The sequence below is a fragment of the Thalassophryne amazonica genome, chromosome 17 (genome assembly GCF_902500255.1).
Source record: "Thalassophryne amazonica chromosome 17, fThaAma1.1, whole genome shotgun sequence".
Lineage (NCBI taxonomy): Eukaryota > Metazoa > Chordata > Actinopteri > Batrachoidiformes > Batrachoididae > Thalassophryne > Thalassophryne amazonica.
This window is the reverse complement of record NC_047119.1, coordinates 14,005,210-14,149,388: the sequence shown is the minus strand read 5'-3', so window position 1 is coordinate 14,149,388 and position 144,179 is coordinate 14,005,210. Positions and strand designations below refer to the sequence as shown.

Genomic DNA, 144,179 nt, shown 5'->3' with positions numbered 1-144,179 from the left:
CCGTCCAGAGAGCCGGGCCCCACACGATTTCCACCGCCACCGGACCAGGAAACACACAGGAGACGACAAGTCCTGATCTCCCCAGGTGGCCACCGTCTCCAGCTGTTGGATCGGTAGTGCTGGCAGGAAGCAAAAACAGTTTATGGTGGGTGCGTGAACACCCAGTAAAAAGTCAGAAAAGGGTGGGAAACACCTCCACCTCTCAATCACAGTCACACAGGAACAAAAACGTGCAGCGCCTGAAGGACTACTTATCCGAGGAGCGAAGACATCGTCTCCTCCCAGCTTCCAGCTGCTGACCAGTCAAACAGGTACATCTGCAATGTTCAGAAAAAAGTATGACACCAAAACCACGGCTGAGTGTTTACCTTCCAGGTAGACGGATATCTCGGCAGTGAGGTGGAGTTGCTGCCCGGCTTTTATGGCGATGTGGTGATGAGTGACAGCTGGTGTTGCTGATGAGTGACAGCTGACACTCCCAGTTGCTCCGGCACCCTTTTGTGCCTGAAGCCCGCACTTCGGGCAGGGCGCCCTCTGGTGATGGTGGGCCAGCAGTACCTCCTCTTCAGCGGCCCACACAACAGGACCCCCCCCCAACAGGCGCCTCCTGGCGCCCGACCCGGCTTGTCGGGGTGTCGTGAGTAGAAGTCGGCCAGGAGGGCCGGGTCCAGGATGAAGCTCCTCTTCACCCAGGAGCGTTCTTCGGGTCCATACTCCTCCCAGTCCACCAAGTACTGGAACCCCCGGCTCTTCCGACGGACGTCCAGGAGCCGGCGCACCGTCCAAGCCGGCGTACCGTCCAAACCGGCTTCCCGTCGATAATCTGGGCAGGAGGCAGCACCGGTCCGGGAGCACAGAGGGGTGAGGTGTGGTGTGGTTTCAGTCTGGACACATGGAAAACAGGGTAGATCCGCAGTGAAGCTGGGAGTTGGAGCTTCACTGTGGCCGGGTTGATGATCTTGAGGATCTTGAAGGGACCAATGAAGCGTTCCTTCAGTTTCAGGGAGTCCACTTGCAGGGGTATGTCCTTCTTTGTTAGCCACACTTCCTGCCCGGGCTGGTATGCAGGGGCCGGGGAACGCCAGCAGTCTGCATGGGCCTTAGCCCTAATCCGGGCTTTCAGCAGGGCAGAACGGGTGGTGCGCCACACCCGATGGCATCTCAGCAGGTGGGCCTGGACCGAGGGCACACCGACCTCTCCCTCCACCATGGGAAACAATGGGGGCTGGAACCCCAGACACACCTCAAACGGGGAGAGGCCGGTGGCAGAGGACACCTGGCTGTTATGTGTGTACTCGATCCAGGCCAGATGTTCACACCAGACCATCGGGTGTGCGGACGTCACACAGCGTAAGGTCTGTTCCATTTCTTGGTTGACCCGTTCTGCCTGTCCGTTAGTCTGCGGGTGATACCTGGACGAGAGGCTCACAGTGGCCCCCAGTTCTCTGCAGAAACTCCTCCAGACTTGAGAGGAGAACTGGGGACCACGATCAGAGACGATGTCTGTAGGTATCCCATGCAGACGCACAACGTGGTGGACCAGGAGGTCTGCTGTCTCCTGGGCTGTAGGGAGCTTCGGGAGGGCCACAAAGTGGGCCGCCTTGGAGAACCGGTCCACTATCGTGAGGATGGTAGTCATGCCCTGGGATGGCGGGAGGCCCATGACGAAGTCCAGGTCGATGTGGGACCAGGGGCGATGGGGCACAGGTAACGGCTGGAGGAGTCCCTGTGCCCATTATGGTCAGCTTTACCCCTGGCACAGGTGGTACAGGCCTGGACATAGTCCCGGACATTGGCTTCCATTGACGCCCACCAGAAGTGCTGCCGGACCACTGCCACAGTTCTTCGCACCCCTGGGTGACAGGAGAGCTTGGAACCGTGACAGAAGTCCAGGACTGCAGCTCTGGCTTCTGGTGGGATGTAGAGGCGGTTCTTTGGTCCATCTCCTGGGTCCGGGTTCCATGCCAGGGCCTCCCGGACGGTCTTCTCCACGTCCCAGGTGAGGGCAGCCACGATAGTGGACTCAGCTCTGTTTTGACTTCGTCTTCATGGACCCGGGACAGGGCATCCGATCTTTGGTTCTTGGTCCCGGGGCGATAGGTGATCCGGAAGTCAAAACGCCCGAAGAACAGTGACCAGCGGGCTTGCCTGGGGTTCAGCCGCTTGGCGGTCCTGATGTACTCCAGGTTCCGGTGGTCTGTGAAAACCGTAAATGGCACCGCAGCTTCCTCCAACAAATGTCTCCACTCCTCAAGAGCCTCCTTCACTGCAAGGAGTTCCCGATTGCCCACGTCATAGTTCCGCTCCGCCGGGGTCAACCTGCGTGAAAAATAGGCACATGGGTGGAGAACCTTGTCGGACTCTCCGCTCTGGGACAACACGGCTCCTATCCCTGAGTCAGAGGCATCCACTTCAACCACGAACTGGCGGTTAGGATCGGGCTGCACCAGAACCGGTGCAGTCGAGAACCGGCGTTTCAACTCCCTGAATGCGGCCTCGCAGCGATCCGACCAGGTGAAGGGGACTTTGGAAGAGGTCAGGGCTGTCCAAGGGCTAGCCACCTGACTGTACCCCTTGATGAACCTCCTATAGAAGTTCGCAAAGCCGAGGAACTGTTGCAGTTTCCTACGGCTTGTTGGTTGGGGCCAATCTCTCACCGCCGCAACCTTGGCCAGATCAGGGGCAACAGAGTTGGAGGAGATTATGAACCCCAGGAAGGACAAAGAAGTGCGGTGGAACTCGCACTTCTCGCCCTTCACAAACAGCCGGTTCTCCAACAACCGCTGCAGGACCTGACGTACATGCTGGACATGAGTCTCAGGATCCAGGGAAAAGATGAGTATATCATCCAGATATATGAAGACGAATCGGTGCAGGAAGTCCCGCAAGACGTTGTTTACCAACGCAATGGGTATCGATTGCGAACCGTAATCTCGTTCAGCCCTCTGTAATCAATGCATGGACGGAGTCTGCCGTCTTTCTTGCCCACAAAAAAGAAACCAGCACCCATCGGGGAGGTGGAATTTCGGATCAGCCCGGATGTAGGTCTCCATTGATTCGCGCTCGGGGTGTGAGAGATTGTACAGCCTGCTGGACGGGTACTCAACGCCCGGGATCAAATCAATGGCGCAATCATACAGACGGTGCGGGGGAAGAATGAGTGCCAGATCTTTGCTGAAGATGTCAGCAAGATCATGGTACTCCTCGGGCACCGCCGTCAGATTGGGGGGAACTTTAACCTCCTCATTAGCCGTCACACTGGGGGGAACCGAGGATCCTAAACACTCCCGGTGGCAGGTTTCGCTCCACTGAGCCACAACCCCAGATGGCCAATCAATCCAGGGATTGTGTTTTATCATCCATGGGAAGCCCAAAATCACGCGGGAGGTAGAAGGAGTCACATAAAACTCAATCTCCTCCCGATGATTCCCAGACACTACCAGAGTTACTGGCAGTGTCTTGTGTGTGATTAAAGGGAGAAGGGTGCCATCTAGTGCCCGCACCTTCAATGGTGAAGGGAGCGACACTAGAGGGAGCCCTACTTCCCTTGCCCATCTGCTGTCCAGCAGATTCCCTTCTGACCCCGTGTCCACCAGTGCTGGGGCCTGAAGGGTAAGATCCCCACACAGGATCGTAACTGGGAGACATGCAGATAGGCGTGTACGTCCCACGTGAATGTTATGACCCGCCCTTAGCCCAGTCTCTAAAGGCGAGTGTTGTCGTTTTGGCTGTTTGGGGCAGTTTTTCTGTATATGCTACTTTGAGCTGCAGAAAAAACACTCCCCGCGGGCCAGCCTCCTCATTCTGTTATCTGATCTCATTTTGGCCCTGCTCGTTTCCCTAGCAACGTCAGCAGGGGGAGCTGTCGCCACACGGAGCGCTGAGGCGGTGGAGCGTGGGGAGGGCGGAACCTTTTCGACCCGGAAGGGAGAGGGACGGCGCGTGTCCGGCCACGTCCATCATCTCGCTCCCGACGGCGTTGTTCTAACCGATTGTCTAATCGTATAACTAGATCAGTAAGCCCGTCCAAGTCCCGTGGCTCGTCCTTAGGCACCAGATGCTCCTTTAGATGCTCCACAACATGCCAGTCTGCACCTCACTTTCAAATATGAGAGTGATCGGGGTATGTTTGATTAAGATATAATGTAAAATATACATTAAATGGGATTTTCAATGTTAAATTTAAATGGCCACAAAATTTGTAATCTGGATCAGATCTGGATCAAACTTTGTCAATTGATAAAGGATATCATCCTACACAAGGCTTTCAAATATGAAAGAAATCTGATATTTTCTGACAGAGTTATGAATTATTGAAAATTCGTTCGGTGTTAAAGATAGGGATTTTACCAATTTTCCAAGGTTTTTCTCTGACTTTGCCCTTTGACCTATGACCTTGAAAATTGAATCTGTTCTTGCCTATCAGGATATGAACCTTCAGTAAAAAAAAAAAAAAAAAAAAAACAATATGAAAAATTGTGGGCTCCTGGCTATTCAGAAACAAACAAACAGGGAGCCAAAACATAACCTCCCCCAGCTTCTTTGGCAGAGGTAACTATAATGAAGTGATTACATAATTGTGAAATCTCCATACACATTTCTGAGAAACATCATTACTGGTGTAGTCGCCATAAAGGAGGTGAATGTGCATGAGTTTGAGACCGCTGGGATTGAGATAGTGAAAAGAAGGTTGCAAAACTCATTTTTTGGTATTTAATTCAAAAGGAAAAACCTGTTCCAGTGATTGCTGTTTGTGTGAAAAACCAGAAACCTCTCAGTGGAAGATGTAATGAGCTATGAACTCAGCCCATTCCCTGCAGCCCTGTTTAAACCCAAAAGAAAACTTTCGTAAAGCCAACAAGCCCCAACTAGCACATGCAGCCACTGAGTTTTTAAGCAAGGAATCAAACAAACCTGTCATGGATTCTTTCCCACCAACTGAACACTATGTCCATGATGATGATGACCCCCTTGTTCATCGTTTGCAATGGTGACAGTTACGGTCGTACATTGACTTTACCATACATCATTATGTTAGAGCAACCATAGTTTTTGATGGTTATAGTAGTGAAAGTCTTTCCATTAAAGACGATACCCATCAGCGACACTGGCAAAACACCCACCTGATCATCAGCTTCAATGTAAAACTGAATATGTGTGAAGAAAGGATGATTTCCTTTCCAGACCTTGGAACAAACAAGGACCTATTGATATTGTGACTGAGGAGCTGCAGAAGACGCCGCACTGTTATCAGTGCATCAGTGGAGGTGATGGTCTAGTGGTTAAGCATGGGCTTTAGACCAGAGGATCCTCGGTTCAAACCCCAGTCTAGCCAGACAATCACTACGGGCCCTTGGTGTGTAGTGAGCGCCTTGCATGGCAGCACCCTGACATCAGTGTGTGAGTGGGTACATGCGAGGCATCACTGTAAAGTGCTTTGAGCTTCTGGTATAGATGGAAAAGCACTATATAAATGCAGTCCATTTACCATCAGGGCATGCAGACGTGGACATTTTCAAGGCTGCAATCAAGATGTCACAACGTAAGCCCACGAGCTTGATAGGGGAGGATGTAGACTTATTCATTCTTCTTATCTACTATGCTGAGACGAACAATAGGGGCTTTTGTTTTCATTTGAACAAGTCCAGGTGTACAACATCAGCAAGATGAAACAAGTCCTGGGTAGTAACTTCTTTTCTCATTTGATGCTTATTCATGCCTTCACAGGATGTGATACAAATTCACAAATTTATTGTTTTGGGAAAAAGTCAAAATTCCAGAAACTTGAGAATATGAACTGACCATTAGACCTGTACAAATCCATTTCTGCTCCCAAATCAAGCAAACAATGTCATAGAGGACTTTGGGAGCAAGGCGATGGTGGTTATGTTTGGTGGTAAGAGGTCTGACTCACTTGCCTCTTTGCGCTACAACCATTTTAGCAAGAAAACGGCAGTGTAGCTTCAGATGAAGGCAATATTCCATTGATTGGATCACAGGGTTTTACCCAGACATTTAGAGTATGATGGTGCTGTATCTCTGGGAAGGGTGCAGCAATGCAGAGGAGAGGCGAATTTTGTGAATGAAACACAGGAAAGTAGTGTGGCAGATGAAATCAAGAATCCATTTGAGGGATCCTGTCATATGAACTAACCAATCCAGTCAATGGTTTTGAATAGCGAAATAGGCCATCTAGGATGCACAATATATACGTGCTGTATAGTAGGTCTTTGTGACATCATAAAGTGGCCTGAAAGTAAAGTTACAGTGCATCCAGAAAGTATTCACAGCACTTCACTTTTTCCACATTTTGTTATGTTTCAGCCTTATTCCAAAACGGAATAATTTTTTTCCCCCTTCAATATTCTACTCACAACACCCCTAATGACAGCATGAAAAGTTTTTTTTTTTTTTTTTTAATTTTTGCAAATTAATTCAAAATACAAAAACTAAGAAATCACATGTACATAAGTATTCACACCCTTTGCTCAAAACTTTGTTGATGCACCTTTGGAAGCAATTACAGCCTCAAGTCTTCTTGAATATGATACCATAAGCTTGGTGCACTTATCTTTGGGCATGAAGATAGGTGCTGTTCACTCATATTCAGGTCTGGGCTCTGGCTGGGCCACTCAAGGACATTCACAGATTTGTCCTGGAGCCAATCCTTTGATATCTTGGCTGTGTGCTTAGGGTCATTGTGCTGCTGAAAGATGAACCACCCCCCCAGTCTGATGTCAAGAGCGCTCTGGAGCAGGTTTTCATCCAGGATGTCTCTGTACATTGCTCCATTCATCTTTCCCTCAATCCTGACTAGTCTCCCAGTTCCTGCTGCTGAAAAACTTTCCCACAGCATGATGCTGAGACCACCATGCTTCACTGGACGGATGGTGCCTGATTTCCTCCAAACATAATGCCTGTGGCATTCACACCAAAGAATTCAGTCTTTGTCGCATCAGACCAGAGAATTTTGCTTCTCATGGTCTGAGTGTCCTTCAGGTGCCTTTTGGTAAACTCCAGGGGGGCTGCCATGTGCCTCTTACTAAGGGGCGGCTTCTGTCTGGCCACTCTACCAAACAGGCCTGATTGGTGAATTGCTGCAGAGATGGTTGTCCTTCTTGAATGTTCTCATCTCTCCACAGAGGAAAGCTGGAGCTCTGACCATCGGGTTCTTGGTCACGTCCCTGACGAAGGTGCTTCTCCCCCAACTGCTCAGTTTAGATGGGCGGCCAGCTCTAGGAAGTCCTGGTGGATCTGAACTTCTTCCATTTACAGATGATGGAGGCCACTGTGCTCATTGGAACCTTGCAGCTGAAATGCTTCTGTACCCTTCCCCAGATTTTTGCCTTGCGAAAATCCTGTCTTGGAGGTCTCCAGACAATTCCTTTGACAATTCCTTTCATGCTTGGTTTGTGCTCTGACATGCACCGTCAAGTGTGGGACCTTATATGTAGACAGATGTGTTCCTGGTGGATCCGAAGTTCTTCCATTTATGGATGATGGTGACCACTGTGGTCACTGGGACCTTCACAGCAGCAGAAAGGTTTCTATACCCTTCCCCAGATTTGTGTCTTGAGACAATCCTGTCTACAGACAATTCCTTTGACTTCATGCTTGGTTTGTGCTCTGACATGCACTGTCAACCGTGGGACCTTATATGTAGACAGGTGTGTGTCTTTCCAAATCATGTCTAATCAACTGAATTTACCCCAGGTGGACTCCAATTAAGCTGCAGAAACATCTCAAGGATGATCAGTGGAAACAGGATGCACCTAAGCTCAATTTTGCACTTCATGGCAAAGGCTGTGAATACTATATGTATGTGTGATTTCTTAGCTTTTTTATTTTTAATAAATTAGCAAAAATATAAAAAAAACAACTTTTTCCCATTGTCATTATGGGGTATCGTCTGTAGAATTTTGAGGAAAAAATGAGTTTCATCCATACTCTTGTTCTGGTATGTTCACAGTACTGCCTGAAATGCTCAACATCCACTATTATCAAGCAAAGAATGATTTGTCTTGTTTTCTTCTCGTATTCTCAATCTATCTCCTCCTTTGCACTTTTTTTCCTCTCACTATTCATTGATAATACACACAGATTTGACAGCACTTATGGTAAAATGTAATTTGTCAGCTATATCAGCTGCATGAGCTCATCATATTGCATCAGCAAAGGAATGCTTAAGCTGTAATACGGTAAGGATATGTCAAATGATTGATATGTCATCCAGAGAAACACTTTCAGCTTGTATTTTCAAATTAAAAGTCTACATAAGTTCATTGCAGAAAACTGTGTACATGAAAACATTGAGTCCTTTTCTTGTGATGAGACAAAAAGGATAGATGTGAGGAGCAGTTAGACAGGAATCATACTGTGTCAGGAAATTAGGTGAGAATTTCAGAAAACTGAGCAAAACTTTGGTTTTCTGTCTTTGAAAACTCAGGGTAAAACTCACTCTGCAGAGCCATCCTGTGCAAAACATACACAACTGCACTAAAAATAAAAGGAATCCAACAATAATTTAATTTAAACTCGCTTACCGTGCATCCAGAAAGTATTCACAGCCTTATTCCAAGACAGATGAAATTCATTTTTTTACTCCAAATTGTACACACAATATCTCATAATTACAGCATGAAAAACATGCTTTTTTTTTTTTTTTTTTAGATTTTTGCAAATTTATTAAAAACAAGAACAAATGGAGATTTCTGACGTCCACCAATCTGGATCTGGATCACCTGCAAAATTCAATGGAGTCTTCCATGCACTAATATCTATATGCAGTGCAAATTTTGTGAGAATACGTTAGGTATTTTTGACGTAATCCTTCAAAGCCTATATAAAGTAAAATCTTGATCCAGAATCCGGATCCAGATCACCTCCAAAATTTAATGGAGTGTTCCATGGACTAATATCTATCTGTGGTCAAAATCCATTCAGTAGTTTAGTAGTAGTACGTAGTTGTCTGTTGGCAGCAATCCTGCTAGTAGACAGACAAATAAATATATAAATAAATAAATCCAGATGATTTTATTATGTCCTTGGCAGATGTAATAAAAACTAAGAAATCACATGTACATAAGTATTCACAGACTTTGCCATAAAGCCCAAAATTGAGCTCAGATGCATCCTGTTTCCAATGATCATCCTTGATGTTTCTACAGTTTAATTGGAGTCCACCTGGGGTAAATTCAGTTGACTGGACATGATTTGGAAAGACACACACCTGTCTACATATAATGTCCCACAGTTGACAGTGAATGTCAGAGCACAAACCAAGCATGAAGTCAAAGGAATTGTCTGCAGACCTCCAAGATAGGATTTTCACCAGGCACAAAACTGGGGAAGGGTACAGAAACATTTCAGCTGCTTTGAAGGTCCCAATGAGCACAGTGGAAGCCACTCCTTCATAAAAGGCACATGGCAGCCCACCTGGAGTTCGACAAAAGGTACCTGAAGGGCTCTCAGACCATGAGAAACAAAATTCTCTGGTCTGATGAGACAAAAATTGAACTCTTTGCTGTGAATACCAGGCATCATGTTTGGAGGAAACCAGGCACCATGCCTACAGTGAAGCATGGTGGTGGCAACATCATGCTGTGGGGATGTTTTTCAGCAGCAGGAACTGGGAGACTAGTCAGGATTGAGGGAAAGATGAATGCAGCAATGTACAGAGACATCCTGGATGAAAACCCATTCCAGAGCGCTCTTGATCTCAGACTGGTGCGATGGTTGACCTTTCAGCAGGACAATGACCCTAAGCACACAGCCAAGATATCAAAGGAGTGGCTTCAGGACAACTCTGTGACTGTCCTTGAGTGGCCCAGCCAGAGCCCAGACCTGAATCTGATTGAACATCTCTGGAATGATCTGAAAATGTCTGTGCACCAACACTCCCCATCCAACCTAATGGAGCTTGAGAGGTGCTGCAAAGAGGAACTGACAAAACTGCCCAAAGATAGGTGCACCAAGCTTGTGGCATCATATTCAAGAAGACCTGAAGCTGTAATTGCTGCCAAAGGTGCATCAACAAAGTATTGATCAAAGGGTGTGAATACTTATATACATGATTTCTTAGTTTTGTCGTTTTTATATTAATAAATTTGCTATTATGGGGTGTTGTGAGTACAATTTTAGGGCCCCTTCACACATTGTGCAAATTTCGTTGATTTGTGGAGAAAGTGCGCATGAAGCAGGAATCGTATGCAAAACGTGCAAAATCGTAGTTGCCTTGTACACCTGTTGCTACAACTATTTGCCCACACCAGTGGCTGAAAGACAGAGTGTACCCTGTGCGAGCCCACTGAACCCTCTCATGGCAGGTGTTGGCCAAATTCCAGCTGACACACACGAACATCTAACACCACTCGCATGGCACTTAGAAAATGTGTGGCCATTTGCGCTATTAACATGACAACAGTGAGCAGACAATCACTGTTGAGCTGGCAGTGAAATCTGTCTAAGTGCCCCACGAATGTGAAGTTGCCTATAGTGCACATGTGGCATGCCAGAGTGTCGGTTCCCCCCACAACATGTGTGCATGTGTTTTGTGCCCCCCCCCCACAACACATCTGTGCGTGTGGTTCGCCCCCTGCAGGTGAGGCATCTCATCTCCCTTGTCCTGTGCACTGACAGGCTGCCCACAGCTGTCTTGGACATCACAGCTGCAACACATGTCCTGTGTCTTGACAGACATGCGTGTGTGTATGTGTGCTTGTGTGGAAATACATAAAAACATATATTGATTTTGCGATGGGAGGAGAAATGGGCTGTCTGTCTGTTTGGACATGCAGCAGGCGATCTGAATGTCACATCTGACAGGACACGCGTGTCGGGCTGTGAGGGCAGTGATGTAATTTGTAACCACATCGTGCGGCTGCTGGCAGTGTGTTCCCACGTGGACAAACCATTGTACCGGCATCGTGCACGCCTGCCCTTCGGCGTAATGTTTCGTGGTTCGATCATGCGAGCTGTATTCACACTGTGTGTGAAAGGGCCCTTAAGGAAAAACCATTCTTTCATCCTTTCTTAATAAGGCTGTAACAAAATGTGTAAAAAGCTCTGACTACTTTCCAGATGCACTGTACACACTGCAGTAATGGGTGGGTAGTATCTACTAACTGAGGTTGTGTACATACTATGTATTTGGACACAGAGGAAGGGGAAGAAAAAAAGATGATCGTAATAATGATGATGGTTAGACTAGAAGGTCATTGGACCAATACTCGACCGCTTCATTGTGTCATACTGCAAAGTGCTTAAATTCTTTGTAAGCAAAGAGTTTCCTGAATAAGGGGAAGTAAAATTAACTTCTCAGGTTTTACAGTGTATTTAAACATTAGCTGAAAACTCACTCTGTATGCACACCACAGCTGCACTGAGAAAAACATACCATGGGTTGTCTGACTCATATTTTTTAAACTGTATAAGTGCCAACTTTCAGACAGCTGTAAGAAATACTGCTTTCCTTCATCAAGATAATTTGGTGATGGCTTTGCATTCATAGGTTGAACAAGTACATGTGAATGAAGATAGATCTTGTTTGTGGAGCTCATAAATGCATTCTTTTTAGCAGGTACAGCTCATAATTTTCTGTTTACCATAGACGATTAACATTGCTTTTATGCAAAAAGTGCAAAACCCGAACCCACAAAAAACATAAATAAATAAAAAGGTAACCCAGACTGTGCTATAAGCTCTATACCATGCAGATTATTTTCTGATAAATGGTTTCTTTCTTATTTCACTGCCTGATGAATGTGTGTGAAAAGACAAGTGCCTGAGGAAACCCAAGAGTCTAAAATTAAAGTAATTATGTTCCAAGATACAACTAGCATCCTTATGTGTTTTTTTTTACTACAAAGGTTTCATTGTGTCCTTGTAAGCAGCAGAAGTTTTTTTTTTGTTGTTTTTTTTTTATATACATTTTGTTTGATACCTGTAAGATGCCTGAGGGATGAAAGTGGTGGAAAGCACCAACAACAAAAAAATATCTGCACAGTAGTGAGCACACGCTTGAGTGAGCGAGCAAAAGGTTAAAAGAGAAAGAGGGCGCGTGCGAGTGCGCACATGAATGGGGTAGGGTAACATCTCCGTCATCTTGTTGCTCTGAATCCGAATCTGAAGCTTTGTCTTAAAGCCAAAATGCCACAAAGTGCACCAACGTTTTCTGAATAGTGGATCTAATTGATATTTACAAGAGTGCTGGAGCACGAGTCATCATCAGAGACTATGGTTAAAGTGAAGTAGTGCAGAACAGGACATGTATTTCACTGTGCTATCATGACAGACGGAAAAAAATATAAAATACATGCCCTTTCCTCTCAACTGATTTTGCAGGGATTGCATATTTATCCTGCAGAATGCACATGTTTGAATGACTTACTGAGGGATGAATGTAACAAAATTCAATGGTGTATATACTGTATATGAGGCTATCACGACAGATGGAAAAAAAAAAAAAAATAGAATACATGCCCTTTCCTCTCATCTGATTTTGCAGGGATTGCATATTTATCCTGCAGAATGCACATGTTTGAATGACTTACTGAGGGATGAAAGTAACAAAATTCAATGGTGTATATAATGTATATGATGCTATCATGACAGATGGAAAAAAATAAAATACATGCCCTTTCTTCTCAACTGATTTTGCAGGGATTGCATATTTATCCTGCAGAATGCATGTTTGAATGACCTACTGAGGGATGAAAGTAACAAAATTCAATGGTGTATATAATGTATAGGATGCTATCATGACAGATGGAAAAAATAAAATACATGCCCTTTCTTCTCAACTGATTTTGCAGGGATTGCATATTTATCTTGCAGATTACACATGTTTGAATGACCTACTGGGGGATGAAAGTAACAAAATTCAATGGTGTATATACTGTATATGATGTTTTTGTGACAGATGGAAAAAATATAGAATACATGCCCTTTACTCTCATCTGATTTTGCAGGGATTGCATATTTGTCCTACAGAATGCACGTTTGGATGACCTACTGAGGGCTGAAAGTAACAAAATTCAATGGTGCATATAATGTATATGATGCTATCATGACAGATGGAAAAAAAAAAAAAAAAAAAAAAAAAAAAAAAAATATATATATATATATATATATATATATATATATATATATATATATATATGCCCTTTCTTCTCAACTGATTTTGCAGGGATTGCATATTTATCCTGCAGAATGCGTGTTTGAATGACCTACTGAGGGCTGAAAGTAACAAAATTCAATGGTGTATATAATGTATATGATGCTATCACAACAGATGGAAAAAAATATAGAATACATGCCCTTTACTCTCATCTGATTTTGCAGGGATTGTATATTTATCCTGCAGAATGCACGTTTGAATGACCTACTGAGGGATGAAAGTAAAACAATCAATGGTGTATATAATGTATATGATGCTATTATGGCAGATGGAAAAAATATAGAATACATGCCCTTTACTCTCAACTGATTTTGCAGAGATTGCATATTTATCCTGCAGAATGCATGTTTGAATGACCTACTGAGGGATGAATGCAACAAAATTCAATGGTGTATATACTGTATATGATGCTATCACGACAGATGGAAAAAAATATAGAATACATGCCCTTTCCTCTCATCTGATTTTGCAGGGATTGCATATTTATCCTGCAGAATGCACATGTTTGAATGACTTACTGAGGGATGAAAGTAACAAAATTCAATGGTGTATATAATGTATATGATGCTATCATGACAGATGGAAAAAAATAAAATACATGCCCTTTCTTCTCAACTGATTTTGCAGGGATTGCATATTTATCCTGCAGAATGCATGTTTGAATGACCTACTGATGGATGAAAGTAACAAAATTCAATTGTGTATATAATGTATATGATGCTATCATGACAGATCGAAAAAATAAAATACATGCCCTTCTTTCTCAACTGATTTTGCAGGGATTGCATATTTATCTTGCAGATTGCACATGTTTGAATGACCTACTGGGGGATGAAAGTAACAAAATTCAATGGTGTATATACTGTATATGATGTTTTTGTGACAGATGGAAAAAAATATAGAATACATGCCCTTTCCTCTCATCTGATTTTGCAGGGATTGCATATTTATCCTGCAGAATGCACATGTTTGAATGACTTACTGAGGGATGAAAGTAACAAAATTCAATGGTGTATATAATGTATATGATGCTATCATGACAGATGGAAAAAAATAAAATACATGCCCTTTCTTCTCAACTGATTTTGCAGGGATTGCATATTTATCCTGCAGAATGCATGTTTGAATGACCTACTGATGGATGAAAGTAACAAAATTCAATTGTGTATATAATGTATATGATGCTATCATGACAGATCGAAAAAATAAAATACATGCCCTTCTTTCTCAACTGATTTTGCAGGGATTGCATATTTATCCTGCAGAATGCATGTTTGAATGACCTACTGAGGGCTGAAAGTAACAAAATTCAATGGTGTATATAATGTATATGATGCTATCATGACAGAGGGAAAAAATATATAGAATACATGCCCTTTCATCTTAACTGATTTTGCAGGGATTGCATATTTATCCTGCAGAATGCACGTTTGAATGACCTACCGAGGGATGAAAGTAACAAAATTCAGTGGTGTATATACTGTATATGATGCTATCACAACAGATCAAAAAAAATATAGAATACATGCCCTTTACTCTCATCTGATTTTGCAGGGATTGCATATTTATCCTGCAGAATGCACGTTTGAATGACCTACTGAGGGATGAAAGTAAAACAATCAATGGTGTATATAATGTATATGATGCTATTATGACAGATGGAAAAAATATAGAATACATGTCCTTTCCTCTCAACTGATTTCGCAGGGATTGCATATTTATCCTGCAGAATGCATGTTTGAATGACCTACTGAGGGATGAATGCAACAAAATTCAATGTATATTCTGTATACGATGTTGCCTGAAGTGGTGAACAAAAGGCCTGCAGATGCGGTGCCAACATGCTGCAGCACAATAGTAAAAAACCTGATTAGGGTTCTTGGTTTTTCCAGTCCAGTTTCAGATCTTTTTCATTATACCATCACGAAATGCATTGGAAGACTAATTGTCTAATTTTAACCCCAACCCTAACCCCAACCCAAGGAATTTTTTTTTTCATTACGGTATCAGGAAAATCTACTCTTTTTGTGATGGTATCACAAACTAAAAGATGAAATCACTTCCGTGATACTGTGAACTTGGTGTGAGATTGGGATGGGGTTTTCAAGAAATATGTATTTGAAGGTATAAGCAAGCACTTCTGGCTTATTCTAAGTCATCATGAAAAATGAATGTCTATGTTAAACAATGAATTGCATCAAATCACAAATCAAATCACACTGAGTTGAACCTTTCCCTAATAAAAAGCATTGTTCTTGAATCCTATCACACCCATATATCTATATATGTATAATTTTGTAAGCAAGAGAGCTGCACAATGTTCACACTTGTCAATATTACAAAATTAAAAAGCATGCAAATTGAACATTGCTGTGATAAATATTGCCTGCCATTTATCATTCACAATACTCAACTGACTTTTATTGTGCACAGCAAGCCGTTTTTGTTACTTCTACCCAAAATGTCAATCAAAAACAACTCCTGCTCAATAACCGATCGAGTTATTGGCTCTCAACTTGTCGGCCTGGCCTGCTTGTGCCACCAAGGTGTCAAATCAAGAAGGGAGTGAGAGCATTCAGCCTACAAAAACATAAATTTTGCAGAACCCAATTGTCGTTCTGCACTGTTGGCAATATTTGTCAGGATACCAAAGGTGCCACAAACTGCAGAAAAGGTCAAGTGGGTTTCTGAGTGTTCTCTTTTCTGTTCTTTCTTTCTTTCTTTCTTGGATAGAACAAAAGAATTATAAAATTGAGGATTAAGGATTATAAAATTGCTAGCTGTACAGTCAGGTGAACAAATATTTATTTACACATTTTTTTTTGCAATTTTGCCTCTGTACACCACTACAATGTAGTTGAAATGAAACAATGAAATTGTGCTTGCAGTGTAGATTTTGAGCTTTAATTCAAGGGGATGAACAAAAACTCACATTAACCTTTAAGGAATGATAGCCATTTTTCTACACAGTCCCTCCATTTTCCTAAAAAAAAAAAAAAAAAAAAAAAAAAAAAAATCACTTTTACATAGTTTTCTTCAGAGAAGTAAGTGTATAAATGCATGAACAGTAACGTCACACTGAACATGTCTTGGACTCCATTTACATCAAACACTAAGAAATACAAACAATATGATACTGAATGGTAAACTTGTTTGGAGGGGGCAGTTCTCAAAACTGAGTGACTCCGCATAGAGGCGAGTGAAGGAAGCCACTAAGGCACCAATGACAACTCTGAATGAGTTTCTGCGATTGGAGAAACTAGGAATCATGCTACTTTCACATGTTGCATCACACTCACACCTTCATGGTGGACTGGAGCGGAAAAGATTTTAATAAACCAATACATTTTGGCTCCCATGTGCCTTCTGCCAAACTTCAACTGAAATTTCACCTCTTTTTTTTATTAAAGTTATTTTCTTTTCTTATTCCTTGATCACGTTGTAGAACACACAAAAGTTAACTGAGAAGAGAAGGCTTTGCTTTTGCTGGATAACCACTGTTCACGTATTTGTTAAATACCAGGTCTGTGATGAAAAAAGTGGTCCTTTTTATTTTTTCAAAAAATAAATGGATTTGATTCATATGTTTTTACGTCAGACAAGCTTGAACCCTCGTGCGCATGCGTGAGTTTTTTCACGCGTGTCGGTGACGTCATTCGCCTGTGGGCAGGCCTTGAGTGAGGAGTGCTCCACCCCACCCGTCGGAATCTCTTTGAATAGCCGCTGCGGACGGTGCGCGTTGCTTTATCAACATTTTTTCTGGACCTGTGAGGAATATCCGAGTGGACACTATTCAAGAAATTAAGCTGGTTTTCGGTGAAAAGTTTAACAGCTGATGAGAGATTATGGGGTTTTTCTGTCGGTGTAAGGACTTCCCAGGGAGCGGGACGTCGCGCAGCGCTTCAAGGCGCCGTCGTCGGCCTGTTTTGACCTGAAAACATCCTAATTTAAGTCTTAATTCACCCAGGACGTTGTGAGAGAACAGAGAAGATTCAGAAGAGGCCGGCATGAGGACTTTATGCGGACATTCCACTGTTTAAGGACATTTTTAATGAAAGATGTGCGCGCCGCGACAGGAAAAACACCTCCGTGTTGAAAACCATTTGTAAAATTCAGGCGGCTTTTGATGGCTTTCAACAAGTGAGTAACTGAGAAATTGTTTAACAGCTTGGGCATGTTCCAACTTGCCCATTAAGGTTTCCAACGGAGGTGTTTTTCCTGTCGCGACCCCCCGCGGTCGGGTCCGGCCCGACATGCGACTCTGCCCGCACGTTCTTTCATTACAAAATGTCCGTTAACAATGGAATGTCCGAATAAACTCCTCATGCCGACTTCTTCTGAAAGTTCTCTGTTCTCTGACGACTGACTGGGTCAACAGAGCCTGAAATGTGGAAGTTTTCAACTTGAAAAGACGCTGCTGCCTCGAAGCGCAGATCGTCGTCAGGCGCCGTGGGCCGTCCATAAAGCGACACTACCAGACCAAAAACTCTCATCAGTCGTTAAAATTTTTACCGAAAACCAGCTGAATTTATCAAATGGTGTCCACTCAGTTGTGCCTTACAGTTTTTGAAAAAAGTTTGATCAAACAAAGCAGCCATTCCTAAACAATGAAAAAACGACGAGAGGGTGGGCGACTCCTCACTCAAAGACTGCCCACAGGCGAATGACATAACCGACAGGCGTGAAAAAACTCTTGCATGCCCACGAGGGTTCAAGCATGTCTGATGTAATCACACGTGATTCAAATCCATATGGTTTTTGAAAAAAATAATAAGGTCCGTTACTTTTATCACAGACCTTGTATATCAACCAGCAAAGAACTGGCAGTTGTACTACGAACCTCCCCTCACCGCCAGTGGTGAGCACAGCTAACCGAAATGTTAGCTTTGATAACCATACTGAAAAGTTAACTTTTATAACACTAGACTGATAAACCGCTAAAACATTTAGCAGAAGATACCGCTAACCGCTAACTTTTAGTATTCACTTGGTTGCGGCCACATGATTGCACTGTCGGCTACTGATAAGCCAGTTTCGAGTTTAAGCACCACAGAGGCTGCTGGGTAAATTCAAAAGCAATCACAAACACAAAACAAATGCATGAAACATAAATAAACAAAAATAAAGCCCCAAACATTGTCATCATCTTTATCAAAAGCAGTAAATCACAGTCTTAGAAGTCACAGTTTATCTCTACATTATATATACGTATCTAAACCATTAATGGAGCTACGGCTCACCATATTTCATTCACAAACACAAAACAAATGCACAAAAAATAAATAAACAAATATACTGACTTTTGAGCTCCTTATAAGCCGTTTTTGTCCACAGTGTTACTGTTACCAGCGCTTGTGTGCTTTGACCTGTGAATTGGAAGTGTTAGCTAGATCTCTGCATTCATAAACAGGAACTAACATGTATGATATTAGGGTTTACAAATGTTTTTGACAGTTAAATTTACTCATTTTACCAGCAAGAAATGTTAGCGGAATTAAATTTAACAAAAGCTAATTGGTCCACTGATAGTTTCAAAGTTAGCTGAAAAGCTAATCCGCTAATGAAAATGTCAGCTTCGCTAATTAGCGGTTCGCAGTTTAGCGGAACTCTGCCCACCACTGCTCACTGCAGCCTTAATGACAGCAATTGGAATGCAACATCTATGGACAAAGTGATGTTTGGATGAAGACGTATTCTGCAAAGATTCTTCCAAGTGTTGAGAAGAGTCCTCCCTCTGAAACAATACCCCCAAAAACTCAAGAAGGTTGGCCTGACAATTCTGACATCTCTGAGGATACATACACAGACCCAAGTGTATCATTAGCATCTGGAGTTTTCTCGCTGGGCTGTCCACCAAGTCACCGAGAGACTGCTTCCCCTCTCTCAAACCTACAACCCCAAATTAAAAAAGTTGGGACACTATGGAAAATGCATGAAGAAAAAAAAATATTCAGTGATTCTTACATATACTTTGACTTCTATTTCACTGTAGACTGTATGAACCCAAGATATTTAATGTTTTGTGTGGTCACCTTCATTTCATTTGTTAATGTACATCCGTTCCTGCAACACAGGTGCTGTACGAGGAACTCTGGAATGGAACACGGCCACTTTGGAGAGCAGAAGAAAATGTTCTGCGATCACATTTGGACCGCTGCCTACAGATTCCATCTCTCCCACCGCTCGAGAACTTTGCAAGCCAACTGCACCCCTTGGAGGCAGACCATACATCAAGAAGTGTGACACTTTGAGAACCAAAGGACCATGAGGATAGAGGAGAAGATGAAAGGAGCAGCAACAGCATCCTCTGCCTGATCCTGAAGATGGGTTCTCCTGTGACGGATGTCTCAGAGTCTACCTTTCCAGGGTAGGACTCATTGTATATCAGATGAGCCACAGAAGAAGGGGCCACCCTCATCGATATGATGGGCTATCATAAGCAAGCAAGTAAGCAATTATGTCAGCATGGACCAAACATTGAAGGAATATTTCCAGAACCTTGTTGCATCTATGCCACAAAGTTAAAGCAGTTTTGAAGGTAAAAAGAGGGTGCAACCTGATATTAGCAATGTGTACCTAATTAAGTGGGCAGGGAGTGTATGAAGTATTGAACAAGTAATATCAAAATCTTAGTCTGAAATAAATGGACTGCATTTCATGTATTGTTTTCATGCTTAAAGCACTTTACAGTGATACCTCACACTGTCAGAGTGCTGCCGTGCAAGGCATTTAACAATACACCCACACTGGGAACAGCTTGGGTATTAAGGACCTTTCCCAAGGGCCCGTAGTAATTCTTGAATGGAGGATCCTTTAGTCACAAGTCCACCGCTTTAATCTCTTGACCATCACCTCCCTTAGGGCAGCTTTAAAAAAAAAAAAAAAAACGTTACCAAAATAACAGCAATCCTTTTTAAACTCAGAATCCAAATCTGAATTGAATTTATTACCAAGTAAGTTCTCACATACAAGAAATTTGATCTGTTGTTATTAGTGCATAAACAACAACAAAAAAGAAAAGGAAAAAAATACTTCTGTAAGAAGTAAAATAGTCAAACACACAAAACTATGTTCACTGTTAAATAAATATAGTGGAATGGGACTGTACAAAAGCATGTGATTGTGTTCACATGTACAGCACCTTTTAGTGCAGAGATGACCAATCTGTACTTTGTGGAAGTGGGGGGAGGGGGGCAGGGTAAATGGGGGTCTCTGGCATTATTTATTAGTCTAGCTGCGGATGGAAAGAAGCTGTTTTTGTGTCTTGAGATTTTAGTCCTGATGGACCTCAGCCATCTGTCAGAAGGGACGGTGACAAAACGTTTGTGTCCTGGGTGAGAGGGATGGGCCCTGGAGGTGTACAGGTCCTGTAGGGATGGCAGATTGTAGTCGGTCAACTTCCCTGCTGTGTGGATGATACACTGCAGTCTGTTCCTGTCCTTAGTAGTGGCAACAGCATACCGGTGGTGGAAGAGGAGATGATGGACTCAATGATGGCAGGGCAGAAGTTTGCCATCAGTTTTTGGCAGGTTGAAGTTCCTCAGCTGCTGCTGAAAGTACAGCTTCCACTTAAGGTCCTGGGTGATGGTGATCCCAGGATAACAGAAGGACTCCACAAACATGACTGGGGAGTGACACAGGTTGATAGGGTTCTTTCTGAAGTCAATAACCATCTCCACTGTCTTGACAGGATTGAGCTCCAGTTTGTTCTGCCTGCACCAGGACACCAGGTGGTCGATCTCCCGTCTGTAGGCAGACCTGTCCCCATTAGAGATGAGTCCAATGAGGGTCGTATCATCTGCAAACTTCACGAGCTTTACAGACTAATGACTGAAGGTGCAGGTGTTGGTGTATAGAGAGAAGAGTAGAGGGGAAAGAATGCAGCCTTGGGGGGATTCAGTACTGATGGACCATGTGTTGGAGATGTGCCCTCCCAGCTTCACATGCTGCCTCCTGTTGGACACGAAGTCCATGATCCACCTACAGGGGAAATCGGGAATGCCAAGCTTAGACAGCTTATCCTACAGCAGGGCTGGGATGATCGTATTGAAAGCACAGTTGAAGTCCACAAACAGAATCCTGGCATAGGTTCCTCGGGAGTCCAGATACTGGAGGATGAAATGAAGGGCCATGGTGACAGCGTCTTCTACCAACCTGTTGCCTCTGTCGGTAAACTGCAGGGGATCCAGGTGTGGGTCACAGATGGCCTCGAGGTGTGTGAGGACAAGGTGCTCAAAGGTCTTCATCACCACAGAGATCAGGGCGATGGGTCTGTAATCATTAAGTCCTGAAATTCTTTGTTTTTTGGGGATGGGGATGATGGTGGAGGCCTTGAAGCATGCTGGCACATGGCATGTCTCCAGTGAGGTGTTGAAAATGCCTGAACACCGGGGACAGTTGGTCTGCACAGTTCTTCAACATGGTTGGGGAGACACAGTCAGGTCCGGCTGCTTTGCGTGGGTCCTGTCTCTTGAAGAGCCTGTTGACATCCTTCTCATGAACAGAGAGCGGTGTGGTGGGGGAGGAGGTGCTGGTGGTTTAGAGCTGATGGTTGTTGTTGGCAACAGTAGTAGGACTGTTCCATTGCCTTTCAAATCTGCAGTAAAACTCATTTAAGTGGTTTGCTAAATGAGGGTCCTTGGCAGAGTGGGAGAGGTTTGGTTTGGAGGTGGTGAGTTGTCTGAGACCTTTCCAGACAGAAGTGGAGCCGTTGGCTGAGAACTGATGTTGGGGTTCCTCAGAGTACAGCTGTTTAGCTTCCCTGAAAGTCTTCACAAACCTGTACTTTGACTCTTTAAACCTGACCTTGTCTCCACTCTTGAAAGCCTCATCCTTCTGCATCCTCAACTGTCTGAGTTTAGGACCACGGTTTGTCATTGTTATACCTCACCATGGTTCTTGATGGTATGCAGCAGTCCTCACAGAAGCTGATATGTGATGTCATAGCATCTGTGTATTCATCCAGACTATCGGTGGTAGTCTTGAACACATACCAGTCCACTTTTTCTAGACATGCCTGAAGATCCTCCACAGCCTCATTGCTCCACTGTTTGTACAACCCCTGGCAAGAATTATGGAATCACCGGCCTCAGAGGATGTTCATTCAGTTGTTTAATTTTGTAGAAAAAAAGCAGATCACAGACATGACACAAAACTAAAGTCATTTCAAATGGCAACTTTCTGGCTTTAAGAAACACTATAAGAAATCAGGAAAAAAAAAATCTGGCAGTCAGTAACGGTTACTTTTTTAGACCAAGCAGAGGGAAAAAAAAATATGGAATCACTCAATTCTGAGGAAAAAATTATGGAATCATGAAAAACAAAAGAACGCTCCAACACATCGCTAGTATTTTGTTGCACCACCTCTGGCTTTTATAACAGCTTGCAGTCTCTGAGGCATGGACTTAATGAGTGACAAACAGTACTCTTCATCAATCTGGCTCCAACTTTCTCTGATTGCTGTTGCCAGATCAGCTTTGCAGGTTGGAGCCTTGTCATGGACCATTTTCTTCAACTTCCACCAAAGATTTTCAATTGGATTAAGATCCGGACTATTTGCAGGCCATGACATTGACCCTATGTGTCTTTTTGCAAGGAATGTTTTCACAGTTTTTGCTGTATGGCAAGATGCATTATCATCTTGAAAAATGATTTCATCATCCCCAAACATCCTTTCAATTGATGGGATAAGAAAAGTGTGCAAAATATCAACGTAAACTTGTGCATTTATTGATGATGTAATGACAGCCATCTCCCCAGTGCCTTTACCTGACATGCATCCCCATATCATCAATGACTGTGGAAATTTACATGTTCTCTTCAGGCAGTCATCTTTATAAATCTCATTGGAAAGGCACCAAACAAAAGTTCCAGCATCATCAACTTGCCCAATGCAGATTCGAGATTCATCACTGAATATGACTTTCATCCAGTCATCCACAGTCCACGATTGCTTTTCCTTAGCCCATTGTAACCTTGTTTTTTTCTGTTTAGGTGTTAATGATGGCTTTCATTTAGCTTTTCTGTATGTAAATCCCATTTCCTTTAGGCGGTTTCTTACAGTTCGGTCACAGACGTTGACTCCAGTTTCCTCCCATTCGTTCCTCATTTGTTTTGTTGTTCATTTTCGATTTTTGAGACATATTGCTTTAAGTTTTCTGTCTTGACACTTTGATGTCTTCCTTGGTCTACCAGTATGTTTGCCTTTAACAACCTTCCCATGTTGTTTGTATTTGGTCCAGAATTTAGACACAGCTGACTGTGAACAACCAACATCTTTTGCAACATTGCGTGATGATTTACCCTCTTTTAAGAGTTTGATAATCCTCTCCTTTGTTTCAATTGACATCTCTCGTGTTGGAGCCATGATTCAGTCAGTCCACTTGGTGCAACAGCTCTCCAAGGTGTAATCACTCCTTTTTAGATGCAGACTAATGAGCAGATCTGATTTGATGCAGGTGTTAGTTTTGGGGATGAAAATTTACAGGGTGATTCCATAATTTATTCCTCAAAATTGAGTGAGTCCATATTTTTTTCCCTCTGTTTAGTCTAAAAAAGTAACCGTTACTGACTGCCAGAATTTTTTTTCTTGAGTTCTTATAGTGTTTCTTTAAGCCAGAAAGTTGCCATTTGAAATGACTTTAGTTTTGTGTCATGTCTGTGATCTGCTTTTTTTTCTACAAAATTAAACAACTGAATGAACAGCCTCCGAGGCCGGTGATTCCATAATTTTTGCCAGGGGTTGTATGTTCTCAATACAGGTTTGTAGAGCTTTAGTTTCTGCTTGTAGGTATTAATCAGGTAGAGCATGGAGTTGTCAGGGTGGCCCAGAGCTTCACGGGGGATGGCATAATAAGTGTTAACTGAACTCACCTGAACTTCTTTTTCTCTGTTTTTCTAATGTTTATGTGGGGCTGCTGTGTGTCAAAATGCCAACATATGACCTGAGGCTGAGCAGATTTATGGTTCATTGCCTTACTCAAGAACACTGAGGAATTGATTATACTGATAAGATTCTTTCTGTATCAGTGGCATTTTAATTTCTGCTTATTTGGTAAGATTCTTTATCAAGTCAATTTTCTGTGTGAAAACATGTATTGTAGGCTTACACAGGTTTTCAGCATCAATGCAGAGGTTTTCCTTGTTCCTACATGCAGAGTCTGAGGTCATCACATGAGCTTTTGCAAAGTGGAACTGTCAGAAAAATGTCAGCATTTGATAAGAGGGACTGATAACATCAGAAGTATATGATTATGATGGATTGAAGAATTTTAAACTCATCGTCATGTGGAACCGGTTCTTGATCCCCAACCCCAAAATGTGTCACTCAGTCACAACTCATCACCACACCCACTGATTTGTGATCAGTGGATGCCTCTAGGAATGAATGAATCAGAATTGCTCCATTTTATTGGAACATGATCTGGACATGAAACAGGACAATGTATGCTCATGAAGCATGAAATATGATAGCATATGGTAATTTAAGCATAATCCTAAGAATTTCCACATGCATGCACAACATTTGGCATTTTGATGTCAGAAATGGACATCAGGTTAGGGTTAGAATAAAAATAATCTATATTGGCCGCTGTGTGCATGTGTGCATATGGCTTCAATGACACGGAAACTGGGGAGAGCTGATATTTGCCGTTTGGCATGCTTATGTATTTTGGGTCAAGGATGAATGCTGCAAAAACAACGTTGACTGGACTAATATTTTTGGAGGAATTAACAATTTTTGCTAACCAGTAAATGCTGTACCTTGTGCTGCAATGCACCATGGGAGTTTGGGGTTTTAAATGTTGTTATTGTGGTTCATGGTAGTTTAACTGTGTTAATGTTAGTGTTATTGATTTTTGTGTTTTGTAGTTCAATTGGTTTAGTCAGTTTAGTTAAGTGTCATGTTGCTGGTACCATGACTGTAAAGCGTACTGTGTTTGATGTCTTCCGCCACTGTCTCTGTTTCTGCATGTGTAAAAATAGAAGTGCCTGCCTGTGGCAGAATGCAGAAAAGACAAAAAGCTCTCTGTCCGTGCATGCATGTGTGTAACTTCGAGCCCAGAGAAACTGTGAAGACCTGACCTTTGCTGTTTGGTATGCTTATGTATTTTGGGTCAAGGATGAATGCTGCCAAAACAGAATCTTGACAGGACTAATATGAGTGCGTGCAAGATTTCATTTAATAAGTTCAATTTAAGTACATAATATCACATTATTATAACAATGTGACATAACTGATAACAAAACCCAACTGTCAAAACGTGACAGTGAGATTGTAAATCAAAACTCTTCTAAGTGGCAAAATCCAAAAGGCAGTAAAGACTACCAACGTGACAAAACTAATAACAAAACCACCTGTCAAAAGGTGACTTACAGCAGGGTGGACAGGGGAGACAAAACAGGTGAGACATGGAGCGAGAGCTGAGTGGGAAACAATCACCCGGCAAATAGAACAGAGACAAAAGTGTGGCTTAAATGCTCACACTGATGAGAAAATGGAGGACAGGTGTGGCAGGGTCAAAGGTCAAGAGACAACACAAAACACACAGATATCTTAAATGAAGTAGAATAAAACATGAGCGTACTTGAAACATAACTAAGAAAAAGAAAAGTAACAAAACCACAAGACTGATCCAAAACCACATAATATAAAAATAACTAGAACTTAAAGGACATAAAAAGCAACAGTGGAAAAAACTGAACAGACTGAGCATAAATAAAGAAGCAACGAGTAAAACAACTACAACAAACACAAAACAAAACCTGAGGCTGACTCAAGAAATAAAAGCAGAAAACTAATGAGGAATTAAAAAAAAAGGATAAAAAACACAACAAAACGCAGATAGTGCAGCAGATAACTGAAACAATCCTTCAAATGGTGATACAAGCATCAAATTCAGCACAAATACTCCTTAAACATTCCTCTTTTGAAAAAACTGACATGCCACTGGAATTTTCAATTGGCGGTCAGGTAGTGGTCAACTGAAGAATTACACAGGGGTCAAAATTAAAAGATGCTCCAATCATGTTGAAAACTATATTGCATTATTTACCTGATCATAAAGATTCCAAAATGGTATAGTTTGGACTATCTATGACTGCATTCTATGGAGTTATGGGGTAAAAATAGCAAGAATGGTGGCAAAGGTCAATTTCAGTTTGTACAGGGGTCAAAAGTTAAAGTTGCTCCAATTTTGGTAAAAAGTGATACATATTGTTGGTTGAGCTACTGGGATTAATAAATGGAACAGTTTTGACTGTGTGTAATGTTTGGTCTCCAAAGTAAAGGTCAAACAAGGTAGATGTCCACTGGATTCTATGACATGTGACATATGTTACCCTGTAACGTGAACTAAGCATGACACATGGTGCAAACTATTCATTTTTAAAACCATGTTAACTCAACTAATAATTTGCACCATTTGTTTTAGCAAAACTGGAGCAACTTTAACTTTTGACAACTGAAACTAAAACTGACCTTTGTCACCATTTTTGCTGTTTTTATCCCATAACTCCATAGAATTCAGTTAAAGGAGAATTTTGTGCCAAATTTGATGCTTGTATGAGTATCACCATTTGCATGATTCCATTCTAAATATTCTCTTATCTGCTGCACTAAGAGACACAAGCAGAGGACCGATCAAAATGAGGACAGAGGACATACAATATATGAAAGACAGCCACAGAAGGACACACGCCTTCACCCACGTACTCTAATGCAGACATCCACAGACACAACCGACAGGAGAAGACGGCGTGCAACACACACACTACAAAACCAACACAGGACTCGGTGCACCAGGAAGACACAACAACACTGACAGTGCATGACTCACACCCACACTCACAGAACACGGTGAGACAGGACAGGACAGGGGCATTGGTTCCCAAACCACATACAAAGAGCCCCAAAAACATCTCAAACAAACCAAACCCCAACAAATTTTACTACAAATTCTTCACAAGGATCACCTGAAGAAGAATGAAAGTTCAGGAAGCACAGCATCTACTTTTTTTAATTCCTGCATTTATGAACCAAAAGTCAACCTTCATGCTGCTATTTAATTCAGCACAGTTTCTTTTTACCGTAACATTTTTGGGGTGGCGTTCCGCAAGACAAACGATCGTTGCGCTAATCTGACCGTCTGTTGTTTCTCTTGTGGTGATTTATGTACCAAGAATGTGAGTTTTACTTTCGTGGGGCACACAAGGACACGTCCACACCTCAGAGGCGTAAACAATGAGGTCACATAAGGTCAGCTTTTCACACAGTTCGACTCGGTTCTGTTCGAGTCCAAGTCAAAGCCATTTACCAACTGTTTACCTTGTGTGGAGGAGAGGTACGTGAAATGTACCAGCTTGTATTTTTTAATGAGCTAATTATACCATGAATATCTAATGCGCACGCACGCACGCACGCACACATGCACATACACGTGTACTGCTAAAGCTGTGGGACACTGAGTACTTGATGTTCAAGGCGCCTGGGGGAAATACTTTGCCACTGTTTGGACTTGTTCCTCTAAAGCTTATGTTAAAAAGGCTCCTGAGTGCAGAGCTGATGAACATAATTACAGCTACAAGTGTCTCAGATTTTTTATGTGCTGATTGAGGTCGGGCACAGTTTGGAAACTTTATCCAAATCCAAAATAAGGTATACATTGGGCACTCAGCAGCCATGACCCAGAGTCCAGAACGACCCTTCTTTGTCCCCGGTCAGTTGTGGCCCTTTTGCAGCAGGACTCACCACATTCTTAAACAAGTATGGTGCAGACACTTCACCGCAGTGCAGCAGATGATAAGACTTCAACATGCCACACTGAAGCAGGTGTTGTCAGCATAGCCTGGAACACGATGTATGTTCCACTTAGACTTGATGTCAGGAGGCAATGAGTCACAGCTCAGAAACATTAAGAAATGCATCCAGAAACTATTCACAGCACTTCACTTTTTCCACATTTTGTTATGTTACAGCCTTATTCCAAAATGGATTAAGGGTGATTCTTAGACTACGGGCACTTATTATGTCCTTTGATCATATTGTATGAAAAACAGAAAAAAGTGGAAATTTCACAGTTTTATAGTTATCTTTACAATGAAAGTGTGTTAAGAAATTTGTTCTAGTAGTCTATGATGACTTTTTCACCTTTTTCAGCATCATTATATGCAAATATTGCCGTTTTGTGCTTGTCCCACACCCAGACTTTTGATCTTCAATGATAAAAATGAATGGTAAAAAAAACATTTTTTCTAATGTTTTAAAATATCTCTGAATAAAATATCAGGAAAATAATCAAAACATAATTGGGGTATTCAATGTCATACAACTGTTGTGATTTTTTTTTAACAAAATGTAGTTGTCCCACACTATTGCCGTAATTTCCACCACAACACTGTAATGTCCCTTTAAACAGTTTGTATGAAAGATTGTTTGGGTAGTTTCTATGGAGATAAACAGTGACATCAGAGCACATGTATATAGTGCCAAATCACAACAAACAGTTGCCCCAAGGCGCTTTATATTGTAAGGCAATGGTGTGGTGGAAATTATATTTACAAGGCCAATAGTGCCCGTAGTTAAAGAATCACCCTTAAATTCTTTTTTTCCACAATTCTACACACAATACCCCATAATGACAATGTGATTTTTTGGGGGGGATTTTTGCAAATTTATTAAAAATAATAATAAAACAAAACTAAACAAAATTACATGTACATAAGTATTCACACCCTTTGCTCAGTACTTTATTGTTGTTTCATATTTCTGGTTTTAAATTCTACATTAAAATTATTGTTCCAAAATCATTTAGACTTAAATTAAGTAGAAGTGTCCCTTCCTAACATTCCATGTAATGTTCTGTGACAAACTACAACAATATGCATCTTTTATAAAATAATAGTATAGGCTGTATTTTACACTATAGTATACTATGCTATTGGAGGTGATGTTGGGCACATTGTTTAGTCTAACTGGAGCTAACTATTTCCAACATTGTTTTGCTTGACAGCCTGTCCATCAAAATTGATTAATTGGATGTATTAGACCAATATTTATAAGGTGCATAACACAGTATATACCTCCTCTGGCTGGAAATAATGGAGACCACACTGTATTTTACTTCATTTGTCATTGAAAGATGCCCCTGTGTTCACAGGACAGGAAGTGAAGTCAGCACAAAGTACAACCCCAATTCCAGTGAAGTTGGGACGTTGTGTGAAATGTAAATAAAAACAGAATACAATGATTTGCAAATCCTCTTCAACCTATATTCAACTGAATACACCACAAAGAAAAGATATTTATTATTCAAACTGATAGACTTTTTTGTTTTTGTGCAAATATTTGCTCATTTAGAAATGGATACCTGCAAGATGTTTCAAAAAAGCTGGGACAGTGGTATGTTTATCAGGGAGTTCTTGTACTTCATCCAATCCTGAATCTGTGAAACAGTCCCAAATAGTTAAACATTAATGACAACAGGGTATTTTTTTTTTAACAGGTGTTTGCAGTAACTGGTGCGCTATTTGATTTGGTACCTGACTCCTTGGGGTTAATTATTATCCTTTCATTTGTTTCTGTTGCAGAAAAATATATTGTCCTATGTCATGATGTTACACATCAACAGCAATGTTCAAAACAACGTGTACCCAGATAGATCCAGCCCATGTGTGATCAGGCTTCACTTCACCTAAATATAAAAATAACACATTTATCTGATTTCAGCAACTTCCTCTTTTTCATGGAAAAGGTGGTTTGACTTGTTTATTGGGAACTCGGTTGATATTGCGCAAAGACGACATGACAGTGGCAGTTTTATCACAACTTTCGCATGCCTGGTTGCACTCATTTTTGTAGATGATGCGTTTGTCTTCCCGCTCCATTCGTCATTCTGACAACCTGGAGCCATCACATCCCACTGCTTTGATGTGCCTGATAGTCATCAAGACATTTTAACATTCATTCAGTCATTGCTATGAGACAAGAGTGCTAACCACTAAGCCAATTTTAGCATTCAAGCATCATGTATTTATAACTGCAGACGTTATAAAGAAAAGGCATGATGATACTTAAGGTGCAGATAATTGTCTGTAGAATCCCTCAAAAATGAATGAGACCGTCTTTGCAAAATATATGGAAATGTTTGAATCCAACACAGTATTTTATATCTTTATATATATATATATATATATATATATATATATATATATATATATATATATATATATATATATATATATATATATATGCAAGGCTGGGTAGGATTAAATTGAAAGAATACATGTGGATTACATGTACGTACAGTGGGGAAAACAAGTATTTGACCCCCTGTCAATTTTGCAGGTTTTCCCACCTACAAAGAATGGAGAGGTCTGTATTTTTATCATAGGTACACTTCAACTGTGAGAGACAGAATCTAAAAAAAAAAATCCATTAAATCACATTGTATGATTTTTAAATATGTTTAATTTGCATTTTATTGCATAAAATAAGTATTTGACCCCCTAGAAAAACAGAGCTTAACAATTGGTACAGAAGCATTTGTCTGCCATTACAGAGGTCAGACGTTTCCTGTAGTTCTTGACCAAGTTTTCACACACTGCAACAGGGATTTTGGTCCACTCCTCCATATAGATCTTCTCCAAATCTTTCAGGTTTGGAGTTTCAGCTCCCTCCAAAGATTTTCTATTGAGTTCAGGTCTGGAGACTGGCCAGGCCACTCCAGGACCTTGAAATGCTTTTTTACGGAGCCCCTCCTTAGTTGCCATGGCTGTGTGTTTGGGGTCATTGTCATGCTGGAAGACCCAGCCATGACCCATCTTCAATGCCCTTACTGAGGGAAGGAGGTTGTTTGCCAAAATCTCACAATATATGACCCCATCCATCCTCCCTTCAATACGGTGCAGTCGTCCTGTCCCCTTTGCAGAAGAGCACCCCCAGAGTATGATGTTTCCACCCCCATGCTTCACGGTTGGGATGGTTTTCTTGGGGTTGTTCTCATCCTCTAAACATGGTAAGTGGAGTTGATTCCAAAAAGCTCTATTCTGGTCTCATCTGACCATATGACCTTCTCCCATGCCTCCTCTGGATCATCCAGATGGTCACTGGTGAACTTCAAACAGGCCTGGACATGTGCTGGCTTGAGCAGGGGGACCTTGCTGCCCTGCAGGATTTTAAACCATGACAGCATCATGTGTTACTAATGTAATCTTTGTGACTGTGGTCCCAGCTCTCTTCAGGTCATTGACCAGGTCCTCCTGAGTAGTTCTGAGCTTTCTCAGAATTATCCTTACCCCACAAAGTGAGATCTTGCATGGAATCCCAGACCGAGGGAGATTGACAGTCATCTTGTCTTACTTCCACTTTCTAATAAATAATCATAACACACAGTTGTTGTCTTCTACCAAGCTGTTTGCCTGTTGTCCTGTAGTCCATCTCAGCCTTGTGTAGCTCTACAGTTTTGTCCCTGGTGTCCTTAGACAGCTCTTTGGTCTTGGCTATGGTGGACAGGTTGGAGTGTGATAAATTGAGTGTGTGAACAGGTGTCTTTTATACAGGTAACAAGTTCAAACAGGTGCAAATAATACAGGTAGAGTGCAGAATAAGAGGGCTTCTTAAAGAGAAATTAACAGGTCTGTGTGAGCCAGAATTCTTGCTGGTTGGTAGGGGGTCAAATACTTATTTGATGCAATAAAATGCAAATTAATTATTTAAAAATCATACAATGTGATTTTCTGGATTTTCTTTTTAGATTCTGTCTCTCACATATGAAGTGTATCTACGATAAAAATTACAGACCTCTCCATTCTTTGTAGGTGGGAAAACCTGCAAAACTGACAGGGGGTCAAATACTTATTTTCCCCACTGTATGTACATACATTTGGATTACTTGTAATCTGATTACTTTTGGATTATATTTCAAAGTAATCCTACCCAACCCTGTATATATGTACCTCAAAGTATCAGCCTTTCATGGATATTGTTTTTGTACTAAATCATTATTACAATCACTCATTGTTTGAAATGACATTGTTATTTAATTTTTTCTAAACCTCATTATTAGCACTAAATTGCCCACAGTCTTACTTTTTTGGGAATGTGTTGCAGGAATGGATGCATATTAACAAATTAAATGAAATTAAGCACACAGACCATGAAATATCTTGAGTTCACGCTGTCTACAACAAAAGTAAAAGTATATTACAGCATTTTTTTTTTTTAACCAAGATGGATTTTCAGTTTTGAGGATACAAACAGCAAATTATATCAAAATATATAAATTATATACATATGTAATGTGAGCTCGACTGGAAACACAGAGGCTCGTTTCTTGGGGTAATATGTAGAGATTTAAAAAAATAACCAGATTTGCACCTAATGTTGGTGCCATTGTTTGTTACAAAATTTCATTTAATCTCTTTTACAGTCTGATCCTACTACTAACATATTTTCAGTACTGATTTATTGAGGTTAAAACCCAATTTTTGTCCCAAGTGTTCCCACTTGAACCCTTGATATTTCACATATCTGGAGGCATATCTTCAAATATGACCCCTCAGGGGGTTAAATAATCACTACTGACATGAGAAGCATGTGTGGGATGTGTGATTACTCACATCTTCTTTGGAGTAAACACACAACCATACAGATAGCCATTTATGGTGCTGTTTCTATCATTTTTGGCAAAAAACAAATTGAGTTATTGAAGGAATGTCATGTTTGATGGAACATTGAGACAAATTAAGACTTGAATATGACTGAGCTGCACAGTCACTTAGAACAGATGACCTCTAAACTTCTCAAATAGTTGGTGATGACCAAGTACACATCATAAACACCAATAGTTAATAATTAAAATAAAACAAAAGCAACAAAAGGCAGTGGCATCATCAAAATACATTTTCTTCTTAACTCCCAAAACTCTCAATTAATTCCCATCAAAGCAGTAAAATTGTCATTTGGGGGGGGGGCGGGGGGGGTTGACTCCATGCTTTACCTCTCTAGGGAATTTTAAAAAATACATAAAAATCCTGGATTTCTCAGGCAGGGACTGAATTTTTGATCTCTATTTTCTTCACGGGACGTCAGCATTTCATCTCAACATAAAGAAGGCATTCGTACTTTGTTCATTTCTGTACTCAGCATCACCAGGAAAATGAGATGATTGGCTCCTGTTTTGGAAAAGACCTGCAAATCAAGTGTTGAAATAATACTGTGTCACATTTCAGGGGAAAGCTGAGGCTGAATAATCATCAAATATTACATCATCAAGATTCTAAATATTAAATCACACCTACGTGACTGTATACTGCACTGTAACAGATCCTGAGCTCTTTCACTTACTGTCTGTAATAGAACCTGTGATTGTCAGGTTTCATCAAGATCACTAGTTCGCCGGGCTGCAGCACACACGGTTATTTTAAACGTGTGGAAATGGACCTGTTGCCTGCTTGGGTGGTTGCCATCCAGGGCTCAGGGCGATTCTATGGTGTGGATGCAGAAAAGCGCTGCACCAGTGCAAGAAATGATACACAATGTGGTGTCAAAATAAGGCAGCAGTCATCATATCTAGATTTAAGTTAAAAAAAAAAAAATGAGTGAACACGCTTGTGAGAACAAGTCCAAAACTAAAGGCGGCACACTGTAGAGCACATTTCTCTGCCGAGGACCCTTTAGTATTCATTAAGCCCCATGCTAAATTCAAACTATCCCTGTATGAACGTACACTTTTGTCCTCCAGGTCAAGATTATGAACTGGATATGGACCAGGTACACTCGTGGACAGATGATCATGGGTGCTTTGTATGTCACGTGACATGGATTATTCCTCCTATTTGTGTTGTGTTGCATTTAGTGTGCAATTTGGTTCCATTTAGTGTGCAATTTGGTTCCATATGTTTTGTACCATTGCACGCTGTGAACCCCACCCACTAGTGGGGGCGGTGTTTAGCTAAACATGCAGAGTTTGTTTTGCTGACAGATGATGATCTGAAGGAGCTAATTGACGGTGCTAAAAAACCAAACAAATCCACTCTGCTGTAAGCCGTATGGAGGCATGAAGAGCTGTTAGGATGAAAAGCTGACATTAATTTTTGCTGGACTGAGGAACTACACAGTCTTTTTTTGGAAGTACACGAAGGACTACATCATCACAATTTTGGACTCCTATTTAAAGTTCGTGTTAGACTGTTCATCGGCAGTGGAACACCAAAATGTAAGCCCCTTTTCTGTTGTTTATAAATTAATAAAATATCCAATGACAAGGACCTATTTTAGCCCTTATATAAAACAAATAATGAATGTTTATACATTCTTTCAATGGTATGAATATTTCATGATGTGAAAGCTGGAACGCACACTTTCACATCATGAAATATTCGTACCATTGAACTCAAACATTCATTATTTGTATATTATCTAATCTAATCTACTTCTGTTATAATAATAGCATTCCTCCAGTTACTTATAAAATTCAAGCCATCACTACTTTGTGCAACATTGCAGTGACAGAAATTTTATGGTTATGATATTCAACAGATATTTGACAGCTTGAACTTTGTTTATCTTTTGAAGAAAGAAAACCCAAAAAGAATCTCAAATCCCCCCACCCCCCGCCCCCACACACAACAATTTGAATAGATTTTGTTAAAGTTATTTTAAAAGTCATTTCAACTTTCAACTGAGTTAATGCCACAAGACGTCTCCAGTTAAGCCGAAATAACTTCTAAAAAATCTATGGAAATTGTAATATCACTTTTTCTTATTGAGACAGCAGTTCATTTGTGTGTGTGTGTGTGTGTGTGTGTGTGTGTGTGTGTGTGTGTGTGTGTGTGTGTGTGTGTGTGTGTGTGTGTGTGTGTGTGTGTGTGTGTGTGTGTGTGTGTGTGTGTGTGTGTATGTAGGTAAAGATGTGCATCATTGTTGTAATCTGCTTTGAGCGTCTGCATCCACTGGAAAACAGCCATAGAAATACAATCGATTTACAATCATTCCACCAACTTTCGTGGCTAACGGCTAAATCCCGCTGACAGCCAGGCAGACAAATGTCACTGTAAACATCATGTTTACTGACAGTGTTTAACTTTCTGTTGAAACTCTGCCATATTTGATATCCAAACAGATGGAGGCTTCAGACACGATCACACACATTTGCTGTAGACCACGACAAAGCTGAGCCATGTGTCCTTGGACAACTGCTGTTTAATGTGAGCACCACCTTCCAGGACACGGTGCCAACAATACCAGCTGAACTCTGCAGAATCTCACTTTTTGTTTTTCATCAGGACAGTTCACATTCATGGTTGTAGTTAACCTGCTGTCTATCTGATCTGATCATCCTCACATACTCATGCTGCAATCACTACTGTAATAACTGTCGCTATTGTAATAATTTTTACAATGGCCAGCGTAAAAAAAAAAAATCACTATTGCTGTAATTGTCACTACTGCAATAATGATCATAATAGCAGGCATGAATGTTGCAACTCCTATTGTAATAAGCTACTGCAGCACTAACTGTCACTTTGTAATAATTATTACATTGGCCAGCGTGAATGTTGTTGTAACCACTATCGTAACAAATCAGTATTGTTATAATTGTCACTATTGAAATAATTATCATAATAGCAGGCATGAATGTTGCAACTCCTATTGTAATAAGCCACTGCAGTAATAACTGTGACATTGTAATAATTATTACAATGGCCAGCATGAATGTTGTTTAAACCACTATTGTAACAAATCACTATTGTTATAATTGTCACTATCGCAATAATTATCATAATAGCAGGCATGAATGTTCCAACTCCTATTGTAATAAGCCACTGCAGTAATAACTGTGACATTGTAATAATTATTACAATGGCCAGCGTGAATGTTGTTGTAACCACTATTGTAAAAAAAAAAAATCACTATTGCTGTAACTGTCATTATTGCAATAATTATCATAATAACAGGCGTGAATGTTGCAACTCCTATTGTAATAAGACACTGTAGTAATAACCATTATTTTGTAATGATTATTACAATGGCCAGTGTGAATGTTGTTGTAACCACTATTGTAACAAATCACTATTGTTATAATTGTCACTATTGCAGTAATTATCATAATAACAGGCGTGAATGTTGCAACTCCTATTGTAATAAGCCACTGTAGTAATAACCGTCACTTTGTAATAATTATTACAATGGCCAGCGTGAATGTTGTTGTAACCACTATTGTCACAAATCACTATTGCTATAATTGTCACTATTGCAGTAATTATCATAATAGCAGGCATGAATGTTGCAACTCCTTTTGTAATAAGCAACTGCAGTAATAACTGTCACTTTGTAATAATTATTACAAAGTGGGTGTGAATATTGTTGAAATTGTTATTGTAAGAACTCTCATTATTGCAATAGGAGGTGGAATGTTGCAACTCCTATTGTATAGTAGAGAAGCTTGAATCTTGACTGGACTGGGTTGCTTGACGCAAGGACGATTCGCTCATTCTTCTCTACAAGATTCAAGACAGAAGTCAGACTACCAGAGCAAGAAATGTAGCTGAGGAAGCTTCTGCGATTACAAGCGAAACGTCCTCACGTCAAGCAACCCAGTCCAGTTGAAAATTCAAGCTTCTCCACTATGGAAACCACCTGGACAACTGACAGCCTTCACAGAAACTCCTATTGGAATATGCCACTGTAGTAATAACACACTCATTGACTCATCTTCGATGCTTAGTCCAATTAAGGGTCGTGGGGGGCTGGAGTCTATCCCAACAGTTATAGAGCGTGACTGTCACTTTGTAATAATTATTACAATAGTGAGTGTGTGTTGTTTTATCCACTGTTGTAATAACTGTTACTATTATAATCGTTATTAGTGGCCCTGAAAGTTGTTGCAACCACTATTCTAATACACCTATTGTAATAAACCTCAATTGTTATAGACCATCACTACTGTAAAAATTATTACAATTATTACAGTTATTACAGTGTTGTTGCAGCCATTATTCTAATATTATGCCATTGTAATAAAGGTTACCACATAGTCATACACCTCTGCTTCTTCTTTCGGCTGTTCCTGTTAGGGCTCGCCACAGCTGGTCAATCGTTTCCATCTCACCCTGTCATCTGTATCTTCCTCTGTCGTCCCAACTACCTACATGTCCTCCCTCACCACATCCATGATCCTCCTCTTTGGCCTCGCTCTGCTCGTCCTACGTGGTGGCTCCATCCTCAGCATCCTTCTCCCTATATACCCTGGGTCCCTCCTCTGCACATATTCAAACCATCTCAATCTTACCTCTCACACACTGCAATAGTAAAATAAACAACAAAAGGCAGAGCTGACTGGCGGTATAGTTAGAAACAAACGTGGACTTGTGAAAACATCAACTTTATTTTCTCTTTAACCACAACACTGTAAATTAATGTTCCTCAAAGCAATAAAATTGTCATCTTGGCTGGGAATGAATTTCAGCAACCAGTTCTTCAGAGTGAATTATGTTTTTACTGGTTCCCCGAGGAGAAGAATCAGAGGTTTGTCACATGACCTGATACACACATGATCTGACTCTGTACAGTGAACCTTAGCTGAGACTGGGCAAGTCGGGGAATCGTTGACTCCGTGCTTTACTTCTCTTGGGATTTAAGATAAATAAAAAAAATAATAAATCTGCTTTCCCAGGCTGGGACTGAGTTTTTGATTTGTACTTACTTTTTGGAAAGTCAGTCTTTCATCTCGACACAATCAAAGCCTTCATCATGCCAACATGTGCTTAATGAATAAAAATAAATAAATGCGCATGCCCACCTTCACATTATCTGGATAGCCATCAGCAGGAAAGCGAGAGCTTGGCTCCTGTTTTGGAAAAGACCTGTAGATAAAAAAAAAAAACAACGCTGAGGCTGAATAATCATCAAATATTACATCATTAGTCCATCCAGCCATCCATCCATTTTCTTCTGCTTTATCCAGAGTCAGGTCGTGGGGGCAGCAGCTCAAGCAAAGCCGCCCAGACCTCCCGATCCACACACACCTCCCCCAGCTCCTCCGGGGGAACCCCAAGGTGTTCCCAAGCCAGCCGAGAGATGTAGTCCCTCCAGTGTGTCCTGGGTCTTCCCCGGGGCCTCCCCCCAATGGGACGTGCCCGGAACAGCTCTCCAGCGAGGCGTCCAGGGGGCATCCGGAAAAGATGCCCGAGCCACCTCAACTGACTCCTTTCGACGTGGAGGAGCAGTGGCGCGACTCCGAGCTCCTCCTGAGTGACCGAGCTCCTCATCCTATCTCTAAGGGAGCGCCCAGCCACCCTGCGGAGGAAACTCATCTCGGCCGCTTGTACTCGCGATCTTGTTCTTTCGGTCATGAGCCAAATCTCATGACCATAGGTGAGGATCGGAACGTAGATCGATCGGTAAATCGAGAGCTTTGCCCCCCTACTCAGCTCTCTCTTCACCACGGCGGTCCGATACAGCGACAGCATCACTACAGATGCTGCACCGATCCGTCTATCGATCTCACGCTCCATCCACCCCTCATGAACAAGACCCTGAGATACTTAAACTCCTCCACTTGAGGCAAGGACACTCCACCGTCCCAAAGAGGGCAAAACACCTTTTTCCGGTCGAGAACCATGGCCTCAGATTTGGAGGTGCTGATCTTCATCCCGGACGCTTCACACTCGGCTGCAACCATCCCCAGTGCACGCTGAAGGTCCTGATTTGACAAAGCCAACAAAACCACATCGTCCGCAAACAGCAGAGACAAGATTCTGTGGTTCCATTATTACATCATTAGAATTAACATTATTAAATGACCCCTATGTGACTGTATATTTCACTGTATGATATTGTGCTGTGTCAATACTTTGATCCAGCACTCTGTGAATAGCCAGCACTTTGGTCGCTTACCCTCCTTGTGGAAAATGTCAGTGTGTCCTCTGGACAACTGTCAAGTTAGCACTCTTCCCCATAACTGTGGTTGTGTGTACTGAAAAACACTGACAGTCATGGTATTTCATGGTGTTTCTATTGCAAAACTAGTGGTTTACTCAAACTTGAGTGAAATAATCTAATATTTTGAGATATTTTTTATTTCATTTTTTTCTGAGCTGTAGGCTGTGATGATCAAAATTAACATTAAAAATGCTTGAAACGTTTTAGGATCCATGCCCATACCCAGGTAACACACAACGTAAACTTTCCAACATTGTCAGCAACGTTGCTGACAACGTTGTAGCAATGTTGTGGGGAGTCTACAAATTCACACTGCTACAACGTTGCAACATAACTTTGCTGACAACATTGCAGCAACGTTGTGGGGAGTCTGCAAATTCACGTTGCTACAACGTCATTGCAACTTCTGTGCAACGTTCCGGCAACGTCAAATTGTTAGCTGGGTATAGAGTTTTTGTTTGTTTGTTTGTTTTTCTGGCATAAAAATGCAGAGAGACCTCCCAGAAACACTTAAACACAGTGCCTCATATCAGCACTTTCTTAAAAGGAAAAAGTGCTTTTGTGGAACCTGTTTATATGAAAACAATAAAATCACTAACTTATAATGTATGGCCATAAAAAAGCACTCACTCTCAGCAGGAACAAAGCATCTGTCCAATCCGCTATCACAGATGGGATGAAAGCTGACTGTTGACAGAGACTGCAAAAGTCTCCCTCATGCAGTGACAAGTTTTGTACAATCTGATTAGTTGCCTGATAAAGAGATGCAGTGATCACATTTAAGTGCTCAGAGGGGCCCCACAAAAAAAAAAAAAGAAAAAGGTGGCATGCTCTCAAAAAAGACACTGGGTGGTGCACTTTTTCTGGAGTGGGCTGCATCCAGCTGTATACGTTCCATTTGCATTTAGAGCAATTAAGCAGAGAATGGTGCTCAGAAAAAAAGTGCTATATATACAGGGCCTTAGTTTATATGTGATATAATAATATAATGTAATATATTTCAATGTAATTTTCACTTTCTGAAATAACTGATAAAAAATATTGAACTTTTAAAGTATAAAATGCATATATTATTTCCAAAGTGGTCCTCAGTAGTCCAGTTTGGCCTCCCGTCTCAGTTTTACTACTTTGCGAAATCAGTTTTGGAGGATTTTAAAATGGAAAGTTATGTACAGTTTAGTTTATTCTTGTGCTCTTTAATGGTTTGTCTTTTTATTGTGTTCCTTTTATTGTGTTCCTAAATTTTTTAAATTCAATTATCTCTGTTTTCCAGTACATATGTAGACAGGTGTGTACCTTTCTAAATCATGACCAATCAACTGAATTTACTCCAGGTGGACTCAGATTAGGCCATAGAAACATCTCAATTATGATCAGTGAAACAGGATGCACCTGAGCTCAATTTGAACTTCCTGTTAAAGACTGAATAATTATGCAGGTGATTCCTTAGTTTTTAAAAAAAATATATAAATTTGCAAAAATCTAAAAAAAAACAAACAAACAAACAAACAAACAAACCATTTTTCACATTGTCATTATGGGATATTGTGTTTAGAATTTTGAGGGGGGAAAAATGAATTTCATTCATTTTGGAATAAGGCTGTAACATAACAAAATGTGGACAAGTGAAGTGTTGTGGATACTTTCTCGATGCACTGTAAACACATCTGTATTATTTTTTTCCTTCTGTTGGCATCCTTGTATGCTGGAAAGTTTAATTTATGAGCTATGTGGAGATGCACAAACCCACGCCAAAGCTGACAAAACACTTTAAACAAGGAAAAATGATGAAGACTGCCACTGACAGCGGCTGAAAAAAGAGACAAAAACAAATTAAAGCTGGTACCTCACTTTGCTGCATCCACGGCACTATGACACCATATTGGGTACTGGAGGGCAGCCATCCAGGCAGACAAGCAGTCCATCCCCACATCTTGAAAGTAAGCATCTATCTGCCACAGCCAGGTGATGTGTGGGCGCCGCCTTGACCTTCTCCAACCACTGGGGTCATCGTACTGGATCATGCACAGAAAAACGGCACACATGGCCAAAACGTTGAAGCTGATGCTTTCTGCCTCACAATGCAAGTGATACTCCTCATCTCAGTCTCCCTAAGTTACCACAGGTTTGATACAAAGTCATTCCAGAAGTAAAAACAGAAGTTCTGTCTGAGAAAGACAAAAAGTAAAACATGAAAAATGACAACTATCTCCGTGTGTCTGTATCCATCACAAACTGAACCAGTGCAGGGTTCAGACCGTTTAAACTCAGAACCAACTTCAAGGGAACTATTTCTAAAATGTTCCAAAACATTTCAAAACAATGGTTGTTTTGATATTGCCATCTATATAAATCAACAAACAAAATATATTCTTCCAAAGCTGGAATGACCGGGGAGGTCGAGGAGATTTGTGCCGAGTCCTTGATGCCAAAATTGGAAGCAGGTGTGTGTTGTAGAACAGGTGCGATTGATCAGAGAATAAACTGACGGAGAGACGGTAAAGCTGCTGTGACTAACAGCAAACAAAACGTCAAATAGATGTCAAAATAAAGCTGGAATAAGACCAACTGAAACCAAACCATCAACCTAGCTGCATTTGCAGTTTGATACTAATCGTCTGATTGGTCAACAATTTTTTCATGCATCAACTGGCCAGCTTGAAATGTTATATCAAACTATTCCAATTTGAAATAACTTTCTGGGACATGGTTCTCTCAAAGTCTATATGTGTGCATAAATACATTTATAAAATATACACAGCCTAAAACATTGTATGTTACTATACTTATTTAATCAGAGTGGTTTTGTGAGCACATGAAAGACAAACAATTTAATCAAAGTGGTTTGATTAAAGAAAATCGGTTAAAAGTAAAGATCACAGACTAAGGAAAACTACAAGTTATATATGTATATTAAACACTAATATGAAGTTATATAACACCTTTCTATTGGCTCCATGAACTTTGACCTTACATGGCCTTGAAAGTAAAACAAAATCTAGAATGACTATTTCAAGAACCTGGTTAAAGATACATCAGTGTTGCTGTTGAACATTAAGATTAAGTCATATAATCACATTTCTATTGGTTACATGACCTTTGACCTTGGCTGACCTTGAAAGGTCAAACTAATTTTGAATAGATATTTTGAGGAATTGACTAATGATACATCTGTGTTATCATTAAACAATAAGGTAAAGTAATATATCACTTTTGTGTTAGTCTCATAACCTTTGACTTGGGGTCACCTTCAAAGTCAAACTAATTTAGAGTAGATATTTTGAGGACTTGGCTAATGATACATCTGTGTTATTGTTAAACACTAAGATGACGTCATATATCACATTTCTATTGGTTACATGAACTTTGACCATGGCTGACCTTGAAAGGTCAAACAGTCATAGAATGGCTATTTTGAGGAAATGGTTAAAGACCAATCTGTGTTATTATAATTAAAAACCAAGATGAAGTTATATATATCACGTCTGTGTTAGTCTATTGACCTTTGACCTTGGGTGACCTTCAAATGTCAAACTAATTGAGAACAGATATTTTGTGGAACTGGCTAATGATACATAGTATTATTATTAAACACTAAGATGAAGTAATATATAACATTTCTATTGGCCACATAACATTTGACCTTGGGTGATACTGAGAGGTCAAAGTAATTTAGAATGTCTATTTTGAGGAACTGGTTAAAGATGAATCTATGTTACTATTAAACACGAAGAGTGTGCTCACACTAGGCAGTCTGGACCATGCCTGAGCCCGTTCCACCTCCAAAGTCCAATTTGTTTCACTCGTGTGAGCGCCCTGGGCTGTGGCCAAGGATGACATGCTGGTGCATGTCAGGACCAAATGTAGAGATGGACTGCAGCAATGACACGTGTGATCACAAACAACACCGGACGTAATGACACTGACGTGACTTTTCAATTTCACAGTTTACTGTAATAGTTTTCTATTTCTTCTACAACATTTGGCTTAAAAATGGGTCTGGTTTCTTGGCTCCTTGTCCAACAGTCAGCGAGCAAAGCTGTAAAATATTTAATCATCATCTGCTGCCTCAATAGAAATCTTGTGCAGTATGATTGGCTGGTAAATCCCTTACTGCATCATTTATTCAGATAGGACAGGTTTTATATGAGGAGGTGAGGTAAAGTAATTATTACTTTGAGTTCCTCAAACATTTTTGTTAGATCCAAATAAGAGATGTCAGTCATTTTAACAGACAGCGCCTCCTACATTCTGTAAACTAATCCATAGAAATAACCTCAGGTTATATTAATCCCATATGAACACATGCTTTGGAAAATGAGTTTTCTGCTGTTTATCTCAAGCATGGTTGTGCATTTGTAAAGCACATTGTACATGTCTGAATCAGCTGCTTTGTCATGTGCAAAGCAAAGTCCAGACCTCTGCATCCAGAAAAATAAAAAAATAAATCCAAAACCAGTGGGACGGGACACATTTGTTTAGCACCTGTATAAGAGGTGGACAGACCACCTACTCTGCTTTGGGCACAAGGAGCACACGCCATTGTGCAGAGTGCACACAGCCAAAAAAAAAAATTTTTTTTTAAAGTGCAGGCAACATAATTTGAAGCATCATAATATAGTGATTGTAGAGACAAATCCACTCTTTTCCAGAACTTAAAACAAAGGGGTAAAAGGTATAAACCTAGTCATTATTTGTGTGTGTCTTTTTTAAGACTGACAGCCATGCATGACATCTGTCATTTATATCAAGCTTTGTTAACCCATGTTATTTGCTCATAATAAATATTACATTCGTCCACCTCCCCATATGAAACTAATCTAACCCGAATAGGGCAAAACTCAATAATCTTTCAATTATATTCTCTGTTATTATGGTATGTGAGAGCGAACTCTGCCTCAAAACAGAAGTCACATTGTCTTGATAAAGATATTTTATCAGTTATTTCACTGCAGTGTGAGCACAGACCAGTAGGGGAGTGGGAAATGGTGGAAAATGGTGCACAGGTACAGTCCAAGGTACCGTGACCTCGTATGAGCACGCCCTAAGAAGACATCATATGCCACTTTTCTGTAGGTTACATAACCTTTTACCATGGGGGACAATGAAAAGTCAAACTGATATGGAATGGCTATTCCCAGGGTTTTTATTACAGTATTACTATTAAACACTAAGATGAAGTTGTATATAATTTTTCTATTGGTCATATGGCCTTCAAACTTTAAAGGTCACACTGATTTAGAATGTTTTTTCTGAGAAACTGGTTATAGATACACCGACTGTAACTATTAAAGACTCATATGTGTCATAAAGCGTCTTTCTCTTGGTCACGTGATATTTGACATTGAGTGAACCTGAAAGTTTGAACTCAAGCTCCAAATAGTTGAAGTCAAACTGTTTGGATTAAACATGGTTGAAGGATTGTGTGTCAAGTCAACAAAAAAGTGGTTCAATTTTGGACTGAACTGCTCAAGACCTCACAGAACAAAGTAGTAATTCGCACGAATTACCGACAACATTTCCTGTATGTTCGTTTTGTGAATTGTTTTGTAATTTATGTTTGTAGCATGGCCCAAGCAGAGGGTCATCCCTTTGACTCTGGTCTGCTTGAGGTTTCTTCCTCAGAGGGAGCTTTTCCTTACCACTGTTGCTCTGGGGGTTGGTAAGATTAGACCTTACTTGTGTGAAGCGCCTTGAGGCAACCTTGTTGTGATTTGGCACTATATAAATGAAAATAAATTGAAATTGAAATGAATCTGTGTCAAATATTAGACTCGAGTGCTTCAAGTTCATTTTTTTAAAAGTGATTTTGTTTTCTTTTGCTGGGGGAAAACCTCCCTTCAAGGTCAGAGGAAGTGGTATTTGTAGGTTTAGTCAGCATTTGGTGACATCTATAGCACGCACAACAGATCAGCACGTCACTTTGTAAGAGTGCACAAACACTAACATCCTGCTGGAAAACATGTTGTTTATGCTCTTGTAACAACACAGAATTGATTGGTTAATCTCCAACTGTTTGATTCAGTCAACTTCCTGACTAGCGTCTTAAACATTTAGATACTTATCTGGAGCAGATGGATTGTGATGAATACAAGGACCTCCTTTCAAATAAAACACAACCTTGTCTGCAAACAAACAGAAAAATGTCCTGGTAGAGTTCAAGTTCAAGTTTGAGTTGAAGTTTATTATTATAGCCATTTCAACAATATAATAAAATACAGCTGATAAGAATGTGCTTTGATATGCTCACATATCTCACACCACAATGACAACAAAAAATACAACACTAATACACATAGAAAAAGTGTATGGTTACAGAGAGTAGCAGCAGCATGGTTCAGTGGTTCAAAAAGTGCAGAGAGAGGTAGTCCATAAAGTCAACCATGAAGTGCTTAGTGCATGTTCAGTGACAAATAGCTTGTGGATAGGTACTATCCCTAAAGCGTGATGTTTTACATGTGATGCTTCTGTACCTCTTCCCTGATGGTAAGAGAGTAAATAAATGGTGTGCTGGATGGGAAGGATCAGAGGTGATGTTACAAGCTTTCCTGGAAATCCTGGTGTTATAGTGTGAGGCTATGGAAGGTAGACTACAGCCAATGATTTTAGAGGCCCTGTGTACCACCCTGTCAAGCTGTTGTTTGTCCTGGCTGGTAGCACTACCATACCAGACCAGGACAGAGAAGGTGAGCACATTTTCAATGGTAGCACGATGGAAGTGGGTCGTGCCTGCTTGACTGACCCCAAATTTCCTCAGCTGACGGAGGAAGTGTAGTCTCTGATGGGCTTTGGAAATAATGAGACTGGTGTTCAGATTCCATGATAAGGATAAATGGATGGTGGTGCCTAGGAAACTTGGCCATTAATGGAGATGGGAACATACTGGCTTGGCTTTTTCCTATAGTCAACTATGAGTTCTTTGGTTTTGGTTGCATTAAGGATTAGGTTATTGTTTTCACACCACTGCACTATCTGATCGACCTCACTCCGATAGGTAGATTCGTCCCCATTGGATATGAGGCCTATAACAGTGGTGTCATCTGCAAACTTTAGTAGTTTGACACATGCAGAATTTGATGTACAGTTGTTGGTGTAAAGGGAAAATAATAGTGCAGCAGATAAGAAAATATTTAGAGCAGAATCCTGCAAATGGTGATAAAAGCAGCAAATTCGGCAGAAATACTCCTTAGACATTCCTCTTTTGAAAAAAACGACTGGTCCCTTGAATTTTCAGTCAGCGTTCAGGTAGAGGTCAATTGAAGAATTACACAGGGGTCAAAATTAAAAGATGTGCTAATCATATTGAAACCTATACCACATTATTTACCTGATCATAAAGATTCCAAAAAGGTATAGTTTGGACTATCTGTGACTGAATTCTATGGAGTTATGGGATAAAAACAGCAAGAATGGTGACAAAGGTCAGTGTCAGTCAAAGGGGTCAAAAGTTAAAGTTGCTCCAATTTTGGTAAAAAGTAATGCAAATTATTAGTTGATTTAACAGGGTTTTAAAAAAGGAATAGTTTGGACCATGTATCATCCTTACTTATCACGTTACAGGGTAACATATGTCACATGTCATAGAATCCAATGGACGTTGACCTTGTTTGACCTTTACTTTGGAGACCAATCATTGAACACTGTCAAAACTACTCAATTTATTAATCCTATTAGCTCAACCAATAATTTGCATCACTTTTTACCAAAAATGGAGCAACTTTAACTTTTGATCCCTGTACAAACTGAAACTGACCTTTGTCACCATTCTTGCTGTTTTTATCCCATAACTCCATAGAATTCAGTCACAGATAGTCCAAACTATACCTTTTTGGATTCTTTATGATCAAGCAAATAATGTGGTATAGTTTTCAATATGATTGGAGCATCTTTTAATTTTGACCACAGTGTAATTCTTCTGTTGACCCCTACCTGACCATTGATTGAAAATTCAAGTAGCCAAACGTTTTTTTTTTTAAAAGAGGAATGTCTAAGGAGTATTTCTGCCAAATTTGATGCTTTTATCACCATTTGCATGATTGTTTCAGTTATCTGCTGCACTATAAGAGGTGACAAGACACACCCTTTTGGAGCGCCAATGTTCAGAACCTGGGTGATGACACATTATTCTGGATTTTAACACACTGTGTCCTGCAAGACAGGAAATTTAGTATTTAGTCTCAAGATGTCATAGAATGAAATGTGTGCAAAGTGAAACCGCATCAGGTAGAGTTATGGAGCTACAGCACATCATTTATCTACGAAGACTGGGGAAAAGTAAATGTGTAAAATTAAATTTTAACGTCCATATTTACACATTTAAGAAAAAAAAATTACATTTCTTCAACTTTTTCTGCCAGAAACTACTAGTATTGTGTTAAGTAAATGCAAATGCAGTGAAAGCAGTTTATCAGTGAGCTGTACTGTACTCAGAATGTTTACAGGATGAGGAAGAACAACAGTGTTGTGACCACAAGTAGCATATGCAGTGAGGTGAAACAGTTGTGTACTCAAACGTGCAGTATTGTTCCACTCCACTATGAACCTGTGACTGCCTACGCAAAAACCAAAAGTTACATGATGAAGAGTTTCTATAAAGGCAGCCAGCGAAGGCTATAGGTGCCTTGGTGGCTTCCCTCACTAGTTATTTTCTAGTGTAGTTGCTCAGTCTTTGAGAACTGCCTACTTGCTCTAGAGTACCATATTGTTTGTATTTTCTACTGAGCGATGTAAGTGAAACCCATGACATATTCATTCATTCATTTTCTATATCTACTTACTCCAATCAAAGGCTGGAGCCTATCCCAGTAGTCACTGGACGTGAGGCAGGAAACACCCTCCACAGGAATGCTAGACAATCACAAGGCAACAAACCGACAATCAATTTTAAAGTTTCCAAATCACCTAACCTGCATGTCTTTGGAGCACCCAGAGGGAACCCACATGAACAAGGGGAGAACATGCAAACTCCACGCAGAAAGGACCAGGCGGGAAGTGAGCCAATGACCTTCACTCAAAAACAGATTCCTGGATGAACTCAATTCAGTTATGAGCAGGATTTACTTCTTATAAATATATGTAGCCCCAACTCAAATAAAGTGCATCCATGTAAGATAATCTAACTAAATTTAGTTGGGACTATATATATATATATATATATATATATATATATATATATATATATATATATATATAAAATGGAAATTCTGCACATAAGTGAACTGAGTTCATCCAATGAGTCATTTGTTTGAGTGATACACTCAAAAAACTGATTCATTAGATTGGATTCCACCTAATAAATATATGTAGTCCCAACTAAATCAAATTACATTATCTTGCATGGATGTGTTTTATTTGAGTTGGGGCATCATATATTTATTAGATGGAAATCCTGCACATAACTGAATTGAGTTCATACAAAGAGCCATTTTTTGAGTGTTGTTGCTGTGAGGCGACAGTGCTAACCACTAATCCACAGTGCCACCTGTGATATATTCACTTATTTGTAAATGTCCATGTAACCATCCCTGACATGTCTAAAGAAAACTGGCTATAAAAGTGATCATTTGTATTAATATTAATCCTTAATGTAGTTTGCTCAATTATTCATGGCCTCTAACAGTGGTAGAACTGTGTATAAAATCAGCTGTAATTCCTAAATATTCCAAAAATACTTTTGCTGAACCCTGTGAGAATTAAAACTAAGTTGACACTGCAACTAATGATGATTTTTGTAATTGATTAACAATTATTTTAATAGCCTAATTGTTAATTTATGATTAGCTGGTTATCCTTTGGTTACCAGTAAATCATAATTATAAATGATACCAGAAACTTTCAACCTTGCATTAAAAAATTTTGACATAAAAAGCATTTATTTTTGGAAACTTTCACATATCCCAACATACAAAGGTTATAATATGCCAAAGATTTAAAAGGTAGGAAGAAAAACTTGCGCACAACTTTAACTCTTCCTGAGATACAAAAAGAAAACAAATCCTAACATAGTGCATTGAGCTGTCAGAAAGGAGTTAAAAAGAGAGAGAGAGAATATCTGCATTATGAAGATGAAAATAATGCATAAAAGGTCATGGAAAACAATTAATTGATTACCAAAATAGTTGATGATTAATTAAATAAATGCTTAATCATTGATTAACTGCCGCAGTACTAGCTACACACTTGGCCTCAAACCTGCTCAGTGCACTCTGGAGGTCACTGCCTGGTGAAACCAACAGAACCACATCATCCGCAAATAAATAAATAAATAAAATAAAATAAAATAAAATAAAATAAAATAAAATAAAAGAAGAGCTGCAACTCTTAGGTCACCGGCCCTGAATGCGCCTTGAAATCCAGTCGGTGAACAATATGAACAGGATTGGTGGCAAGAGACAGCCCTGAGGGAGCCCAACACCCACCAGGAACAGGTCTGATGTAATGACGGGAATGCAGACACAGTTCCTACTTTGGTAATATAGAGACCAGATCGCACGTTGCAGCAAATCCAGTATCCCATAATCCCACAGGACCCACCCACAAGATACCGTGAGGAACCCAGTCATACACCTTTTCCAAGTCCACAAAATACATGTAGACTGGTTGGTCACACTCCCAAGACCCTTCTAGTAACCTTCTAGGGGAAGCGACTGGGATGAGAATCAGCACCCCCACAGCTGAGACCATGGTCCTCTGTCAGAAAAGGGCGGACTATCCCCTCTGGGCCAGGAGAGAGTTACTGCCCCAAGTGGAGGAGTTACAGTATCTCAGGGTCTTGTTCACAATTCGGGGTAAATTGGAGCGTGACATCGACAGACAGATTGGGGTGGCGTCTGATGTTTTGCAGACATTGTACCGTCGTGGTGAAGAAGAAGCTGAGCAGGACACACTGGAGAGATTATATTTCCCAGATGATTTGGAAACCCCTCTGAAGAGTTACAGGACTTGGCTGAGGATAGGGAAGTGTGGAATGAGCTGCTTGGTCTACTGTCTCTGCGACCCAGACCCGCATGAGTGGCAGAAAATGAATGAATGAATGAGTGAAAACTCTAACTACACGCACATCTTGAGTGTTTCATTTCAACTCTGTTGTGGTGGTGTACAGAGGCAACATAAAAAAAGTGCAGCTGTCCAAATACTTATGAACCTGACTGTATCTGCTGACTTCATTTTACAAGCTTTTTTAAACCCTTGAAATAATTTCTTGGCAGAAGTAAATATGTAAAATTCCATATAACCTTCAAAACAATTTTGCTGAATGTTAGAATTATGCATTAACAGTGTGGTAGTAGTAGTAAAGTAATAATATTAATAATATCTAAACAGCAGTTCAGTGGCTTTGTATATATATCATAGTAAAAAACAGCTATACTGACTTAATAAAAATTGTTTGAGTTGGATGTAGCAAATGAAATGCCTAAACGTTTAACCGTTAATTTGATCTTAACTTTACATTTATTATTTGAGTTTATTTAGTTGAAATAAATTAGCATTTGCCTAACAAATTATATTTTTGGAAATATACTTAATTTGCTTGGTAAATGTCATTCAGAATATTTGGAAAGGACTACAACCCCTGGCAAAAATTATGGAATCACCGGCCTCGGAGGATGTTCATTCAGTTGTTTAATTTTGTAGAAAAAAAGCAGATCACAGACATGACACAAAACTAAAGTCATTTCAAATGGCAACTTTCTGGCTTTAAGAAACACTATAAGAAATCAAGAAAAAAAGATTGTGGCAGTCAGTAACGGTTACTTTTTTAGACCAAGCGGAGGAAAAAAATATGGAATCACTCAATTCTGAGGAAAAAATTATGGAATCACCCTGTAAATTTTCATCCCCAAAACTAACACCTGCATCATATCAGATCTGCTCGTTAGTCTGCATCTAAAAAGGAGTGATCACACCTTGGAGAGCTGTTGCACCAAGTGGACTGACATGAATCATAGTTCCAACACGAGAGATGTCAACTGAAACAAAGGAGAGGATTATCAAACTCTTAAAAGAGGGTAAATCATCACGCAATGTTGCAAAAGATGTTGGTTGTTCACAGTCAGCTGTGTCTAAACTCTGGACCAAATACAAACAACATGGGAAGGTTGTTAAAGGCAAACATACTGGTAGACCAAAGAAGACATCAAAGTGTCAAGACAGAAAACTTAAAGCAATATGTCTCAAAAATCAAAAAATGCACAACAAAACAAATGAGGAACGAATGGGAGGAAACTGGAGTCAACGTCTGTGACCGAACTGTAAGAAACCGCCTAAAGGAAATGGGATTTACATACAGAAAAGCTAAACAAAAGCCATCATTAACACCTAAACAGAAAAAAACAAGGTTACAATGGGCTAAGGAAAAGCAATCATGGACTGTGGATGACTGGATGAAAGTCATATTCAGTGATGAATCTCGAATCTGCATTGGGCAAGGTGATGATGCTGGAACTTTTGTTTGGTGCCGTTCCAATGAGATTTATAAAGATGACTGCCTGAAGAGAACATGTAAATTTCCACAGTCATTGATGATATGGGGCTGCATGTCAGGTAAAGGCACTGGGGAGATGGCTGTCATTACATCATCAATAAATGCACAAGTTTACGTTGATATTTTGGACAATTGAAAGGGAAATTGTTTGGGGATGATGAAATCATTTTTCAAGATGATAATGGATCTTGCCATAGAGCAAAAACTGTGAAAACATTCCTTGCAAAAAGACACATAGGGTCAATGTCCTGGCATAGGGTCAATGTCAACGAGCAGATCTGATTTGATGCAGGTGTTAGTTTGGGGGATGAAAATTTACAGGGTGATTCCATAATTTATTCCTCAGAATTGAGTGATTCCATATTTTTTTCCTCTGCTTGGTCTAAAAAAGTAACCGTTACTGACTGTCACAATCTTTTTTTCTTGATTTCTTATAGTGTTTCTTAAAGCCAGAAAGTTGCCATTTGAAATGACTTTAGTTTTGTGTCATGTCTGTGATCTGCTTTTTTTCTACAAAATTAAACAACTGAATGAACATCATCCGAGGCCAGTGATTCCATAATTTTTGCCAGGGGTTGTATATTCTGTTCATTACCTTTATGGACAGAATTTGTAGGCGCAGCCAGGGTGTAGAGGGGTCCGGTTTTGGAACCACAGGATCTCATCTCTGCTGTTTGCAGACGATGTGGTTCTGTTGGCTTCGTCAAATCAGGACCTTCAGCGTGCACTGGGGTGGTTTGCAGCCGAGTGTGAAGCATCCGGGATGAAAATCAGCACCTCCAAATCCGAGGCCATGGTTCTCGACTGGAAAAAGGTGCCTTGCCCTCTTCAGGTCGGTGGAGTGTCCTTACCTCAAGTGGAGGAGTTTAAGTATCTCAGGGTCTTGTTCACGAGCGAGGGACGGATGGAGCGTGAGATCGATAGATGGATCGGTGCAGCATCTGCAGTGATGCAGTCACTGTATCAGACCGTTGTGGTGAAGAGAGAGCTGAGTAGGGGGGCAAGGCTCTCGATTTACCGATCAATCTACATTCCGATCCTCACCTATGGTCATGAGATTTGGCTCATGACCGAAAGAACAAGATCACGAGTACAAGCGGCCGAGATGAGTTTCCTCGCAGGGTGGCTGAGCACTCCCTTAGAGATAGGGTGAGGAGCTCGGTCACTCAGGAGGAGCTCGGAGTTGAGCTGCTGCTCCTTCACGTCGAAAGGAGCCAGTTGAGGTGGCTCGGCATCTTTTCCGGATGCCCCCTGGACGCCTCGCTGGAGAGGTGTTCTGGGTGCGTCCCGTCGGGAGGAGGCCCCAGGGAAGACCCAGGACACGCTGGAGGGACTACGTCTCTCAGCTGGCTTGGGAATGCCTCGGGGTTCCGAAGGAGCTGGGGGAGGTGTGTGTGGATCGGGAGGTCTGGGCGGTTTTGCTTGAGCTGCTGCCCCCGCGACCCGACCCTGGATGAAGCGGAAGAAAATGGATGGATGGATGGAAAGCACTATTATATTAATATTTTTACTTAGATTTACCAAGGTTATCAAGTATATTTAAAAGATTTCACAGCTTTTTAATTGACTCAATATTTTTAAGTGTAAGAATATTTCACCAAAAAAATGAGAACACAGTAACACTTTTTAGAGTGTAATCATATTGTTGTTCTCTTCCATTTCACACATTTTTGTAAGATGGCATGTCAGTGCTACGTCTCTGTGCAGTGCAGGTTTGCTTACTAAAAAAAAAAAAAAAAAAAGTACAGCAGATAACTGTAAGAGTCTTTCAAATCCGTTTACAAGCACCAAGGTTTGGCTGTGTATACCTTTTGGTACATATTTTAGAAAAATAATGTGAGCCATCTGAATTGGGGGGCCAATTAGGGGTCAACTGAAGAATTGCACAGGGTCAAAATTAAAAAATGTTCCAGTCATATTGAAAGTGATACCACATTATGTATCTGATGACAATGATTCCAAAAAGGTATAGTTTAGACTATCTATAACTGAATGTTATGGAGTTATGGGATAAAAACAGCAAGAATGGTGACAAAGGTCAGTTTCAGTTTGTACAGGGGTCAAAAATTAAAGTTGCTCCAATTTTGGTAAAACATGGTGCAAATTACTGGTTGAACTAATAGGATTAACAAATGGAATAGTTCTGACTGTGTTGAATGTTTGGTCTCCAAAGTAAAGGTCAAACAATGTTGCCGTCCATTGGATTCTGTTGTATGGCTGGGGGGCCTGGCTGCCTTTTTGTTTCTGTCTTTTGTTTTTCCTTCCAGGTGGCTTGCATTTGGGACTGAGTGGCTGTGTTGCTGAGGTTATCAGGACCTCACCCTGATCACCTGCGGCTCGTCAGGACTCACAGCTGTGGTGCATCTATATGGACTGGAACATGGTGGCATTTAAGACTGGAGTGTACAGTGTGTATTTGCCAGAGACTCGACCTTGTGACCAGACGGGTGAGATTGTCGTCTCGGGAGCCATCTCATCATCAGTGGATGCAGAGAACGTCCAGGGTTTGATGCACGGTCTGTGAAAGAGGAGGGGGTGAGGTCTCACGCTCGTCAGCACACTTCCTGAGGTACGTTAGATTTTGTGACTAACATTTATACAGTCAGTAAATGTGGTGTCCCTCACACCTTTTTATATTGAGCTGTATGTTAGTCATGTATCGGCTTCCACTGCAGTGGAGTTTTGTGAACTGGATGTTCCATGCCTGCAGGTTGGGAAGCTGATTAGTAATCAAGCCAGGAAGTGTTTGCTGTTTGTACACCTTTAAGTGTTCTCTCTGTGTGTAGAGTGTGGACTCACATAATGGTTCCTTCTTTCACAGACTCGGTTTGTTGCGGCCACCTGGGGGGTGTCGGCGGGGTCCTTGGACCGTTAGCGCTGCTGGGAGCGTACCACGCCAGACCGCACTTTCTGTTATTTTTGTATCACTGTTATGTATTAAATTCAGTTAGCCTTTGTACCGTGCTCTGCTTATTTCATACTGGGTCCTTCAAACGCTGGTCGGTTCTCCGAGCTGCGTCCGACACATAACAGATTCTATGACATGTGACATATGTTACCCTGTAACATGATAACTAAGCATGACACATGGTGCAAACTATTCCTTTTTAAAATCCTACTAACTCAACCAATAATTTGTATCATGTTTTACCATAATTGGAGTAACTTTAACTTTTGACCCCTGTACAAACTGAAAGTGACCTTTGTCACCTTGCTTGCTGTTTTTATCCCATAATTCCAGAACATTCAGTCACAGATAGTCCAAACTATACCTTTTTGGAATCTTTGTGATCAGACACATAATGTGGTATAGCTTTCAATATAATTGGAACATTTTTTGACCCCTATGCAATTCTTCAATTGACCCCTACTTGGCCCCCTATTGAAAATTCAAATGGCTAATGTTATTTTTCTAAAATATGGACCAAATGGTATACAGGGTCAAACTTTGGTGCTTGTAACTGGATTTGAAGGATTCCTCTGCAAATATTCTGTTATCTGCTGCACTAAAAAGAGAGAGAGAAAACAGACAAGAAGATACTCCCACAAGTGAACATTAACTTCTGATTTCAATACGCGATAACAAGTGAGATCATGAATTCACGTCACCCAGCTACGCAGGATGTGGGAACTCAAACCGGTGTGTTTGCAGATGTGCGCCCACAGTGCGCGTCTTTATCGCAACTAGTTCACTGGTTAAATGGGGAGGAGCTGCGTTCAGTGGCACCAACACCAAACTTCTCTGTCAGTTATGTGTCAGTGAAAACAAGGAGCAGCGCAGCATCAATGGCACCTTCATTCCTCCGGTTTTCAGCATGAATGTGTCGGATTGTGGAGTTTTATTTCCGTTCGTAAAAGACTTTGGAACAGTGGATTTACGCATCGCCGGTGCGCCTGGAGAATGCGCCTTAATGGAAAGTGTCTCCACAGTGCGAAATCGGGGAGAATATCTGTGAAAGTGTGATTTAAAACAAAAACAGACAATCAACTCTCTGTAGGTATGAACACCACGAACACGACGCGCATGTTTCCGCCGCCCACTATCCCGGCGATTATGTTCATTTTCGGGGTGGTGGGAAACGTCATCGCCATAGTGGTTCTCCTGATCTCACGAAAGGAGCAGAAGGAAACGACTTTCTACAGGCTGGTGTGCGGTCTGGCGGTGACAGACCTGCTCGGCACGCTGCTGGCCAGCCCTGTCACCATCGCCACCTACATGAAAGGCTCGTGGCCCGGCGGGGAGCCCCTGTGCCAGTACTTCGGCTTCATCCTCCTGTTCTTCTTCTTGGTCCAGCTCAGCATCGTTTTCGCCATGTCGGTGGAAAGATATCTGGCGATCAACCACGCGTATTTCTACAACAAGTACGTCAACCAAAAGCTGGCAGCGCTGACCCTAGTGGCCGTTTACGTGTGCAGTGCCGCGTTTTGCGCGCTGCCCAGCATGGGGCTCGGCCAGGTCAAACTGCAGAACTCCAGGACTTGGTGCTTCATTGACTGGCAAAACAATCACACGACGGTGGCGACGTTCAACCTCATGTACGCGGGTGTCAACTCGTTCATCGTGCTCGCCACTGTCGTGTGCAACGTGATGGTGTGCGGGGCGCTCATCCTGATGCATAAACGGTTCGTGCGCCGCACGTCTCTGGGCAGGGACCGGAGGCGCATCGCCGAGCTGAGGCGCAGACGGAGTTTCGGGCGTTTGGCCGGCGCGGAGATCCAAATGTTTATCCTGCTCATAGCCACGTCCGCTGTGGTGCTCATCTGCTCCATACCTTTAGTGGTGAGTGTTGGCAACACTGTGCGTAACGCGTGCGTAAAAACGCCACAGCCACACAGTCAGAATTGAGTTGTAGGATTTAGCTATGAGAGAGAATGTTCAATAAAACACAAAACGTTACATAAATAAAACAACTGCAGCTTGTCCTGGGGCAATAAACAAATATGCTTTGACAAATTACGCGGCAAACTCAGAAGAAAGTGCATGCAAACAACTGATATCTTGCACACAAAAAAGAAAAGAAAAAAAAAATCAGTGAAACTGACTCGCAAGGATTTGAAACATTTGGGATTGATTTAAGATAAATACCAAGGAAAATGTTTGTACATAACTTATGCATAATTCTGGTTATGATGTATTTAAATCTCATTGGGTTTATTACTACTATTGCGCAAGCCTCTTCATTACATGTTTCATTTTCTGTAAAAAAAAAACATGCTTCAATATATTTATTAGTTACGTTGAAATCAAATCTAATCCAAATTTAGAATGCAATTAAATATGAATCTTAATCCTTAGGGCTAAATATTTTTGTGTTCCATTGCGCATTGTGCACGTTGCAAATGACGCATATTGCTGCACAAAACTCAAAACACTTGGAAGAATCCTGAAAACAGGAAAGATAAATAATTCAAGAATTAAAACGTGTAGTACTTAAGTAAAATATACTCAGTTAGTTTCTCTGACATTAACTCCATGAAATACTATACTATATCAAATACTATATCATAAGCTGATATATTTTATATCAATGACGTAAGTAACACAAACTAAAATATATCTTTGTCTCATGCACTTCTCTGTGGTGTTAATGTGATTTTTTTTGTTTTACATATCTGGATGTTTAGGTTTCACAGCTTAAATGTATTTCTTAGGACCAACAGCAGTGTTTTTTTTTTTTGGTTGTTTTTTTTTTTTGTTTTTTTTGTAAGAGTCTTGCTCAAGCACAGTTTCACAAATAGGAGGAGTCAGCAATTGAGACAGTGATCTTTCAGTTTGTGGCAACCTGTTCTACACTGTAAAACATTTCAAGCTGGTCTAACTTGGAAATGAAAAGTCAAGTACTGCCTTAAAAATGAAAGTTAAGTCAACTTAAAAAAAAAAACTTTGTTTACACTCAGAAACAAAAGCTGAGACAGTGCTTTTTGTTTACCACAGTATATATGACAAATCCTTAGTGCATAACGATTTGGTTATGTCTATGACTCAACAATGGTTTGACAAAATAATTACTCTTAAGTCAAAGCAACAATTTTTTTCTGTAGTTGCCATTGCCCAGCCCTGCCTTTTTTTCCTTTTTCAACTGACAACTTACAGACTCAAGTACAATCAACCAGTGCTCCTCTCACATACAATAAAAAAAAGACTAATGGGATGAACTCAATTCAATTATGAGCAGGATTTCCATCTAATAAATATAGCCCCAACTCAAATAAAGCACATCCATGCAAGACAACTTAATTTAATTTAGTTGGGACTACATATATTTAATAGATGGAAATCCAATCCAATGAGTCACTTGTTTTGAGTGGTCAACACAATGAATTACTGTTTACATTTGTAAAACTCATACAGTGGATGTGACATATGGAGGAACACCCAAAACTTGTCAAAGTTTTGAGCTAAAGAGAAGAAGTGGACAACTCAGTGGGACTGTGATGTTTTCACCACTTAAACAGAAATGATGCATCAGTTTCCCCCACAAATGTTACTATTTTAGATTTCCTGGTTCAGACCTCTTTTATTTTGTAGGTTTAAATTTTATTTAGTCTATAGATTTTTCCATTTCTAGACTTCAATCTTATTTTGTATGGTTATTACATTTTGCATACTTTCGTTTTTGGTTTCACTGATGCAAGTTCCAATTGTATACTACTCTCTAGAATTCAACAACAAACAGAAATGATATCACTGCGGCTCAGGTAGCACGCTTTATGGAAAGTAGTGTAAGATCTGTTTCTCACAGCAACCACAAAATGAAGCTTGAAAGAGCATGTTGCTATAAAAAGCGCAAAGACTTTGCACAGTAGAAGAAATAAAGAAAGCACGTTCCTGTTACACAATACATTTTGCAGTACTAAATTAACACTGCAGCAGTTGCATACGGTCCCATTCCAAACTGTGTGAAACCAACTCTTTCACAGTATAAATTAACTCTCTTGGTGTTGAACAAGTTGATTTAAAACTCTAATAGAGTGGATTCAACATTATTATAGAATTGATTCAACACTATTTTGAATAGGACCATGTGCACAATAATTATGTGGGAATGGGTGCAAAATACTTCAAATGTCAAGTTCATTACACTGTAAAACTACAGCACCACGCCAGTAGAGCACAAACCTCTGCCAACACTAGTTTCCAATTTCACAAATTTTTACTTTGGAAAAAATTTTCAAGGTCAAAGTCCTGTTGGAAGTGGCTTTTCATAAGCAAAATTAGATGTGATCAAATGTCAGGAGTATGTATTTACGCAACAAAATCTGTAATCTGGATCAGATTCAGATCAAACTGTGTCAGGTGATAAAGGATACCATCCTACATAACACTCTCAAATGTGAAAGAAATTTGATCTTTTTGGACAGTTATGAATTTTTGAAAATTCATTTAATGTTAAAAATAGATTTTTCCTGACTTTGACCTATGACCTTGAAAATGGAATCAATTCTTGCCTTTCAGGATATGAATCTTCAGGAAAAATTTCATTATCATATATGAAAAATTGTGGTTACAGGCTGTTCACAAACAGACAAACAAATGGGTGAAAACATAAAAAAAAATATTTGTTGTAGTGGTGTTGTTTTCACAAAAAAAATTTAAAAAACAGTTTCTGTGGTTGTCAGAATAATTCCGTAAAAACACACTAAAAACAATTAAATAAGTTCATAAAAAATATTGTAAATTTTATAAAATAAAATTGTTAGAATATGTAGACATATTAATAAAAGCAGAATGGGGGATAGATAGTTGTGAATGAAGGATATTCTGTTTGGGGGAAAAAAGGCATGCTAACTACTTGCACCACCATTCTGTTACAGTAAAAATATGTTAATACATCGATATGATATATATTTGTTTATATTTTCAGAGTAGTTCCAATTGTGTGACAGCAGAGTGGCACAAGCAGATCAACCTGGGGATTCTGTGCCAAACCTCCTGAAGTAGCACAACAAAACCTCACTGAAAGGGGTTCAATGTACAATAAGTAACAACAATAATTTTACAGAAATAATTTGTTTTAAAAGATGACCAAGCTAATTTAACAAGAAAAAATATGCCATTGGATTTACTTGTTAAAAGTGTAATGAAAAATGACAACAGCTTTATACTGTAAAACCTTCAGGTTGTTCTCTGAAGTATTGACATATTTCTCTGTATTTTTAACAATTATTCTGGCAACCATAGTTGACATTTTTTTTTTAATATTTTAAAAACAATGCATGTTTTTACAGTGTATATTGAATGGAATTAATTAATTTCACACAATTAACCAAATAGATTTTAGTAATTAAAATATCATTACTTGAATTATTTGAAGGACTGCATCACTTTTTGTTTAGTCACATTAAAACAGTGTTCACAGGCTGAGCTTCTGATTACTCAGTTTAACTTTGACTGTTACTTTGTTTGTGAGAAATCACATTTTCATACAAATCAGGAAGGAAAGAGTGGGTGTGAATGGGATATCCGTCCTACGAGTAACAAAAATTCACAGTATGCTCGATATAGCAACTAAATAAGACAAACAGCCTGTTTCGTAATCATGGGTATGTTAGTTGTACAACAACATCTGAAGAAATACGGGCATCTATAGGTGTATTGTTTTCTAATATTCTGGTTAAAATCAATCATGCATCAATCTTAAATTCACTTTGTTCAGTTTTACAGTGCAGGGAATGCAAGGAAGCCACATTATCACCCCTGAGTCTTTAGCTTTAGTTTGCAATACTACCTGTAGGTAAATAGTGTTGGTAAGGTTAGATTATCACCATTGTGAAGTGCCTTGGGGCAACTTGTGATTTGGAATTATGTAAATTGTTCATTTAATTGAATGTATAGCAAAATATAAGTTTATAACTATAGTTTTTATTCCCCCCCCCCATAAAATATTAGTAATGTTTGGAACAGTCTGTGTGTGCAATTAATTCTGAATGTTGATGTGAATTACAGAGCACCTGGAAACAAATTTAAAAGCACATTCTCTCATCACTGAAGTAAATCATTGATGAAATCATCCAGATATCAATACAGCACACAATAAATTAATATATCATTTCAGTTCTGATATCACAGAAAATAATTAGCTGAGCTGGCTAAACGATTAAAGCATTTGAACTCCTCTCCTCATTAAAACAGACCACAATGTGCTTAATTTTTGTGACGTATTTAATTTCCTGATGTTATCATTCTCATTTTTCTCATGCTACAGATATAGTTAATAAGATAATATAATTCAATGCCATCTCATTCAGTCACGGTGAGGCTGATCATTCATGTGTTTGGTTTGATATAAGGTGTATTATTTTTTATTTTACATGAAACATTTGGCTTGATAAATAACTTCCAGTGTTCAAAAGACACCATGTTCTGTTCCTTAATTCATTATTGATTAACAAAGAATTTGATTATGGTGTCAGCTGTCTCTAAGAGAGAGACAAGTTGAGAAAAAGTGAGAGAGAGAGAGCACGAGTTTCTTTTCACTCTCCTTCTGCTCTATCTTTATAGTTGCCCACAGTGAGCCATAATACATTATTATGTTAGTTTTATACCTTTGCAGGTGACTGGTGGTGATATGTGCAGGCAGAGCGTATGTGTGTTGTGAAGCTGCTTATGCAAAACAGACATGATTGTTAAGCTCTGTTTACAGTGAAACATTTTAGAAATGTTTTTGCTGGTCTAATTTGCAAGATATCAACCTGCCAGTTTTGTGCAGGCCCACACCTCACTTTTAGAAAAACACATCCATAGTGTAGAGTACAAGTAACATTGTTACTTTGAGGATGCGGGTACCGCGTGTGAAAATGACAAATGAGTTAGGTGGAAATCCAATTCAAGTCAGTTTATTTATATCGTGCCATATCACAACATAGGTCACCCCAAGACACTTCAGAAGGGTAAGGTCAATGCTTACCAACCTGAGGGAAAACTCCCTCAGGAGGTTTTTTTTTTTTTTTTTTTTTGCAAAAGAAACCTCAAGCAGACCAGACTCAGAGGGGTGACCAACTGCTTACGCCATTCTAACAATAACAAAGATCAGTTAAAGTACAACGAGGTCAACCATGCAAAACAAAAACAGATTAGAATCTGAGGATATTAATGTCCACTGGACAATGTAGTCCAGAAAACTTCAAAGTGGTGAAGCTCTTTCTCACGCAAGTGCAGTCAAGCCACATGCTCAGACCTGTGACCGTTAAAAGAGTTAACCACTCCACTGCAACTATCAGCAAAAGAGTCCGACGACCACACCACAAACACAGAATGAGAGAGCAGAATCAATCAACCGGAAGTTGCAACTCACAGAACCCTATTATGTGGTCACTGGCAGCTAGCCCTTTGCTTTGCTAACAGACCCAGAATTTTGATATAAGAATGAGTCCTGCTCTATTGTTAGTGACAAAATTAAGATGGAGGGGGAAAAATAGTTTAGTAAAACACTTGATTAGTCAAGATAACAAGAGTCTAGCCTTGTGGGATATGGAGAGGACTGGGTGGTCAGAGGAGGAGGTGCTGCAGGAACAAGGCATTCTCATGCTTCACCTCAGGCAGCTGTGGTGGATAACTGCTGTTCCTGTTAGTAGGCTTTGATGCATTGCCCACAGAACCTTTTTTTCCCCCACAGAAAACCTTTCATTTCTGAATTTTCCATCTAAATAGCAATGTGGGTGTCTTAAAGGAAATGACAGATCTGACTGGTTTGTTTCAAGTTTAACCCAAAACATGCTCATAACTAATTAAGTGGCTCAATAAACTCCTTTGTCCCCTACTTTGTGTTCAGTTTACACACTCCATAGTAACATAGCACAGCTGGAGATGACTCAAAATCACTTGTGCTAATCGCTTTAGGCCACGCGCCAGAGATTGTCAAGATAGGGCCCACTATGTTTCTTCTTTTGAACATGTCTACAAACACAAGGTTTCAGCGTGGCAAAGCGGTAAAAGTATGGGGGCACATCTATCTACAGGATCAATTGGTTCCTGACCATTTGCTTGTATTCAAGAGTAGATGTTCAAAGAAAAATCTGTATGTCTCTTCGGTAACTGGCTGTGTGGAAAGATGCATATGGATTTGACGATGGGAAAGCCAGCAGCCAAAGATTCTCATAATGAAGGAAGTCTGTTTTTAATGGCTTTGCGCCACCTCATCACTGATAAACATCAGGCAGAGGGTTTTTTTTTAAACTGTGGTAATTGAGGCTTAATACAAATTAATGATGTGAAACTGGATCTGTAACTGTTTTCATTTCCTCTCCTCCTGTTTTCTCTCCAACATCAGCTGAGGATCTTTGTAAACCAGCTGTACAGGAACGAGAAAGAAGAGTCTTTTGGGTTGAACAAAGACCTGCTGGCCATCCGCATGGCGTCTGTCAACCCCATCTTAGATCCATGGGTCTACATCCTCCTCAGGAAGACGGTGGTCCTCAAGCTGATGGAGAAAATCAAGTGTCTCTTCTGCAAAATGGGTGGACGAGGCCGAGGAAGCCCAGGCCGGTTCCGCTGTGCGGACGGCCGCCTCTCCTCCTCCATCTTGTCTCGGGATTCACCCTCGCTGGTGTCACGTGAGCTGCAGGAAATGGTGAGCACATCCCAGACATTCCTGTACCCGTGTGAGAGGTACGTCAGGAAGCTGGCTCCGTCTGAAAAGCAGGATGGGTCCAGCGCATCCACTGCACAGCCGGGTTTGGTACCGCAACCTCAGGAGGCCAAGAGCCCTCAGAGGGGGCTCCTACAGACTGATTTGGAGTACATAGCGCCAGGTGAAGCATTACAAGAAGTCCCCATGTGTCCTAAAGACACGACTCTGCAAGTAACTTTCACAGATGAGACTGTGAGCGGACCGGAGAAATGCATATGAGCATTTACAAGTGGACAATCTCAGAAAATTCAATCAGTGACATAAAAAGTGAACAATACTCCTGTTTTGTAGATATCTACAGCCCAAACTGTATAGGACTGCTAGGAAAAAAAGACATTGTAACAAACTTAATTTCAACAGTCAAAGTATTTCACCTGTTTTACACCACTAATGCTGCATTCACATGTTGCCTGTAAATGGCAGGCACCAAACTGCATGTTCCATTGTTTTCAAAGAGAGGATGATGGAAAATTCTGCAATGCCTGTCAAACATTAAAAATGTTAAACTTTTTCCACCTGCCTTAGCGACAACCTCAAACTGGATGTTGTTATATCTTCAATGGATCATTAAATTTTTTATCGATAAGTTTTTATTGATATAAATGCCATTATCGATTCTGCTCATCACTCCAATTCCTTATTAATTAATCAATTTCCTGTGTTAAAAAAAAAAGTAGGCCTACACAGGTTTTCAATGTCAACGCATTTGTTTCTCTTGTTGCTAGATGCAGATTTTGGTGACATCATGACAAGCACATATTTTTGCAATGCATCATTGGTTGGACGAAGCCTGTTTTGCGACAACCACAAACATAATAAAGGTCACTATTGTAGTAATAATTATTACAGTAGTGGTTGATGTTGCAGGTTGAAATTTCTTAGAATTTTGATCAGGAGTCCACCAAAAACTTCCGACCAATGTCCATCACAAAGAAACATACACGATTCACTCTGTAAACCGAAAACCTGTGGTTTGAATTTTAGATATTATTACACAAGTGACTGGTAACTGTAGTAACACCAGTCACACGGGAAAATATCAGACTGTAACTTAAGCCAATCAGAGCGTGCCTAGGGTTGTAGCCATAAAATAATGTGCAATATTGAAATAATGATTACATTAGTAACCATACTTAGTATTTAATAACACTTCTGAGTGTAATAATACATAAAGTACATGCCATAGTTTTTTTTTTTGGGGGGGGGGGGGGGGGGGGGGGGGGGGGGTAGTGGGCTGACGTGTATATAAATCTCTGAGCATAGCATTTTTGGACTCCCAATTGAAATTTTAAGAAATTTCCCTCTACAGAATCAGACTCTATTGTAATAAAAATTTTATTATAATAGTGACCCTTGTTACATTAGTCCTCTGCAACAACAGGCCCTTTTCAACCACTAATGTAATAACTATAACAACAGTGACCATTATTCCAATCGTCGCTGCAAAAAGCCTAGCAATTCCGAAGGACTAAACATTTTGAAACTGGTTCTTGATTCCCATCCCGATCAATGATTGGAAGAAGAGCAGCTACAGATGGACTATTTAACTGCAGAGACACCCGGTATTACATCAGATAAATGGAAATAATTTGTCTGTTACAGAAAGAAATTACACTGTAGCATCACAAAAAGTTGACATTTTGAATGTTTTAATATCACACTGGGCAAATCTCAAAACGTTATCTTTCAAATAAGCAAATTATCCGTCTCATTAACACCAACAAATGGCCGCGTCGTATGTCATTATCTGCCGTTTGCCGCTGCAAGCAACACTAATGACGTTTTTTTTTCTTTTTCTTGGAACAACATGTGAGTGCACATCATTATAAATAAACACTCATATTCAGAAAACTCAAGGTACCCTGTTGCACTTTTAAGCGCTAAAACCACAGCCAGGCTGGTATTTTTTTTTTTATTAAATTTAACAGTGTAAAGAGTTGAAATGTGATTTTCGTAATGTTAATTTATTTTAAATGGGAAAATGTCTTCTTGTCTTCTCTGTGAGAAGGTTCACAAAGTTTGTAGTTGTTTTATTCACTCTGAGATGAATATACTGTAACTGTCACTGGGGAAACTCCAGGGTTAGGATTCAACTGTGATTGAAACGACGAGAGAATACAGAGAGTTGTCGAATCGCCGATAGGCTGGAGTTTCCCCTTCGACATATTCAAAGCTGTTTGAGACATTTGTGAATATCTGAATCATAACCGGCTGATTTGGAATGTCGACGCCGGATTCATACCCTCTTGTGCATTTATTAAATGCAGCTATACTGTGAATATGTTTTCCACAGTGCACACACTGGAGGATGTTACGAGGTCTCACAAGGTAATCCCATTACATTGTGTCGCTTCAGTCAACTCCATCTTATTTTATAACGTGCACTGAGACTTTAATGGGGAATTAGGAACAGCAATTGAATTTAAAGGTGAGATACAGTTTCTTCTCTGATTAAAGACACAAATGTGTGTCCTTTTCTTGGAATGGGTGTCTCGATATAATTGCCAGTGTGCGAATGTTCCTATAAAATAAACAGACGTGTCAACATTTCGATGTAAAGCCAGTATGAATATGTTTGTAACCATGAAAGCTGTACTGTATTGTGAAAAGTACATGTTTTAAACTCTTTATCAAACGAAAATAAAACTTGTCAAATGTGACTAAAATTAAGAAGGTGTCAGATTTGCAAACTGTGCCCGCAGTAGCCTGTAGTGGATGAGTCTACGACTACTCCGAGAGATGACGCCAGTCCATCGCAGGTTACACTGGGTTGACTGAGTCAGTGTAGATTGTGCATCTTGTTCGAGGACACACAGGTAGAGTGATTGAGAAACAAACTTAGGTCTACTTGTTGGTATAAACTCCTGCACTACCTGCTCTACGAGATATTACTGAGATATAGACAGAAAATGGAATACATGGAAAAGGAATAGGCTTATCTGAATCTTTGTTATAGATGGGATATTAATCAGTCCGGTGGCTCTGTGGTACAGGTGTTGGACTACCAACCTACAGACCACGGTTCAATTTTAGAAATGTTCTTGGATAAGACCCCTCGTCTGCATTGTCCCAGTACAAACAGCTTTTAATGGGTACTGACCTCAGCTGGGGAAGTAACCTTTGATGGTCCGACGTCTAGGGGGAGTCGTAGACTGTCATGTGCTTCATGAAAATTCAGTAAGGTATATCTTATATATTATATTCCAGTTCTAAGGTAGAACTATGCGAGTATACTAAGGTACAGTGAGGAAAATAAGTATTTGAACACCCTGCGGTTTTGCAAGTTCTCCCACTTAGAAATCATGGAGGGGTCTGAAATTTTCATCTTAGGTGCATGTCCACTGTGAGAGACATAATCTTTAAAAAAAAAAAAAAAAAAAAAAAAAAATCCGGAAATCACAATGTATGATATTTTAATATTTTATTTGTATGTTACTGCTGCAAATAAGTATTTGAACACCTACCAACCAGCAAGAATTCTGGCTCACACAGACCTGTTAATTTTTCTTTAAGAAGCCCTCTTATTCTGCACTCTTTACCTGTATTAATTGCACCTGTTTGAACTTGTTACCTGTACCTGTACCTGTAAGATGAAAATTTCAGACCCCTCCATGATTTCTAAGTGGGATAACTTGCAAAATAGCAGGGTGTTCAAATACTTATTTTCTTCATTGTATATCTAAATATCTAAAAAGGAAGAGTAAAATGGAAGAGTAGAGCCACTTAGGTGCCTGGTCTTGAGAACCAGGGATGGTAGTTGAAAAGCTTTTTTACCCCATGGGAACTCTCCTTACCCACCCAAGCGGCTCAAGAAAAAAGTATATATAATAACAAATAATAACACATAAGAAAGATAAGACACCATATATATAACTATATTTAAATATTAAGGTAATAAACAACATATACAATAAATATGGTACTATATAATATACAGGAGTAGGTATTAAAACCTAAATATTAATACAGGAGAAGATATGGTCATGGTATTTTATTATAGAAACAGAAGCTATGAAGTAATGCGTTATTGTTATCTATCTAAAGTAACTCTGCTAGCATACTACAGAAAAATAAAAAGCATAATCTATATGCTATCAAATGGAAACCTAATAACTAAGGTACTATATGTTGATATCTTTAAAAAGAACAGGTAAACTGATGAATCATTAAAAATCTACACCATGTAAAATAAATTTGTAATAACGAAAATAAGCTAGTTCTAGTTAGAAGAGCTAAATTAGCCGTTAATAAGCCAACCGTATCTAGCAAGCTAACAAGATAAACAAAAACGGTAATTAGTGTATAAAGTATAATGCAACGGTCTCTGGGGGGGGTAAACACCAGCTCAGTGGGTCTCAGGGCCTGCATAAGACTTATTGTCTTACTCTCACAACAGAAAGGCACCTATGATGGGAATCATAACTACCTGTACTACGGGTCAGAGTAAATTAATACCCTGTAACTGTGTCATTATCAATTATAACAGTGAAATCTGCTGGAAAGTAACAAAGTGCACAACCTGCTATGTTGGATGTCAGCCCCAAACAGATTATTGAACTTGCTGCATAATTTTTACTTTGTTGTCAAATTAAACATTAACAATCAACTGTGATTCTTTATGTTATCCAATGACAGATTTTTTTTAATTGAAATACAGCAAGGGGATAATTTATAATGGTCAACATAAACTGCAGATCATTGAATAATTTAAGTCCAAAACCTCTGCAGTTAGTTCTCTTGGTAGATACAGCATGGGGTTAGGGTTAAAGGTCAAAACAGGAATTTGTGGTTACTTCTGGAAAAAAAAAAAGTTAAAACAGAAAATTGGATCGCTTGAGTCAAACTTATCTGTCTAGGATCAGTGTTTACTGCGATAAACAGAGTGATCACTCCTTTGGGGTCAAAAGTCAGGACAGGCATTTCTAGCCATCTTTAGATTAAATATTGAACTGGAGCAGAGAAACTTTAGCTCTCAGTTATTTAAGCTTAAAATCTGCTATCCAGCCTCACTGGTGAGATCTGACTGATGAGTTTTTGGCCATTGACATTGACTTCTGATTCTGACAAAGAGTTCCATTAGAGCTGATAGAGACTTGCATGTTGACACCAAAAATAAGACATTATGACCAGCGGGTGCTGAAATATGACATAACATCCAGAGACAAACACAGAATCAGAATATAATGCATTGCCAAGTTCTTACATACAAGGAATTTGATCTGATGTTATTAGTGCATAAGCAACAATAAAAAAGCAAAGAAAAAAAAAAAACACTTCTGTAAGAAGTAAAAGAGTTAAACAGTCAAAACTATGTTCACTGTAAAATAAATAAATATAACATAGGGGAATGGGACTTTGCAAAAGCATGTGATTGGTGTGTAGAATACCTTCCAGTGCAAGAATGACCAATCTGTACTTTGTGGAAGTGGTGGCGGGGAAGCGGGGTAATTGGGGGTCTCTGGCATTATTTATTAGTCGAGCTGTGGATGGAAAGAAACTGTTTTTGTGCCTTCAGGTTTTAGTCCTGATGGACCTCAGCCGTCTGCCACAGGGGAGGGTGACAAAAAGTTTGTGTCCTGGGTGAGAGGGATTGGCCACAATCTTCCTTGCTTGCCTCAGGGCCCTGGAGGTGTAGTATAGGTCCTGTAGGGATGGCAGACTGCAGTCGATCACCTTCTCTACTGTGTGGATGATATGCTGCCGTCTGCTCCTGTCCTTAGCAGTGGCAGCAGCGTACCAGACTGTGATGGAAGAGGAGATGATGGACTCAATGATGGCAGTGTAGACAAATGGCAGGGCAGGGCAGCAGACAAATGGACCAGGGTGTAAGAGTATTTTTTTCTGGGATGGGTCAGTACACAGTCTGAACAGCATTCAGAGAAATACAATGAAGCTCATCAAAATTTTACTTGATATAATTTACTGTGTCATACTACATGCAACATAGTTTTAAGAACAGATGTACTTCCAGAGAGGCAAAATAGAATTTTGGTTGGTATTTCAGCAACAGCTCTACGACGACAGGTACATTTGCTCAATTTTCTATGGGTCTTGACAAAACACTCAAATGCTGAAGAAATCCTGGCACTGGGATGTTCTGAACTTTGAAAATGGCTGGCACTCAATGAGTTAATAAAAAGAGCTTCAACCTTGGACAGAGAAATTTGTTAAGGCCCCTTCAAACATAGTGCGAAGTTTGGTCGAATACGGCGAAACAGCGAGAAACAGTTTGAATTAGCGCACCATGAAACATCGCGCCGACAGGCAGGCGTGCACGATCCCGGTGCGAGGGTTCATGCATATGACGGTGTCTTTCGAGCAGGAACACAGTGCAAGGTGCACCATATCGTGCCGCTGATGTGGAATAAATAAAACATAAAAACCAGCTGGTACTTGTGCAACCACATCGCGCTGCTTATGTGGATTAAATAAAATACAAAACCAGCTGGTACCTGTGGAACCACATCACGCCGCTTATGTGGAATAAATAAAACATAAAAACCGGCTGGTACCTGTGAAACCACACTGCGCCGCTTATGTGGAATTAATACAACATAAAAACCAGCTGGTACTTGTTGAATCACATCGCACCGTTTAAGTGTAATAAATAAAAAATAAAAACCAGCTGGTACCCATGGAACCACATCATGCCGCTGATGTGGAATAAATAAGTAAATAAAAAAAATACCACCCACAGGATTTGTACCTGCATTTTACTGATTGCCAGCCCAAAACTTTACCACTGCGCTACTGTCACTGGCCTGTAAATGGTGTGGGGAAAATGCTTGAAATCAACAAAGAGATGGACGTATTTGAAAAAAAAACCCCAAAACATACACTATAAAAAACACAGCATTTTATATTGAATCCCTCTTATCAAGCGGGCAATACAAATATGATTCATCTGTCCCTCTGTAGATGACCCATGGTCACAGGCATACAGTCATGAAATGACATGAATAAGAAGCAGTTCGCTCTTCTCATGTCCACATCTGTTGGTGCACATCCTGCCTGACACGTGTCTTGTGGATGGCGCGCTAGACCTGACACCACATCATATAGAACAGAGCTCACATGGGTGAGGTAAAAGTCAGATCGCCCGCTGCGTGTTCTGATCTGATGGTCCATTTCAGCCTGGGGGCAGCCTATCAAAGGGCTGCAGCAGGGCAAGCATGCGTACGCTGGCTGCAGCCCACAACATATATGGCTACAGTGATATATGTTTTTATTTATGTCCATGTGATGACAGCAAACAGATACAGGCACGTCACAGTGGGCAGTTGTTAGTCCATGTCTGTCCAAACACAGTACATGTTGTCCAGCTGGGATGTCCAGAATGACAGCTCTCCACATCTGCTTCTGTCGGCGGACAAACCACCTGTCAGTTCAGCGCGCACACCAAAGCCACACTCGTGGGGAACTTAGACAAATTTCACTGCCAGCACGACAGTGATTGTCTGCAGACTGTTGTCGTGCCAAGAGTGCGAATGGCCACACATTTTCTAAGTGCCAAAGAAGCGGTGTTAGATGTTCGTGCGTGTCAGCTCAAATTTGGCCGACTCCTGCCGCAAGAGGGTTTGATGGGCTCGCACAGCGCGCACACTGTATTTCAGCTGCTGGTGTGCGCAAATTGTTGTAGCAGCAGGTGTACGAGGTGTTCGAGGCAGGGACGATTTTACACATTTTGCACGATTCCTGCTTCATGCTCACTTTATGCGCAAATCAACCAAACTTTGCACTATGTGTGAAGGGGCCCTTAAGAGCATAACTCTCTGGGGAAACAGGAAGTTGTGACTGATAAAAAAAAACATTTATAATCTGAATTTAAAAGATGTTAAAGGTTAAATGGTTGTTCTTGGAAGATGCCACTCAACTATACTGTGTTTCTCAAACCAAAACTGGCCACTCTTACTTGCGTAAAGTGCAGCTTTAATCGGTTTCTCTTTGACTCACACTATATGTCATCTTATCTCAGTGTAAGTGTTTCATTTTCTGGAAGCTCAACTTGGTGCCTGGAAAATACACAACAGCTGTACATGTTAGATACAGTTCTATAGACGGGGATCAAAGTGAAACTTCTTTCACAAACATTTATTTTTCCAGGAACTTGCAGAAACAGTATCTTTACACCTGCCTATAACGCAGTCCAGACTTTCACATTCCTCACAGTGAATCTGCATTAGGATTTTCAATGGGCTTTTACAGAAATGATTTTTTTTTTTGTTATATTTAACTACCCTACAGAAACGGTACCTACTACCAACAGTTTGAGCAGCACAGATGAGAACAGCTAAGCAGTTAGAATTTAAAATCTGTAATGTGTTCAGTCTCAGCACAACTTGGTATAATCAGAAAAAAACAGACTTGTTCCACATTTTGACTGGTGTTTATTCACTCCACATCCACCAAAAAATATTTTCACAAACACACCTGTCTGCTTTTGACACCTAACCAACTTTCAACTTTTTTGGCTGTCAGATTTGTGCATTTTTTTCTTCAAGGACAAGATCATTGTTACTATTTTACACCCTTAATCATTCATTTTCTATGAATCCATGAATCCAATCAAGGGTCACGGGGGAGGAAGAGCAACCTTAATCATATTATTTTTTAATAAGCAAATATCTGTGTACTCTTTTAAACGCTGTCAATTCCAAAATATTACAAATTCTTTTTTCACACAAATGACTGAACAGCAAATGTGGATGAGTAGAAGAGGATTTTCCCAGAGCGCTAAATAAACTCAAAACAGGGGTTTTCTGAACCTTAAATTTGAACAATGTAACTATTAATGTGCTGTTACATTTGATACTTACAACCTATATTCATGGTGATTATTATGAAATGAATATAAACCCTACACACAGTGCTCAAAATCCACAATGAACAACCTGAAGACACACAGAACCTGATGACACACACACACACATATATATAAAAAAACAAAAACAAATTATATATATATATATATATATTTTTTTTTTTTAAGGAAAGAGCTAGCCATATTTCTTCTGATGTTTCGTACCACTAACACCTAAGGTCAGGCCTGTATATCCACCACATCACAAAACCGCTACATCCTCAACTATCAAACGCAACCATCTATCTTTTTGCAGCCAGGCGACATGTGCACTCATGACCTCCTCCAGCCGCTGGTTCCTCCACACTGAGGCACCTGTGTGCTGGATCCTGTCACATAGTCAAACCGCCAACACTGATGTTCCCCCACAGTGCAGATAATAATCTTCATTTGAATCTCCCTCAGTGACTCTTTGTCTGACACAGTCATTTCAGCGGTACAAATGAATCAAAGATTTTCCTTTGTGTTTTTAAAGGTGGCCAGAAATACTTTGTTGCTCTTTTGAGCATATAGAGGATTTTTGCAACTTTTCATATGAAAACTCATCAACTATCATGGCCTACTTCCAAAATAACTATTTTTCTTTTCAAAACATGATGTCGGCAGTAGGGTGGCTTAGTGGTTAGCACTATTGTTTCACAGCAAGAAGGTCCTGGGATCGCTTCCCACCTGGTCCTTTCTGTGTGGGGTTTGAATGTTTTCCCTCCAGGGGTTCTGGCTTCCTTCCACTTCCAAAGATATGCAAGTTGGGTGAATTGGAGACTTCAACTGTTGTTTGTTTGTCTATATGTGACCCCGCGATGGACTCATGACCTGTCCATGGTGTAACCCCCCAACAGTACCATTAATCATAATAAATGGGTGTAGAGAATGAATGAAAAAACAGGATTTCTCACAAAAAAGCATTTGACAAAGGTGAGAACAGCACTCAGAGGCTTGACCGCTAACAATACCTTCATGTGATTGTGGTTGTTAAAAGCTTAACTTGTTCTTTAAAACTTTCATGAGAATTTGCTGATAATTCCCATTTACTTCTCCTTCCCATGATTTGAAGGAACTTTTGCATTCTGTGTAAAGCTGAGTTTGAGGTTGATTTTAATTCACTTAAAGTATAATAATCAGATCAATAAACAACAGCTGGTTTTCTGAGGATTCAAGTCACTGTTACAGTTGTGTGGAGGTTGTGTGATGCTTGGTTCATTTTGGGAACCTTCATGTTTAAAACAAAACTGAAGCTCAACACTTGTGCTCCCTGGTATGATGTCACACCTTTGCACACATGAAACAAGGCGGTCAGTTTGTTTTGTAGTGAAGTCAGTCTGCCGCAGTAATGCGAAACGAAGACATCCTTCAAATTGGAAAAATTTACAGCCTCTTAATACACACCTAAATTAAGCTGTGTCACACACAACTGGAAACCTCTCATTTGGTGAGGAATCACCAGAGAGGTTTTTAAAAACAGCCTGTAAATCAGCTCATGCAGCGATGACTTCACACTCCTCGTGCTTTGACGAACTGTTCATTTGATAGTGACGCTGTGTCCACCGAGCCTCCTTCCTCAGTGAGGACATTTATCTTGTTCTCCTGGTCTGTCCTCATCAGCTCCTCGTATTTTCTCTGCTGCTCGGCCACAGCCACACAGGCAGCCAGGACCTCATCCGAATCAAAGTCGTAGTCCTGCTCAAGCTCGGGTGCACTGAGTAGCTGTTTTTTGGCCTCCTCCTTTTGACATATCTTCTCCTTGGCTGCCAGACGCTGCTTCTTTAACCTCTGTGTCCATGCCAAGTCATCCTGCCACAGAGAGGGATCTGACGGGCACAGGTGAACTGCAACCTGGAAGGACCTCAGAGCCTGAAGGGAAAGTACAGATATCAGCCGACACGACGCTGCCATCACCAAAATGCAGAAAAATAAGCTGTCTGTGAGGTAACATGAAGAAAATGAAGCACTTGAGCCCCCGTTGACTAGAAGTTCATATTCTGAAACAAATAGAAAGATTGAACCCAGTTTTTACAGATCCATTTGTGGGTTCAGTGAAGTGTCTCATAGTACAGGTGTGACACTGGTATCAGTAGAGCTGAGTGTGCACGTGGGTGTGCCCAGCAACACCCAAACATATTTTGTTCTTTATTACAGGTACAAAATGTTCTTAGGCCACACGGTGCTGCACCCAATACATAAAGGAACCACCTTGAGTCCTGTCTGGTAACCAACCACTCAGCTTTTTGAGTGCTACAATCAAGACATTCACTGATCCTTGTAACATCACAGAATTGTCCATAAAGTTAAGTTAATAACTGGCAGAGATGGCCAAGTTACTGGACTCCACTACCATAACTAACACCCAGCCCAGGCAAATGTTGAACAGAGCAGGAGCCAAAATAAACCCCTGACAAATGCCAAAATTCACTGCCATTGTTCCACACAGCACTCACAGTGCTTGTGTATAGCCTAGCTATGATGTCTAGCAACTTACTGAAGATGCTGCAAATTCTCTGAATGTCCTACAAAGCAACCCCATCTACCGAAACAAACCATTTGCAAAAATCAATATAGGCTACAAAGAAGCCCATACAAGAATCATGCTTGTGTTCAATGACATACTTGCACAGCTGATGCAGTTGATAGTTGAGTTATTGGACACAAAAGCAGATTGGCCAGGGGCCTCATGTACAAAGACTTGCATGGATTTCCTACTGAAACATGATGTACGCCAAAACCCAAAAACTGGTGTAAGCACAAAAAAAATTCAGATGTATGAAAGTGTGCGTACGCATGGATCGACGCACGTTCCTTTTGTACATCCCAATCAACGTGGAATTAAGTGCACATGCAGAAGTACCAAACACCTCCCTGACCACGCCCTCATCTGAACATGCAAATTTATTTTAATAGTTTTGTTTAGTGTTATTTGTCAGTACCACAAGTGTGGAGTGTAGTGTGTTTGATGACTTCCGCTATTGTCTCTGTGCTGTCGTGTGTAAAGCTTAAAGCACTTGTAGAGGCAGCATGCAACAACAATGAAAGCTGTGGTTTGGTCCCACACAGCTCATCGCAATGTAAAACGAAAATGAAATGAGTGTGTCCATGTGTGCAAATGCTGAGGCTCAGGGGAGTGCACACACACACACACACACATTTAGGTAAAAACTATTTAACCACCATGCCAGCCTTTAGCCTGTTCCCAACACAACCCAATGCATTTGCACATCACATATGATTTGAACAATGATGGAATGAAAATATTTCCTCTTCCTTAACAAAAACAAATTCATCATGTGATTACGCCTTTATAGCAATATGTGTATAGTCAATAGCTCCGATTACATTAGGGAAACCGACTCTGGCTGCAAATTGCACTTTAATGCTGGGATGTGATGTACCTAGATGATATTCGGATGATTGCATTACACACAGATGGTTTGGCTCGGCTCAACGTTGACTGGCACACTCCTGACCGATCGGCGAGCTCCCACTGAAATGCCCCTGTTGCCAGGAAGCGCAGTGTGGTCAGCACCTGTGTGGGCACAGACAACCCCTGGCTCCTTGCCGAATTGTGCTCTGGGCCGGCCGCATTTTGCACGCAATTCCAGTAATACTGGCCTTGGTAATGGAAATCAGCTTATAAGCCAATTATCGTGTTCCCTGAATACACGCTCACGTGAGATTGCACCATTTGCAAGGTCTTACAACAACTCTAATGCAGCCATTGTTAGTGCCATTTTCCTCATCACTTTGCGCATGCTTTTATGTCCACCCATATAACTGCAAACACGTGGGTGCATTAATTGTTCATCAGTGTGTCTCTGATCTACACATCACTCTGATGACTTCATGTTTTCACACTATTAACGGTTCCCAGCATCACCTCTACGTGTCGGCAGTGGAACAACAGCTGTAGAAATGTGTGCACGCCTGCCAGGATTTTTGCATGGCGCACCGCACATTTAAACTGTCATTTCACTTTTGATACATCTGAACGTTAGCGTGGAGATGGACGTACGCCATGTTTTTTGTGCATACACACGCTTTGTACATGAGGCCCTGGTCTCTAAACATCATGAAGAGCAGTATAATACCCTTGTAGTTGGTGCGATCCAGGATCAGTGAGGATCAGCTTTATGCTCAAGTAAACAGCCCAGTGGTTCAAAGCAACGTCTTCTGTAAAGACTATGTTCAGTGTTGTATAAAGTACTGGAAAATCACACTTAAGTAAAAGTACAGATACCCATTAAAAAAATGACTTTGGTAGAAGTTCAAGTCACTGATTGAAATGCTACTCAAGTAAAAGTCTTAAAATATCTAGTATTTATTGTAATTAAGTATGACAAGTAATGTACAACTAAATGTACTCAAGTATTGAAAGTAAAAGTAAATGTTAATAATCAAAAACGGACTGATTTTTTTATATGAAGTTTATCTAGGCTTGTAAATGACTGGTAGTATTAGTCAAAATACTGAAAATTGTGCACATCACACAAAAACACTTCAGAAACAAGGTTTCAAAACCTAAACAAGAGTAGGGGCTACTCACTAGGTGTTCACAGGAAACATTTATTTCTATATGTATTTATTTATTTTCATTGTTACATGGTTTTATCTTTTCTGCTGTTTTGTTTCATTAGGTTCTTTTTGTCTCTTTCTCTAAAATTGTATTGTAGCATTATTAGTCTATTATTATTGACTATTATTGTCTATTATGTAGACTATTACTGTTGTTGCTATAATATATGACTAAAAATAAATTTAAAAAAATTACAATTTGACTCTTAAGACAACGAACGCTGAGCCATTAATGCTAACTTTAACATTGAAAACGCCATAAACATGCTAACGCGTTAGCATCGGCCCATTTTTAAGTTATAAAATACATCTATCAACTGTTTCAGAAGACCATAACAGGTCGGTTTAACATAAAATATTAAATATTACTCACAGACATATGCTCTTCAGGGTTTTAGCGGGAAAAAATTAGGATAAAGCGACAATGAATCCACGAATCACTGCTTCGATTGGTTCAAGGTTCAAAGCAAAGCCGCGCTGCAGAAAAGTTGATTATAGACCCGCTGCAGGTCTGTAATCAATGTAGAGAAATTATCTTTTTCCTGATAAACACCCCCCAAGTGTGCAACTGCAAAAAAGCCTACCGGACATGCCTCATGACAAATCAGCCTGACTTCGTTGCAATCACTAGTAATCAGTAGTGTCTCTGGGTGAAAACACAACTTTTTTCGTGTGTGTGTGTGTTTTTTTTTGTAACGAGTTAACAGCATGGCGAATAGAAAATGTATCGGAGTAGAAGTATGCAATTAAGGTCGGAAATGTAGTGAAGTAAAAGTGAAAGTAAGCTGAATTAAAAAACTCAAAGTCTCCCAAAACGTACTTAAGTACAGTAGTGAAGTATTTTTACTTCGTTACTATACAACACTGACTATGTTGCCACTTGCCATGACTACAGTGCCACAAGGTGTAAGTTTTGAGTCATGTAGCCTGGAATGCTATTTGATGTCATGTCCAGTACAGACTTTAAAATAAAAAAAATTAAAGCACAAAAAAGCACTCAACACAAATGTGCCTTTCATCTTTCTTACCCTGATAAAGAATATTTAACTTTTAAGTTGCTGCAAATGTTGGCAGTGATGACGAAAGTCACACTTCCTGTACCAATCCAATTAAACGTCATAAATTATGGCCAGCGTCAGATCAGGAAATGTCACTGACGCATAGAGCATTTAATGATGTTAAATAATGTTTCCTCTACGTACTTTTGTTGGTGCTAATCAACAATGACGTCAACAAAATCAATGAACCACAGAAGCAAAATTCCTATTTCGAACATGGTTTTGAAGGGACTTGTGTAAAACAATAAACTAGCAGGAACAGAACAGCTCCAACAAAGAAACACTTATTCTAATGTAAAAAAAATTGATCAGTATTTTACAAAGATAAAAAACAGCTGTACATATTTGCATCTTTGCTAAAGGGTGAAAAATGGATAAATCTTATGGTACATTTCTGTTTCCGTCCACCCTCAATGGTAACGTGAAACATGAATAACTGAGTAGTCACGTTTTTTTTGCCATTTGAAAGATTTAAAAAAATTAAAATCCAAAATATTACTTTTATTTAGTAACTTTTTCCTTGTTTTAACTGAATGAAACAGGGGACATAAATGTTAATGCACTCAAGTTAAAAAATGTTGCAATGATTTGTACACAGGCAAAAGTCAAACATTTCAATGCAGAAAAAAAAGAATCTAACACTAGACTGAACATGCCCTGTTAAAAATAGATTGGTTTCCACCCCTTTCATTGCCAGCACCTCTACTACAAGAAGAGGTGTGTCTATATTTGTCTTTAGTTTCAGCTCAGGGAACATTAAACATTTCTCATTGTTTTGGGTGTTGTAGGATATTGGTCTTGCTCTGGGACATGTGGGATCTCCACACAGTGCCATTAGCTGGAGGCTTTCTCAGTTCAGCCTGTTTATTCAGTTCTAAATGGGGGAACAGTAAAACCTGGATCAGCAGGTTTCACAGGCTGACAGTTCCTGACATGTTCTGGGACTACTGAAGCAATCATCCAAGCCCCAACCACCTGGGCACACTTCAAATAAGAAGAGAACAGGACAAGATTTTGCAAAAAAAAAAAAAAAAAAAGTAAACAGAAATAACTGACACATTCCATGTGTGTTCAAAAGCACCTTGCAAACACCTACAGCACTGGCACAGGTCATTCCAAGAAAAAAGAAGAAAAAAGAAAATTTAAACATCTTTTCTGTAAGACTGAGCAAAAATCATTCAACCATGAGCACTGATTATCAGTTTTTAAATAGTGTGGTAGTGCAAAAACCACAAATTAGTTTCAATTACAGCAGTTTGCACAGACTGTGACACCAAACTGAACTACACTGCACAAAAAGTATGTTGAAACAAATTATGCCTCTGTACCGTGTAATGAATTGCAATACTAATCAAAACAACATTAATCAGTATAGTGCTTCTGGAAAGCATTTACAGCACTTCACTTTTTCCACATTTTGTTATGCTACAGCCTTACTCCAAAATGGAGTAAATTCATATTTCCCCTCAAAATTCTACTCACAACACCCCATAATGACAACATGATTTATTTTTTTAATAAAAAAAACCTAAGAAATCACATGTACATAAGTATTCACACCCTTTGCTCAATATTTTGTTGATGCACCTTTGGCAGCAATTATAGCCTCAAGTCTTCTTGAATATGATGCCACAAGCTTGGTGCACCTATCTTTGGGCAGTTTTGTCCATTCCTCTTTGCAGCACCTCTTAAGCTCCATCAGGTTGGATGGGGAGCATCAGTGCACAGCCATTTTCAGATCTCTCCAGAAATGTTCAGGTCTGGGCTCTGGCCGGACCACTCAAAGACATTCACAGAGTTGTCCTGAACCACTTCTTTGATATTCTGGCTGTGTGCTTAGGGTCATTGTCCTGCTGAAAGATGAACCATTGCCTCAGTCTGAGGTCAAGAGTTCTCTGGAGCAGGTTTTCATCCAGGATGTCTCTGTACACTGCTGCATTCATCTTTCCCTCAGTCCTGACTAGTCTCCCAGTTCCTGCTGCTGAAAAACATCCCCACAGCATGATGCTGCCACCACCATGCTTCACTGTAGGGATGGTGCCTGGTTTCCTCCAAACATGATGGCTGGCATTCATGCCAAAGAGTTTAATCTTTGTCTTGTTAGAGGAGAGAATTTTGTTTCACATGGTCTGAGAGTCCTTCAGGTGCCTTTTGTCAAACTCCAGGTGGGCTGCCATGTGCCTTTTACTAAGGAGTGGCTTCCATCTGGCCACTCTACCATACAGGCCTGATTGGTGGGTTGCTGCAGAGATGTTGTCCTACTGGAAGGTTCTCCTTTCTCCACAGAGGAGTGCTGGAGCTCTGACAGAGTGACCACCGGGTTCTTAGTCACCTCCCTTCTCTCCCAGTCGCTCAGTTTAGACGGGCGGCCAGCTCTAGGAAGAGTCCTGGTGAATCTGACCTTCCATTTATGGATAATGGAGGCCATTGTGCTCATTGGGACCTTCAAAGCAGCAGAAATGTTTCTGTACCCTTCCCCAGGTTTGTGCCTCACGATAATCCTGTCTCTTTTGCCTACAGACAATTCCTTTGACTTCATGATTGGTTTGTCCTCTGACATGCACTGTCAACTGTGGGACCTTATATGTAGACAGGTGTGTGACTTTCCAAATCATGTCCAATCAAATGAATTTACTCCAGGTGGACTCCAATTAAGCTGTAGAAACCTCTCAAGGGTGATCAGTGGAAACAAGATGCACCTGATCTCAATTTTGAGCTTCATGGCAAATGTTGTGAATACTTAAGTACGAGTGATTTCTTCTTCTTTTTATTTTTTAATCAATTTGTAAAAATCTAAAAAAAAAACCTAACCTTTTTCACATTGTCATTATGGGGTATTGTGTGTAGAATTTTGAGGAAAAATGAATTTCATCCATTTTGGAACAAAGCTGTAACATAACAAAATGTGGAAAAAGTGAAGTTTTGTGAATACTTTCTGCATGCACTGTATATTTTATAATCCACATTATGATGAAAAAATAGCGTAATAAGACAAACACGAAATAAGATGCGAAAAAGTCATGAATGACCAGGCCAATGAGAAACTCAGGCACAAAGCCTAGATATCTCTGTCCCAATCCTAATAGTCAGTGTTCGACAGCAAGCTGATTTAAAATGAAATAATACCTGAGACACCTAAAGTGATCCACTTTATGTGTATAATGTGTCAGAAAATGTGTGGGAACCCAATGGTGAAGGACGGGTACCAGGTCTATGAGCTGATCATCTGACTCCCTAGCTGCTCACAGTAAAGATGGCTGTACAAGTAATTTTCTGGTTGTGCAACTTCTTTGTGTTTGACTCATTGATCTAATCCTCACTTTGGCTTTGTCATGTCATATTCAACAGTGATTCGACAGCCTAGCCTTTGTTTACATACCTGTGAAAAACAAAATTTTAGTTGGAATACACCGCATGTCACACTCACCAGGTCCACCTCGCCAAGGTTTAGCTGGGCACGGCCGAGAGTCTGCCAGCCCTCCCACCAGAGGGGGTGGAGCTTTATTGCCATTTCTGCAGCCTGCACAGCTGGAAACACTTCATGCAGGATGGTTAATACCTGTCAAGTCACAAGGCTTGGTTTTACGGCTCTGAATGTGGCTACGTCAACTATGAGCGATAACACTAAACCAATACAATATAATCCAGCAAACATGACAAGCAGCAACATAACAAATATAATTAATATATAAAAAGTAGGCAGGCTGAATAGGGAAAAACAGCATCCCAATCTATTACAGTAATCCCATGTTACCACTTTATAATAAAAACTACCCTCATAAAGTCTTTGTAAATGATTTACTGTATTTTCTAGAGGATACGCTACATTTTATTTTTATTTTTTTACTCATCTGGGAGATTTCTGACATGACAAACCTTTAGGAGTACAAAAAATGAACATGATTGTGCAAAGGGAGACTCCACAGCAGTCTCAGTGAGCAAAATTACCAACTTTTGCAAACAGTGTGAGCCCACTGAGCTTTGATTCATTCATCTACCTAACAAGATGCAGTTTTACTAATGCAGTTAATATCCTGCACTGTGCACTGAAGCCTGGTACAACAGACAGACGCACAGGGCTGCATCTCTCAGGCACAAGCTGATTAAGTTAAACAAGTCATGTGTAACTTTACGCCATCCTTGTCATCTGGTACTCTGATGCAAATACTGATGAAATCCACATACGCATTGGGATATTGATTAAATTTTTGCCTCTGTACACCACCACAATGGCATTGAGATGAAACAATCAAGATGGGTTTGTCATGCACATTGTCAGCTTTAATCCAGTGGATGTAACAAAAACATAGTTTATCCATTTAGGAATTACAGCCATTGTCATACAGTTTCTCCATTTACAGAGGCCATAACTACTTGCAACAAGAGTCATCAGGAGAGGACATATCCCCCTGATCTCCACAAATCAGTAATACAAAGTGTCAGGGGATCACCCTTCTGGTAAATATGAATGAAATTCATCAAGTGGTTCTTGAGATATTGTGCTAACTAGTGTGGTAATGACAATATCTTGAATATCTCGCTGTGACCTTGATATGGACTCCAAGGGCACCATAATCGACTGACTGGTGTTGGGGATCACCCAAATACAACCTTATGCTAATCACAATACCCGTGCATTTCATACCAGGGAAATTTAAACTAAATATTAGAGTTATTTTGTATACAAATCATAACTTTTATACCCAGTTTTCTTTAGAAAAGTCAGGGGATGGACCCATGAATAAATATAGGCTAAAGTCTATAGGTCTATAAGGCTAAAGTCTATTAAGGCTTCCCTTAATAGTCTCCTTCTTACACACTCACTATTTTTGAAAGCTGTCTACTCCAGTCAGACTTTCCACACAGTACTGAACTCTTTATATTTATTCATGAGTGATAGAAATAAAGTCCAAAACATGTTGAGTCACTTGGAAATGTTAATGTATCCCATATAATGTCTGCAAAAAAGTGACAATATATATTGACAATAATCGTCATGGGCAGCAAGGTGGTGTAGTGGACAGCACTGCCACCTCACAGCAAAAAGGTTTCAACACTCGAATCTGACCCAAGTGTGGAGTTTGCATTGAGAGTTCCCAACATTAGTGCAGCGGATAACTGAGTGGCCAAATAGGGGTCAATTGAAGAATTACACAGGGGTCAAAATTAAGAGATACTCCAATCATATTGAAAGGTATTCCATATTATCATCACATTACAGAGGCATTGCAAGGCCAGTAGTGTAGATTTACGTCGACGCTACCTGGCTATACCCGCCCGCTGTGCGTAAACAAATGACATCATAGCGTGCAGCCCAAGAACTGTCCACAGAGGAAAACATAAAAAGGCGAGAAGTGTGTGTTGGTCCCAATATGGATATTCCAGATGATTTTCTTATGGATAGTGTTGTGTGGGCCGCCAGAAGAGGAGGTACTGCTGGCCCACCACCAGAGGGCGCCCTGCCTGAAGTGCGGGCTTCAGGCACGAGAGGGCGCTGCCGCCACGGACACAGCCGGGAGTGACAGCTGTCACTCATTAATTCCTGACAGCTGTCACTCATTCTTCATTATCGCACTCCATAAAACCCAGACGTCATCTCCACCTCATCGCCGAGATATCGTACTTCATTGGAGGTAATATCCTCAGCCATTTGTGTTTACTTATAAGCTGTATATTGTGAGTGTTTGCAGGAGTACCGGTCCCTCTTCCTGTGGAGGCTGAGTGAGTGCAGGACGGCACTCTTTTCCTCTGAGGGATCACTGTAAATTCATCAGCATATTGAGTGAGAGGTGGAGGTGGCATTCCCACCGTTGCTGTTACTTGGTGTGCACACACCTACACTTGACTGTCTTTGTTCTCGCCAGCAGTACCAGATCCGACAGTCGGGGATGGTGATCACCTGGGAATTCGGGACTTGGCGGCTCCAGTATTCACCAGGTTCGGTGGCGGCGGAAATCGTGTGGTTCCGGCTCTTCTCAGGACAGACGTCTTCTATCCTCGAGCCTGCCCACACGTCACCTCTGTGGATTGACTGTAATCTTATTCTGAGATTGTCTGTATGTTCGTTGTGCTCCTTCACAACATTAAATTGTTAATTTTTGGCTCATCTATTGACCGTTCATTTGCGCCCCCTGTTGTGGGTCCGTGTCACTACACTTTCACAACAGGATATCTCGGCCAGCGTCATGGACTCCGAGGGGCGTCACCCGGCTGTTGAACGACCAATGGGAGAGCAGGGAGCGCAGGCGTCTGCAGGAGGCATGATTGGTGAGCTGCAGCACATTCTCACCGCCTTTACGGCTCGGTTGGATCAAATGACCGAGCAAAACATCCTCCTGAACCGCAGGGTGGAGGCTCTCTCCGCGCAGGTGGCAGCGAGCGCTCAGGGCGCTGCTACAGCTCCTCCTCCTGCCGACCCTGTGCAGGATATGAACGTTCCAGTGGTGGTTCAACAACCCCTCCCACCATCCCCTGAAGCATACATAAGCCCTCCTGAGCCGTACGGAGGTTGTGTGGAGACGTGCGCGGACTTTCTCATGCAGTGTTCGCTCGTCTTCGCACAACGTCCCGTCATGTACGCGTCAGATGCTAGTAAAATAGCTTATGTGATTGCTCTGCTTCGGGGTAAGGCACGCGCCTGGGCTACGGTGCTCTGGGAACAGAACTCACGGTTGTTATCAGCATACACTGGGTTTGTGGGGGAGTTCAGAACAGTGTTTGATCACCCTAACAGAGGAGAGACCGCTTCAACAATGCTGCTGTCAATGCGACAGGGGCGCCGGTGTGCAGCCGAATATGCAGTCGACTTCCGCATCGCGGCTGCGAGGTCCGGCTGGAATGACGTTGCGCTCTGCACCGCCTTCATAAACGGACTGTCATTGGTCCTGAAGGAGCATCTGGTTGCTAAGGAGGAACCGCGGGATTTAGATGGGCTTATCGATCTCGTTATGCGGTTAGACACTCGGTTGGAGGAACGCCGTCGGGAGCGAGGCGAAGGACGTGGCCGGATACGCGCCGTCCCTCTCCCTTCCGGGTTCGAAAAGGGGCCGCCCTCCCCACGCTCCACAGCCGCAGCGCTCTGTGGGGCAACAGCTCCCCCTGCTGACGTTGTTAGGGAAACGCACAGGGCCAAAATGAGGAGGCTGATCCGCGGGGAGTGTTTTCTCTGCAGCTCAAAGGAGCACATACAGAAAAACTACCCCAAACGGCCACAACAACAACCGCCCTCAGAGACTGGGCTAAGGGGGGGTCAAAACATTCACGTGAGACACACACAGATTGCCACACGACTCCCAGTTACAATCCTGAGCGGGGATTTAACCCTTCAAGCCCCAGCACTGGTGGACACGGGGTCAGAAGGGAATTTGCTAGACAGCAGATGGGCAAGGGAGGTAGGGCTCCCTCTGGTGGCGCTTCCTTCGCCATTGCAGGTGCGGGCACTAGATGGCACCCTCCTCCCTTTAATCACACACAAGACACAACCAGTAACTCTGGTGGTGTCTGGAAACCATCGGGAGGAGATTGAGTTTTTTGTAACTCCTTCTACCTCCTGCGTGATTTTGGGCTTCCCATGGATGTTGAAGCACAATCCCCGGATTGATTGGCCATCTGGGGTGGTGGTTCAGTGGAGCGAAACCTGCCATCGGGTGTGTTTAGGATCCTCGGTTCCTCCCGGTTTACAGGCTAAGGAGGAGGTCAAAGTCCCTCCCAATCTGACGGCAGTGCCGGTTGAGTACCACGATCTTGCTGACGTCTTCAGCAAGGATCTGGCACTCACCCTTCCCCCGCACCGTCCGTACGATTGTGCCATTGATTTGGTTCCAGGCGCTGAGTTCCCGTCCAGCAGGCTGTACAACCTCTCACGACCTGAGCGCGAATCAATGGAGACCTACATCCGGGACTCATTAGCTGCCGGGCTGATCCGGAACTCCACCTCCCCGATGGGGGCAGGTTTCTTTTTTGTGGGCAAGAAAGATGGCGGACTCAGTCCATGCATTGATTACAGGGGGCTGAATGAGATTACGGTTCGCAACCGATACCCGTTGCCATTGTTGGATTCCGTGTTCACCCCCCTGCATGGAGCCAAAATCTTTACTAAGCTGGATCTTAGAAATGCGTATCACCTGGTTCGGATCCGGAAGGGAGACGAATGGAAGATGGCATTTAACACCCCGTTAGGTCACTTTGAGTACCTGGTCATGCCGTTCGGCCTCACCAACGCCCCCGCGACGTTCCAAGCCTTGGTTAATGACGTCTTGCGGGACTTCCTGCACCGATTCGTCTTCGTATATCTGGACGATATTCTCATCTTTTCTCCGGATCCTGAGACCCATGTCCAGCATGTACGTCAGGTCCTGCAGCGGTTATTAGAGAACCGACTGTTTGTGAAGGGCGAGAAGTGCGAGTTTCACCGCATGTCTTTGTCCTTCCTGGGGTTTATCATCTCCTCTAACTCCGTCGCCCCTGATCCGGCCAAGGTTGCGGCGGTGAGAGATTGGCCCCAACCAACAAGCCGTAGGAAGCTGCAAGAGTTCCTCGGCTTCGCTAATTTCTATAGGAGGTTCATTAAGGGCTACAGTCAGGTAGTTAGCCCCCTGACAGCCCTGACCTCTCCAAAAGTCCCCTTCACCTGGTCGGATCGGTGCGAAGCCACGTTCAAGGAGTTGAAACGACGGTTCTCTACTGCGCCAGTTTTGGTGCAGCCCGACCCTAGCCGCCAGTTCGTGGTTGAAGTGGACGCCTCTGACTCAGGGATAGGAGCCGTGCTATCCCAGAGCGGATAGTACGACAACGAACAGCAGCCAAAGCAGCCAGCTCGATGAGGATGCACTGCCGAATTTGGAGAGTAGCGCGCGCCAGCCGACACGACAAAAGTTAAAGTAAGTCAACTTTTTATGTACGCGTTATGTGTTGTGTATCTCAGTAAAGTGATAATACGAGGGTAGGTTGAAAAGTTCTAAGGCTCACCAAGAAGGAGAAATGTCATTTCAATAAAACTTGGCATGCATTAAGTTCAACTCTTCTGATGACTGTGTTTTTTTCTTCCAGGTTGTGAGGTAGTTTGTGGCTCATAGCCACGTTTGAAAGTTCGTGGTAGAGGGAAATGGCAAAAATGGACAAACTCTGGCATCGCGGTGTGATTAAGTACCTGCATAAGAAGGGGTTAAAGCCGAAGGACATTCATGCGGATATGGTTGCTACATTAGGGGATGAAGCTCCCTCCATATCTACAGTGTAGAAGTGGGCAGCTGAATTTAAGAGGGGCAGAGAGGGCCTTGAAGACAACCCAAGGTCTGGGCGGCCTGCAACAGCCACAACCCAGAAAAACATTGACCTTGTTCATGAAATGGTGATGGACGACAGACGATCGACGATTAATCAGCTAGCAGATGCTGTGGGAATATCCCGTGAGAGAATTGAACACATTCTGCATGAAGAACTTGGAATGTCAAAGGTGTCAGCTCGGTGGGTGCCACGTCTTCTGACACCTGATCAGAAACGCACCAGGCTAGTCATGTCGAAGGCAAACGGCACAATTTGAAGAGGATCCAGCCCATTACATGGAATGTTTTCTTACCCAGGATGAGTGTTGGGTTCACCACTTTGAACCAGAGACAAAAAAAAACAATCAATGCAGTGGAAACACCCAAGGTCACCACCTCCAAAGAAGGCCAAGGTCATTTCGTCTGCGGGGAAGGTCATGGTTTGAGTTTTCTGGGATGCCAAGGGCATTGTGTTCGTGGACCATCTTGAAAAGGGACAAACCATAAATGGACAGTACTATTCTAACCTACTGAGACAGTTACACAAGGCTATCAAAAAGAAGCAACCAGGAAAGCTGACGAAAGGGGTGCTGTTCCATCAAGACAATGCCCCAGCTCACAAGTCAACAGTGGCCATGGCCACTATCCACGAGTGTGGATTCGAACTGGTAGATCATCCACCATACTCCCATGACTTGGCACCCTTGGACTTTCATCTGTTCCCAAACCTGAAAAAAAACTTGGCTGGGAAGCACTATCGGAGCAATGATGAGGTGATGGCTGCCGTTGAGGACTATTTTGACTCTCAAGATGAAAGCTTCTATGCCAAGGGAATCGAAGCACTCAAACACCGCTGGAAGAAGTGTGTGGAGTTACAGGGAGACTATGTAGAAAAATAACCCTGAATTTGTTCAATTCGACAACTGCATCATAGTCAGCCTTAGAACTTTTCAGCCTACCCTCGTAATGCAAATAACATGCATGTGTTGTGCGGTATGCATTTTCTAACTCCCTCCGTCCATGCCGTCGCCCGCAATGACAGATATTCACCCTCATCTAACTTGGGCGAATATCTGTCATTTTGGGCGACTGGGCGTGGACATCAGGCCTCTGAAAATGTATACCGCACTCCAAAAGCATGTTATTGTATTATTATTTGTCTGATCATATAGATTCCAAAAGGTATATTTTGGACTATCTGTGAATGAATGTTCTGGAGTTATGGGGTAAAAACAGAAGAATGGTGGACAAAGGTCAATTTAATTTGTACAGGGGTCAAGGTTAAAGTTGCTCCAATTTTGGTCAAAAGTGATGCGAATTATTAGTTGAGTGAATATGGTTTTAAAAGGAATAGTTTGCATCCTGTATCATGTTTAGGTATCATGTTACAGGGTAGCATATGTCACATGTCACAGAACCCAATGGATGCCGACATTGTTTAACCTTTACTTTGCAAACCAAGCATTCAACACAGTCAAAACTATTCCATTTATTAATCCTATTAGATCAACCAGTAATTTGTACCACTTTTTACCAAAATTGAAGCAACTTTAACTTTTGACCCCTGTACAAACTGAAATTGACCTTTCTCAGTGTTTTTGCTGTTTTTACCCCATAACATTCATTCACAGATAGTTCAAACTATACCTTTTTGGAATCTTTATGATCAGACAAATAATATGGAATACCTTTCAATATGATTGGAGCATCTTTTCATTTTGACCTCTCTGTAATTCTTCAATTGTGATCACTCGGCATTTTTAAAAGAGTAATATCTAAGGAGTACGTGTGCCAAATTTGGTGCTTGCATCACCATTTGAAGGATCCCTCAGTAAATATTCACTTATCTGCTGCACTACATGCATTGGACTGCAGGAGTGAATGTGAAAGAGTTTGTGTCACCCGGACAACAGACTTTCAACCTGTCTGGCGCGAACCACTGTGATAGGCTCCAGTGCCCCATGACCCTAAGCAGGACGAAAACAGGTCCAAGAAATGAATGCATGAAGAATTCTCATATTCAATTTGTCCAAGTACTCGGGTCATAAAAACTGAAGGACTACATATAAAAATGGCTACTACTCAACGATTCATACAATACTTTGTTAAACCCCTTGCAACTAAGGTGAAAGCCTAATACACAACACATTTTATTGTTTCATTTCAATTCCATTGTGGTGATGTACACACAACATTCTCGGATATTCACACGACAGAAAAGCAACCGGAATCCGTCTGAAAGCCGTCCTGAGAGACCAACACCGAGGTGGTTTTGTGCCGCGTCCCTAGGCTTCTTTTTCATGAAAAAAAAAACTCCTGTAACGGTGGAATGTGCCGGAAAAAGTGCTGATGTCCATGTCTTTTCACAATTCCTGTGCTAGTCAGAGGACATACCGGATCAAGACAGCGTCCAGTTCAGAAATGAATGGCACATTTCACTGTTACAGGAGTTTTTGTCATGGAAAGAGGAACAAAGGCGGAGGAATTCCGCGCGTCGCAGCGGAGCTGCATGGCGAAAAGAAACGCCGTGATGAAGCCTCACAGGACATGTTCTGGCATGTCCAGCTCATGCACAATCACAATCGGATATTCACATGACTGGAAAGCAACCGGAATCCGTCTGAAATCCACCTTTAAGCCGTCCTGTGAGGACCAACACCAAGGTGGTTTTGTCCCGGTAATGAACGGCTTCAGTGGGCGCGTCCATCGGCTTCTTTTTCCCATGAACAAAAAAAACTCCTGTAACGGTGGAATGTGCCATAAAAAGTGCTGATGTCCACATCTTCAGCCTTTTGTTGAAAGTCAGACGAGCGGTCCCGGATCAACAAAGCTTTCACGTTGGAAATGATCTGGTGGTTTGTGCGGGTGTGTCAGCCTGTCCATCGGCGCTGGGAGCGTGCTGCGCTCTCAGCAGTTGTGGGCCGTCCTTAAAGGGGCAGTAACACCCCGTAATCTGTTTAATCCCCATAAAATCATCCCTGAAAGCCATATTAATTTTTCGAACGGTGTCCACCTGGAGGTCTCTTACAGTTTCTGGAAAAAAATTGATGCAGCAAAGATCCAAATCGTTCAGACATTTATTCGCAATAAAAAATAGACGAGAGGGGTGGACCACACCTCACTCAAAGCCTGCTCACAGGCAAATGAAGCAACCAACAGGCATGAAAAAACTCACCCATGCGTACGAGGGTTCAAGCTTGGCTGACGCAATCACACGTGATTCAAATCCATATGGTTTTTGAAAAAAATAATAAGGTCGGATACTTTTCTAACAGACCTTGTATATAAATAATTGGGCAGTGCCAATTTTTGTAATTTTATTTCTGCACACCATTAATGAGCTTTGCTTGAGCTGCTGCCGCCGCAACCCGACTCCGGATAAAGCGGAAGAAAATGGATGGATGGATGGATGGATGGAAATGCAATAATCAACAAGCATGTTGTGTGGCATGTTCAGTTTAATACTTTTTTTAAACTATTACATTAACATTTTGGCATTATGGTCATTTTTTATACATGGTGCCTCCTTTTTCACAGCCCATAAGTAATTGGACAAAGTAAATGTTTTGGTTTCGAAATGTCAGGAGATGGATACATGTACATTTCCAAGTCACTAAATATGTTTTGGATTTCATTTGCATCAATTATTTAGAAATACAAACAGTATGGTACTGTATGGTAACTCTGTCTGAAGAAGACAAGTGAGGAAAGCCACCAAGACACCCAGACTACACTGAAGAAATTATAGGTGTCTGTGGTCGTCGTTTGCATACTTCAAATTTTGTCTGATGCATCTCCACTCACACAGCTCCACAGTGTAGTGGCACAGAGAAGGTCAGCATTAATTTCACATTACAAGGACAATGTGAAATTTCAGCTTTGGGTGCAGTGTTCTATGCATTTTGACTCTGGTTATATCACACGGTTGTCGACCTGAATCACAACTTAACAGAATTTTTGGTTTTGCAAATGGCTTTTTTTTTTTACAAATGAAAAAATTACATATTTTACAAAAGCACATTTATTTGTAAACACCAGCACACACATTACATTAACTTGTTTTTTTTTTTACATAGAATGAATTAGTTAAACCAATCAGTATGAGCGGAGGCCCAGTTTACCCATAATACCTTTGGGTATCTATGTGTTAATGTTCAACTCTTCAGAATTAGTGCATTATTTTAAAATAACAGATATGTGTTATATTTTCACTTTGTTACATTTTAAGAGTTGACATAATGTAGTTATTCTGTCCGGATTAATTTGATTTATAAATCAAAACCATAGGTCAAATTTGCTTTCCTTTTCAAGATATCTGCCTCACGGCTAGACTGCTGTATGCTGCCAAGGGTAATGACTTTTGTTGTTGTTGTTTTTTTTTTTGTGGTAGTCTGGCAGCCAGGCCCTTTCTGCTGGGATAGAGTTGAGCTCAGCTCCTCTCAGCTGCCTCACTGCTGCAAAATATGTAGCAGACAGGTGCCAACAGGGTTTATAAATGTTTTTCACCATTACTATGTAAAAAAAACAAAAAACGTTAGCGGCCTAAAAGTTATCTGAACTAATTTATTGGAAGCTAATTTGGTTTGCTGATGGTTTTTGAAGTTAGCTGGAAAGATAATCCACAAACAAAGAAGTTAGCTTTGCTAATTAGCAGTTAGTGGATTAGCGAAACTGTGTCCACCACTGAAATCCATATTGATTGCTTAATTTCTTCCCCACTGTGGTGGTGTACAGAGGCAGTACAGTGATGGGCTGTTTAAAGATGAATAGTAGTGGCAATAATAAATATTAACTGTACAATGGTGGTTCATAGTATACCTGAGACTTCATTTCATACAGTAATGGGTTGTCTGGTGTCAGCTGAATGGCCTCGTCCCACTTCTTAACAGCCTCCCAGTGCCTACAAAAAAAATACACGATCCATTTTGATTCAGATGAATGAAATGCGGATTCATCACACAAAGCATCAGTTACTGTTTACATCAGCATTATTAATTCTGAATTAAGTGCAATGCACATAAGATCCAAGTGTAAAATGTAGCGTCTTGAGTGGAGAAGTAAGGATAATTATTTTTTATGGCAAAACAAGTGTGAACTAAAAAGACCAGTGAAAAAAGGGAGGATTTCAAAGTCATCTACCGCACATTTACCTCAATTTATTTATTATTTTGTTGCATAATCCTGATGTTCCTTCTCCATTTGTTGCTGTTCAGGTTGACTGCACTTTGGCTCAGGTTAAATTATGCTCAGATCCATTTTGGGTTGATTCCATTAGACCTCAAACCAGGTTTAAATTGTGAAGACCCCTATCTTGTGGTTATTTGTAATACATGATTACAGAGTGCTCAAGTTCAAATTCTTACTTTAAACAGAATGTTAGACTACTTTTCAACAACAACACACAAAACCTAGTGTGCACCCAACCACCAGAAATACTTCAAAAGGAAGTGTGTAATGTCTTATCAAAGGTGTCTTATCAAAGGTGTAGTGAAGTACTCTGACTGTCTCCTCAGAGGCTTGCTCTTGTTGGCACTGATACTATAGTTCTTGTTCAGGCATGAAAGAAGAAAAATAAATTTACATAAATTTGGGCACAAGTTACAAACAAAAGTGTTACTGCAGCCTCGCCTGCTAGCGGCTGGCATATGGAAGTAAATCTGTGCCATCAGAGTTTGAATTTGATTTTTTTAAGGCTGAATGTTTTTAGCATCAAAATCAGAGTTTGAAGTTGAATTTCTAAGGCTGAATTTGTTTAGCATCAAAATATTCAGCCTCAAAAACTTCAACCTAAAAAAAAAAAAAAATTCAACCTCAAAAAAATTTCAACCTCAAAAATTCAATCACCCCCCCCCCCCCCCCCCAAAAAAAAAAAAATTCAAATAAAAATAAATAAATAAATAAAAATCAACCTCAAAAATATGGAAATAAAAGTATGGAAATAAATCTGTGCCATCAGAGTTTGAATTAGAATTTTTAAGGTTGAATGTTTTTAGCATCAAAATCAGAGTTTGAAGTTGAGGTTGAATTTGTTTTACCCCGTGACCCAAACCGTGAGCAAGTGAGTGAATTTGTTAGACATCAAAATATTCAGCCTCCAAAAAATTAAACCTAAAAAAAAAAAAAAAGTAAAAAAAAATTCAACCCCCCCCAAAAATAATAATAATAATTCAACCTCAAAAAATTCTAATTCAAACTCTGATGGCACAGATTTACTTTCATACTGAGACCACTGATTTATTGTCTAAAATATAATCTGTGACAGTTAAACGTTTTCAGTTTTCTGATAAACATGTACTGTATTCGCATTTCTTGTGTTCTTTCAACAAATATTTTTTTTCCGCTGATCTTTGCAAGTCCAATGTACTTAATGGTTTTACAGCTGGATGCCCGTTCTGATGCTACTGATCCCATCTAATTTTATTGGGTTTGGGACCCGGAGTGTTTTGGGGTTTGGTTTCTTGCTCAAGGATACTTTCATCAAAGTGTAGCAAGAGCTTGATTACACACCTTTCATTCAGGCAACCTGCTTGATTTTTAAGAAAGTTAAAGCCCACTAATATGGCCACCCTTCCTCAGTGCAAACAACTTTGATTCCAGATTTGCATCAGTTGATCTTGATTAGGAGTTTGAAAAAGTTACCAGGTAAAATATAATTTTTGGTAAAGTATGTATTGTGAATTTTTATGGCTTTGAAGTATTAATTTATGATTTTTGTCATATTTCGACAGTGTTTCTCTACAGAATCTGTCAATAGCGATCTGAGGTGCTAAAAGTACTACTTGTTTTCTCAATCTATTGCCAACATGTCTGTATGTGACACTGGTCATCATTAGGATCTTTTGTGCTGAAAATAAAGATCAAATTTTCCTTAGTGCTTTATATGCATGAGGCCTTACCAATCTGGTCAATGGCTGTATGTTTACTGGAATATTATAAGAGGAGTTTTTCACAGTAATGTATGAAGTACCTCAACACTCAGCTAGCTATCTGTCCACTGTTGATGTTCTATTATAAAGTGTCACTTGCTCAGAATTTCGAAGTCGAAGTAGGCTTTATTGTCAATTCTGCATGTACTAGACATACAAGGAATCGAAATTGCGTTTCTCTCATTATACATAAGATATGGGATTAGTTTTCACTGTTATGCTGATGATATGCAGATGTATATGCCTGTTGCCTAACTTCACTGTAAAGCTGGATGTTATCTCATTTTTAACTCAGAGAAGACTGAGATGATTGTTATGCCACGTTCACACCGGACGACATGTGGGTGACGGCGGCGACAGATTAGGCATAGAAATCTATTTGGCACCTTAGTACTATCTGTGGGTGACTATGCATATGACACAGTCATTTACTGTTGTGCATCTACTCTTGCCCTGGTCAATGAGCACCTGCAAGATGCTTTTATTGTTATTCAGGATACCCTTCTTAAGATAAAGCTTATTCTTAATGCTGGAAAGACCAAACTCATGATCTTTAGGAACTCAAAGTTTAGAGCAAACATCCCTGCTGTGGTCACCCTGGATGGAAGGATCATAGAGACTGTTAGTTCTTATAAATATTTGGGTATTTTAATTGATGACCCCCTAACTTTTACAGTGCATGTGCTTCGACTAGTGAAACGCAGTTCAACTGAAATTGGGTTTCTACTTTTGTAATAAGTTGTGTTTTTCTCTTAATGTAAAAAAAGTGGCTTGCTGTTGACACTTTTTTATTTGTGTTGGACTACGGTGATGTTTGGTATACTTTTGCTCAGTGTCTTTATAAAATGTATATGCTGCCTTGAGATTCATAACAAATTTTAAAGTCCTGACTCATCATCACGAGTTACATTCTCGGGTGGGGTGGCCTTCTTTGGCCACCAGCAGGCTTCATCATTGGCATATTGTCATATACAAGGCAATTTTAGGTTTGCTTCCATCTTACTTATGTGTCCTTACTATGCCAAGGAGTACTCAATAATATGCTTGCGCTCCCATGACCTTTACCTACTTTTAGTTCCAAACGTCCGTACTGAGCTTGGGAAAAAGGCATTTGCTTACTCTGCCCCCACTGCATGGAACAATCTGCAAACTATTTTACAACTGGACTGCCTAGTTTCTCTGAATGAGTTCAAATCTAAACTTAAGGACTTAGAGGCAGCTTCTTTAAGCTGGCAGTACTTTTAATTCTGTGCAATGAACTAGTTTTAAAATAGTTACTGATATACGTTGTTTATTGTATGTGTTCTTGTGATGTCATTCTTTTTATGTTATGTCTGTATTTATGCTTATCTTCTGCTGCTGAAAAAGAGGTTTTAAATCACAATGGGACCTGGTTAAATAAAGATTAAATAAGTAAATAAATAAAATGATACAACAGCGCTGTTGGACAGTATGTCTCATGGCCAAGGCCTATGTCTATATTATAACTTCACATCTCCTCTGGACGCCATGATGCATACTGTTCTTTTACTTACCACACTACACAGACAAAACACAGTTTTGCTTTTACACATACCAGTTCAGATATACAACGTGAGCAGTCACTGCATACAAATGTCAAATGCAACATTTTTCAACCAGTCACATAACTTTACTGATCCACGATCAAGGGCAACGGCGCGCCCATCAGCTCTTGCCTGTGACCAGTTTCTTTTGAATTTGTATTAGAGCTCAATTGATATCAGTTGGCCTCTAATATCAGCCGATATCCCTTTTATGAACATATAGGAATCAGCATTATTTTTGCTGATATGAAACTTTTATTTTACCAAACAATAGAGAAAAACACTTTCACTGTTAGAAATAGCATCATTACATAGTTTGTCCAGTAGAGGGTGCTCTGACAGCATTGCTTGCAATGCTGTCAAGCATGGCTGGGACCCCCATCACCCGTTGGTCACATTAGCTACAAGAGAGGGCCAATATGACCAGCTGCCATTCCTTTTCAGTCAGAGTGAGTGTTTTATCCAGCCACAAGAGAAAGTAGCTGCTATGCTACTAATTAGGTGGGACCAAAATAGATGAGAAGTCACGCTTCCCATCCAAATGAAGGCAGCATAACATAGGTTGGCTGGTTGTTGGCTATATTGTTATATTATAAATATAACCAACAACCACCCAACCTATGTTATGCTAATTATCTATAATAAAGAACATGTTGATGAAAAAAAAAGTTATTGCGCTTACAAGGTTCTTAAAAAGTATGCTCCTGTGACCTTGACTATTGACCCTAATGTCAATAGGATTCTTGGGGGCAATAAACCTAATACACATACCAAGTTTGGAGACAATTGGGCAGTTAAAAAAAAAGTGATTCAGCTCACAATATTTTAACAAAGTCTGCTCAAGTAACCAGACATGGGGCCAAATACAAAAGTATTTGTATTTGAAAATACTTAAATACATTTTTTGCAGTATTTGTATTTTCTAATTTTGAATTCAAAGTATTTGTATTTGTATTGCAAATACATTGCCGATCCCAAGTATTTCCAAATACTTTTACAAATACTTTTCAAACTTGGGAATCTCTGTGACACCGTGTTGAATATAGATTGTGATAGTTTGATTACTGCCTGTGATATATAATAGTGAATTTGTGATAAAACATTCAGTCCTTTACTTATCAATAGTATTTGGTCATGCTATTTTCACAATAAATTGTCACCGGTTTATCAGTTTTTATGTTGATTTGTTGTTTATAGTTCATAGAAAGTATTTGTATTTGAAATACTCAAAATATAAAGTATTTGTTATTTGTATTTGAAAAAGTACAAAGTATTTGTATTTGTATTTAAATACAATGCAAAGTATTTGACCCCATGTCTGCAAGTAACCTTGATGTTTGACCTGTTTACCTCAAGACAAACAGACTTCTTGGGGTCACTATGCAGGATGCATAAACCAAGTTTGGTGACAATCAGTTCAGTAGAAATTAAGTAATCTTGCTCACAAGTGAGATGTCACATGACTAATTGACTGACTCCCGGCACAGTGATGTCTTGCCCACTGGCTGAACCGTAGGGAGGAAAAACAAGACATCTCTATAAGATTTTACAGTTCTTGAACAACATCCCATGGATAAACAATGTTATCTGTGAAGAATGGTGATGACAGTGCCATGGCATTAGTGTGTACAGAACCAGATCACGCACTGATGCCGTGACTGCTGACCAAAGCAACAGGATTAATTCTATGATGTTTAGGGCTGTATTACCTGCTCACATTCAGAAAAAAACACACAACAAACTTAAAATGCATTCACAGTGTAAATGGACAAAGACCTAGTCAATTACACAGCCAGAACCTAATTCACTGTGGATTACACTTCCTGAAAGTCAAAAATGTACCAAGAACAACACTGCTGTTTATCAGTTAAGACAGTAAGAAAAAGGAACCCAAGCAGTGTGCAAATCTTACTGACATATGAGGCAAAGGACACTACAAAATCAGATGTCAGGAAATAATAACTGATGCACAACAAAGCCAAAATTAACTCAAATGTTCCTTTTGCAACTTTGTAGATCAGTCAGACAGACTGGAGACAAACCATTATATAATCACTATGATCTAAGGTGCAATGACTTGTGAAGTATTAAAAATAAAGCATATTTATAACTCACTGGTAAACTGACAGTAAAGTCTTAACAGGAAAAAAAATCTCCAACACTTAGTTATGATGATAACCAGCATAAAACACAAAGAGCGTTTATGCTGGTTATCATCAAATTAAATCAAATCAGATTACTTCTTTCTAGCTCAGTTTTAGTATGAAAACCATCCCTGAGAATCAAGTGGGCATGGCAGCTGCATTCCAACCAAATCCACAAACTAATGATGTTGTACTGACATGAACTGTTGCCTTAAGTCTCCCACAACTCAAATAACAGTAAACTAGTCAGCTAAAGTATAAAATAAATCTAAGGACCACTTCCGCAAACATTTTTTTTTCCAGATAGTGATGTTTGGTGGATTATGTAAGATAAATTTGACAATCTTTCAAGGAAAACAGCCACTTGTGTCAGTTTGGAAGGGTTCAAGTTAATGATTTGAGGAGTGAAATGTCAGAATGTAGAGTAAAATGTGACATATTTGAAATGAGGATTGTCAAGTGTTTTGGTCAATGTGACACAGAAAAGCTGCTGTTTATTACCTTAGTAAAGCCACATTATACAGGCATAATAACCAAACATGACCACAATATTCAAGATAAAGCATGGTGTAAATTATTAGTCATGATTCAAGTTTTACTTGGCCTAGCAACACAATTTAAAAGCTGGTATATAGTTTGAAGTCTGCACTTTCAACACACATTAAAAGACAGACTCAGACTGTGGTGTATTTGCAGGGGTAGAGAAATCCACTGGTCCGAGGTCGTGGACCAGTAAATTTTGGCCTATGTCTCGTAGATATTTTCCCCGGCTAGACCGATGTCTAGTTAAAAATGTTGTCGGCCTTGTGATTAAAAGTGACTTGGAAATGTTCATGTATTCATCCCCTGACATTTCTCAAGAAAACTGGCTGTAAAAATGATTACTTAATTCTTACATTTAGAATAAAATATATATATGTCTGAAATTCAGTTTGTGTTTATTAAATTCCACACAGATTAAACGTAGCAGACAAAGATGATTTGGAATACTGTAGTTGTTTTGGCAGGTTTTCACAGTCTCTACTGCCATCTACTGACCAGTAGTGTTCATGGCAGTATTATCAGGTTATATCAGACGGTTGTTTAATCACAACTTGACTTTTGGCTTTTGCAAATGGCTTTTTTTTTTACATATGAAAAAATGGCATATTTTACAAAAGCACATTTATACGTATGTAAACCAACACACACGTCACATTAACATGTTTGTTTTTACATAGAATGAATGAGTCAACCAATCAGTGTTCGCGGAGGCTATTTTACCCATCATCCCTTTGGCATCTGTGTGTGTTTGTTACAAAACTTCAGAATTAGTCCAGTTTAAAATTAAAAGATATGTGTTATATTTTAACTTTGTACAAATGACAGAAATGTCATTAATGTAGTTATTTTATACAGAATAATTTGATTTATAAATCAAAACCATAAGTCAAAACTACTTTATTTTCCAAGATCTCTGCCTCACAGTGGAACAGCTGTATGCGGTTAAGGAATAATATATATATTTTTTGTGAGAACCTGGTGGTCAGGCTCCTTTTGCTGCAAATACGTAGTAAACAGGAGCTTCCAGCAGGGGGCACAAAGACAGAAGTGGTGACTCATTGGGTTTGTGATCGTGGTGTCAAAACTCAATTTTGAAAGTTATTGGTTAGCTGCAGCTGATTTGCTCTGTGTCAGCCTGATCCCATCAGATCTCAGAAGCTAAGCAGTGCAAGACCTGGTTAGTACTTGGATGGGAGACCTCTTTGGAACACCAGAGGCTGTGTGTGTGTTTCTCCAAGGTAAAACTGGAGTTGCGTTAGGAAGGGCATCCAGTGTAAAACTTGTGCCAACTACACATGTAGATCTGGCTGTATCCGCTGTGGCGACCCTGCCCACAAAATAGGAGCAGCCGAATGGACAACAACATCGGTTAATTCTGATAAATTTTTGGGTGGTTTATTGGTTCAGCTTTATAGAAGATAACTTTTCAGTTAGCTGATTAGCTGTTATCAAAGCTAACTTTTTGGTTAGCTCTGCCCACCACTGCCCACACTCCCTGACTCCAGTAATCGTAGGCTGCCCTGCTAATCACAGAGAAAAATAAGGAAAAGTTACAAAAAACTGTGATGTGTTTTCACAAGCCCACCTATCTATGCCAACGTGATTCAACAGCATTCATAGTAATAAACAGGTAACAGAAAGGATCTTCAGCTACAGTACATTAACAGCATCTGCACCTTGGTAATGACAGATGACAGTCAATGTCGCCAGAGCAGAAACGCTCCTGGGTGACGTCTCTGACCAGACACCATCCCAAACCTATAATCAACCATTATGGGCCAGCAAGGCATCATTTCCCCCAATAAAGTCCACTTTCTACTTGTAAATACGATTACAGGCAGACAGCAAGGACAACATTACATCTGCTTGACTGGAGTTTTCACAAAATGATTGCTATTTGGCAAAAATGGACAATTATCTTGGAATAAACATCCAACTCCGCTCAAAAAACATCAAACGTTCAATAATAATAATAATAACTGTTCAGCCAACGTCACAACATGATGCAGAGTGCCGTGCTGGAAATCAGCAGAAAGTACAGACAGTACAAACATTTACACTCATGTTGCATATCATGCACATATTTACTACTTTAATTAGTGATTCATTCATTCATTAATGAGGTTTGTTTTTTTAAGTTTTTCTTAGCTACTGTTAATACTTCAATTAATTCAAACCTGAATGGAAATAAAGCCCTTAATGTGAGTCTTTTTTGAAGGCTCCAGTGATGCAAAAGTTGCCCCTTACAGTTTTACACAAGTGTTTAAATGAGAGCGCAGAAAACTGTCATGAGCACAGTTCATGTTTGGTCCTTTGGACAAAGGTCCATAGAAGTAATGCCATCAAGATTTGCCCAAAGTGCTTAAAATGCAGTCCAAGGAATTTCTGTCAATACATAAATCGAATACAATTTTCCCAAAATTTGATAAAAAAAAAACAAAAAAAAAAAACATCTTTTGGGGGGCTGTCTGGTCCTGTAGATTGGACTTTCTGATTGAAACCCGCAAGAAATGACATTTTTCATATTGTTCAATTTATTGCAGAAAATTTGTTCAATAATTTTTTTCTCCAGTTTTGCATAAACAATCTTTCAGATCCTGCCCGCAGAAGAAAAAAAATGTAATTGTCCTTGTATTGTTCTAAGCACCCCCCCCCCCCAAAAAAAAGGGTAAAATGACATTTTGTGCACTTATCAATTTATTGCCAAAAACCTGCTCAGTAACTTTTTGAATATTTCTGAATATAGATTCCTTGAATCATTTTCATTGACTTTCATTCTCCATTGGGCTGCTATCTGCTTAACACAAACCAAGTACAGAGAACAGATAAATGTCTTTCAAAAGAAGTAACTGATACATCTTCTGCAGTTGTAGTTTTTCTCAACTTAATAGTTGGGCCAATATTCAAAGTCTCAGATGTGGTGTCAACACAACACACCATACAACAGCTACAGCTTCAGAGCTGAAACAATACATCACTCAGCAAAAAACATTTAACAAATACTTTCACAAATAAATATTAATTTATCTTGCAAATTATCAAAAAATTCTGATTACAACTGAATAGCTACAATGTGCCAATGTGAATAAAAAAGTGTGCTTTGTTGTGCTTTCTGCTTCTTTCTGTAAATGACATTTAATGCAAGCAACAGTGGCCTCTAGTGGCCACCAGGACCCTAAGACAAGCAGCACGGCTTCACAAGAACCTTGATTGGCCTGTTCTCCATTTTATTTTGCATGTTAAAAGACACTCGTGTGGCCCGTAATGTGAGGCTCGCCTGTATCTATCAGAAACTTCACCCTCATTACGTGGTCTCCTACTCCACTGAGTTACACGTTGATACAATTTATTGTTCATCAGTTATCGCTTGCACGAGATGGCTGGGATGGACTAACACACTCACTCATCTACATTTTTGCTGTATAAGCCTGATGTTGTTGCCAGTGCAGGCAACATAAAACTGTTGTAAAAATGCAATGTTTTTTTTACAGATATAATATACCAAAATTAATTAGCAATAAATAAATAAAAATCTATATATTCCCCAACATATATACATTAAACACAGCAATGATTCCTAACATTTCATTATCAAACCTTTATCACAAAGAAATGGAGCAGATACTTTATGTTTTACAGTTTAAACACGAACTTTAATATAAATAACTATAACAACCAACCAACCAATGTATGTCACATTGCAACTCATGACTTAGTTCTCTGTTCTGGTGCAGCTTAGCTAAAACTTCAACAGTTGTTCATTTTGTGACTAAAGCACCAAATTTGGCACACATATTCCAAATTACGTAATGTTTCTTTTCACACATGGTGGTATCCTGGAGCTGACCTCTAATGACCTATAGGGGTCAAAATTTTAAAATGTTTCAATCATAGTGAAAGGTATACCACATTATTTGTCTGATCATAAATATTCTAAAAAGTAATAGTTTGGACTATCTTTGACTGAATGTTTGAGATTCATGGTGTTAAAAACAGCTAAAAGCATGACAAAGGTCAGTTTCAGTTTGTACAAGGGTCAAAAGTTAAAGTTGCTCTAATTTTGGTAAAAAAAAAAAGTGACGCAAATTATTAATTATTAATAATTAAAATACCTTTTTGGAATAGTTATGATCAGACAAATAATATGGTATACCTATGGAAGTAATTCTGTGCCATCAGCTTGAATTTGACTTTTTAAGGTTTAATTTTTTAGCATCAAAATTACAGTTTGAAATTGAATTTCAAAGGTTGAATTTGTTTAGCATCAAAATATTCAGCCTAAAAAAAAAATTCAACCTAAAAAAATCTACCTCGAAAAAAAAAACAAAACAAAAAAAAAAACAAATTTCAACCTCAAAAAAATAGAAAAGCAGGGAGAAGCAAGTGATCTCTGTCTTAATCATCCAACGTGGAAGTACATCTGTGACGGATGATTGGATGATTGATTGATTGATTGATTGGATGATTATTTTTTTCGGTTGAAATTTTTGAAGCTGAATTTTTCTGAGGTTTAATTTTTTTTTTTTTGGTTGAGGTTTTTCAGGTTGAATATTTTGATGCTAAACAAATTCAACCTTAGAAAGACAACTTCAATAATTTTGATGCTTAAAAAAAAAAAAAAAAAGAATCAACCTTAAAAATTCAAATTCAAACTCTGATGCCACAGATTTACTTCCATATATACCTTTCAATATAACTGGAACACTTCTAAATTTTGATCCCTGTGTAATTCTTCATTGCCTCCACATGTGAAAATAAGTATTAGTTAATTTTGAATATTTGTGCCAAATTTCATGCTTTAGTCACAAAAATGCACAATCATTTTGCCTCTCAGCTGCACTACTGCCCAGCTGGCAGCATACTTGGGTCGTCATGTTTAAAACGTCCAAATCAGGTTAAAAATGAATGGCACCTGGTCACTTACATCTCTCACAGTCCTGCTCAAACAGCATTTTTAAACAATGTAGTCGGAGCGCCATCTGTTGGACAAACTATTTAAAGACAATTTCCATGGGCCTGTGTTTTTCAGCGTTTATTTTATATATATATATATATATATATATATATATATATATATATATATATAAACACGTCTGTAAAAATAATACCAATAGTGTTTTTTAATTATACAGAATAATAATAATAACAATAAATCATATCTGTAAAAATAATAGTGTTGCATTCATGAAACACTCCTGCTGGTAGATATTCTCGTTCAGCTGATACATTGGTTGGGTTATATTACAGACAGCCAAAAACATTATATATTTTTAAAAAGGTAAAAAATGGTCATAAACTTTTTTTTTTTAAAATATAAATAGTGGCCTCCATTGGACATCACGACCCTACAATTAACAATTCTTGAAAAGCAACTTGACTGCTTAGATTACATCAGACAGAAGTTTAGTAATCCCTTGGGAAGACTCCCTCAGGGAAATTGAGGTTCCAGCAGCACTGCATAGCAGCACACAGGGTAAGAAGCACACAGAGAATCAAAAGTGTAAGTTAAAAACAGTTTGCAAATAGAAATACCAGAAATACTGATCAATACCGGTTTACTGGCTATTACTGTTCCTCTCCTTCCCGCCCTCTGTCTTCCTGCTACTCCTCCCACCGAGTGAGGAGTTGTACAGTCTGATGGCCTGAAGGACAAAGGAGTTTTTCAGTCTGTTGGTCCTGCACTTGGAAAGGAGCATTCTGTGGCTGAAGAAGCGTTATTTTAGTTTGAATGTTAAAAGATGCCAATGTGCTCCAAAATAGGAGAGTCAAAGTTCTTCATGGGCATCTATTACAACTCAACATTTTACAGATAAATATGAGCTGTTGCATAAAGTCTGAAGACTCACTCCATTGAAATATTACACAGAATATTAGTATTTTAATCAAATGTTTTAAACATTATATGTATGAATAACTTTGCACAATGCTGTGCAAGAGCAGTGGTGTTGTTCCACAGCAGGGAACAGAACAGTGCTTTTAGCAGCTTCCTTTCCCTCACCTGCCTTGGTCAGCCAGCAGTGCTCCCTCATCCTTCAGCCTCTTGCTCTTGGCGACACAGTCTTCCTGCAGGATCTCCTTCCGCCGCTTTATAGCATGAAGCCAGTCCACCTCATCCTCCTGACATCTTTCATCCCCTCCAGCACTCTCCACTTCAGCCTCAAACTTCTGCACCACCGACTTGGAAACCTTTTCTCCAACTTTCCTCTTCCATCCAAATGAAGCCATCCTCTGAGGAAAGGGGCAGTGAGGTTTTGGGAGCGAGACTTTTATTGTGAAAAGTCAGAGACGAAATCCTAGCATGCTAAGTGACGCTCTAAAAATCAACAACTAAAGCTTCTAAACACGTTTGGTTACAATTACTTATTAAAACTATAATAGATTTTTTTTGGGGGTGGGGGGGGGGCTAAACGATATGGCATAAATAATTAACAAATATTAGGCTCAAGAGAAATGTACACTAGCTGTAGTTAAATAAAAACATGCTAGCTACCAAGTCGTTTTACACTTCTTGACACGTTATTGTCTTAGGTCAGACAAAACGTTAAACTTTTAGACAATAAAGCATGCAATGTTATAACAACAAAAACAATACATAAGCAGAATGGAAGGTACGATACAATTGTTTGTGTTGTAGAAGCAGAACGGATATACAGCAGCATGACCCGGAAGCTGTTACAATATTTACAGTAGGTCTTAAAGAAACACGATTTTTTTTTAGACATTGAAATTTAAAACAAAATGTCATTACATATATTGTCATAGCAACGTAACGCTAATGCATAACATAACAAAGTAATGGGTGTATTAAATTTAGGTATTCCAGTCTCAAGTGCCCAAGGAATAACTACAATTTTTGTTAAAAGATGCTAGCAGGGCCCAAGTAGCTTCAATTTTACTCACCTACATCTACTGCATTAAAAGCCAGCATTTCCAAGTTGAATATGCAGTTAAAGAAATTCATCAGTTATAGGAGCACTAGGACGTTGACTCGTGGGGAACCAACTCTTTTTGTGCTACATTTATTGACATATTGGCATAGAAATATTTCTTGGCTTTTATGGAAGTCTGTATTGAAGGTTTAATGTTTATAGTTGTCCAATTTTGTAAAATGCTTTTTTTTTTTGGTCCTTAACTTTTTCTGAAACTGCTTAACCAGCACAATATTCTATGTAAAGAAATTACAAATAACTGAAGTTTTATATTTGCATTGTGACAGTGTTCACATTAGATCAAATTTCTTTTTTGGCCTGTGCCAGACACTGTTGAGACACAATTCTGATGTTTTGTGCAGCGTGTGAACATGTTCATTCTGGTTTTGGGGTCACATGTATACAGAAAATGTCCAGATTTGAATCTGCTGTCTGGGCTGTTGGAGGATGGACAGTGATGAATTCTGTCAGGTTTGCAGCAACCTCACAAGCTTTTATTTTGAAATACAGGCCCTTATTGTGGAAGTGCGATATAAACAGGCTTGTTTTCAAAAATTACTAATTTCTCAAAAAATATTGGTCCGATCACCTTGCTATTTTCACGACTTGAATCGTCATGAAAAATACACAAGTATGCCAAAGGACGAAAATAAGTTTTTTTTAGATTTCAATTGATGCCCCAGATACACACACACACAGGGGCCACTTCCATTATATGGACACCTACTGTAAGCATATTACCCCGTCAGTGCATGCAAAACTTCTTATGCACAGGTTAACTTGGACAACCCAGCTTTGACTGGACATGCCAAATGAGTGTATATCAGATAAGGTCACACTTGAACACTATCTGGTATCACTATGACCTTGTAAAAAACCCCACACAGACTTTTCCCTGAGTATTGTCTGCCGTTTATAAAGCAACCCCTTTAATAAAAACTCTTAGCTTTGAATTTTGAGAGCAATGCTGCCAATATTCCATTTATCCAAATCACCAAGGTCATGAGGTCAGCAACACCTGGCTGTTTTCATTGCAAGCTTATAAACAGTATCAGGATTTTATTTTATAAATAAATGCACCAACCTTACCATGTCTGTTGTAGCCAAAATACTTAAGACATACATATCCAGGTTTTACAATAGTATGAGCTTATTTCTGACACCAAGCTCCTTAACTGTACTGAAGCAGAATAACGACAGATATCCGTAGAATTGATTTATTTTAAAATTGTATATAACTGTTGTTAAATAGGTACATTTTAAGATTATGTGAATCTCAATTTCCTGTTAAGCTGAAGAGTGTCTAAGCTTTTATTAGGCAGTTGTGTATACAAATTTTCAACACGGTCCAATAAGACACAGGTCGCTCTCGTAGAGCCCCATTCAACAACAAAAGGCTGAACAAGTCGTCATTTCACGTTCACCTTTAGCACAAAACATGTAACATCATGTAACATATGAAAAGCTTCGTAAATAGAACTTTCAGCTGTTCACTATGAAACTAAAATAGTTTCACTTCTTCCCAAGGCCATAGAGTGTTCTTATGTCATGAATATATTTCATCTAGTCTTGTTTAAATGTGACGTGCAACTGTCAAAAACCTTAAGTCCAAAAATGCACAAGACAGCAAGAAAATTTTCATAATGAATTTTTTGCTTGCTTTTGTGAAATGAGGAAAATATTAGTTTTCCACACTTCTTACAGCTTAAAATTATAGAAACAATGAGAAGTTTGTAGCTCACTGAAATCTTCGAATCCATAGTTCAAAATAAATGTTAAAAAAAAGAATGCCAGTTTTAACTTTTTGCTCCATTTTCTAATGTCACTACACTGTGGTGGCATTGACTTATGTCCAATATTCACTCATGTTCAACTGCTTATCTGGGATCGGATCGCGGGGGCAACAGCTCCAACAGGGGACCCCAGACTTCCCTTTCCCGTGCCACATTGACCATCTCTAATGGGGGATCCCAATGCGTTCCCAGGTCAGTGTGGAGATCTCTCTCCACCTAGTCCTGAGTCTTCTCCCAGATCAACATGCCTGGAACACCTCCCTAGGGAGGCGCCCAGAGGGCATCCTTACCAGATGTCCAAACCACCTCAGCTTGCTCCTTTCAAAGCGAAGGAGCAGCGGCTCTACTCTTGAGCTTCTCACCCTATCTTTAAGGGAGACACCAGCCACCCTTCTGAGGAAGCCCATTTCAGCCACTTGTACCTGCGATCTAGTTCATTCGGTCATGACCCAATCATCATGACCATAGGTGAGAGTAGGAAAAAAGATTGACCAGTAAATAGAGCTTCATCTTTTGGCTCAGCTCTTTTCATAACAGTACGATAGAGCAAATGCAATACCGTCCCTGCTGTGCCGATTCTCCGGCCAATCTCACACTCCATTGACCCCTCACTCGTGAACAAGACCCTGTGGTACTTGAACTCCATTTGAGGCAAGACCTCATTCCCTACCTGGAGTTGGCAAGCCATCAGTTTCCTGCTGAGAACCATGGCCTCAGATTTAGAGATGCTGATCCTCATCCCAGGCGCTTCACACTCAGCTGCAAACCGATCCAGTGAGTGTTGGACGTCACAGGCTGATGAAGCCAACAGGACCATATCATCTGCAAAAAGCAGTGATGAGACCATCCACCCCCAACTATGCCCCGATATCCTGTCCATGAATCATGAATATCAAACAGGATTGGTGACAAGGCGCAGCCCTGGTGAAGGCCAACCCCAAACCAGAAACAAGTCTGACTTACTGCCGAGGACCCAAACACAGCTCTTGCTTTGTGAGTAGAGATATTGGATGGCCCTGAGCAGGGACCCCATCTCGCCATACTCCCACAGCATCTCCCGGGGTACCCGATCATACACCTTCTCCAAGTCCACAAAACACATGTTGACTGGATGGGCATACTTCTAGGCCCCCTCCAGGATCCTTGTAAGAGTGAAGAGCTGGTCGTTTGTTCCACAACCAGGACGGAACCCGCATTGTTTCTCTTCAATTTGAGGTTCAAGTATCAGCCGAACCCTCCTTTAAAGCACCCTGGAGCAGACTTTAGCAGGGAGGCTGAGTAGTGTGATGCCCCTGTAACTGGCACATGTAACTGTCAAATGTCCAATACTACATTGTATAATAGCATTTTTTCCACCTTCAAACCAAACACCCAACTTTGAAATATTACAGTAGTGGGCAATTAAGATACCTGTCAAATAAAGTGCCCTTCCCACCCACAATAGCAATTCAAAAAAGTGCCAGTAATTCTGAAGAGCATTGAAAGACCAATTTTAATGACATGAGAATGAATAATTTTACTGACAATAACTCAGCATCCTGAAGAGAACCACTGATTACAGTAAACTGAGGGAGCGGCACTGAATGACAGAAAAAAAAAAAAAAAAAAAAAGCGAGACAGCTAAAGTTTATGCAAACCCCCCCCCCCCCGCCTTATTTTTTTTGTTTACAATGTATACTTTTTCTTCCTTAGAATTGCAGTCCAGCTTTAAGATTTTAGCATTTGTAAGTCTGAAATCTGTAGATACAGTAAAATGATCAAAATCAAGTCTCAAAGGAATGTGAGGCAAAAAAATAAAATAAAAAACTAAATATTATTCATGCACTGCATGTAACTTGTGCTACTGATTTTCATACGAGGGTAGGCTGAAAAGTTCTAAGGCTCCCCATGAAGGAGTAATGCATTAACTGTATTATAGTGAGCCTTAGAACTTTTCAGCCTACCGTCGTACACTTGTGACAGATTGGCATTTACAAAATGAACAGGGGCAAAAGGTATGCCCCTTGTTAATTATATTCAAATCCGAATCATCTAAAATAAGAAAATACAGAAAAAAACGTCATTTTAATATGTGACATTTAAAGTGATACTTCTAGATTTAAGTAAGTGTCATGGCAAACCCAAGCTATACATTTTTATCTTGAAAGAGTCAAGTATAAGCATGATTGAAAGAAATAAACATGATATTGATTAAAAAAACCAAACAGTAAAAAAAAATAAAAAAAATTGAAAAAAGGTAATGTATACATCCAGCAACAGATCTTAAGAAAAACAAAACAAAAACTTCATTTTTTTCAGTACAATCTGTCCACTTAATGCACTGATAAATATATTCTACTCTTTATATAGATATATAAAATGTAGAGGACAGAAACTAACCTTTACAACATGGACAAAACCATGAAAAAATTGTCTTAACTCAGAAAACAAATAACGAAGCCTCATTTACAACACCAACACAGGGTTCAATGCACTTCTTCAGTCCAGTGACTGTTATGGGCACAGTCATTGCAGCCAGTGCAGAGCCCATGATACATTTCCACCATTTCTGTTTCCTACTGTGAGAAAAACAAAAGCTGTTGGAAATAAAATAATCTTGTGCAAAAGTGCTCCCTGGATCTTACAGGACTGCCTCCTGAATACCATCTTATGCGTCCTCGCTGGCTACCGCACAGAAAATCAAATGTGATCATTTGTGTTCATGTATAAGAGGGATGTTGTTGTTAAATTGATCCATAAACTGTGAAACCTTCTCCTAAGTGTTCCACTGCTGTAACCGTTAAGTAGCTCATCATCGATCTTTCCCTTTTCATCTCCTGCTTGCTCAGTATACAGCCCTTTAGCTTCAGGAACCTGTCAGTCCACGAAACAATCACTGCACCCCCAGCCAAAACGACTCGAACCATGACTCGGTTGCATGCTTATTGCTAGAAAGAAAGACGGGAGAAAGAAAAAGAAAAGAAAAGAAAAAAGAAAAGAAAAATGCTTGCGATTGTTTTCCAAGTTATCGTGCAAGTAGTTTAATAAGATTTGCACACATCTCAAAGAACTCGATCGTGTGGCTTCCTGGCCGAGGGGATGATGCGTAGTCGTACCCTCCTGTCGAGTCGATGGATGAAGTCAACGATGAAGCTAACGAGCCCTCTGGGGTCTTGGTGGGGTGCACAGTGCTTGACGTGGTTGGAATGTCTGCCCCATCAACCTCGTTCTTAATAGTGGTACGGTAGTTCCCCACGGACCCAGAGCGCAGAGGGGTAGCACTTCCAGACTTTGTCTCCAACATATCATCTGAACAATACAAGAGAGATGTTTTCCAGGCAAATCCACAAGAAACATACACTGCTTTAATTTATTCCACATAAATTATCTCTGAGCGCTAGTTTCACTGTTCCTTCAACTACTAATGAACAATCATTTACAGCTGCCTTAAGTCCAAATGTAGTCTCATACTTGCTACACAGCATTCCAGTGCAAAGGGTATAAAACAGACTCTCCAACTCAGTCAATCATTTATGTGGCCTAAAACAAACCCAAGTTGAAGAAGGCAGGTAAACACAACTCAGATCAAAGAGGGCTGCATTCACTTTTTAGGCTATTGTCATCTGCTGGTGTAAGTTCAAATATTACAAAGATGTATGCAAGTGTCAGCAAGTCACGACAGTCCACTAATGGATTTATATCCAGCCTATATACGAGGTCTGTTAGAAAAGTATCCGACCTTTTTATTTTTTCAAAAACCATATGGATTTGAATCACGTGTGATTGCATCAGCCAAGCTTGAACCTTCGTGCGCATGCGTGAGTTTTTTCACGCCTGTCGGTTGCGTCATTCGCCTGTGAGCAGGCTTTGCGTGAGCAGTGGCCCACCCCTCTCGTCAGATTTGCGAATCAATGTCTGAGCGATTTGGAGCTTTGCTGCATCATTTTTTTCCAGAAACTGTGAGAGACCTCCAGGTGGACACCATTCGGAAAATTCAGATAGCTTTCAGGGACGATTTTATGGGGATTACACAGATTAAAGAATGCTCCAGCTGGTTTAAAGACCGCCCACAGCTGCTGAGAGCGCGCTGCACTCCGAGCGCCGATCGACAGGCTGAATCAACCAGATCATTTCCAACGTTAAGGCTTTGTTGATCCGGGACGTCGCCTGACTTACACAAAAATGGCAGGAGACGTGGACATCAGTACCTTTTCGGCACTTTCCACTGTTACAGGAGTTTTTTTCATGGAAAGAGAAGCGGAGGGATGCGCCACAGAACCGCTCATGGCACGGCACAAAACCACCTCCGTGTTGGTCTCACAGGACGGCTTTGAGATGGCTTTCAGACGGCTTTAGGTGGTTTTTCAGTCGTGTGACGATCCGAGAAATTGTGGATGAGCCTGGACATGCCAGAACATGTCCTGTGAGGCTTCATCACGGCGTTGCTTTGCGCCATGCGGCACTGCCGCGACGAGCGGAATTCCTCCGCTCCTCTTTCCATGACAAAACTCCTGTAACAGTGGAATGTGGCGTTCATTTCCAAACTGGATGCTGTGTTTTATCCGGGACGTCCTCTGACTAGCACAGGAACTGCGGAAGACGTGGACATCAGCACTTTTTCGGCACATTGAGACAGACGTGCGGAGGAATTACGCACGTCGTGGCGGTGCCGCATGGCGCAAAGCAACGCCGTGATGAAGCCTCACAGGACATGTTCTGGCATGTCCAGGCTCATCCACAATTTCTCGGATAGTCACACGACTGAAAAACCACCGAAAGCTGTCTGAAAGCCATCTCAAAGCCGTCCTGTGAGACCAACACGGAGGTGCTTTTGTCCTGCGCCATGAGTGGGTCCGTGGCACATCCCTCTGCTTCCCTTTCCACGAAAAAATCTCCTGTAACAGTGGAATTCGCCGAAAAAGTACCGATGTCCTGTCTCCTGCCATTTTTGTGTAAGTCAGACGACGTCCCGGATCAACAAAGCCTTCACGTTGGAAATGATCTGGTTGATTCAGCCTGTCGATCGGCGCTCGGAGCGCTCTCAGCAGCTGTGGGCGGTCTTTAAACCGGCTGGAGCACTCAATCTGTGTAATCCCCATAAAATCGTCTCTGAAAGCCATCTGAATTTTCCGCATGGTGTCCACCTGGAGGTCTCTCAGTTTCTGGAAAAATTTGATGCAGCAAAGCTCCAAATCGTTCAGACATTTATTCGCAATAAAAATCCGACGAGAGGGGTGGACCACTGCTCACACAAAGCCTGCTCACAGGCGAATGACGCAACCGACAGGCGTGAAAAAACTCACGCATGCGCACGAAGGTTCATGCTTGGCTGATGCAATCACACGTGATTCAAATCCATATGGTTTTTGGAAAAAAAAAAAAAAAAAAAGGTTGGATACTTTTCTAACAGACCTCGTATGTGATATTTGACAACTGCTCAACTGTAGGTTCTTTGTTGTATCTTTAAAGCTCATTTTTGGAGAAGACTATCAATACAAGACAACTGTATTTTTCTGGGTGTAAGTGGGACCCTTTGTCCTTATTATCAGCACTTTCATTTGGGATTTTTGTGCATTGTTGTAGTGTAAATTTTATTAATGGCATTTATTATTGGAGCTTATTTGGTTTAGTGCTTTGGTTCCTGGGAAAGCACCACAAAAATAGTTACTGGAATGATTATTATTAGAAACAAATGTATAATTTATCAGAGTATGTGTCACACCAGAGTATAAGCTGCAGGACCTCCAAAATAGTATAACATAAAAAACAGGACTTGTACTCCAGAAAAGATGGCAATCAGTTACTTAAACTGAAAACTAATTTTGAATAGTTCATTTAATAATCATTCATCAAAGAATAATAAAAAAAAAACAACAACATTGATTTTAAAGTTTTTAGGAAAAATATGGTTAAGGCTTGCAGTGCAAACGTAATTTTGGATTCCACGTCAGGTTGTATAAGAGCTTAACTGACTAGTTTCTATACAAACACAGAAATCAATGACACTTCTGCCTTTTCTATTCCAAAATTTTAGGCAGTTTGCAACAAACATTTTAAACATAAAAGAAGTACAGATTATGTTGTAACAACATTTTGTTTTATGTAATGTGTTTTTATTTTGTGACATTTAGACTATTAAACAGAAAAAAATTAGCAAATAAACTAGTCGCTACAACAATAGTAAACATTGACAGCTGCTCCTGAATGACTTAATACAAATGCAATTTGAAGACGACCGGCTGACAAACACTTAAGTCAACAGTTTGTGTCTGAGGACAAAAGAAAGAAAAAAAAAAAATGCTTTTATTAAAGCATCCATTTACCAATGAAAATGTACAGAAGCCAGCCAATTATAAATTTCAACTTCACACAAATGAGGTGATGCTACAACAAATGAACTTGCCAACTAGCAGTAATACCTTTGAATTTTACACAAAATTTATAATTTTTTTGGTTGAACTCTAGCTATTGTAATATATTTTCATTACAGTGATATATCATAAAAATATAGATAAATCTTACTGCTGGTTACAAATTTATAGCTGATGACATGAAACAGAAAAATGGGAACTCTGAATTTCTGACTTGCAATGAGGAAAAATATGTTTAATATAAAGGCTAGGAAAAAAATGTCTCCTCAATGACTTATCTTGACAAAGAAATTTTTTTATAACTAATCTTAGTCTGATGCCTGACCCAGCAGAGCTGTGTGATCTGTGTTAAGTAAATGTTGAGTGAGAAATATGCTCAGATTTTAATCAAGATCCTTCCCCTCCACTGGTTGATACTTATTTTTCAGCACTTTTCAGCCAGAACTGAAGACCTAACATTTTTTTTGGCTCCATGAAGCCAACATAGCACATATGGCACATCAGTGCCCTTTGACTCTGGAATGGCATGTTGGGCAACTGAGCAATTCACTCAGTCATGGTGCAATTTTATGCTCACGGCTCAACATTCATGTGCTTTAGACATGCCTTGGATTAACACTGAACTTTCTTTACTTACCATCTATGCTACGGAAGTCAAGGAGGTAGGTTCTGCTGTCCACCTGGTAAAGCTGAAGGCTCATTTTGGTTTGCATCCCAGTAACAGGGTTCTTCCTTTTCACACGCAAATAATATGGATTCACAACCTTTAAGAAAGGATCAAACTCATTATTTCTGCTTAAACCATATAGAACATTGAAAATGGTACTCTAAAATATAATATAAATTTCATCAGGTACATGATATTAAAACAGAATATAAATTTCATCAGGTACATGATATTAAAGTAATGGCACAAATTATTGTTTCATTATGCAGAAAGCACAGCATCAGCTTTGGTCACTTTTACTGCTTCTAAGCTACAACATATTAAGCACTGTTAGTCACGTGAGCATTTTCCCAACCAGATCTTCTTCACAGACTTCTTACCTTCCACTCATAGTCCAGCTGTTTCATGGCACGACAAACTTCAGACATTATATCATTAGGTCGACTCTGACTTCGGATACCCAGGTGCCATTTGGCCCTTCTAACACCCTGGTGCTTGGACTTCTGTGGGTTTAGTTCATCCAGAGTGTGACGAGGTCTGGGAGGGGTCTCTGCCACGAGGAAGGGTACCCGTTCAGGATGGGGCTTAAGAATGGCTGCCCCAGAAGAGGTCAAGTGTTGGTCATCCAGAAAAGAGTCAGGGGGGCTGGATGCAAGGTAAAAGTCCTTGGCTTCACTCATGATTCGACGATTGTCAATTATGAGATGGTAGGCAACAGCCAATGGATCCTGGTGGTTGCGATTATACAGGCAGGTCAAAACCTCCTCTTCTGTACATTCAAACTTTTCACAAACTTCTTTCAAAGCTTCATCATCAATCATATTGTTACTGTAGGAGGGGTCCTCCGGGAATAAGTACTTGGGTAGGTCCTGTTTGAACCACTCATCCTCTCTGTGGGATGAGAGGTTTTTAAGTCAAGAAAAACTACAGACAGAATGTAAGTGCTTGTTTATTACAAGAGGTTGAGGCATTTGATTGTCTTAAACGTGACAAGATGTAAAAAATAATCTAGAATTAAAAAGGCATGGTGGGGTAAAAGCAATTATTTGACTATGACATCCATATTTGAGCTCACCGGATCTCTTTGATGGTTGCTCGTTTCATGGGGTCCACCTGCAGCATGTGCTTAAGAAGACTTATTACTGCAGGGTTCAGATAATGAGGGGTGAAAAAGATTCCATCACAGATCTTCTTAAACAGTGATGGAACATGGTCATCATCAAAGGGAAGCGTTCCACATAGCAAGGCATAGAGAATGACCCCACTGCTCCAAATATCCACCTCTGGTCCAGCATATAGCCTAAGGACAATATGAATGTCATAAAGCATGGAAATGAGCCTGGGTTTTATTATTTTGTTCAGTAACATTTTTCTGGCATCATTACACTGAACTTGACAAAATTAGCAATTTAAAAATATTACCTCCCCGAAATGACCTCTGGAGCAGCATAGTTTGGTGAACCACAACTTGTTCTCAAGAACTCACCATCTGACATCATGTTTGATAAACCTGTGTAGCATTTGACAGAGTTATTTGAATCTGGTCCATAAGTAATTGGACAGTGATACGTTTTATAATGCCACAACTAAAACAGTTCAATCATTACTCCGTGTTCTTTGTTTACAACTATAATTGTCAATTACATGGAGCTGAAGAGCTATATTTAAAAAAAAAAAAAATACTTTAAATAAATGAAACATTAAGAAGTGCTAAAGGTGTTTTTTTTTTTTTTTTTTTTTTGCCAGAGCCATTATTTTGTCAAGAATGTACATTGATTTGATTTTAATGAGCTTGTATGTGCAATATCTAGCAAAATAAAGCATCAGATTGATTAAATAACTCTGACCGGGACTTTTAAAAAAATAATCAAGACATTCCTACCACAGCATCTTACTTCTGTGGACTGAAATTCATCTGTTTGATATTTGATGTAAATTGCCCTTGTTTCTCTGTCAATCTATAACAGTTCAAACCCACAGGTTTAAACACAGAGATAAGGTACATTGTTGCAAATTGCTGGAAGTAATCACACCAAAAAGCCTGTGTTGCATTTGATTACCCACAATTCTCTTCTTTGCATCAGCCAAAAGCAAAGCAGGCATGTCACAATGCAGGTGTGTGTTATTTGTACCTGGTTCTTAAATTCTGCCCCTTACTAAAAAACCAAACCATTATATTCCTCATTTTGAGTTTATTAAAGGTCACGTTAGAAACCAGGCCTGGGACCCTCACAGACAGCGTCCATCTGGTGAAAAGGCACATGAAGTAACTTATACAACACTTTTATACAATGTGGGTGTTGTTTAGTCTCATATTTTAATGTTACTGGCTCTCACCAACAGGGGGTGTCTCCCCTGGACACATGGAGTAAAACTTAACATATTTCTCAGAACTTCCAAACAAATAACACAAATACTTAACAGCTAACATAAAATAAAGAATTAGCACAGATATTATCTAACAGGTGTTAGATAACAGGTTTAACAGGTTTCAAAAAAGCCTTCTTTACACTTTAGACCATGTTCCACAGTACTGATTTTTTAGTTACCAGTGAGACAGGGTAACTCAAATGTAAGTGTACCAACTGCAACAATATGCCACATTTTGCCAAGTGGACTCTGATTTTTCATTACAAACTTTGTACAGAGTTATCCAGTCTAAATCCTGCTTGAAACATAACAATATGAACAATCACATTATAATTTGAGAATTAAAATAATGCCACATGATTAATCTTGCTTCTCACAATTCACAGTCAACATGAGGCGTGTACATGTAGAAGAAAAGCACTACTTACCAAAATCTGCTATCTTGGCATTCATCTGTGCATCCAGCAGAACATTTTCTGGTTTGAGGTCTCGATGTACCACCATGTGCCTGTGGCAATAGTCTACTGCTGAAATAATCTGCTGGAACAGCCGGCGACTCTCCTTCTCATCCAACTGTTAAAGCAGAATGGTCAAATGTGTGATCTTTTCTGTCTTGCTTAGACAGTTAACACTGCAGAGCTGACAAAGCAATGCTCATGCTGTGATATACATTATCATACAGACGTAAGCTTATCACTGCAGGCAAGCAATAACTGAGTGCACCATGTGCGCAGCATAGAACGCACTGTGTTCTAATACCCTCAGTGGTAACAAAATGAGACCCCTCCTAAGAATGTCTACTGCATTTAGTAAAACAGAAAGCAAAGAGAAAGTCATCACTATAAAGCAGAACACTGTCACTATCAGAAAATATTACCTTTCCATTCTTGCAGATGTAGTCAAATAGCTCTCCTCCTGACACATACTCCATCACCATGAAGATATCTGTAGGGGTACTAATAACCTGATACCTGCAGAAATAAAGACGTGCACCACAATATCCACAGAAATTATAGTGGGTCACTCAAAAAGTAATGCAATTTTCAAGATAAGTTAGAACTGAGACACTGACTCAGCTCTGACCAATTTCAATACTAAAGCATAATAGTAACAACAAAACAATCTTAATAAATTACAAATAGCTAGCCCACTGCACCTACGAGCACACTGCATCTCCTATAACACAGCACAACACAACACTGCTTTGTTATGCAGTGTGTCTGTGTTGCATGAACACAAAGTATGACACAGCCTTGATGCACAACAGAGCAGCACAGCATGACTGCATAGTTGTTGTTGCAGTGGCATTAAGTTCAAGTGGACTGAAAGACTTGAAAAATGAGTTACCAGCCCATGTAAACAAAGTCCGTTGCTGGCTGCCTGGCCTCAAGTGCAAGTCTTGCATTCCAGAACAAACGCACAACTGACAGAACTCACAGAATTAACCCATTTTGCAGTCAAATCTCTGCAGCTGCATCCAAAAGACAATACCAGTCATCTAACAGACGTAAAGCACTAAATTTGGCACCATTTTGGTCATGTTACGAGTTCATAACAAAACATTTACATCTACCAGCACAAAAAGTAACGACTAAAGATCAGCAGACACACGAGAACAGAAAAAAACTCTAATGACAATACTGACTGCAGTCACATCAATATGAACACAACTTTTTTCATAATTATTCTCCAACTTAAAAAAAAAATTAATTCTAAGACAAAACAACATTTATTAAATAGCCATTATTGCTTCAAGTGGAAAAGAAACCATGGAGTTACCAGATAAGGCAGTGTTGTGTTATACTGCTCCACTCTGCCAATAGCACACATACTGCACAATGTTTGTGCTCCCTGACATGGATCATCTCTATCTCACTCACACTGCCCTGTTCATATTCATCTGGACGCACGAGGCACATAATCCAGCTGGTGTATTTTGCAATTGGCCACAACATCTGGTCAGGTTACTTGATTTTTAACTGCCCACGTTGCAGCAGTGGACAGTAAGTCCTTTTCAGCCTAGGACTTTAATTTCAGATAAATGGTTATTGCAGGATAGCAGTTGTTTTTCGTCCCACACATGGATGAGTACCGTTCAGCTCGTCGGAACTTTAGTTATTGATCCATTCAGATATCGCCAATGTTCGTGCAAGACGTTGGCCTTGGGAGGTTGGACGGTAATCAAACGGAACGCTGACGGTACGACAACTACCCAAACGATGAGGAACAGTCAAGACAGAAAGCAAAACGGATTACGGACAAGTTGACTTTGTCGTCGGGATTCATTCACATTTTTCAACAGTTTGAAAATTCTGATGAAGCGCCAGCTACAGGAACGAAGCTGGATGACGGATAAACAATGTCTCCGAAAGTCAACGTAAGCCCAGATTTCCTGTTTTGTTTTGGCTTCGGTGTCCTTCATTAGTGCCATGTGACTGGGGCTTAAGATAGGGGTGTGTTCAGGCTTTTTATATCTACAGATTAAATTTATATCATATATACCCTCTACCACCTACAGTCAATGGAAGACATGACAAAAGTAAAATAAAAACAGTACTAGCAACAACAGTAGTCAAGTGAGTGTCTAAACATAAGCAGATAAACATGGAGGGAGATTAATGAATAAATAAAGGTGGAGGTGTCAAGGTCAAACAGATTTTGTCCTCTGTGAAATGCTGAAAAGACAACATTAAAACAGCTCACTGGGTGGCATTAATGTGGCAGCATGGGGATTACGGAGCAGCAGGCAGGGTGCAATCTAGGACTTACAATTTAATTATGTGAGGGTGCCTAAAAAGCTTCAGGTTCTGGATCTCTCTGCGAATCTTGCCCACCACATCCAAACTGCGGATCTTTTGCCTGTTCAAGATCTTCACTGCCACTTGGTGTTTGGTCAGCTCATGTTGGCCCACTGCAGAATAATGAGAATCAGCAAAACCACAATTAAATACCTAGTATGAAACACAGAATCAGTAACATTACAGCAGAAACTACTGGACAAGAGTACAAGTACTATTGGAGAAGAGTGGGTGCAACTTTTATGCCAGATGCTGTTCCTGAGGCAACAGCAAATGTACAAGGAGAATGGGGCAAGGGTGGTCTCAAGCGTACTAAATGTAAATGTACTTGTGGTGTGAGGTGAAAACTGTGGATATAACATGCCAGCTTTTATGAACTGACAAACTGTGGAAAAAAGATTCTTTGCAAAGAGCTTGCACACCATCAACAATTAGTAACAGAGAAAGTGGCCCTGTAGAAGAATTACTTATGTGGAACTATATATGGCTATAAAGCAGAACTATTTCATGAAAGCAAAGCGAACCAGCAAGCTAAAAATATACCCACGTTTTCTCTTCCCACGACCGATTATCTGCTGATGCTGCATCCTGTTCTAACTTCTGATGCTTGTATTTTACTAGATAGTGCACTTGCACAGGGAAAATCACAAGCTATTAAAGTCAATCCATTGTGCCTGGCAACTGAACAGCTCTGCAAAGCATAAAATATATATACCCTATCTGCGCATCGGAGTGCCCGGGGTCAATCCACTGCAGCTCCCTTTTTGATGGGAGCTGGTTAAATCTCCACCCTAAATTAAATTTTTATTAAAGTTGATTAAATGCACAGCCAAAATTGAATAATTTTGTGACCCCAATACATCATAAAAAGCAAAAAAAGTTTCATGATGTTTTTTAATCTTTTCTATGTCTTACCTGTGACAATTTCATCAGTATGCTCTAGTAGGAGAATCAAAGATTATGTTGAAATGTGCTCTTATTATGAAAGACTTGTGCAAGAAAACAGTGTTCCAGGACAATGACTAGCTTTGTGAAGGTAAAGATGGAATTCTGCTGTGATAGTGTTTATGCTGGTAATGTGAGAAAGGAGCTCAATGTTGACTGGAGATCCACTGGCAAGCTACAAACAAGGACAGAACAAAATAAACTGGCACCAGGAAAGTTCTCTGTCTGATGTCCATCCAAAGTTTTGAGCATGCACACAACTTTCTGACAGACATAAGCTAAATGGACTGCATTTATATAGCGCTTTTCCATCTGCATCAGACGCTCAAAGCGCTTTACAATTATGCGTCACATTCACCCCGATGTCAGGGTGCTGCCATACAAGGCGCTCACTACACACCGGGAGCAATAAGGAATTAAAGGCCTTGCCTAAGGGCCCTTAGTGATTTTCCAGTCAGTCGGAGATTTGAACCCATGATCTTTTGGACTCAAGCCCAACCTTAACCACTAGACCATCACCTCCCCTAGACCTAATAAGCTAACAAGACAAACATTTATTGAATGAAAAAATGCTTTGTTCAGCACAAAAAGACACAAATAGGGGTGATTTACTTTTGTAAGCTGAGATAAAAATCAGACGTTTTATTGAAATGAGCATTTCGACAAATGTAATATTAGCTGAGTTCGTTTATCGGCCGTGTTCATGCATGTGTGTGCATTATATATATATATATATATATATATATATATATATATATATATATATATACATACATACATACATACATCACACACACACGAGGTCTGTTAGAAAAATATCCAACCTTATTTTTTTCAAAAACCATATGGATTTGAATCACGTGTGATTATATCAGACATGCTTGAACCCTTGTGGGCATGCGAGAGTTTTTTCACGCCTGTCGGTTACGTCATTCGCCTGTGGGCAGTCTGAGTGAGGAGTCGCCCACCCTCTCGTCGATTTTTTCATTGTTTAGGAATGGCTCAGAGACTGCTGCTTTGTTTGATCAAAATTTTTTCAAAACTGTAAGGCACAACTGAGTGGACACCATTCGATAAATTCAGCTGGTTTTCGGTAAAAATTTTAACAGCTGATGAGAGATTTTGGTCTGGTAGTGTCGCCGTAAGGACGGCCCAGGGCGCCTGACGGCGATCTGCGCTTCGAGGCAGCAGCGTCTCGCCGTTTCAAGTTGAAAACTTCCACATTTCAGGCTCTGTTGACCCAGTAAGTCGTCAGAGAACAGAGAACTTTCAGAAGAAGTCGGCATGAGGAGTTTATTGGGACATTCCATTGTTAACAGACATTTTGTAATGAAAGAACGTGCGGGCAGAGTCGCATGTCGGGCCGGACCCGACCGCGGGGGGTCGCGACAGGAAAAACACCTCCGTTCGAAACCTTAACGAACAAGTTGGAACATGCCCAAGCTGTTAAACAATTTCTCAGTTACTCACTTGTTGAAAGCCATCAAAAGCCGCCTGAATTTTACAAATGGTTTTCAACACGGAGGAGTTTTTCCTGTCGCGGCGCACACAGATTCGCCGAGTCGTCATGGAAACGACTCAGCGAATTTGCGCGCACGTCTTTCATTACAAAATGTCCTTAAACAGTGGAATGTCCGCAGAAACTCCTCATGCCGGCCTCTTCTGAATCTTCTCTGTTTTCTCACGACATCCTGGGTGAATTAAGCCTTAAATTAGGATGATTTCAGGTTGAAACAGGCCGACGACGGCGCCTGGAAGCGCTGCAGGACGTCCCGCTCCGTGGGAAGTCCTTACAGCGACAGAAACACCCCATAATCTCTCATCAGCCGTTAAACTTTTCACCGAAAACCAGCTGAATTTCTCGAATAGTGTCCACTCGGATATTCCTCACAGGTCCAGAAAAAAGTTTGATAAAGCAACGTGCGCCGTCTCGAGCAGTGTGTGAAACAAAGGAATTCAGCCGAGAGGGCGGGACCACATCTCACTCAAGAAATGACGTCACCGACACGCATGAAAAAACTCACGCATGCGCACGAGGGTTCAAGCATGATTGGTGTAATCGCATGTCAATCAAATCCATATAGGTTTTTTTTTTTAATAAAACTGCCGGTTAGTTTTATAAGATACCTCATATATATATATATATATATATATATATATATATATATATATATATATATATATATATATATATATATATACACACACACACACACACACACACACACACACACACACACACACACACACACACACACACACACACACACACACACACACACACACACACACGGTGCATCCAGAAAGTATTCACAGCACTGCACTTTATCCACATTTTGTGTCAGTCTTATTACAAAATGAATTAAATTATTTTTTTCCTCAAAATTATACACACAATACTCCATAATGATAATTTGAAAAAGTTATTTTTTTTAGATTTTTGCAAAATTATATATATATATATAAAAAACACAAAAACTAAGAAATCACTTATACGTAAGTTTTCACAGCCTTTGCCATGAAGCTCAAAACTGAGCTTAGGTGCATCCTGTTTCCATTGATCATCTTTGAGATGTTTCTGCAGCTTTACTGAAGTCCACCTGAGCTAAATTCAGTCAATTGGACATCCCACAGCTGACAGACTCCAGAGCGCGCTTGACCTCAGACTGGGGTGACTGTTCATCTTTCAGCAGGACAATGACCTAAGCACACAACCAAGATATCAAAGGAGTGGCTTTAGGTCAACTCTGTGACTGTCCTTGAGTGGCCCAGCCAGAGCCCAGACCTGAATCCAACTGAACATCTCTGGAGAGATCAGAAAATGGCTGTGCACTGGCATTCCCAATCCACCTTGATGGAGTTTGAGAAGTGCCATAAAGAGGAATGGGCAAACCTACCCAAAGATAGGTGCACCAAGCTTGTGGCATCATATTCAAGAAAACGTGAGGCTGTAATTGCTGCCAAAGGTGCATCAATAAAGTATTGCGCAAAGGTTGTGAATACTTATGTGTGATTTCTTAGTTTTTTATTTTTAATAAATTTGGGGGAAAAAATAAATAAACTTTTTTCATGTTGTCATGTGGTGATGTGAGTAGAATTTTAAGGGGGGGGGGGGATTTACTTAATTTTGATATAAGGCTGTAATATAACAAAATCTGGAAAAAGTGAAGCACTGTGAATACTTTCCAGGCTAGTGATAGCTCAGTGTGTAGTTTAGCTGTCTTCAACCCAAGAGTTCAGAAGACAAAGTCTTGCATATGTTGATTTCTCTCCTGACCAAATCCTGTCCTGATGTCCATATTTTCCCAAATTTGTAAGTTGCTTTAGATAAATTTATCTGTCAAATGTATAGCTGTAGACACAGATTATGCTGAGGGGAGAAGACCTGTCGATGTGTGGTAGAGGTCTTGAACCACACTGGACCCACATGCAACCAAAAGTGTGGAAGAATAGTCAGTATGCAAAATATCCATGTCTAGACCAACAACAGCAGCTAAAAATTTATTTTAAGCACTCACTTTCTCTTCTGGCTCTGTCAGGCCAATGATAATGCCAATACCTAATTCATACCGAGTACCCATACAATACTAGGGATGTCCCAATCCGATCATGTGATCGGAAATCGGGCCCGAACACGTGGTTTCAGACTTGATTGAAATCGGACATTGCATCCCAATCAGGAATCAGATATAGATTTTATCCTCATTATTTTGATCAGCGCTATTTCAAGCTCATTATTGCAGATTAATGGTCCTTTCGTGTCGGAAGCGTCAGACGCGTTGCTTTTTAGAGGCGTCAGAAGTGTCGCTTCAGTTCGGCTTTTGACTTAACGCTTCTGACGGGAGCGCGCATTGCCGCTTGTCGGCAGGCTGACACGGTCAAAGTTCAACCCAATCTTTTTTTTTTAATTGAACAAAAGAAAAAACATAAGTTCAACCGGACATTCTCGCACAGAAACGGGAACAAGAGTTGCGCAGTGAATTTGGGAAGAAGAGATGGAATTGTAACTCAGACAGAGGTGGGGGGAGTTACGCACGCAAAGTTTCTTTCGCAGAACTGCTGTTTGTGTGTTTACGCGCTCAGCCTGATGCCTCGATGGAATGACAAGAGGATGATGGACACTTTCCCACCAAAACTCTTGCTCAGTCATCCCTCCATGCGGAGCAGGACCCGGTGCTGACCAAGTCCTCAGGACGACGATCTGTCATCTGATTAACAAAAAGAAAAAAATTAATTGTTTTGTCTGCAAAACGGAGCGAGAGATGGTGTGAACGAGCGACATGTACACTCATCACACATAGGAGCGCGTCTTAAAGTGCTTCCGTCTTCATTCACGTTCACTGCGCTGCTCTGAACTTGCTGAACACTGATAAAGCATCAGAGGGGTACAATGAGGACTGTCAGGACGCAAATGTAAGTTTTTTTTTCCTTTTACTTTTCAAGTTGACTTTTGAACTTTTGACGCTCTGAGCTGTGACGTAGCTTCGCGCTGTCCAACAGCAACGACGCGTCCGGCCAAAACATGGAAGACTAGTGGCAGAAACCACTGATCTGTACAAATGGCAAATGGACTGCATTTATATAGCGCTTTTCCATCTGCATTAGATGCTCAAAGCGCTTTACAATGATGCCTCACATTCAACCCGATGTCAGGGTGCTGCCACACAAGGCGCTCACTGCACACCGGGAGCAATAGGGGATTAAAGACCTTGCCAAAGGGCCCTTAGTGATTTTCCAGTCAGGCAAGGATTTGAACCACAGAGGAGTGCAGAAACCACGTGTCTGAAGAAAAATCCTTGGAAATGTTTTTTTTGTTGTTGTTTGTTACCTCAAAATTTCTGATTACTGTTTAAAAAAAGTTTAGAACACTTGTAATTAAAATAGCTAAATCAATAAATGGTTCTTTAGAAACCTTTCATCTATAAATTAAAACCACCTGTTATTTCAGATTAGATAATTTCTTGTTTAACATACGGAACCTTGGACATTTTATTTTTAAACAAATAAAATAACATGGAAATTTGTAAATTTTTTAAGTCTGTTAGATTATTACTTGATTGTTCAAGCTACCTCAAGGAGAAGTGCACTGTTTAAGTGATAAATAATAAAATAAGGTGATTAAAATGAAATTATTATATATTTAGCAATTGTTGATTGTTCATTCAGTTTTTTAAAGTTTCAGATCGGGACTCGGTATCGGCAGATACTCAAAATCAGATGACTTGGAATCGGATCGGGGCCAAAAAAACCCTGATCGGGACATCCCTATACAATACTACATATAAGTAACAGATATATAGATAAGTAAATTTACATCTGGAATCACTTGATTAACCTTGTAAAGCTGCATTTTCTTAAACATAAACATTTTTAAGTAATATAACTATTTCTCAGAGCTCTTTGAATCGAAAATCGATTCTGAATCGAATCGCCACCCCAAGAATCGGAATCGAATTGAATCATGAGTTGTTGTACGATTCACATCCCTAGTGAATAAACATTGATGAATAAATGAGTCCATCCTCTAGTCTCCACTTTGGCAATATGAACTAAAAAATGACAAATGGCATAATTTTGTCACTTATCAAATTAAATGGGCATATAATGAGGACAACCTGATTAGAATGGTTAACTTTGGTGCACAAAGCCAATCAAAAAGCAACTTTGGTTTACTTATGTAATATACTAGACTTAATCACCTGAACATGGGGTCATTCATACTACAGGCAATAACCTTATCACATGCATGGTGGAAATTAAGAGAACAAAGTGGTTACAGTTACAGCAGCCATAACTTTAAATCTTGATGCTATTCTTACGGAGGCCGCTATAACTGATGTTCTGTCACGCAGTGTGTATTGCTAGCTCATTGTTAGTGGTAAGTATCCATGCCTGCCATGCGAAAGACAGGGGTTTGATTCATTGACAGAAGACTTTTTTTAACTCCATTCAGATCAACCAACATTTCTTTTTTCACTTAATTTCCAAAGCCTTTCCAAGGCCACTGTTGACTGTATCAATATGAGCTTTAATGCAGGAATCATCTTGCTCAAAAAACTTAATTTGGAGAAAGAACATGTTACACCTGCCATGGAAGTGCATTGTACTGCCTTAAAGCTGGAGCGCCAAATAGTGAAATATGCTATGGATTTCCCTCAAATTATGTATGTTCCCACAAATTAAAAATTCCCCCAAAAATTTTAAAGGGTTCTAAATATGATGTAGTTTATATATTAAACTTCAGACTATATTTTATCTATTGAAGACTGCGATATTCCAGTTTTAATGTCCAACACACAAAACCAGACTAGCATGAAGATTCCCAACAAGGCAGGAGCTTTTGAGGCAGTGATGTCACACAGAAGATTGTGAAATCATAATGCAACAATAGTGATTGGCAAACACAAGTGAAGAATGGCCTGTATGATGACAGCACTGCTTGCAGTTAGGCAATGACAGTTATTGATTGGGTTATGCAAAATGGCATGGGCAAAAAAAAAAGTTCGAGTGTGAATGTATGACTGTGGGGATTAACTAACAATACTGTTGGTTGTTCTGATTTGTGGGAGGGCCTGGTTAGTTTACTGCACTAACAGCTTGATAAAAGCAAATGGAACACACAAAAGAGCCTTTTAGCTAAAACTGAAATAAGATCACACCTTAAATAAACAAACAAACTAATACATTAAAATCTAAGTGTCTTCTGGTCCATTCAGACAGTCACAGAGGGGCTTTAGCGCCCCCTCTGGATGCAGTAGTCTAGGGTTCTCCTCAACTCAACTTGCACATAAATAGAACATTAGTGATTCCCAAAGTGACAGAGCCGAGACCAGACGTGTCAGTTGCAGAACAAATTATAAAAGTAGGATAAGTTGAGAGGTGGACACGCATTTTAGCTGCTAACAGCTCTCATAAACAAGAGGGTTCACTTCCCGGTGGTTCTTTGACAAGCGACTCATGTCTCACAACGCGACCAAAGCACACTAAAACTACTCAGCTAAATAAGCACGAATGCCACATAAAAAAGCTGTCGTGATACAAAAAATACACACTCTCGGTCAAAAAGTTCCTCTGACTAGCTGCGAGCCAACACAACAAGTGAGTCACGTCTAAGTTAGCTTTCACAGTAAAGCTAAATTAGCAACAAAGCTAAGCGCTCCATCATTTTTTTTTCTTTTAGCACAATGAAATTACATCATTGCACTGGCAACATACCTTTAACCTTTCCAAACGTCCCCACTCCGAGCGTGTCCCCGAGAAAATAATGTCCAATTTTCACTCTCCCTTCGTGCTTCGTCTTTTCCGTCGCCATCTTCCCGCAGTGGCCTTGCAGCGGGGTTAGCTCGCGCTAGCTGCAGGAACAGACGGACCGGACTCGGCAGTGAGCAGCGGCTCTAACCCGCACAGAGAGAGTGGGCGGAGCCCCAGCTTCTGCGCGATTAGATTCGTCAAAGCGCAGCGAGCGTGTGCTGCATTCAAAGCTCTCGGTAAACGACACCATAAGAGGCTGTGATGAGTTCACGGGTGCACGGTTTATTTTGAACATAAAAAAAAAAACATAAATATAAAGCGGCAGAGTGAAAAATTAAATATAAAAAGTCGAAAAGGAAAAAGATTAAACACTTTACTTACGAGAGCCACAAAATAGACTTCCATACTAAAATAGGAGTGGATTAATGTCATAATTCATATATAGTGTAGAGTTTATACCTGTACATGCATGTTTTGCAATGTAATCCCCATATTTAAAAAAAAAAACTTGTAAAAATAATTTCAGATACCTCTATAGTCAAGGAGAAAGTGCTGGAGCTGTGCTTTACTGCATCCACAACACCACAGAACCACCTGCGGCCCTGGATAGCGACCACCCAGGCAGACAACCCGTTCATTCCCACAACACTAAAATCACCACCTATGTGCCGGAGCCAGGTGAAACGTGGCCGTCCCCTTGGCCTTCTCCAGCCACTGGGATCCTCAACACTCAGGCATCTGTGTGGTGAATCATGCACAGAGAAACATGCCACATGGCCAAAATATCAAAGCTGATGCTCCCTCAAAATGCAAGTGATATTTCTCATTCTAGTCTCTTTTAGCAACCCCTCGTGTGATACAAAGTCGTTCCTGCGGTACCCAAGGATCTTCCAAAGAGACATAGTACAAAAGACATCCAGTTGTCGCCTTGGGTGACACTGGGATCCTAAAAAAAACCTGGACTTGTCAACCTGTCATAGCAGATCAGAGCTGTTCTCATGTGCGTAAAGTGCTCTGTGTGCTTTTACTGAGAGAATAGCATAATTATTTACCAGCTTGCTTAAATACCATCCACTCAAACAACTAAATGTTGCAGATTTGTTTATTTATTTATATTCAGAGGTGTCAAGTAACGAAGTACAAATACTTCGTTACTGTACTTAAGTACACTTTTTAGGTATCTATACTTTACTCCATTACTTATTTTTCTGCCTACTTCTGACTTCTACTCATTACATTTTCCACACAATTATCTGTACTTTCTATTCCTTACATTTTTAAAACAAACAGCCTCGTTACTCTTGGCTTCAGTTTAATGTTTATATATATCTATATATTTCACGTCATGTGCGCCTGTAATCAACTTTTTTGAACCGTGAACCAATCGAAGCAGTGGTTCGCAGATTGAAGCAATGCTTCGACCTATTGCTTCGTTTATTCTTTCTTTCGCTTAATTTACCCACGCTAAAACCCTAAAGAGCATACTTCTGTGAGTATTATTTACCTTTTCTATGTTAAACCGACCTGTTATGGTCTTCTGAAACAGTTGATAGATGTATTTTATAACTTAAAAACGGGAGCGACGCTAACGCGTTAGCATGTCTATGGCATTTTCAATGTTAAAACTTAGCATTAAGCAATTGCAGCTCTCATCACGTTCGGGTGCATTTGTTTTCAAATTGTAATATTTCTTAAATTTATTTTTGTTTTTATATTAATAATCTAATGATTATTATATACAATTTTAGAGAAAGAGGCAAAAAGAACCTGAATAGAAACACAACAGAAAATATAAAAGCAACTAACAATGAACATACATAAATAAATACATACATAAATAAATACATACATACATAAATAAGTGTTTCCTGTGAACACCTAGTGACTCTTACACCTCCACTTCATCCCTGTCTTATTTAATGACAGTTTGTTTCGGTCAAACCATATTTTCAATTTGTTAATTTCTTCAGTGATTTTCTCCAGAACTATCTCCCAAACTAGAAAACTGAGAGAGAAAGAGCAGAATACTACTGGAATGAATTTGAATAAGGAAAGTTGTGTTGTTTTTTTTTTTTCCTTCACTAAATGGATGCTGCACTCACTGCAGTTTATTGTCTGGAATAGTCCCAGATTGCATTTCAGAGCTTCTAGAATTGAAACATTTTCATGCAGGTGGTGTTGGGGGGTAATTTTGGGTTTTGGGTCTTGGGCCACATGTAGAACGAATCAGTTTTTAAATTAAGCTTTCAATTCATATAGTGGCATCTACCTTTTTTTAAAGGTTACTTTATACTTTTATACTTTAAGTAGGTTTTGGAGCACATACTTTTTCACTTTTACTTGAGTAAAGAGGTCAAGTTGATACTTCAACTTTTACCAGAGTGTTTTTAAACTGCAGTATCTATACTTCTACTTAAGTAACAAATGTGTGTACTTTTGACACCACTGTTTATATTTATGTTTTGTTTTTTGAGTCACATGCAGCACCTTCAGCCACTGCGCAGAGCATAAAACTGCAATAAAATATTCTGATTAATTCTTCATGAAGCTCACAATTTTTTTTTTCGTTTTTAAAATCAAATCAATTTTATTTATATAGCGCCAAATCACAACAAACAGTTGCCCCAAGGCACTTTATATTGGAAGGAAAAGCCATACAATAATTACGGAAAAACCCCAACGGTCAAAACGACCCCCTGTGAGCAAGCACTTGGCGACAGTGGGAAGGAAAAACTCCCTTTTAACAGGAAGAAACCTCCAGCAGAACCAGGCTCAGGGAGGGGCAGTCTTCTGCTGGGACTAAATAGAGGGAACAAGTCACAAAAAGGACAGGAATTTCCTTTCACATTTTTTGTGGAAGGTGAGACATTATGTAAACTAAAATACATGATTACAGTTTTTCAATTCCTTAATAATAATAATGATAATAATAATTAAAAACTCTTCCACCTGTGTGTTTATTTGGCTCCACTTACCTGTTTTACAGGCATCACAGCAAACATCGTTTCCTTTTTGTGTCCAACGTCTGCAGCCTCTTTCTGTGAGTCCCAAACTGCAGCAGCAGCCGTGGATGAGCACAGACACACACATCATCCACAGGACCCCTGTCATCCTCATGGAGACAACTGTCCAGGCTGAAGATGATAAACTCTCACCTCAGGAAAGAAGAGAGGTAGTCCAGTCTGATCGATAGTCCAGATACAAAAAAAATAAGAAAAATACACACTGAATGTGCTTGTTCTATAAGATGAGGAACTTTAGTGTAAAGTTTAAAAAAGTCCACAACACCAAGTTTGAAGTCCTTCAGCAGAGGTAGTATTGGATAAAAAAAAATTAAAAAAAGACTAAATGTGATGTAAAGTGTGTGTGTGATGCGCTGTCAGTGCTGTGTCACATTGAAGTCATCACACAGGCGCCACACTGTTAATACTGTGCGGTTGTGAGGGGGTGTGACTAACATACAAAACACCTTCAGGTCATACTGACAGACTTACACTGCAAAAAAACAAAACAAAAAAACAATCTGAAAAGGTTTACACATTTTACACATGTAGAATTAAAGTAAACTATTTTAAAATTCATCAGTCCTACCTTGCTTTATTACATATTAATGTAGAGTAGGTTAATATGTTGATCCACTATTATATGTATCTTTTTATTACAAAATATTATAGTAACCATGTTTTAATGTATATTTATGTAAAATGCTAATTTAATTTTTGCAAAACATTACAGTTATGTTTGTTCAAAGAGCTTCCAACAGACTAAAAACATTTTAACACCACTGTGTCCTTTATGGGATTTTTAAAAAATATTTCCTTTGGGGGGGCAACACATGGATCTGTAAACTGTACAAAATATTTTTCATTTTGTTCAGTATTTTATGACAAAACCAGTGGTGGGCTTGTACTATTTCAAAATGAAAAAAAGCAAACCCATGTGTAGTAAACCCAGGAAAGCACTCTGTGCTGGTTTATAATACGTATTATCAGAATACCAACATTTGTTTTCCTAATTTTATATTTTTATTCAAGTTACATGTATTTTACAAAAAGGATTCCAGTCATTTATTTATTTATTATTAATTGACATTTATTTATGGCTATGAATCGATTTCCTTGCTTACAGTTTACAATTTAAGCCCCGTTTACACATAGACGGTAAGAGCTCCCGGAAGCGTCCCGGAAGAGTTTTGGTCGTCTTAAGGATCAAACGGCGTTGTCAACGCCGGCACTGGGGGCGTGGCTAGTTACGGCTTTACCGGGAATCGTCGGAAAAATGATTCAACATGTCGAATAATTCCAGGAGCGCTATGGTTTAGATATTTGGTTTATCCTATCAGATATTTGGTTTATCCTATCAGATCCCTCCCTGCTGTCACCTAGAGAAAAAAGTTTCTCAAAGGAAATCCCTCTACTGCCCCCCACGCTCCCCACCTTTGTTTAACCGGGTAAAATTCGAGGACCAGTTATCCCCCAGGATTGTTTTGTTAGTTCAAATCAATTTTATTTATATAGCGCCAAATCACAACAAACAGTTGCCCCGAGGCGCTTTATATTGTAAGGCAAGGCCATACAATAATTATGGAAAAACCCCAACGGCCTGTGAGCAAGCACTTGGCAACAGTGGGAAGGAAAAACTCCCTTTTAACAGGAAGAAACCTCCAGCAGAACCAGGCTCAGGGAGGGGCAGTCTTCTGCTGGGACTGGTTGGGGCTGAGGGAGAGAACCAGGAAAAAGACATGCTGTGGAGAGCGGCAGAGATCAATCACTAATGATTAAATGCAGAGTGGTGCATACATAGCAAAAAGAGAAAGAAACACTCAGTGCATCATGGGAAACCCCCAGCAGTGTAAGTCTATAGCAGCATAACTAAGGGATGGTTCAGGGTCACCTGATCCAGCTCTAACTATAAGCTTTAGCAAAAAGGAAAGTTTTAAGCCTAATCTTAAAAGTAGAGAAGGTGTCTGTCTCCCTGATCTGAATTGGGAGCTGGTTCCACAGGAGAGGAGCCTGAAAGCTGAAGGCTCTGCCTCCCATTCTACTCTTACAAACCCTAGGAACTCCAAGTAAGCCTGCAGTCTGAGAGCGAATCGCTCTATTGGGGTGATATGGTACTATGAGGTCCCTAAGATAAGATGGGACCTGATTATTCAAAACCTTATAAGTAGAAGAAGAATTTTAAATTCTATTCTAGAATTAACAGGAAGCCAATGAAGAGAGGCCAATATGGGTGAGATATGCTCTCTCCTTCTAGTCCCTGTTAGTACTCTAGCTGCAGCATTTTGAATTAACTGAAGGCTTTTCAGGGAACATTTAGGGCAACCTGATAATAATGAATTACAATAGTCCAGCCTAGAGGAAATAAATGCATGAATTAGTTTTTCAGCATCACTCTGAGACAAGACCTTTCTAATTTTAGAGATATTGCGCAAATGCAAAAAAGTAGTCCTACATATTTGTTTAATATGCGCATTGAATGACATATCCTGATCAAAAATGACTCCAAGATTTCTCACAGTATTACTAGAGGTCAGGGTAATGCCATCCAGAGTAAGGATCTGGTTAGACATCATGTTTCTAAGATTTGTGGGGCCAAGTACAATAACTTCAGTTTTATCAGAGTTTAAAAGCAGGAAATTAGAGGTCATCCATGTCTTTATGTCTGTAAGACAGTCCTGCAGTTTAGCTAATTGGTGTGTGTCCTCTGGCTTCATGGATAGATAAAGCTGGGTATCATCTGCGTAACAATGAAAATTTAAGCAATGCCGTCTAATAATACTGCCTAAGGGAAACATGTATAAAGTGAATAAAATTGGTCCTAGCACAGAACCTTGTGAAACTCCATAATTAACCTTAGTCTGTGAAGAAGATTCCCCATTTACATGAACAAATTGTAATCTATTAAATATGATTCAAACCACCGCAGTGCAGTGCCTTTAATACCTATGGCATTGTTATGTGTCAGACGCAGGACGGAGAACCGACCAGCGTTTGAAGGACCCAGTATGAAATAAGCAGAGCACGGTACAAAGGATAACTGAATTTAATAACATAACAGTGATGTGCTACAATACAAACAAATGAGTGCGCAGTCTGCGAGGTGGAGATACGGTGCGCTCCTAGCAGCACAAACGGTCCAGAGCCAGAAACAGTTCGGACCCAAGGACCCCGCCGACACCCCCCAGGTGGCCGCGACAAACCGAGTCTGTGAAAGAAGAAACCATCATGTGAGTCCACACTCCACACACAGAGAGACCATTCAAAGGTGTACATAAACAGCAAACACTTCCTGGCTTAATCACTAATCAGCTTCCCACCTTGCAGGCATGGAACACCCAGTTCACATTCTTCACTGCAGTGGAAGCTGATTAAACGACTAACATAACAGCTCAATATAATAAGGTGTGAGGGACACCACATTTACTGACTGTACTAATGTTAGTCACAAAACCTACTGTACCTCAGGAAGTGTGCTGACGAGCGTGAGACCTCACCCCCTCCTCTTTCACAGACCATGGCATCAAAACCTGGTACGGTCTCTGCATCCATGATGATGAGATGGCTCTCGAGACGACGATCTCACCCGTCTGGTCACAAGGTCAAGTCTCTGGCAAATACACACTGTGTACTCCAGACTTAAATGCCACCATGCCCCAATCCATGTAGATGCACCACAGCTGTGAGTCCTGACGAGCTGCACATGACCAGCCTCAGGTGATCAGGGTGGGGTCCTGATAGCTCAGCCACACAGCCACTCAGTCCTGAATGCAAGCCACCTGGAAGGAAAAACAAAAGACAGAACAGATGACAGAAACAAAAGGCAGCCAGGCACCCCCAGCCATACAACAGGCATGCTCTAATCTCTGTAATAAAATTTTATGGTCAACAGTATCAAAAGCAGCACTGAGGTCTAACAGAACAAGCACAGAGATGAGTCCACTGTCCGAGGCCATAAGAAGATCATTTGTAACCTTCACTAATGCTGTTTCTGTACTATGATGAATTCTAAAACCTGACTGAAACTCTTCAAATAGACCATTCCTCTGCAGATGATCAGTTAGCTGTTTTACAACTACCCTTTCAAGAATTTTTGAGAGAAAAGGAAGGTTGGAGATTGGCCTATAATTAGCTAAGATAGCTGGGTCAAGTGATGGCTTTTTAAGTAATGGTTTAATTACTGCCACCTTAAAAGCCTGTGGTACATAGCCAACTAATAAAGATATATTGATCATATTTAAGCTCGAAGCATTAATTAATGGTAGGGCTTCCTTGAGCAGCCTGGTAGGAATGGGGTCTAATAGACATGTTGATGGTTTGGAGGAAGTAACTAATGAAAATAACTCAGACTGAACAATCGGAGAGAAAGAGTCTAACCAAATACCGGCATCACTGAAAGCAGCCAAAGATAACGATACGTCTTTGGGATGGTTATGAGTAATTTTTTCTCTAATAGTTAAAATTTTATTAGCAAAGAAAGTCATGAAGTCATTACTAGTTAAAGTTAAAGGAATACTTGGCTCAATAGAGCTCTGACTCTTTGTCAGCCTGGCTACAGTGCTGAAAAGAAACCTGGGGTTGTTCTTATTTTCTTCAATTAATGATGAGTAGTAAGATGTCCTAGCTTTACGGAGGGTTTTTTTTATAGAGCAACAGACTCTTTTTCCAGGCTAAGTGAAGATCTTCTAAATTAGTGAGACGCCATTTCCTCTCCAACTTACGGGTTATCTGCTTTAAGCTGCGAGTTTGTGAGTTATACCACAGAGTCAGGCACTTCTGATTTAAAGCTCTCTTTTTCAGAGGAGCTACAGCATCCAAAGTTGTCTTCAATGAGGATGTAAAACTATTGACGAGATACTCTATCTCACTTACAGAGTTTAGGTAGCTACTCTGCACTGTGTTGGTATATGGCATTAGAGAACATAAAGAAGGAATCATATCCTTAAACCTAGTTACAGCGCTTTCTGAAAGACTTCTAGTATAATGAAACTTATTCCCCACTGCTGGGTAGTCCATCAGAGTAAATGTAAATGTTAATAAGAAATGATCAGACAGAAGGGAGTTTTCAGGGAATACTGTTAAGTCTTCAATTTCCATACCATAAGTCAGAACAAGATCTAAGATATGATTAAAGTGGTGGGTGGACTCATTTACATTTTGAGCAAAGCCAATTGAGTCTAATAATAGATTAAATGCAGTGTTGAGGCTGTCATTCTCAGCATCTGTGTGGATGTTAAAATCACCCACTATAATTATCTTATCTGAGCTAAGCACTAAGTCAGACAAAAGGTCTGAAAATTCACAGAGAAACTCACAGTAACTCACAATACTCAAACTCACAAACTCAAAATACTCACAATACCTGTGAATAACTGTAGAATCAATTAATCAGTAAGTACAGCCAGGGGCAGATTAAAGCACAGGTTTGCCTGGGTTGAAGACTAGTGACTAGTGTATATGACGGCTATGGCTTTACTAAATTATAAATAACTTTTTAATGATATGAGATAGAAACTTACTTTTTTTTGCTGAAAAGTTAACTCCACGGACTTTCAAGCCAGCCATTGGCCGTCTTTTTACTCCTCATAGAAGCTGTGTGATGACGTGCGCAATGTGAGTGTCCAATTGGAATTGGTTCACTGTCACATGGTTTTCCAAAATCCAATCGTAGGGCACATTTACCTCACGTGAATAGCCAAAGATTGTTTTCAGGAGTGATATGTTACTAGTTGGCCGTTTGAATAGCCCCCTGGTTGCTCCAAATGAGTACATACTATTGGTCTCCAATGTGCCCTGCACAGTGATCAGTGAAAGTAGATGGAGCAGACGGAGAGCCTCTGATGACAATCTCACGTGCTCAAACAAAGAGTGTGTAACTATCAGGATTCCTCCACTCGTTTGCATGTGAATGTTACTGGATAACTCTGTTGCTTTCTCAGCGTAAAGCAGTGTTTACCATATCAATGGAGCGAGGGAGAGGGCCGCTCCTCAGAATGTAAGGAGCCAAAGTGGGCATGAAAGCTGCTTTAGGAGCAGCACAGAACAGTCCAAAACACAGCAGAAGTAGAAGTTTGTGATGTAACTTTTGTGTAATAGCAGACAGAAATTGCTTTGAGATGAGACAAACAAAACGCACAGACCATTTTGTATATATTGTTCAAAATGTGCATTTGTGTTTATTGTTTGAACCTTTTGTTGTACAGTCTTTCACACAAGACCTCAATTTACCTTGTCAATAACCTTATAATAACTTGTCAAAACAGTTATTATAGTTTGCTGTGTGTTTTGAATAAATGTGAATAAAATACTTTAAGACTTTTACTCAAGTAATATTTTTCAAGGAGACTTTAACTTTTACCAAAGTAATTTTATGGTAAGATACTTGTACTTTCACTCAAGTGTCACTTTGGTAGTTTGTACAAGGTTGTCTTTAGCTCACACACATAATTTATTTTCTGTGTTCATGTTGACTGATCTGACAGATTCCCAGCTCCCTGGGCATATTTACATGCATTTACATATTTAAATAAGGGTGTGAAAAGGGAGGAGCTTGGAACATCTCAATTCCATGTTCAGTGGGATGTACAAACGGAGCGTGCTTGGATCCAAGCGTACACACACTTTTATAACGGCCAGGAGAGGTGTTTCTTGTGACTCCGATGAGAAACACTTAACAGTTCTGATTGTTTGCTCTTGGTTTTATCCACAGATTTCCCTTGTTAATAAGGATGTGCCAACATGAAGCACAGAGAGCCATCTGAAAAAATAGGCCCAATTAGAAGATGAGAAAAGATGGGGAAAAAAATCATTAAAAGGCACTGCACAAAGATCATTGTGAAAACAACATTTGGAATATCCTGAAAAAGAAAGAAATCAAGAGCATATCTCTTAAAAGGCTTTTATCAACCGTAGAGTTGTGACTGTATCTGAAAACTTAATTTAGTCTTCCAGTGGCAAATAATGCACAGATTCAGGTTAGGTCAGTGATTAGTAGCTTCCATATTATGAAAGTTAAGAGACTTTTACATTTGGATGACGGGAAGAATGGTTCATTTTCCAGCCAACTGGTTAAATCTCACTGTAGTCACCAGTAGATGTCAATGTTTCTGCACAAAAACAGAGGATGCTCCACACATAAAATCTCAAGTCACACTTAGACTGCAGTGCTACATTCATTATTCCCATGTCAGCCATACCCATTACAGAATACAAAACGAATAGACCTGTTTAAAGTCTTCTTGACACTCCACCTTACATTCTGACATTCAAAATATTGTTATGAGCACCTTGTACTTTAGCTAATTTATGACTATGGTCATTGACGTCTTTGAGGTGAGGCCTAATAGGGATGTAATCGGGGTTTGAATTATGGGAGTACTTGGGAAAGGGAAGGGGATGGGGGAGGTCTGACATTACAATATCCTTCTTACCTGGAATTGTAAATCGTGTTCATTCCTGGAAGAACTTAATACAATTTCAGACATGCCTAAAATGAACCATTCCATTTTTTAGCCAAAAAATGTCAATCCTCTCGTCTGCCTATCTCCCTCCTGTCACTGCAGTGGATAATTTACATCTTTGGCCCAGTGTGTAGCACATAGGATACTTTATAGGTTAAACACCACACTGTGTGTATATACTGGAAAAAACCCTTTGTGATGTCATACATAAGTTTCTTTGAAGAGCTGTTTTGAAACCCATACAGCTCTGGAGGTCGCCATGTTGGCAGTACAAATCCTTGGTCAACAGTGAGCAAAGACATTCACTCTTGGCAAACCTGATGTGATCTGGGAGGTCTCCGCCCCCCTTGAGTTCCCAAACAAGCAAAGGTATGGCTATCAGGCTGACTTTGGTTTGGGTGTTTGATGAAGAAATATTTTTGTGGACTGGACTGTTCTTTTAAGAAGTTGGCTTGTGTGTGGGAATTAAAACATATGACCAGCCTTTGATGGGGCACAGAATATTTCCCATGACTTTCAAGGTTAATAAACACGGCTTTCAACATTATTTGAGTAAAGCCAAACAAATATTTTTCAGCAAAGTATAGGCTTTGCTTAGTCATCTGACAACATTGTACAACACTTCTGGGAGATTACAGATGAACGTTGTGGTAGCGGTAATTTCTCATGCAATCATTACTAAAAAATGTTATGACAACGTAGAATTGTTTGCTGGGATACCGTTGGAAATGCCATAGCATATCTTTGGAAAAGACTTGGCATGTACCCTGTAAAATACAGTGAATAAATTAATAAAGTTAACAGGACAACTCAGAAATAGTACACTCTTCTTGTATGTATCTAAATTAAAAGGGTATTTGAGGATAAACTGATAAAAATTTGGTGCGCCACATCAAAATGTAATATACTGTATACCTGTCTGCCACCTGCTGGACATGCTTGGGATTGTTGCAGGGAATAATCTTATCACATGATGTAAATTAGGAGCAGGTGTAGTTGAACTTACAGGTAGTTTGAAATGAGCTTGTTGGTCAGTTTCATTTTTCATTTACAAAGCCTAAAAATGGTGGGCATCACCATTAGTTACTGAGTATATTCGGTCTGGCTGTTCACCTGGAGCTGAGCCAAAAGGCAAAGCTCTCGATCTACTGGTCAATCTTCGTTCCTACTCTCACCTATGGCCATGAGCGTTGGGTCATAACTGAAAGAACTACGAAATGGGCTTCCTCAGGAGGGTGGCTGGTGTCTCCCTTAGAGATAGGGTGAGAAGGTTCTTTATCCGTGCGGAGCTCGGAGTAGAGCCACTGCTCCGTCGCGTTGATAGGACTCAACTGAGGTGGTTTGGGCATCTGGTAAGGATGCCCCCTGGGTTCCTCCCTAGGGAGGTGTTCCAGGCACGTACATCAGGGAGGAGACCCTGGGGAAGACCCTGGGGAAGACCCAGGACTAGGTGGCGAGATTATATCTCCACACTGGCCTGTGAACACCTTGGGATACCCCAGTCAGAGGTGGTCAGTGTGGCCTGGGAAAGGGAAGACTGGGGTTTAGAGCTGTTGCCCCCACAACGCGTTCCCAGATAAGCGGTTGAAGATGAGTGATAAGAATGATGAGTGTTCACCTGCCGTGAAGCAGGCTAGCTACAAAAAATGTGTCTCAACTTACGTTATGAAACATAGTGAAATCTAATTTCAGGCAGAATACCTGGAAAATCCTGACTAAATCTGCTTTGTAGGTTTGATGAAATGGCCCTCTGCTCCATTATTTTGTTGTGGTTTAGCCCTTCATTTGACCACAGCAGTAAACTCATCCAATCAGCTACTTGACATGCATCAGAGACGACACAATGCATTAGTGGAGATGCACCTGTGAAATGCCTCTGCGTCATTTGATTGTCTATAATTTTTCTTCATTGTGTCTGCCAGAAGTGACTCAAACGAGCAGTACTGCAGAAGTAAAAACTGGCCTTGACATTAGATTAGCAGCAGCTATACAGCAGGATCACCCCAAATGTTATCTGTCAGATCTCAGAAGCGATGCAGAGTAGCTCCTGATTAGTACTTGCATAGAGATGGCTTGGGAACACGGGAGCTGGGAGCAGCTTTCTCCATGTTGAGCTGGAGCTCAATCAGGAAGATCATCCTGCATAAACTCAGGCTAAATCCCAATGCAGTGCCACATGTGGTGGCCTTGAGGAACAAGGTGGCAGCCAAAAGGAAGGCTTCCAAAATGAACATCCCAATACTACAGTTGTTGCTTGCATATGTTGATGGTCGAAAAGCTTTTTTTTTTTTTTTTTTGGCAAAATACCCAAATTAACAATTTGTCTCTCAGGCCATCAGACTGTACAACTCCTCACTCGGGTAGGAGGAGTAACAGGAAGACAGAGGTCGGGAATGAGAGGAACAGTAGTAACCAGTAAACCAATATTGATCAATATGTCTGGTATTGATATTATGTATTTATATTTGCAAACTCTTTTTCTTTTTTACTTTCACTTTTGACACTGTGTACTTCTTACCCTGTGTGCTGCTGTAACCTCAATTTCCCTGTGGGAGTACTCCCAAGGGATCAATAAATCTATCTAATCTACTAACACTCCAATTACCTCCTATTGAAGATTCTGTTCTGGAATTATTTTCCTTCCTGCAGGTCTTCATATGGCGTGCTATCAGTGTGTGAAGCTTAAATGAAATCCACAAAGTGGTTTAGGAGTAGTTGCACTTACAAAGTCAGTATCATAGTGTGATGCATTAATTAGCACAAAATTATAATAATGATACAATTATCATTATAATCCTTGAACATTTCATACCAGAATTATTTTCCTTTATGCACATCTTCATATTGTGTGCTCCCACTGTGTGCACTTTCATTGAAAAACAATTTTGGAGGACTTGCACTTTAAAAATGATAATGGGATGTATTAATAATTTTGCACAAAATTCCAATAGTCTCCCCTATACACAATCTTCATCTAGAGCACTACCACTGTGTGATGTCTCAGCAGAAACCACTGAATAAGACTGGTGGACAGACTGCAACTCCAACCCCCCCAGTGGTTTTGGTGGGCAGCACAGTGGCTTAGTGTTTAACACTGTTGCCTCACAGCAAGAAGTTCATGGGTTCGATTCCCTCCTGGCCTTTCTGGATGGAGCTTGCATGTTCTCTGTGTTTGGGTGGGTTTCCTCCAGGTGCTCTGGCTTCCTCTCACAGTCAAAGACATGCAGGTTAGAAGGACTGAAAACTTTAAAATTGTCCATAGGTCTGCATGAGTGTTTGTTTGTCTATATGTGGTAACAGACTGGTGTCCTCTCCAGGGTGTACCCTACCTCACACCCTGTGACTGCTGGGATAGGCTCCAGCCTCCAGTGACCCCTAATTGGAGTGAGCAGTTGAAGATGAGTGAGTGCAATAATGGAAAATGCATTGCAGGTGCAGATATTGTTCCATTTAAAAAACAGAGTATAGTCTGCTGCAGGAAATGACCAACCTGTTGCTTGCATTAGTAGATAATTGGATAATAGTACAACTATAATGACTGAATAAACCAGAGGGTTTATTACTTGAACTTTAAAATACTTCAAAATGTATAACAATGTAAACATTTAAACAGCAAAAAACATTTATCTGCCTTAAAGCAATGCAGCTGAGCCTGCCTTGTAAAATAAAAAGAGCTTCGATTCTTGGGAAAGTTCGATATAATGTTACGAGGTCTATTAGAAAAGTATCCGACTTTATTATTTTTTTCAAAAACCATATGGATTTGAATCACGTGTGATTGCGTCAGACAAGCTTGAACCCTGGTGCGCATGCGTGAGTTTTTCCACGCCTGTCGGTTGCGTCATTCGCCTGTGAGCAGGCTTTGAGTGAGGAGTGGTCCAGCCCCCTCGGCGGATTTTCATTGTCAGGAAATGGCGTAATGATTTGGGCTTCTTTTCCCATCAGAATTTTTTCAGAAACTGTTAGAGACTGGCAGCTGGAAACCATTCGAAAAATCTATCTGGCTATCGGTGAAAATGTTACGGGCTTGGTAGAGAATAAGGAGTGTTACTGTCGCTTTAAGGATGGCCCCCAGCGGCTGTGGGGCGCGCCGCGCTCCGAAACCACCATCAACAGGCTGAACGACCATTTCATTTCTAAACAGATGGCTGTCTGGATCTGTGACCATCGTGTGCCATTTCTCTGGTTATCACAAGAGCTGGACATCAACCATTTTCCGGCAGATTTCACTTTTAACAAGAGATTTTGTCATGGAAAGCCGAGTGGAGGCTTCGCGCGTCTGAGATGGCGTTCAGACAGCTGTCTGTGGTTTTTCCATTGAGTGATTATCCGAGAAATTGTGGATGTGCCTGGACATGCCAGAACATGTCCCGTGAGGCTTCATCACGGCGTTGCTGTGCGCCATGCGGCACCGCCGCGATGCGTGAAGCCTCCGCTCCTCTTTCCATGATAAAAACTCCTGTAACAGTGGAATGTGCCATTCATTTCCAAACTGGATGCTGTGTTTTATCCGGGACATCGTCTGGCTAGCACAGGAATTGTGAAAAGACGTGGACATCAGCACTTTTTCAACACATTGAGACAGACGTGGGGAGGAGTTCCGCGCGTCGCGGCGGTGCCGCATGGCGCAAAGCAACGCCGTGATGAAGCCTCACGGGACATGTTCTGGCATGTCCAGGCACATCCACAATTTCTCAGATAATCACTCGATGGAAAAACCACCTACAGCTGTCTGAACGCCATCTTAAAGCTGTCCTGTGAGACCAAAACGAAGGTGGTTTTGTCTCGCTGCAGTAGCGAATCCATCGTGACGCGCGAAGCCTCCGCTCGGCTTTCCATGACAAAATCTCTTGTTAAAAGTGAAATCTGCCGGAAAATGGTTGATATCCAGCTCTTGTGATAACCAGAGAAAGTGCACACGACGGTCCCGGCTCCACAGAGCCATCCGTTTAGAAATGATCCGGTGGTTTGTGGCTCTCGATGGCGGCACGGAGCGCGGCGCGCCGAGCGTCCTTAAAGCTGTAGTAACAGTCCTTATTCTCTGTGAAGCCCGTAAAATTTTCACCGAAAGCCAGATAAATTTTTCGAATGGTTTCCAGCTGCCAGTCTCTAACAGTTTCTGAAAAAATTCTGATGGAAAAAAAGCCCAAATCATTCCGCCATTTCCTGACAACAAAAATCCGCCAAGGGGGCTGGACCACTCCTCACTCAAAGCCTACTCACAGGCGAATGACGCAACCGACAGGCGTGGAAAAACTCACGCATGCGCACAAGGGTTCAAGGTTGTCTGACGCAATCACACGTGATTCAAATCCATATGGTTTTTGAAAAAATTAATAAGGTCGGATACTTTTCTAATAGACCTCGTATATGGCTACTACAGTACGCACGCTCTGATAGGCTGAATTTCAGTCTATTTTTCCATATCAGACTATTACCATGACAATCGGTCTGGATCTTGTATCAGATTTGTGACTGTTTACAACTTTCACAAAACAAATGAACAAAGAAATTATGAGCGATGAAGAGGACCATTCGCCGAGCAAATTTTATTATACACTGTTGACTTTGAATTGGAGGAATTAACAGCAACTGAGCTCTAAGTAGACATGCAAAATGAAGACCAACAAGATGAAAACACAGCCCTGAACAGCGATATAATAAATTAACCTCGCTTGCTGGGTCTGTATGGGAATATCAGAACTCTTTTTTATACAGAATGAGTAAGCGAGGTTAATAATCCTTTATTATTACTAACAATCTCGTGAATTTTCTGTTCATCATTCTCAAGGTTTCCCAAACTAGTTTAAAAAACATGACTTATACTCTGGAAACTATGTTATACATAAAAAGCAGCCTTGATTGGGTGAACCCAGTAACAATTTCTTCAATCAGCTTGGGATATCCCCATTTTTCATCTTGAAGGAATCTTTGTGGTTGCACTGAATATACAATAATGTGTTAGATCTGTCCACACAGATTGAAATTGTACAAAGTTTAGCACTGAAATTAACATAAAATAATCACAATCCTGGTTCGTGATCATTTAGTCACTCAGCCCTAGTAAGCAGTAATCAATAATGTATTATTAGCTCATGACTGTGCATGACTAGATGCACTAAGCTTTAGTCAATTCACCATCACAATATTGCATATATGCAAAATTGGAAGTTCCTCTATACACAGGTTTGCATTAATATGGTCACACAAATATTAAAAGGGATTTAAGCCCTTCTGTTGCTTTACAAAGTAAATATTCTGGCACCGCCAGTGAATGCAATGTGATATACTGATGCTGCTTTATAATGGCGCACTGTCTACACTGTGGATTTCTCAACCACACCTACACCAGCCCCTGGCAGTTTATTACACAAAACAGTGATTACCATTTTAATTACAAGGGTGCTTATTATAATCCAAATGGAGGTGGCTGCTAGTCCTTTTTCTTAATATTGCTTATTA

At 40.3% G+C, this 144,179-nt stretch overlaps 3 protein-coding genes across 3 annotated transcripts; 1 reads left to right on the top strand and 2 right to left on the bottom strand.

Annotated features, from left to right (window-relative positions):
- Positions 1–55,313: 55,313 nt before the first annotated feature.
- On the top strand, positions 55,314–65,901 carry ptger4b (prostaglandin E receptor 4 (subtype EP4) b). The gene is made up of 2 exons (XM_034192558.1): positions 55,314–56,383; positions 62,874–65,901. The coding sequence occupies exons 1-2, from the start codon at positions 55,604–55,606 to the stop codon at positions 63,450–63,452; spliced, it is 1,359 nt and encodes a 452-aa protein (XP_034048449.1). The 5' UTR covers positions 55,314–55,603; the 3' UTR covers positions 63,453–65,901.
- Positions 65,902–71,041: 5,140 nt separating this feature from the next.
- Positions 71,042–104,547, bottom strand: ttc33 (tetratricopeptide repeat domain 33). Its single transcript, XM_034191778.1, has 4 exons — positions 104,154–104,547; positions 91,796–91,877; positions 81,142–81,273; positions 71,042–73,944 (listed from the first exon to the last, which is right to left on the bottom strand). The coding sequence occupies exons 1-4, from the start codon at positions 104,378–104,380 to the stop codon at positions 73,585–73,587; spliced, it is 801 nt and encodes a 266-aa protein (XP_034047669.1). The 5' UTR covers positions 104,381–104,547; the 3' UTR covers positions 71,042–73,584.
- A 4,381-nt stretch (positions 104,548–108,928) lies between these two features.
- prkaa1 (protein kinase, AMP-activated, alpha 1 catalytic subunit) lies at positions 108,929–127,319 on the bottom strand. Its single transcript, XM_034191777.1, has 9 exons — positions 127,223–127,319; positions 119,034–119,175; positions 117,142–117,235; positions 116,693–116,837; positions 115,317–115,404; positions 114,970–115,194; positions 114,275–114,785; positions 113,865–113,991; positions 108,929–110,165 (listed from the first exon to the last, which is right to left on the bottom strand). Exons 1-9 carry the CDS (start codon positions 127,317–127,319, stop codon positions 109,882–109,884), a joined length of 1,713 nt encoding a protein of 570 aa, XP_034047668.1. The 3' UTR covers positions 108,929–109,881.
- Between the last annotated feature and the right edge of the window lie 16,860 nt (positions 127,320–144,179).

Bases quoted from the DNA above. Each gene is read 5' to 3' on its own strand.
- ttc33 (XM_034191778.1), bottom strand. From the start codon at position 104,380: ATGGCTTCATTTGGATGGAAGAGGAAAGTTGGAGAAAAGGTTTCCAAG. The intron at 91,878-104,153 runs GTGAGGGAAAGG...TTTTTTTTGTAG, and splicing joins CTGCTGGCTGACCAAGGCAG to GCACTGGGAGGCTGTTAAGA. The intron at 81,274-91,795 runs GTATACTATGAA...GTGACTTGACAG, and splicing joins TGTATGAAATGAAGTCTCAG to GTATTAACCATCCTGCATGA.
- prkaa1 (XM_034191777.1), bottom strand. From the start codon at position 127,319: ATGGCGACGGAAAAGACGAAGCACGAAGGGAGAGTGAAAATTGGACAT. The intron at 116,838-117,141 runs GTAATATTTTCT...CTGCTTTAACAG, and splicing joins ACATCTGCAAGAATGGAAAG to TTGGATGAGAAGGAGAGTCG. The intron at 110,166-113,864 runs GTAAGTAAAGAA...TGTATTGTTCAG, and splicing joins TGACTTCCGTAGCATAGATG to ATGATATGTTGGAGACAAAG.
- ptger4b (XM_034192558.1), top strand. From the start codon at position 55,604: ATGAACACCACGAACACGACGCGCATGTTTCCGCCGCCCACTATCCCG. The intron at 56,384-62,873 runs GTGAGTGTTGGC...CTCCAACATCAG, and splicing joins TCTGCTCCATACCTTTAGTG to CTGAGGATCTTTGTAAACCA.